The sequence below is a fragment of the Harpegnathos saltator genome, unplaced genomic scaffold (genome assembly GCF_003227715.2).
Source record: "Harpegnathos saltator strain DR-91 unplaced genomic scaffold, Hsal_v8.6 scaffold210, whole genome shotgun sequence".
NCBI classification, from domain to species: domain Eukaryota; kingdom Metazoa; phylum Arthropoda; class Insecta; order Hymenoptera; family Formicidae; genus Harpegnathos; species Harpegnathos saltator.
This window is the reverse complement of record NW_020229996.1, coordinates 255,171-380,000: the sequence shown is the minus strand read 5'-3', so window position 1 is coordinate 380,000 and position 124,830 is coordinate 255,171. Positions and strand designations below refer to the sequence as shown.

General features: G+C 37.3%; 12 protein-coding genes and 1 long non-coding RNA gene across 25 annotated transcripts; 5 read left to right on the top strand and 8 right to left on the bottom strand.

The window, feature by feature from the left end:
* Window positions 1–31,048: 31,048 nt before the first annotated feature.
* GlyRS (glycine--tRNA ligase) lies at window positions 31,049–35,368 on the bottom strand. The gene is made up of 5 exons (XM_011147886.3): window positions 35,223–35,368; window positions 34,341–34,699; window positions 31,997–33,677; window positions 31,697–31,884; window positions 31,049–31,384 (listed from the first exon to the last, which is right to left on the bottom strand). The coding sequence occupies exons 2-5, from the start codon at window positions 34,629–34,631 to the stop codon at window positions 31,274–31,276; spliced, it is 2,271 nt and encodes a 756-aa protein (XP_011146188.1). The 5' UTR covers window positions 34,632–34,699; window positions 35,223–35,368; the 3' UTR covers window positions 31,049–31,273.
* Window positions 35,369–38,719: 3,351 nt separating this feature from the next.
* On the bottom strand, window positions 38,720–40,695 carry LOC105187208 (pre-mRNA-splicing factor Slu7). Its single transcript, XM_011147899.3, has 2 exons — window positions 38,838–40,695; window positions 38,720–38,763 (listed from the first exon to the last, which is right to left on the bottom strand). Exon 1 carries the CDS (start codon window positions 40,597–40,599, stop codon window positions 38,866–38,868), a length of 1,734 nt encoding a protein of 577 aa, XP_011146201.1. The 5' UTR covers window positions 40,600–40,695; the 3' UTR covers window positions 38,720–38,763; window positions 38,838–38,865.
* A 1,779-nt stretch (window positions 40,696–42,474) lies between these two features.
* LOC105187242 (uncharacterized) lies at window positions 42,475–60,305 on the bottom strand. Of its 3 annotated transcripts, XM_011147947.3 has the most exons (8): window positions 59,954–60,305; window positions 59,715–59,868; window positions 58,310–58,698; window positions 52,177–57,776; window positions 51,047–51,908; window positions 50,431–50,805; window positions 47,742–49,616; window positions 42,475–47,573 (listed from the first exon to the last, which is right to left on the bottom strand). In XM_011147947.3, exons 3-8 carry the CDS (start codon window positions 58,611–58,613, stop codon window positions 47,323–47,325), a joined length of 9,267 nt encoding a protein of 3,088 aa, XP_011146249.1. In that variant the 5' UTR covers window positions 58,614–58,698; window positions 59,715–59,868; window positions 59,954–60,305; the 3' UTR covers window positions 42,475–47,322. The 3 variants fall into 3 exon arrangements, with proteins under 3 accessions (XP_011146249.1, XP_025153989.1, XP_011146241.1); XM_025298204.1 differs by having other exon boundaries at window positions 59,715–60,305; XM_011147939.3 differs by lacking the exons at window positions 59,715–59,868; window positions 59,954–60,305 and having other exon boundaries at window positions 58,310–58,709.
* Window positions 60,306–60,618: 313 nt separating this feature from the next.
* Fancl (E3 ubiquitin-protein ligase Fancl) lies at window positions 60,619–68,168 on the top strand. Of its 2 annotated transcripts, none has more exons than XM_011148047.3 (8): window positions 60,619–60,742; window positions 65,588–65,927; window positions 66,005–66,103; window positions 66,184–66,431; window positions 66,606–66,792; window positions 66,874–67,104; window positions 67,339–67,480; window positions 68,076–68,168. In XM_011148047.3, exons 1-7 carry the CDS (start codon window positions 60,738–60,740, stop codon window positions 67,435–67,437), a joined length of 1,209 nt encoding a protein of 402 aa, XP_011146349.1. In that variant the 5' UTR covers window positions 60,619–60,737; the 3' UTR covers window positions 67,438–67,480; window positions 68,076–68,168. The 2 variants fall into 2 exon arrangements, with proteins under 2 accessions (XP_011146349.1, XP_019698778.1); XM_019843219.2 differs by lacking the exon at window positions 60,619–60,742 and adding an exon at window positions 65,141–65,404.
* LOC105187229 (transcription elongation factor 1 homolog) lies at window positions 62,322–63,683 on the bottom strand. 2 transcript variants are annotated; one of them, XM_011147926.3, is made up of 3 exons: window positions 63,434–63,683; window positions 63,079–63,362; window positions 62,322–62,685 (listed from the first exon to the last, which is right to left on the bottom strand). In XM_011147926.3, exons 2-3 carry the CDS (start codon window positions 63,192–63,194, stop codon window positions 62,553–62,555), a joined length of 249 nt encoding a protein of 82 aa, XP_011146228.1. In that variant the 5' UTR covers window positions 63,195–63,362; window positions 63,434–63,683; the 3' UTR covers window positions 62,322–62,552. The 2 variants fall into 2 exon arrangements, with proteins under 2 accessions (XP_011146228.1, XP_011146221.1); XM_011147919.3 differs by having other exon boundaries at window positions 62,324–62,685; window positions 63,079–63,348; window positions 63,434–63,682.
* LOC105187217 (NADH-cytochrome b5 reductase-like) lies at window positions 67,463–69,329 on the bottom strand. The gene is made up of 5 exons (XM_011147910.3): window positions 69,123–69,329; window positions 68,578–68,897; window positions 68,185–68,419; window positions 67,917–68,128; window positions 67,463–67,653 (listed from the first exon to the last, which is right to left on the bottom strand). Exons 2-5 carry the CDS (start codon window positions 68,849–68,851, stop codon window positions 67,463–67,465), a joined length of 912 nt encoding a protein of 303 aa, XP_011146212.1. The 5' UTR covers window positions 68,852–68,897; window positions 69,123–69,329.
* A 3,435-nt stretch (window positions 69,330–72,764) lies between these two features.
* On the top strand, window positions 72,765–78,150 carry Pex13 (peroxisomal biogenesis factor 13). Of its 3 annotated transcripts, none has more exons than XM_011147980.3 (5): window positions 72,765–73,048; window positions 76,097–76,363; window positions 76,605–76,852; window positions 76,940–77,128; window positions 77,376–77,869. In XM_011147980.3, exons 1-5 carry the CDS (start codon window positions 72,984–72,986, stop codon window positions 77,753–77,755), a joined length of 1,149 nt encoding a protein of 382 aa, XP_011146282.1. In that variant the 5' UTR covers window positions 72,765–72,983; the 3' UTR covers window positions 77,756–77,869. The 3 variants fall into 3 exon arrangements, with proteins under 3 accessions (XP_011146282.1, XP_025153998.1, XP_025153999.1); XM_025298213.1 differs by lacking the exon at window positions 72,765–73,048 and adding an exon at window positions 73,774–73,997 and having other exon boundaries at window positions 77,376–78,150; XM_025298214.1 differs by lacking the exon at window positions 72,765–73,048 and having other exon boundaries at window positions 76,191–76,355; window positions 77,376–78,150.
* A 2,557-nt stretch (window positions 78,151–80,707) lies between these two features.
* On the bottom strand, window positions 80,708–85,468 carry TfIIA-L (transcription factor IIA L). Of its 4 annotated transcripts, none has more exons than XM_011147958.2 (7): window positions 85,231–85,468; window positions 84,253–84,463; window positions 83,661–84,029; window positions 83,166–83,374; window positions 82,891–83,040; window positions 82,732–82,821; window positions 80,708–82,633 (listed from the first exon to the last, which is right to left on the bottom strand). In XM_011147958.2, exons 1-7 carry the CDS (start codon window positions 85,252–85,254, stop codon window positions 82,526–82,528), a joined length of 1,161 nt encoding a protein of 386 aa, XP_011146260.1. In that variant the 5' UTR covers window positions 85,255–85,468; the 3' UTR covers window positions 80,708–82,525. The 4 variants fall into 4 exon arrangements, with proteins under 4 accessions (XP_011146260.1, XP_011146269.1, XP_019698794.1 ...); XM_011147967.2 differs by having other exon boundaries at window positions 82,891–83,037; XM_019843235.1 differs by having other exon boundaries at window positions 83,661–84,020.
* A 3,002-nt stretch (window positions 85,469–88,470) lies between these two features.
* Window positions 88,471–97,833, top strand: mahj (LisH and WD40 domain-containing protein mahjong). 2 transcript variants are annotated; one of them, XM_025298206.1, is made up of 16 exons: window positions 88,471–88,545; window positions 89,266–89,533; window positions 89,752–91,125; window positions 91,279–91,488; window positions 92,603–92,769; window positions 92,914–93,160; window positions 93,270–93,392; window positions 93,464–93,763; window positions 94,413–94,610; window positions 94,853–95,100; window positions 95,180–95,431; window positions 95,561–95,750; window positions 95,832–96,125; window positions 96,521–96,926; window positions 97,041–97,280; window positions 97,578–97,833. In XM_025298206.1, the coding sequence occupies exons 2-16, from the start codon at window positions 89,273–89,275 to the stop codon at window positions 97,799–97,801; spliced, it is 4,734 nt and encodes a 1,577-aa protein (XP_025153991.1). In that variant the 5' UTR covers window positions 88,471–88,545; window positions 89,266–89,272; the 3' UTR covers window positions 97,802–97,833. The 2 variants fall into 2 exon arrangements, with proteins under 2 accessions (XP_025153991.1, XP_025153992.1); XM_025298207.1 differs by lacking the exon at window positions 88,471–88,545 and having other exon boundaries at window positions 89,273–89,533; window positions 97,581–97,801.
* Window positions 97,834–100,415: 2,582 nt separating this feature from the next.
* On the bottom strand, window positions 100,416–109,095 carry LOC105187282 (golgin subfamily A member 1). Of its 3 annotated transcripts, none has more exons than XM_011148015.3 (8): window positions 108,452–109,095; window positions 107,575–107,935; window positions 107,385–107,473; window positions 107,101–107,229; window positions 104,644–105,171; window positions 101,713–102,240; window positions 101,363–101,593; window positions 100,416–101,265 (listed from the first exon to the last, which is right to left on the bottom strand). In XM_011148015.3, exons 1-8 carry the CDS (start codon window positions 108,560–108,562, stop codon window positions 101,110–101,112), a joined length of 2,133 nt encoding a protein of 710 aa, XP_011146317.1. In that variant the 5' UTR covers window positions 108,563–109,095; the 3' UTR covers window positions 100,416–101,109. The 3 variants fall into 3 exon arrangements, with proteins under 3 accessions (XP_011146317.1, XP_025153990.1, XP_011146308.1); XM_025298205.1 differs by having other exon boundaries at window positions 104,779–105,171; window positions 107,575–107,968; window positions 108,452–109,092; XM_011148006.3 differs by having other exon boundaries at window positions 107,575–107,968; window positions 108,452–109,091.
* Window positions 109,096–114,994: 5,899 nt separating this feature from the next.
* LOC112588406 (juvenile hormone acid O-methyltransferase-like) lies at window positions 114,995–117,775 on the top strand. Its single transcript, XM_025298212.1, has 6 exons — window positions 114,995–115,360; window positions 116,023–116,329; window positions 116,396–116,567; window positions 116,783–116,915; window positions 117,009–117,156; window positions 117,302–117,775. The coding sequence occupies exons 2-6, from the start codon at window positions 116,143–116,145 to the stop codon at window positions 117,499–117,501; spliced, it is 840 nt and encodes a 279-aa protein (XP_025153997.1). The 5' UTR covers window positions 114,995–115,360; window positions 116,023–116,142; the 3' UTR covers window positions 117,502–117,775.
* A 575-nt stretch (window positions 117,776–118,350) lies between these two features.
* LOC112588408 (uncharacterized) lies at window positions 118,351–121,850 on the top strand. The gene is made up of 7 exons (XM_025298225.1): window positions 118,351–118,650; window positions 120,135–120,244; window positions 120,398–120,465; window positions 120,892–120,957; window positions 121,049–121,302; window positions 121,416–121,544; window positions 121,631–121,850. The coding sequence occupies exons 1-7, from the start codon at window positions 118,351–118,353 to the stop codon at window positions 121,667–121,669; spliced, it is 966 nt and encodes a 321-aa protein (XP_025154010.1). The 3' UTR covers window positions 121,670–121,850.
* A 1,401-nt stretch (window positions 121,851–123,251) lies between these two features.
* On the bottom strand, window positions 123,252–124,489 carry LOC112588405 (uncharacterized). Its single transcript, XR_003112833.1, has 3 exons — window positions 124,384–124,489; window positions 124,045–124,305; window positions 123,252–123,790 (listed from the first exon to the last, which is right to left on the bottom strand). It is a non-coding gene; the product is annotated as an uncharacterized LOC112588405 (long non-coding RNA).
* Window positions 124,490–124,830: the final 341 nt, after the last annotated feature.

Genomic DNA, 124,830 nt, shown 5'->3' with positions numbered 1-124,830 from the left:
TTACGCGCGCCGCGCGGCAGAGAGGAGAGAGAATAGCGGGACGAGTCACTTAAAAATTTAATTAACGGTACGCCCGTATAATTTAGCGCGCGAACTCGCGCGCGGGAGCTGTTGATAAGCAGACTGCTGTAAGTCATCCCGATTAGTCGCGGTGTATGTCAATTAATGGCGACCGAGCGGTCGGCCCGGCCCGACCGGCGCGGCGCGGCGTTTACGGCGAAGTTCGCGCGAAGCTCGCTCCTCGCTCACTCGGGAACATCTATACGAGTCCTACACCTCTCTCGGGAGGCAATTACATCTAGCCGGAGGAAGGATCACGGTGATCTTTGAATTGATCAAACTGATGCGGCACGATGCGCGTTGCGCATGCAGAATGCTGTTTGACCGCGATCAATCTCGGCGCTTTCTTATCGCCGCGCCGGCGAATTACGTACGAGGAGCAAATCGCTAATAATGTGAGATGGATGACAATTCTCCAACGTGGCTGCTTCCAATTCGAGCTGGTATCCTTATCGAAAACGCGTTAGTTGACGCTGATTCAACGCTGTTTCGCATTACGCGCGCCCCGGATCGAATCCTCCCGCTGGCCTCTCTCTCTCTCTCTCTCTCTCTCTCTCTCTCTAGCGAAACTTTATGCCAAGTTATGACCTACGTCTCGCAATTATCCGCTGTATATATAATTACACCGCAGCGGTGTCTTAGCGAGATCTATCGCATTCCGCTCGTTTCTTCCTCCTACCTACCTGGATCTAATAAACATCGAATAGCGGGGGTAAGATCGATAACCGCCTATTAGCAGATTAATACGGCCGCCGATGGGAAAAACACCACAACGGAACGCGGACAACACAATGAAGGGCGGGAGGGGGGAGGGGGCTGAGAGGCAACGACGGCGATAGGGCGGTGGGAGCTCGCAAGGGCAGGATCGCATAGAGACGAGTGAGGCCCACCTTTTATTATTGATAGTTACATGGCCGCGAGAGGCCAACGGGGCATGTAGAAAATTAATTTCATATACCGGGGAGAGTCCCAATATATTCCACGCGGATAGTGCATAAATCAACGATCGAATGCATTAGCTTCCAAAGGGCCACGCGATTATAGCGTTTAAAGGCGCGTACTTTTTGGCGCGCGCGCGCGCGCGCGCGCGTGCACGCGCGCGCAAGGGAGAACGGGAGGGAAAGGGAGAGAGATGAAAGAGAGAAGCCTGAGAGAGGCCTGGGAAAAAAAGAGGAAAGAAAGAGAGGCGGAGGGAGAGACCGCGGTATCGCGCGTTTAACGAGACGGAGAAGGACGGAGAAGAACGGGAGGGCGCGCGCCCACGCGTGCGAATTAAGGAACCTCGGATAAGGTAAGAAGCGACGAAGTAAAAGATTCGGCAGAACGATCGTTGGAGGGGAGGATTCGGTGGGAGGGTTCGGGGGGAGGAAAGGGCCCACCGCACACGAGTAAACTGAAAAGCACGGAAACACGCGTGGGATGCGCAGGCGGCCGCACGAAATTGACGACCGCGGAATGCCGTGGCGCCACTTCGACGTATCCCCTCGGCTGAGGGGAACCTCCTCGCGCGAAATTAACGCGAATTTGCATATAATGTCGCGACGGCGTGAATTATACCGTGCGACGTGGAAACGCTCGCGAGGAAGCGCGGGGAGCACACGAAGCGGTAAGGTAAAAAAGTACGAATGAAACGCGAGACATGTATCTGCACATTCTTTTTGTTTTAGTTTTTAATCAGTTCACTGATGGACCTGAACGTTTTATGCCAAACCTGGCGAGAGTGAATAATTTCATATTTCACATGGAAGCTTATCTATAAGAGATTTTTTTCTGCGTCGATAATGACGAATCCAAGGTTGCAATTTCAAAATTCAAAATAACGAATATGGCGGCTTCAAGTGGCTAACTTTGATATTTCATTATGACTATGTATCAAACTCGGTATATTTTTCTGGTCGCATATAACGACTATCATAAATCCGAAGTTTCCACCAGAGTTATTCAGCAAAGAAGTAGTTTCCTTCTATATAATTCACCCGTTAATAATGGAGATAAGAGCATTCATAATGGAATACCCTTAGCTACTAAATGCCGCCGTATTGGATCCGCCATTTTAGATTTTGCAATTTCGACTGGATTCATCACCAGCAATCCAAAAAACATGAATATATCGAATATCACCTTCTCCATAATAACATATCAAAGTTAATCACTTGGAGGCGCTATATTGGATCTGCCATTTTGAATTTTAAAATTTCGACTCCGGATCCGTCACCAGCAACTTGCTAAAAACCTTCTACAAAGATTTCATACAAAATCAAATGAGAATATCAGTTTTAATAAATATTCTTTAAAAACTGACAAAATTGAGTATTTAAGCGTTATATTCGTCGTTAGATCCGCCATTATGAATTTCTCAAATTTGATTCCGGATTCATAGTCAGCGACCCAGAAAGCATGAGTGTATCAAGTTTGATGCAAATCCGTTAAAAATTAGCAGAGCTATTCATGTTGCTCGTATATGAATCATTATCAGTGAACTAGTTAGATTCGAATATTTAAATTTTCAACATAGAATATATATAGGATGTCCCAGAACAATTTTGACAGAGCTCGTGGGGACGTAGAATGGAATGGCAAATATCATAAACCTATATTTCTTGTTCGCCTTCCGTTTTAAGTCCTCACAAGCTTTGTCAAAATTGTTCTAAGACACTTTGTATATACATACATATAAACAAATATATACGACGTATATATAAAAAAAAAACATATATATATATATATAATACATATACTGAAATATTGAAATATACATATATTCGAAGTCGAAAGCTTAACTATTTAAACACCAAAATAATAACATTTGGAGTTAGTTACGCGTGTCCTGGCGTTGCTACTTTTGCCTTACAAGCGAAGATGCAAGAGCGCGAATACAAAAGGACGCGAAGGTCCTCAGCTTCGGTTAGCCGAGTATTTCGACACGGAAAATTGAATTGAATCTTGAAGTAAGTATCTTGAGTATCTCGGACAAATTAGAAAGCGCACAACCGACTTAGCGCTACCTTTCCCGGCGCATAAGCTATCCGCTGCGGAAATGATCATCATCACTGCGGACGTATTCCCGTACGATTACAGGGCGCGGGACGGTAACATGCACGTTAACGTTATCGTACTCCGTATTATCCCTATGCGCGCGGATCGAATAATCCACGACAGTCGTAAGGCTTGATTTATAGGACAGATTATTGCCTCCGGGAATCGTATTTCCGCCGGCCGGGATCTAACTTCGCGTGGGACGCCTACCTTCGACATTTGATAATTATATGCTAATTAAGTTCGCACGCGGGCGCGCGCGTCACTCTCTCGCAGCGGTAAATTACACTTCGATCCGCAAGAAGACGTCTCTCTTTCTCTTTCGGCACGATCGAATCTCACAGTCTCTGTGAATTTTGCAAGTCACTCCGTATTGCTCGCGCAGAACTTCGCTCTGCTTCACCTTTCTTAGAATCCTCTGGGTCATTAAGAACGATGAAATTTATTACGCCGCGCTCGCGATTACGACCAGGGACGACTCTCTCCAGTTCTGAAAACCATTTAGCATTCGCTGAAATCGCGGCAGCGACTGCGCAACGGGATCTGGATCCTTATCGGCGCAGTTTTTACGAGGGGGATACGCCAGGACCCGCTGCAACGGTAAGGGCCGCGGACCGACCAGGGGTCAGAGTCTCTCGTTACAAATCATCCGCGCGGAGACTTCCTTTTGCGATCTTCAAAGGACGTCGCCGAAATTATCGTTATCTCGTCGGTTCGCGCAGATTAAATTTATGTATTGTTTTCTCTCGGCACCTTCCTGCAAAATCTCCCAACAATGTATGCATATGAGACACGCACATGTTCTTTCATTTGATAGAATATATTTGCAGGAAATTGCGCATGCGCGTGGGAGATTATAACTGACAAAGGAAAGATAATTAAATTATAACACGAAGTATAATTTTCTAATTTGAAGCAAAATATCTCGTATCTTTAAAAACATTTTACACGCACGTCCACTTGTGCGATATAAAAAATGTCATACCAATTTAATTCGATTGCACCAACTTTATAAAAATTTCTTCTCGAGGTTCACATATATGTCCTTAGAGTTGCAAGTCGCCAACGGTAAGAATTACGAGAGTAGTCCCAGAAGTACCTGACCTGACGTATAGATAGCGGTTGTTGTTTGAAAAGAATGACTATGGTAGAAAGTACCAACCTTATAAAGCTTAAGTTTGAAGTTTGACGAAGTTTACGTTGTTTAGTATTTGTTTGGCAGCCATCAATAGTGAACGCTCTCAGTAAATTTGTAAACATGGAAAAAATTGGTCATCGTTATGTGATACAATACTTTCATTTGAAAGGCCTCAGTCCAACCAATATCAAAGCGGAGCTAGATTCTACTCCGGGGGAGTCTGCTCCTTCGTTTACAACAGTAAAATATTGGGTGGCAGAGTTTAAACGAGGCCGTACGAGCTGCCAAGCAGCGAACATCGCAGTGGTCGACCAAATGAGGTGACCACGCCAGAAATGGTGAAGAAAATCCACAAAATGGTATTGGATGACCGTCGACTGAAAGTGCGCGAGTTAGCAGACATGGTAGGCATTTCAAAAAGTGCTGTACATCGCATATTGACTGAAAATTTGGACATGAGAAAGCTGTGCGCAAGATGGGTGCCGCGATTGGAACAAAAACAGCGTCGTGAGGATGTTTCAATCGAGTGTTTGGCGAAGTTTCGCAGCAATAAAGCCGAGTTCTTGCGTCGATTCATAACCATGGATAAAACATGGGTCCATCATTTCACACCTGAGACGAAGGAACAGTCAAAACAATGGACCAAGGTGGCTTGATGGCTATTTTGAGGAGCTCGACGATTCCCACTATAAACAGGGTATCGAAGCTATTGAACATCGCTGGGAAAAGTGTATTGAGCTATGAGGAGACTATGTAGAGAAATAAAGATATTTTTTCCCAAACTTTTTGTTTTCTTTGTTAGGTCAGGTACTTCTGGGACTACCCTCGTAAATTCCCGCTATTAATTCAAGTAACGAAATACAAGCCGACGAAAAGGAAGAAAAACGAGTTTAACGATGCGAAAAATAAAACGAGACGATCGTTAAAATTCACGGATTTATAACGCGGTACGCGATTTGCCCGCGACTTGATCGATTTATCAATTAATCACGAGGCACGCGGACGTCTCATCGAGCGAAATTCTCGCGAGAAGAATTCTTTGACGGCAGGTTGGCGTGCACGTCGCCCTCCCACCGCCAATTACACCGTGACTAATGCCCCATGGCCGCGGGCACCCCTCTCTCGAAATTCATCAAAATAAAATCAGTAGACCACCGAGGAGATAATTCATCGGCCGTGCGCGCGAGTCTCCTGCGCCAGGACCCAGCTAGACCGGAATTTTTGCAACGCTGAACGTGCGCTCGCGCGCTCAAGACATAAGGGTGGCGCGGGAATTTGGAGTCCATAAAACGCATGACGCCAGTTTAAATGTTTGCGAAATTAATTATATTATACGCCCGTCCGATGTTTTATCAGGATTGGGAAAGTTACTTTGTAAAAGTATCTAGTTACAGTTTCTTTCACTGAAAAAGTAACAGTTACAGTTACAGTAGTTACAGTTACAAGTTACTGATCTTCAAAAATAACATGTTACAGTTATAATTATTTAGAAAATAACGAGTCATTACTTTTCAGTTACTTTTTTACAATAATTGTGCTATTATTTTAAATTTCGTAATTGTATAAATTCCTTCAATTTTATATAAAAGTAGTTTGTTGATTGTTATATTCCTCATATTGTATATAATTTTGACAAATTAGATTCATTAATTTAAATAATCAATTCATATTTATTCTTAAAGACTATCAATAACAATTACAAGAAAGTAAATGAATTTGATGAGGATAATAAATACTAAAAATAACCTTAACATCAAAAGCTAGATTTTTTCACTAAAATATATATATTGATAATTTATATATTAACATTTATATATTAAAATATATATATTGATATTTTATATTATAAATAAAGACTTACACTTATGTTTTCTCAAATTTCCAATTGAAGTTCTACTTGCATGAATAATTTTTTTGCCAACTCATATTTGGCAGAGAAATGCCTAGTTATTCTCATTTCAAAATTTTTGCTGTAACTCAAATATTTTTGCATATACTGGCCATGGCATTTTACAATCCTCCTCCGAAGATTGAGGTGTTTTATCCATTGCTTGAATTTTTTATAATTAAAACCACACAGCGCACTTCACGCTGAACGCAGGTTATATTAACAAGTAAAGACGCAAGACGAAAATGTCCAATAGGCGTACAATTTTTTTGAAATAAATACAGGTTTCGTTCGGAAAGGAGACTATCAGCGCTATTTCGTCATTTTATTCTTGTTTTATATCTAATAAATGATAAAGATACATGACGTAATAGCGCGTTTTCCAAATGCAGCCAGAATAATTGTATGCTTATTGGATATCAAGCATCGCACATCGCGTTATCATGCTGGTCTGTCAGAAACTTGAGTTTAAAATATATAAAGTAACTATTAAGTAACTATTAAGCAACTATAAAATAACTATTAAGGTAACTATTAAATTAGTTACTAGTTATCAAACAAATGTAACTAAGTTAAGTTACAGTTATAGATGGAAGAAACGGAACGAAGTTAAGTATATCGTTACGTCCTGGAGGAGGAACGTAACTTGACGCTTGCTTTCACAAGCTCCGACGTACTCGCAAGTCTGCGGTGCAGATCAAGAATCGGAATGACCCCTTTATCTGGCACGGACATACGTCGGTGGTCCTTTATTTAGGTCAAGGAACTGAATCCTTTTACCTGGGATAGGACCGTGAGCGATAGTTGAGGGAAGAGAGAATTTTTTGTTGAGAATAATTAGTTGGGATTGGCTTACAAATAACTTGTTTTATTGATGATTAGACGGAAGTTCACAATAAAATAAAATTTGTAAGATTTTATAATGTGTACGTATACATATATGTATAAACAATCGCGGTTTGAGCAAAATTCCGTATTCGTTATGTCTGACTGTGATCGAAAAGATTGAGCCACTGTCACCGAATTTTACAATTAAGGAGGAATGCCAAGGAGGATAGAGAAAAGGAAGAAAAAGGAAAGGAAAAGAAAAGAGAGAGAAGAAAAATGAAAAGAAAGGGGTCAGGTAAAAGAAAGTATAAATAACTTACTGCTGGATTTATGCTATTTGTCGGAAATGAAGAGTATAATTGCTGCGTGTCTATGAGGATGGACCCAAGTTTTGCGCCAAGGATAGGAAGCTGGATTGCTCACGATGGTCCAAAAATGCACGAGATCGTTGCACAGAATAATTAACGACTGGAGAAACACTGATCTGTCTAAGCCACTAGTAGGCTAGATTGATAGCTAGATGTTAAGAGACTCTGAAGGGGTGCTGAAGCTTCTGTCCTGGCTGCGGGTCAGTCGAGAAGTGAGTTGGCCTTTTGGCTTTTCTCAAAACGTCAGTTCGGTTGAGAGAGTGGGGTTGTAGGGAATTGTTTCGGAAATCTAATTTTCATGCCCAAATATGGTCATAGGACTGTGCTTCGAATGTTTTTTTAGAGGTGGAGGTTAAGAATACGTTGCAGTGTCTTTAAGATAACTTTGTAGGAGATAGGATGCATATGGCAATAAGAGGTTTTCGAGAGTCTTTTATTTAAAAAAAAACGTGGCAGCAATTTTAAGAAGGAAATATCGATCGATATTTCTAAGAAGGATGTCGCGATACTGTTATCGTTGACTAAGCACGTGGGAAACGAGATCGGAATTGGTTCAAGATTGTTAATATTTCCAGAGCATCGAAACTTCCAGAGATCGCGTCGTGTGGTAACATGCCTGAGCGCATCCGGCCATATAAGTAATAATAAATTCAATATTCCTTATTTATAAAAGAAGTCTAGAGTGCGCGGAGTCCGCAGGACGTAACAATATAGTTACCAAAAAAACGAAATAACTGTAACTATAACTTCGTTACAAGTAACGAGATACTTTCCAATCCTGTGTTTCGTTTATCCTTCCCGTCGTGCTTGGATCTTTTATTTCTCGCATGAGATACAGTCAACGCGTAATTTATCATACGCTTAAAATAACGGTCCAATCAAATCGACGCGCATGTGCATTGAGGGAGTTCTCCATTTAGTAACACAAATCAACACGAGCGTCATTCTGTCTTTATCTCGTATTCAACGAGTAAGAAAGATAAAATGCGTTGACTTGTGTTACTTGATGGAAAGCACTCACGCTAGATTTATCCCAGCCAAATTATTCGACACACAAACGATCAATCTTGATGCGCGCTCAAGGTTGCGTTACGCATTTATGATTTTTCTACCCGTTTGTTCTACCTGTACTGTTGTTGTACGTTTGTTTGAGAAGTATTTGTCGCGCCGTTGAACTCGGGCCGCCAATTACTCGAGCTTATTAAATTAATTGCCAATTAGAGCAACTCGCGGGTCCCTTTGATACATGAGCCGAGCCATATGTCGACGATAATAAAACAAAGATCCGATGCCCATATCAAAGGTGTTTACGGCTTATGGAATCATAATGGCCGGCAGTAACGTAATCGCACAATGAAACGTAAGAAGGATATTATTTAGGGTCAAAATATTCGCCTGAGACGACCTCCAGCTTTCTGTATCGCTTAATCCGCGGAGTCTTTTCGATGCTAAATCAGGCTATCTCCTAATTCTTGGCTCTCGACTCTTGCCTTTCTTCCACTCTCTTTTAATCCTGGCTTTTACTCTTGATTCCACTGTCCTCGACTTTTCTACGCTCGAGACCCCGCTGCTCTCGACTTACTCTATTATCTTCCTTTCTCCCTCTCCCCCTCTCGTTCTCTCGGCTGTCTCTCTAGTCTCATCCTTCGACTCTCCCGACTTTCAGGTCTCGACGTGTAATTTATACCGCCACAGCGCACAGAGACGGTACGCGTGGCAATAAGAAAGAAAAGAAAAGAAAAGCAAAGAAAAGAAGAAAGAAAAGACAACAATCGAAAAACTGTCACGTCCTGAAAGCACGCGCGACTGTTGCAGTTAATGAAATAATAACGACGCGACACCGCTCGTTTTTCACGGCGCCGCGGTTGCGCGCGGGCACGCGGGGCACGCACAATAACTTTCTTGCTAATTATGAAATAGTGATACGACTGTACGTGGCCGCATACAAACATCGTAACACTCCGAAAAACACGAAGCCAATTATCCGCTGCCTGGCGAGAAAGGACGCACACCCTCTCGTAAAGCACTCGCCCTCGCGAGTGCGACGGGGAACAATGAGCAAAAATCGAGACTCGGACACACCGCGGGCGAGGGAGGGCGGGGGAGGGGAAGGGGCTGGTCTCCGCGGCGGAAATAATGCAAGAGAGGTGCAATCGCGCGAGCTGAGTTACGTAGCGCGGTGAGTCGAAGCGAGCGTCGGGGCGTTCGCGCGAGAGCAGCCGGCGAGTGTTGTAAACCAGAGGCAGGAATACAAATAAAAATGCGAAAAATGCGCGTTCCGACGCGACAGTGGCGCGGCGGTGACGCCAGCAAAGGCGCGTCGCGAGTCCGGCGCAGAAACGTGATATCCACTTTTTATCAGAGCCGAAATAGTCCGCGTGTGATCCGCGCGCTGTAAGTGCACCACGGGTTACCCCGGCGCTATTGAAATTCACTTTAATCCCTCGATAGTCACGCACGCATGCGGCAACTGGGTGCGAAATTTAACGACTAGAAAGTCAAAACGAGCGAGCATTTTTTCCCTTGCGGATTGCGAACGTGAGTTTTCGCGTCGAATTGCACGTCAATTTGTTCCCCGATAAAATTATATTCTTAATATTTGTGTACGGAAAATATTAGCTGTACGGATGAATAATCTAAATTTTCCAGCTAAAAAATTCAAGGTTTATTTAAAAAAAAAAGTAAAAGAAATTTGTCAATCAAAGCATTCGCCGTTGTTTTCTATAACTTTAAGTCATCTTTCTGGCTCAGTTGCCTGAATTCCATGTCGGAAAAATGTGTCTTCGGTAAAGTCGTCAAGCCATTTTCGGATCTCATCCACCGATTTCAATTCAATTTTATTTTATTTCATAAAAATATTTCTAACCAATACTGAGAAAAATTAATTCTGTTTGCGTCGTTGAGATTACGTCTCAATACAAGTTACACAAGTTTTATCCCAAAACGCCCAATATGAGAAGTGAAATATTATTCGAAATTTTCGAAATTGGGTGTCAGATGATGAACAGTCCTCGTTGAGTCCAGATCTTACGAATCGCACAGGCGTGAAATATCTCTATTTCAATTTTCCATTAAAGAAATCCGACTACCTAGAAAGTTCAATAATCGAAAATATAATAGACAGATATGTTTTTCTATCGACATTTAGAGAGCAAAGCCCTCTAAAAACGTTACGTGTGAGGACTAGCGTGGGTATCACGCGCTTTTTTTCCCGCGCGCAGGGACACTTTCGGTGGGTGGTAACGTATGGCATGTTGAAATGAGTGTTGATGAAAACCTTGCGGCGACATAATGCGCTACGTCCGCGCTGCCGCGGCAGGATACAAGAGGATACATGCCGCTTATACAGGGGACAGGATTCGCAATTTCGGCGACGCGGGGCCATTAACATTGTTACGCGGGTGGCGGCGATGTCGAGCACATGGACCATAAGAACGCTTGACTTTAATTTTAATTTAAAATCGTTGCATCCGACGGCGGGGACCACCTACGATCAGTAAGGAGGTCTGTCTCACTTCCAGAAGAGGGGCCCCGAGAGAACGAACTGCTCGGGCGGCGTTCAGTTCACTTGGATTTCGTTCGGGCCCAACGAAAGGCCCGAGCCAATGTCGAAGCAAACAATTGTCTGCGCTCCATTACATCGATTTTACGCCTAACGAACGATGCAATTTCTCTCGCAGCGTCCTCAATCGCCTCTCTCGTGCCGCTTGCAAAAAAGAAATCGGTCAGAGAAGAAAAGCTTACGCTCTGGATCTCAACATCTCGCGAACAATTCGAGGTGAATACTCACAGAACCTTTCGGAGATTTAAATAAATTTTTCGGCAATTGAAAATTATTCGAACACAATTGCGATTATATACATTGTTTGCGATAACTTGGATAGAGGGAGATTGCGTGAGAGAATGATTTTACGACGCCCAGTGTCGTCATTTGAGAGGCTTTGAGAAGCCCTGGCGTAGATAAACAAGTCTCGGTCGCGTTCGCAAGCCACCGCTAACCTCGCCACGAGCCGAGAATCTCCAGGTAGCGGCGTACTCGACTCGGAGGCGGATGGCCATTGTTGAGACCTCCCACTGGGCTCGCGACTCCTTGTCATCGCTCACATCGTCTGCGGTGAAGAAACAGTCACAACACGATCGCGAGGGAGTGATGGGGAAACTCGTAATTACTTTGTCGTAAATGCACATCCGCGGGCGCTGAGGTGGTCAACTTGCACTTCGCCACTGAGACGTTTTCCCCTGCGAGACGGGGTGTTTAAATGACATGTCGAATCATAGAGTTACGCGAGAAATCCGCCGGGAAATTTCAGCATATGTCGAAGACGTCTTCCATTCTCATACATATGTTTTTTTTTATTTTTTTTGTCGTTAGGAATAACGAGAACATTAATGTTGAAATGCATCGCGCGCGCGTCACGATGTTACTCGGAGAATTGATCGAATAAACGACCTTGCGCAGTGGGTAACGAGGAAAGTGGGTATTGCATCGGCGGCCTCTGATTCCCTGATCCTTTTTACTTCTGATCATCATTAACAAACGTCGGTTAGAGCTCCGATGCAAGAAGCGACGATGATTAATCATGAGATCGCAAGAAAAATGTTCGTTAAGAGAGACGTTCAATGATGTTGAGGATCATACTTGTATCCGATAAGGTGAAAATCTACGAACATCGTGTAAAACCCATCACTTTCAACGGAATAACGTTAAATGTTATTCGCCGAATCTCGTCTATGCAAAATAAATTGAAGAAACAAGCAGAAGTAATCATCTTAGGCACAAAGAGATTTATTTTATATTCGATAATTAATTCCCTCATTAATCGTCACGAGAAGATAAAGCCTCTGACGAAAGACCGATCTAATTCCAGATAATTTACAAATTCATCAGAGAACTCGTCGAGTAGCGAAAACGATATCGATGGGTATAACGCGCGTGTCTGATAACGGTAACGATGTGCGGCTGAAAAATTAAGCGTAATATTCCATGAGCAGCTTTTTTCCCCACGGTCACGCACTAATATATTATCGCTTATTAATATACTAAGAGGCCGGGGACAAATACGGAGTAGCCAGGCTATAGCGAGATTTATCGTCTTACATGGTCGCGATTTATCACACGAGATACGCGAGAGGAGGTATCTCTCTCTCTCTCTCTCTCTCTCTCTCTCTCTCTCTCTCTCTCTCTCTCTCTCTCTCTCTCTCTCTCTCTCTCTCTCTCTCTCTCTCTCTTTCTCTCTCTTTCTCTCTCTCTCTCTCTCTCTCTCTCTCTCTCTCTCTCTCTCTCTCTCTGCGTGTGCGCGTCTTCTCGGTCGCATGAGAGAAGAAATACGATTGGGTCTGGTGAAGCCACATATGTTTCGTAAATCCTGTCGATTCGTTAACGTTAGCCTCTTGTATTAACCTGAAGAGCGATAAACGTCCCGCAATGACCGCTTGCGCTTTGCTACGTGCCCTACTTGGCCGAGGAAGTAGCCCGAATATTTTCAGATGGTCTACTTCCGCCATTTATCCTGTCGTAAAATCTATTCCTCGTGAAGTCATCTTCCTCGGGACGATATAGATACTCATTATCTTTGTATCTCTTGTTTTATTGATAATTTCTCTCTCTCCCCCACCTCTTTCTCTCTCTCTCTCTCTCTCTCTCTCTCTCTCTCTCTCTCTCTCTCTCTCTTTCTCTTTCCTCTTTCTCTCTCACGTACATAAGAACATCAATAACATCTATTCTGTAAATGTTTTACATTTTTTTACACGCTTGATCTTGAAAATCTATTGTGTGTATATATATATATATTTGTGTGTGTGTGTCGAAGAAAGGAAGAAGTTAGAAAAACGAAAATCGTCTTCATCAATTTTTGCCTCAACATTTCTTGTCTGTTGACTCATCAAAATGAACTTATCGTCTTACGTCTAATATGCTGTAATTAAATCATATTCTCATATTAATAAACAACATTGACAAGAATGAAAGAAAATATGGGAACACACGGGGCGCCATGTATGTACTCATGAATAGCCAGTACACAAATCGATCCCGCGGAATGCGATGTACAATGCGTAATGACAACACTTAGAGATTTCACGCTGGTTGGCGTGTTATTTACTGGCGTGTATCCCGAGTACGCCTTGATAAATAATAAATAAAGCGGATAATCCGCTAGAATCGTTTCCTCGGCAAATTACCTCCCCTTACGCGTAGCCGCGCCGGTAACCGCGATTTATCGATGGATATAAATCGGCATCTCCTCGACGTATCATGTGCGTACAATCCGCCGCCTACTGTAAGCCGCGTATAACCGAACCCCTCCTTCGCAGCTACATGATATTTGCACTCGCAATTGTAATTTGCAACAAATCACGACCAAACAGACTGATCGATATTTTTTCATTCAATGGATTCAAAATTTAATTAGAGAAATTCCTTCTCCTAAAGTCCGAAATAATGAAAGCAGTGAGGCAATCAATGATGAAAATAAAATCGAGTAAATAAATAATAAGAAATGAAACAACAAATGATGAAAATATAAAAAGATAATTGTGTCTCGCACGTGTGATAGTTATTGCAAATAATTTATTTCATATTATTATCGAATATATAGACGTTTCGCGAAAACGATAATTCCCAACAGCTCCATTTGGACTCGGACTTTCTCACAGATTCTGAATGCGAGGCACGCGAATATCATCAAAGATATTTCTGCTTGTCGAACGATCTTCCGACGTATGCCGGGAAACGTGCGTCTATTCAGTCTTTCATGACGGTAGACGAGAACCGTCAACCTCTATCCTCTCCGATTTAGAGGAGCGCACCTGCCGATTGTTGGCCGGCTCCAATTTTACAGTCTTCCTACACCAGTTCCTGGGCTCAATCGGGACTTAAACGTAGGCGCCGTTTACTACGCCAGCAGTCACATAAAGCCGCGCTTAAAGGCAAGCAGGGACTTCTGCGCGGAAGTCACTTAACATCCCCGGATCTGCGCGAGAACGGATTTACTTTATCGGCCGCACGTGCGCACGTCTCACCCTGTCGACTTTCATCAGCGAGCTGGCACGTGGGACGACGTGGGTGCCTCTGTTCGTGGGGCCGCGTATTGTGTGCTCAAGTGCCACGGACCTGTAGGTAATGCACTGGGCCGCCTTCTAGCCACAGTTCTCCACAACGAGAACTGCCACGCGAGCAGGAATGACAATACGGGTTGTTTTGCTTGCAACACGCTGTAACTGTCAATATCTCGCGAAATTCCTCGTGATTTTCAGCGAAGGTGAAGGCCATAATAAGTTCACGAATAATGCGCTTGTGTGTAATATTCTTCTTCTATAAAAGATATTGTTCTCGGTATAATTAATATTGACGAGTTACTCTTCGAGATTTGGAATATTAAAAAAAATACAAAAAATTTCTCGTATAATTCTAGTGAGTTTATGATCACAGAACGTACAAAATAATAATTTTATACAAAACAACAATTATCTTTGCAAGATATTTTATTACGGCTGTTTTTACAAAGTAGTTGTAAAGTGTTTACACTAGCAAGGACAGTAGCAAAGTTAATTTCATTTGTTCTATCTCAAATTTTCTCACGCGTTTGAAATCGTTTCTTTTTGTTCTCTTTCTTTTTTTATAATCCAAAATTCGATACCGCATCGCGCGTCCAAGTTCGGCTACTTTTCGGGGTCCCTGTTTCACCGCGTTGCGACACGGCGACACCAGTTCACCCGTATTTCACCGGCACAACGGCGTAGTGTATACGTTACGGCAATCTGCGGCACCACCGTGTCAGGTAAGCGCTCTCTCCCTCCTTCCGCGTTTCCTCCACCCGCGCGATCGCGCGCCACTTTTGCGAGCGGGAGAAGCGGATTTTGCCCACGTGCACAGCGTCGTCCACCCACGGGGGCCGATACAATGAGCACCGGGATTTATGCCGCGGCTTGCGCTAATATAAAGGCCAATTTATTTCGCGCCCGAAAGGAGGAGGAGAGAGAGGGGGGAGGGAGGGAGGGAGAGAGGGCAGCGAGCGGGCCGCTCATCCCCTTCGCCCCACCTGCTTCGGGCCGGACACCAGAATGCAATTTATGCGGGATAACTTCGTACACCGCGGCGAAATTTATTGCGAAAACAATGCTGAACATCGTTTGATTCATATTCAACTAGTGCGACGTAATCCCACCTCCGCTGAGACGCGAGGGAGAGACGTATTAGAGAGCAGACGGCATAAAACGCTATCGCAGGAAACTCACGCGCGGTAACAGTGGTAAAAATTATTACACAAGATTCTAATTAATACGCGGCACGCATTCGTGGGGGAGAAATCATGGGGGAGAAATATCCGGTGAATTAAGTCGTTTCTTGAAAAAGAAGAAAAAAAAAAAACTGGGAGAAATTATTCCAAGTTCGGTTTTCCCGACTCGAAGAGAAATTGATGTTCCCCGATTCTTCGAAAAGTGGGTTGGATTACTGTCGCGTTGAATCGTTCGATTGAATCCCTCCCTCCTCCCTCGAAAATCCACAGAAAGGAAAGAGGAAGTGTGCAGGTGCATCTCGCAGACCCTCGAGACGCCCATGCGCCGCATAACTACACAGACAAGACCAGAGGAATGGAATTCCCGAGTCGATGGCAGAGAGGAGGGGAGGGCGATAAAGAGATTGAATAGGAATCGTAAAGAATCTCGAGGTGTGGTGGGTCCGCGCGCGCGGCGAACAACGGCCGCGACGGACAGGGTGGGCGCGTCGGACCGTTTCCTCCCTTTCCACGTTCCATTGAATAGGCCCCGAGGGGGTCCCGCGGTAATATATTTCCCGCGCGCGCATAACGACCGCGGTATTTGGTTAATATGATTTCCCAAAGTGCCGGTCAAACCCAAAACGTGGCGCTTACGAGTGTTATGTAAATAGCGACAGCATCGGAAACCGGGCGATGGGCCCTAAAAATACGGACCCTGCGGTTAGTCGACGGTATGACTAACTACCAACGGATAGCTCGCGCGGCTTGGGATTCCGTCTCTTTCAAGGGCAGCCCGAGTGGCTGGCAACGAGAGCAATAGAAAGCATATTATAGCATGTTACAGGAAACGTTCGGTTTGTTTAGTACGCACCGTTAACATTAAACATAATTCTAAATGTCGGGGATGGGAAGTAACTCGTTACTTGTAACGAAGTTAGTTATTTTTTTTTTTTAGTAACTATAACTTAACTTCGTTCCGTTTTTTCCGTCTGTAACTGTAACTTAATTTAGTCACATTTGTTTGGTAACTAGTAACTAATTTAATAGTTACTTTAATAGTTACTTTATATATTTCAAACTTAACACTTTGCCGGCCGCTTACTTCTCGCATCGTCTTTACGCTGCCGCCGGCGAATTTCGCGCGGCTTCTACTGCTCGCCGACGGTGATATTAAAGAATTTCAAGAAAAGACAATCGGGATAGTTAAAACAGAAGCATAGTGGAAACATTGTTGTCGCGCTGAACCGAAGTCACGCGTACATGACAGCGGCCGATAACCGTCGGCGAGCAAAAGTCACGCGTACGTGACAGCGGCAAAGTGTTAAGTTTTTGGCAGACCAGCACGATGACGCAACGTACGATGCTTGATATTCAATAAATATACAGTTATTCTAGCTGCATTTGAAAAATGCGCTATTGCGTTATCTTTATTGTTCATTAGATATAAAACAAGGATAAAATGACGCAATAGCGCTGATAGTTCCCTCTCCGAACGTAACCTATATTTAAAAAAAAAAAATTGTACACCTATTGGACATTTCCATCGCGCGTCGCCAGTCCTTATTTATTAATTAACATCACCTGCGTTCAGCGTGAAGTGCGCTGCGTGGTTTCAGTTATATAAAAAATTCAAGCAATGGATAAAACATTTCAATCTTCGGAGAAGGATTGTAAAATGCCATGGCCAGCATATGCAGAAATATTTTAGTTACAGCAAAAATTTGGAAATGTGAACAACTGGGCATTTTTCTGCAAAATATGAGCTGGCAAAAAAGTTATTCATGCAAGTAGGTTTTCAACTGCAAATTTAAGAAAATATATGAATGTAAGTCTTTATTTATAAAATATCAATATATTTTTTAGTAAAAAAATCTAATTTTTGATATTAAGATTATTTTTAATACTTGTTATCCTCATCAAATTTATTCATTTTCTTAAAATTGTTATTAATAGTCTTAAAGAATAAATATGAATTGCTTATTTAAATTAATGAAATCAATTTGTCAAAATTATATACAATATGCAGAATATAACAATCAACAAACTACTTTTATATAAAATTGCAGAAATTTACACAATTATGAAATTTAAAATAATAGCACAATTATTGTAAAAAAAATAACTGAAAAGTAACGACTCATTACTTTCTAAGTAATTATGATGATGATTTGTATTAACAAAAATATTATTTTTGAAGATCAGTAACTTGTAATAGTAATTAGTTACTTTTTCAGTGAGAAAAACTGCAACTGTAACTAAATATTTTTACAAAGTAAATTTTCCAACCCTGCATTAAATATAATTCCAAGTGTGTTCATCTATGATTTATAATATTTCATTGTTAACACGAAAGTTGATGAAAACTACCATTTGGACATGAATATGCAGAAACGAACAAAAATGTGAATTAGGAGATTTTAACTTTAAACAACAAAATTATGAAAGAATTAATGAATTGTAAAATTAATGAACTGTAAAAGAATTATGAAAAAATTAATAAATATATAACACACGACTGAAATTTAATAATCCTTCTGAAAGAGAAATAATCTTTAAATCTATTGAGAGAAGAGATTTCGTAAAAAATTGCAAAATGTAAAAATATTCTGTTAATGCGACCTGACGAAATTGAATTTTTCGTGAAGTAATATTGCATTTTTTTAATTTTCTCGAACAGACGAACGTATATTTATGACGGCCAAAAGACGGCAATATACCATAAAGAAAATAATTTAATCATATAACACTCGCGAAATTGAAATGTTTTAGATTTCCTTACCCATAATAAAGTAATATAACAAAAAAAGAGAGAGAGAGAGAATTTTTAGTAAATCTTAGTAAATAATTTTGATATAATTTTTGTAGGAAAAGATTGCAAATGGAAATATCCACGAGCAAGTCCAATTACAATTACTAGGGCGCTTAATGAACTTACGTAATAAAGTCGACCACATAAAAAATACGAAGTAATAACTAGTCCCGTTAAGACACCAGCAACTTGTGAAACTGATTTATGGCTCCTCAGAAATATAAAAATTAAAAGGCAGGTAGTTGTAACAAGCGCGTTAAACTGCCTTAAATAAAGCCCGTAAAAGAGAATCGGGAATTGTTTTGAGAATTATAGGTGCATCAATCACGAATTGATGTGAAACTGGAAATGGTATTGCAAATGCATTCAATATCGCACTTTATATGGAACCGTCAATATTTATCAAATCTTATAAGCTATACAGTATATATTTCTCTTCATAACTTTATATGATATATAATTTCAGAAATAGTAAAGGAAAATATATCCAAATTATATTATATTGAACATATGGCATATACATATTTGATAATGCATCAAACTAATAATTAATGGAATTATTAAAAATATTCATTAACGGATATTTTTAATTTGATTATCGAGCTGAAAATTGTATATTATGTTAATCAACGCATAATAGCGGAGGCCTAAATGTTCGCTGCATTCTTTTGCTTAACGCACTATCAAAAGTAAATCTTGTGGAAAATTCAATCGAAGCTTACGCATGTTTGTTTGTGTAATATAGCAAAAATCGTGGATGAAACCTTCGATAAATATTTACAAAACATATATTAACGACACTAGTGATTTAAAGTGTAACTCGTCGTGTGCACGCGCGCGTACGTGTTGCGCGCCTTACGTGGGCACCAAAACAATACGCCTGATGGACAATACTTATTAGTTTGGGAGGTGGGCGATTCGCTCTTCCTCTTTCTGTTCATGCCGCTGGTTCAGTATAACCCATTGTACAAGCTGAGGGCACGAAAAGAGAGACAGAGAGAGACAGAGAGAGAGAGAGAGAGAGAGAGAGAGAGAGAGAGAGAGAGAGAGAGAGAGGGAAAGAGAGAGACGAGCGTACGCCTACAAGCCCGAAGCGGTGCCGGTGCATCGCTCTTTCAAAGTACACGGGATTTTGCTCGACCAAGACTTAACCGAATTTAAATCTCCTACACGCTTCACCCGAGCAGAAAGTGATCGCGAAATATATTTGCAACGTTACTCACAAGATTTCCGATCAAACAATGAGAATGTAATCCGTCTGATAGATTTGAGAATAATTTATCTCGAAAGATTTTCATACAACTGGCGTATTCCTAATGCATGATCTATCCTTGCACAACTAAAACCCATTTAGTAATCTATCTTTTATATAATAAGACAGATTTAAAATTCAAGCTTCAAGACACAAAGAGAGAGAACAAGTTCTCGTTACATATTAAAATCATACTAAATTCATACTAATTTGATCAAAATGCTCTCGACTCACATTAATAGCAAAGAAAGAAAAATGGTATTTTATATAGTTTTAATGTTTTGTACAGCTCAATTGTAAGATTTATGCTTTTTATGATGACTGATTAGTATTTATTCTCTAGGAGAGTGCAAAATGCGTAGCTTATTTATCTTCATCATCTCGCGGCAATTACGTTGCGAACGTAAAAGACATTTCGTTTCTCAAAGCATACTTAGCGACTTTGCGAATTTGCACACGTCACTGTGTCATCAATCAGAGCTCAATTTCCCTAAAAGTTATTGATAAGACCAATTTGATTACCTGCAGTCTTTAACATGCAAAGTATCCCGTTCATGTCGGCGGGCCAATGAAAGAGCGCCGCGATAACGGCCCAAGAGGAACGCGGGGGATTAGTCGGAGCCGAACAAAGTCGATACCGCCGATCGATAAATCAGACCCCGCGACCGGTTCACAAGTGGTATTAAGCCCCTATCGCATTACGCGGAAAATAGGCCGGCCCCGTCGAATATTTGGACCGCGACCAGTCGAACCAGTCGCCGGGACAAAGTAAGGATGCCTCGATGCTGCGCCGTCGAACCATGAATAAATTTTAACGAGACCGCGAACGCACGGGAAGGACGAGGGGGCAAAAGGGAGGACGCCCGATGCCGCGAGCAGTAGATATATGTATAAAGAAGTGATAAATCAAGCCTCCTAATCAGACCGCTTCATCAGGCCTACTTTTCGATAAGTTACGAGGGCGGCCGGAGGAGCAGGAGCAGATTAAAAAGCGAGGGCGCGATAGTTGACTTCTTTCTCGCCCAAAAATTTACCAAACTCCATTGGTTAATCGAGAGCGATTGTATATTGTCAATAATTCGGAAACTCCAAGATATCGTAATAAAAAAAGAGATACACCAATTTTTATCAACTTAAAGAAATTAATAAACTCGACATAGAGAAAAGATAATAATATAAATTTGATATATATTTAAAAAAATGTATCAGATGTGTGTGTGTGTGTGTGTGTGTGTGTGTGTGTGCGTACACATATATGTAACAGAATAAATTTGTGCGAACACGTGCGCACTTGCGTACATAATTGCGTGCAACGTAACTGTGTAGTATGAAAAGTTTTCGGATCTGTTTTTCTCGCGATAACCTTGAAGAAAAATAGAAATTTGTCTATAGGGTTGGAAAACATCCTGCGGAAAGAGCGTGGGACTCTAAAACGGGACGACAACGCGCGGCTACCGATAGATTCTCACGGGACACTTTCGCGTCCCTTGGCGTGTGGGCGACATTTTTCAGTACCGCGGCGCGAGAGTGTATTCGTCCTGTGTGGTCCACCGCAGGAACGCGTACTAACAGCATCCTAATCGGCGGCTTCGGAAGTTCGAATTCGGCTACCGGAGACGCACAAGCGAGCGAAGGAGCGAGTACGTCTGCGCACGCGTGCGCGCACCAACGACCAGTCCTAATGAATAACATTAATTAACGCCTATAAATTCCCACCCCGCCCCGCCGGCCGGTACGAGTAAAAGTACAAGTAAAACGACCGAGTGATCGAAAAGCTGTCGCGCGGCGACGGCGACACGCTCGCGATCGACCGATGAAATCCTTGGAATGCCACGAGGCCGTCCCCCTCCTCCCTTCGCCCCGCGTCAGACCATACCTTACGTTCGAACGACCGTGTAAAATCGAGATCGTTCACAATCCGTTCACAAAAAGTAAGGACGTGTGTTACAACGATTAACTTCGCAACCGACAAGTTCAGTCAAAACACAAGCGGAGCAGCTCGGGAGAGTATTTAGAGAAGCCGGTTTCTTTCTTAATTACAATACCAGCGTTGTAACCCTAAGCAACTTTAATTTGTCGGGAAGCGACGACTGCGCGTGTGTGCTTGTGTACGTTATATGTATGTATGTATATGCCCGTATATAGTCGAACATACGTAAAATTTATATAGAAACGACTCCCTCTCCCCCTCCTTTTCCCCGGCGCAGGGACACCGTCGTACGCGCCACGGTGAAGAGAATGTTGGAGCTTTATTCGCCGTCGCCGCGGCCGCCGACGGGCGGCATTAAATCCGCTTCCATCAGCGCGACGATACGCCTCTGTTAATTAATCCCGATGTCTCGGTAATAATTTATCCGATAACGTCCCGCGAGAGCGCGCGCACTTAATAAGCCGGGACGATTAATACTTTTTTACGCCGCGCAAACCGGATAGTACGAGACTTTAGAGCACCTCTGCCGGCCGTAAAATCCTACACAAAGTTCTGCTTGCACGCGATGATGCAACCCTCCGCTTGCCTCGTTGAAAAACGACGTCGGGGAAAAAAGCTCGGAGAAGAGAGAGAGAGAGAGAGAAGGAGAGAGAGGGAGGGGCGAGGGGGGGGCAGAGGAGGAGGAGGAGGAGGAGTAACTAAGCGCGACGGATAAATTGCGGAGGAAAGCGGCGGCCGAGTATAACTGACGTTACGATTCGCGGAGTCGTAAGGCCGAAGAATATTTATGCAAATCCATAGTGTAAAACGCTCACGACACAATTTACTCCGTCGTTATCCCACGTTCTACGGTCGAGCACGTCTTTGGTGAACGCGTACCGAGACGCTTAACACACTTTCCTGCCTCACGAAGTCGGTATGCGCTGGATTTTCCTCGGGACGTCTTACATAACCGGCCTGAAAATCGCGATATTGAAAAATACATTCCGCGAGTGGGTAACGGGAGCTTTTCATTCGCGTGCTCGGACGATCCTTGTGTAAAACGAAACGAGCGACGATTTTTGCTCTTTTATTACATATATCGTTATTTCCGTCTAATATATGCACACGCGGTTACTTTTACATATATCGTTATTTCCGTTTAATATACGCAATTCTTTTTCTATCTATGCAAAAGTATTCCTGGAATATTTATACATCGAAGGTATATTAATACTGAGGGAGGAGCCATTGCGTCTCTTAGAGATCTCAATGAACAGACAACGTTTCTCCTCTTTATCTTTTTATATATGTGTGTGTGTGTGTGTGTGTGTGTGTAAATGCAGCTTTAAATTAAATATCTTATATTCGATCTATCTATCTATCTATCTATCTTTTTCTCTTCCCCTTTTCTCCCTCTCCCTCTTTCTCTCTCTTCGTCTCTCACCTGTCGGAAATAAAACTTTAATCTTAATGGTTAAATAGGATTGATAATGAGGTGACATTCGGGCGATAATTATTTAAGATATTTCTCCGCGGATAGCGACAAATATTTCTCGACTACGGACTAATTCTCGCTTTAAGGTAACCAATTAGGAGCATACTAATGTGCACAACGTCTCGTAACGTGTTATATGAATGCATTACGCGACGCAATTAAAAGCCGGGTAGCGCGAATGTGGTGCAGGAGAGATCTTTGCGACGCATGTACAGGGTGCGCCGAGAGAAAGCACTCGCGTTTTATTTGGGAATGACCGTGCGCGTGCGAGTGGTTTGTGACGAAAGAAATTTAGAAAGAAATTTATATATATAGAAATACATCGGCAAATTATCCGCTATCGGAGATAGTGCACTCAATGCAATGAAACTGATGATAAGGGAATAATTGACTACAATGAATACTACAATGAATAGTGACAATAGCAACAGACGCAAAAACGAAACGATACGGTTCGAGAATTAATTATCAAGGCGATGAATATGTGCGGCGACGAGTGGAGGTTAATTAAAGCAACAGACGCAAAAATGAGTTGATGCGACTCGAGAATTAATTATCAAGACGATGAATATATGCGACGACGAGTGGAAGTTAATCAAATCGTCATCGATGACTCGTCATACAACTCAATTAACGAATACATCCCCGATCGCCATCTCTTCTGGGCCGCCCTATAGACAGACCGACAATTAATAATGTGCGTACCGCCTTATAATATGTAGCACAAATGTATTACTCCGCACCAATTAAAACTCGAGGAGCCAGAGGAGAGAGAGAAAAAAAAGAGAGAGACGGAGAAGGAGAGTCGGCGAGATTTTTCGCGCGTTAACAACTCGTCTGTACGCAAACGTCTGGAAGACCTTCGTTCACCCACGCAGCAATACGCGGCTACACCCTGAAAAGTGGATAAGCGAACGAGAAGAGAAGGTGGAAGGAGAGAGAAAGAGAGACAAAAAGAGAAGAGAGATAGGGTATAAGAGTTAAGGACTATTCGAGAGAGTTACGACGACCGAGTGATTTTTCATTTACAAATGCGTACTCCTTCGCCACGTTCCAGTGGACATTTTCACGAGAACTATAAAATCAAACGCGAGCTGTGCAGAATATCGCCGAATCGTCGCGCTCGCTTTCAGCTATAGATTACTCGAAACCACAACGCGAATCGATGAAATTGACGCGGGCCGGATGAAAATTTAATGGATACGTTCGTGACTTACTTTCGAGCTCGAATTCTTCGGAACGAAAAGGAAATCATGAGTTTATACGGCCAAATTGCCGTAATAATAGCGTTAACTTGGAATTCTATTAGTGTCGTTTTCCGAAAGATTTGTATTTTATAAATCTTTAATTTATTCAGCACCCGCTAATATTATATAAAAACTTATATGGAATTTTTTAAAATTTCCGCCCGAATTTAAAGTATATTTAGTCGAGAAAACGTGAGATTTATTATTATGTAGATCTTCAAATCAACATTTTACGTTATATTGAAGTTCTTTTAGTAATCTTCAAACACTAATACTTCGAAAAGTACCGATACGTCGACATGACTCTTTGTAGCTATTTTTTGACTTGTGTTCTGTGATTGTTCCGAGACTCTATATAGATGCCTGTGTGGAAGTAATAATGTCGCGGACCTGCTGCGACGTAAATAGAGGTTCTTCCTGGTGAACCTATTTTCGGGGTCGACGACGTCGAGAAAAGTCGTAATTCAACGAAGAACGGCACGGCGGATCGCATCAGCGGATTGTGACTGAATGAGAGCAAGCAAGAAATAGTAACGGGAAGATGGAGAGTTCGCGGGAGGAGGAGAGGGACAGAGAGGTACATATAAAACGCCTGCATTCTCGATGGGTTTCCTGAATGGGTTCAGCAGCGGGGAATAGCTCCGGCGAACAGAGAAAACAGAAACCGACCGATGTTTTCGTAACTCAATGCTGAGAATATAAGAAAACAACGAGTCGATTTACCCGGCGGAGATATCACTCGTCGCTGTCCCGATAACTATTGAACCTGCGTGAAAACCTCGGCCGTTTATCTGTGTGTAAATCGTAACTCGTACTAGTCCCTCGTGCCGCCTCTATTTCCAGAAGTCGAGAGATGGGCGGGCGAGTGTTCCGAAAATCCTCCGTCCAATAAAAACGAGTTTGGGAAGAATTAACGACGATTACACATTGATTTTGGATAAAAAAATACTCGCATGAACGACACCATCGATGTGAATTGTTGAACGCAAAAGCGACACTCTTGAGAACTCGCATGAAAACACCACGTCGTTATCGTTATCTCCCGACTCTCGGAAATTATAGACTCGTGCGTCGCTATCGGACAGTTTCTGACCGATTCGAACACATATCTCGCAGCGAGGCAAGGTGCACTTCTATCTCTCGCCTACGCGAGTTCGCGAATACGCGGGATAAAAACGCACGCGGCAGTTTGCGAAGTGCCATTCGCAGAACAACTTGTAAACGAGTCGGGGAGAATCGATTCGACACGTTCTTGTGGAGGGTTGTTGGCAGGCGAAAGAGAAAGGGAGGAAGAAAGAGAGAGAGAGAGAGAGAGAGAGAGAGAGAGAGAGAGAGAGAGAGAGAGAGAGGAGAAAGAGAAAGGAGAGAAATCCCGGAGCCTCGTCTTTTCTACCGCCTAAGGACACGCCGGTTCTTCTTTTTCGTTCTCGAGAGCCACTGTGGATAATTGGCACCGCACCCACGAGAAGCAGCCCGCCACCGACTCTGTCTCTCCTCTTCCTTTCTTTCTTTCGCTTTCACGCTCCCACGAAATCCTCCAATCCGACAGAGAGCGGTACGCAAGAATGCGCTGGCCGCCGCGCCGTGTCGCGTGTATAAAATAATATACGAGGTGACATAAAAAGTGATCGTATGAGATGAATTAAAGTATGCTTGAGACCAACACAACATACAAGCTACAGTCAACAGTTATATGCAAAGTCGCCTACTCGAGAAAAGAAATAACTTGATTTTGGCATTAATATTAAGAAAATTTTATCTGCGACAAAAGAATCTTAAAAAAAATATTATTATATATCTCTCGTAGAGTTTGTGCTTTATATTCGCACAATAGTCGAGCGGACAAAACATGAGATCTGAATCCGAGAGCCGAGAACCCAATTAACCAGATTGGGAGTTAATCACGGACGTTGGCTGCGGTCATCATGACTAATAGTTAAAAAATTATTTCTATTCAATATTTCGCGAAAAACGCTCGGCGAATAAAATACAAATAGTAAAATATAAAAAGGCAGTCAGCTATAATATTGATATTTTACCTAAGATATAATAAATACAATGTAATAATGATCCGGCAAAACTCTTTAAAATAATTGTTGTGTACATTATTCACTTTTTCCGTAATGAATTATAACTCATTGGAATTACATATGTATTTCATACATTTTTTGTAATGTCTTATTTTAACGATGAAATAAATTGTACATAAATTATACGAAAAAATATTTCACCGATATTGAGAATTTATAATTTGAATAGAATTATTCAAGAATTACTTTTATGAACAATTGTATTTAATTTGTATATACAAAAAATACTGCATTTAAGCAATCTTTACGTGTTTCAAGTATTTCCCAAATTTATACAACTGTAAATCTGTCATAAGTTGAAAGCATTCAATTTACTTAACATAAATTCTGAATCTTAACAAATTTATCATTTAAAGAAAAAATGTTGAATTAAAACAAGAATATTAAATTAAATTAACATTTTGGTTTGTTTCTTTTCTATATAGAGTATAGATTTTATAATATTCTTGTGAAAAAGAAAATAAATTCTTCTTTTAAGTACATGGAGCAATTTAAAGAAAAAATTGTAATAAGTATATTTTAAGATTATTATTAAGAAAACATTCTTTGTTGAAAATAACCATGATTTAAAGAAAGAAAATAAATTGAATAATGATATTTCTCTCCGTACACTTCAGCGCTTATCATAATCCAACAGAAATATTTATCGTACATTTTAATTCAGAGATGTAAACTAAATTTCAATTTACCTCAATATCCTAATGTCGCTTTAGAATATTCTTGACTGCAGAATTGCAGAACGACGCCTCCTGCAGGAAAACCGTCCCCGTACAAATCCCTGAAAAATGTTGATACGTTCGCATTCACAGCATATTCCCAATTTTATCACCGTGATCAGTCGATTGTGCGTATATAACCGGAATATCCGCGCGATGAAAATCACGATCATTCGCGAGTGACACATTCCGTTACCCCGTCCGTATTAATAGCGGTTATTGATCTGCGATATATCAAGCGTTTCGAACGCTGCGATTGATTTCCGCACATCAACTAATGCAAATATCGCATCGACATGATATCATTATTCAAGTGTTTCCAATTTAATTGTGTACTACTCGAATTCGTAATCATTGTTCGGCACGATTCAGTAGAAATATTTAATATACAACTTAATGAACGACCGTTAGAGAGAGAGAGAGAGAGAGAGAGAAAAAATCAGTTCAATACATTTCGATCTTTAATGACATCCCAAGATATTCCGGCTTCCATATAACCATACAAAGTTTTTCTTCGCCTGCACGCTATCAAAAATTAAAACGTTCAGAAAAATATCAATAAATTTGCACTCGCGTTTTTCTTCATAACTCGTCACGATCGATCGATTATAATTTTAAGCGGCATGCCGCGCATGAAAATCACGAGCGAATTATTCGCGACTGACGCGACCCGTTATCTCTTTCACTTTAATGGCGGTTATCAATTTGTTATGTATTGAGCATTTCGAGCGGCGCCATTGATTTGCACACGACTACTAATACAAATAGTGCGAATCGCATTGACGTTGTATCATTGTCCAAGTGCTTCTTTCCAAAAGTGTTAATTCAACTGTGTATTCGATTCTTTTCCTACTCACAGCTTATAATATTTATTGTGATCTAGTAAATATTCAACGTGTATTTTAACGAACGACCATTAGTCAATTAACGTACCTCGAGTTTTTAATGGGGTTCCGAGATGCTTCAATGTCCGTATGACGAAACAATGTTTCTCCTCGCATGTATGCCACTGAAAAGTGAAATATTCGGGAAATATCTGTATTCGTAACTACTTTTCTTCGCGATTCTGCCGTTGTGATCGATCGAGCACAACTCTAACCGGTAAACCCGCGCACGAAAATTACGAACGATCATTCGCGACTGACACGACCCGTTATTCCCGTTCACACTAATGGCGGTATCGATTTACCACGTACTGAGTGGTTATGGTGATTATTGATCCACGATATGTCAAATGTTTAGAACGTTGCGATTGATTTCCGCACGTCTACTGATACAAACATCGCGAAATACATAACATAACAAGATGATTATTCCAGTGTTTCTAATTAACCGCGTAATTAAATTCGTGATCATAACTTAGCATTTATTTTGACCCGGTAAATATTCATTGTCTTAATGAACAGTTATTAGCGAATATAACTTACCTCTATCTTTTATCGGTGTCGCGCAATACTCCAATGCCCGAACCTAACCACATAAAGTTATTTCTCATATACGTCTCGAAGGACGAAACGCTCAGGAAATATCGATGAATCCGCGTTCACGACACGTTTCTCTTTGTGAATCCACTATCGTGGTCGAAGAAATACAATTGTAACCAGCATATCCGCATACGAAAAACACGAATGATCTTCACGACTTTCGCACTAGCAATGAAATTCATAGCATACATTCAACATTATAACTGCTCACTGAATGCTTTCAGTAAATTCATATTTCATTGGTTCTTTCAAATTTTTAAATATATACCAATCAGATGTAAAATCTTACTGAACGCTCAGTATATCACATAATGCGATATATCAATGATCTTGATTGAAGCACATGATTGGTCGCCGCGCACCGGGCAATACGAATTCGTAAACTGCATAGGATAATACAAATATTTAATTCCAATATAATAACATTATTTCACAATACCATTAATTTAATAATATTATGTGTACTGTTTTAAATTATATAATGAGGCATTCGAACATCTTAAGTAACTTCCATCATGCCATATTAAATTATAATTCGATGTTATATTTCGAGGTAATCTTTCAAAAAGACCAGAAGTGATTCATATTGCCATCTGTAGTCCATACATGAATTCAAACCTTATATCGATCGTTGAAAGTAAATGCAGCTTCGTTGAAAACGCCTTTACCGACAACTTCTAAAATTTTGCAAAATTAGTTTTGTGAATTAACTTTGTATTAAAGAACTATATAATTTAACAAGAAATATTTCGCTAATTAAATTTGCTAAGAAATTAAATTTAATAAGAAATGTTCTGCTACAATTCAAGTGGTCTCTAATATCTGTTAAGGGATAATATTAGCCATTATTAATAGTATTAAAGTACAAAGTACGAAAATAAGAAAATCATGAAGGAACAATCTTTATTGTTTAGTGTTCATAAAAATTCCTACACAAATAAATGCTTTAGAAAAATGCACATGTAATTATAATATAATAGAAAGTAAAAAATCAGTACCTAAGAAAAACAGATTATATATAAATTTTGTCAACATATAACTATATATAATCATACACAATCATGTATCTATAACGAAAAAAATGTTCTACAAATGCAATCAAAGTAAATATTTATGCTTCTGGCAATACATGATGTCCACGTTTATTTAAATAAAACTATTTTTTCTTTTTTTTTCATTTAATATACTTCTTCTGTGTAAACATATATAATTATATGTGGCCATATATAGACAAAATTTATACATAATTTATATATAATTATATATAATTTTGCATAATTACTTTTTTTCTCGGGAGGTAAATTCTGTTATTAATGACGTTAAATGTTGTAAACCCTCGAAGTTTACGATATTTAACATCATTAATAACGGACAGTTTTGAGTGATTGTAGATGTATTTACACTGCTCAAAAAAATTATGGCATAAATAATTTATTGCCGAAAATTGGCCAACTTTGACTGGCGATTACTTCGCGAAAAATTATTATAGACTAATGATTTTTTTTTTCAAAACGAAGCTTGAAGTCTCTACTTTAAGAATGTATCTCCATTTTTGCATGCAATGCACCCCTACACCTGTAATTTTTGACATCTGAGGGCATGTTTGGTATACCGAAAATTGCAAAGTTTGACGGAATGCACGGACGCGGACAATTTTTCTCGGGGACGCCGTTTGCATCGTCATAAAGTTAAAATCTTCCCCTTCAATTTGAAAAAAAATGGAGTCGCTACAATTTTTTTCGCAAAGTTACAACCCTTCAGAAATCGTACGGAGCCGTGGAGAATACGGAGAGTTTGTTTGCCGATGCTAGGAATGTTGGCTGTGGTCAAAACACGAGCCAGGATCTGAAAAACATGTGCGCGTGCTTGCGTGTGTACGTCAACAAACACTTTTGCCGTTGCTCGCAAGTTTGGTTATCTGGGTAATATAGAGAACCACGTCTGAAGGTTTTTATGGAGCCCGAATCTTTTTCCATTTCTTTTTCTATATAAGCTATGTTCCGATATTCATTGCCAGCATTGAAAATCTATAATATACATGACATAAATGATTTCATTATTTGTATGATTTCCAGTCATTTAATCCCCCGGCCGGTACTTGGCCCGAAAGTCAAAAACGATATTTTTGAAGGGCTATAACTTTGTGAAAAAAAATTGTAGCGACTCCATTTTTTTTTTCAAATTGAAGGGGAAGATTTGAACTTTATGACGATGCACACAGCGTCCCCGAAAAAAAATTGTCCACGTCCGTGCATTCCGTCAAACTTTGTAATTTTCAGTATACCAAACATGCCCTCAGATGTCAGGGGTTACAGGGGTAGGGGTGCATCGCATGCAAAAATGGAGATTCATTCTTAAAATAGAAACTTCAAGCTTCATTTTGAAAAAAGAAATCATTAGTCAACAATAATTTTTTGCGAAGTAATCGCCAGTCATAGTTGGCCAATTTTCGGCCATAAATTATCTATGCCATAATTTTTTGAGTAGTGTATATAAATTTCGAAATTTCTGAAGAATTAATTTGCTCGATTAATTTAGAATAATATTAATTTAATAATATATTTATCTGATAGACACCTCAATGCTGAATGTAGAAAATATCTGTGATAAATATGCAATCCATACGTTATTATATATCGTACAAATTATATATGTCTTAATATAAATCTTGTGTTATTACAAGCTTCTATCTACTACAAATAAATTACATTCGCTGGTCTATCTATGTTCTTCACGATTCCGTAGATTCTTGTTGCTCGAATTTGGGATACTTTGTCTCTACTTCCATCCAAGTAGTTCTGCCATAGGAGAGATCTTTCACGACACCAGGCAGCTCATCCAACTACGGTTAAAAAACCGTTTATTATATTAATGACAATAATTAATGCATAATAAGTAATAATTAATTTGTTAATTCTTATTTTATTTATATATGCTTAATGCTATAATGCACTTATTACATCAAGATGACATTGGAAACGTATATATTATTAAACTGGAATTCTTAAAAAATTATTCGTCAAAATCATAAAAATTAATTATAAGTTACATTCGCTATACTAAATGGTTCTTTCGAATAGACTGCAATTGCAAACATCATAAGTTTCATGTTTTTCATTTAAAATAAGTTTCATAATAAAATAAGTATACATACGTTTATCCTAACTTGTCCCATGCTATCTCTGTCTCGGAGCGTCGCGCTGTGCGGCGTCTTCAGGGTATCGAAATCGATGGTAATACCGAACGGTATCGCTATTTCGTCAGTACGAGCATACCTGCGACCTATACTGCCGGAAGAGTCGTCCACTTTATGCGATATGTCTGCTTTCGTGAGAGCTTGCGCTGTTGCCGATAAAAGCAAAATTGTTAACATATAGAGACCAAGCATCAGACACAGAGAAGTAATGTCCTATCAAAACAATGCAATGTAATACATAGACCCAGGATCACTTACATAATTTTTTGACGAACGGTACAAATTCGTCATTGCCACTGAGTGGTAACACCGAGCACTTCAACGGTGCTATCACAGGCGGCAAGGTAAAGTACGTTCTCTTCTCGTCACCCTCCCTCGTCCGGAAGTTATGTTCGAACAGAGCGTACATGATACGACCGATGCCGAAGGAGGGTTCGATCACTGAAGGTACAATTTCCTCTACGTGAACAGTCTTCTGATAACGCTTCACCTCTATCATATCCTTAGTGATCTTCACGATATTATCGGCCAACGCAAGTTCATACTCGCCGTTCTCATTGATAACTTTCTCCAAAGAGATGATCTCATTCTCATCCAAAGTCACTAATGCGTCTTGCACAGCTTTGCTGTTCTTCTTGAATGTTTTGCCAATCACCACCCTGTTCGGTACGACCTCGCAAACGGCCACCGTTTTCGGGGCGGGTAACTTCTTCTCTGCTACCAGCTTTACGCCGGTAGCTCGAGTGTGTTGTGTCAGGTCATACGCGGAACGGTCTGCGCAGCCCACGCATTCGACCCAGCCATAGGAGGTAAGACACTCGGCGTCCCAACAGTCGCAGGCGTAATGCGCCATCTCGTTGCTCATATGCTGACGGAAACGTAAGCGGACTGGGTCAACGCCGACCTTCAACAGGAACTGATGAATTCGCGCCATAAAGTAACCAAGGGTCTCATTCGCCACGAGGCCGGAAGTTACGGCTTCGCCTATGGTGATGCGTTGCGCGCTCTTGCCATCCATCTGATTACAGGCGGAATACAGCAGCATGTCGATATCCTTGACCGTTTCAAACTTGGAATGACTCTTGTTGCTCGGGTCGCAGAAATGCTCGATCTCCGCCATAGTGAACTCGCGGACGCGTATGAGACCGGATCGCGGCGAAATCTCGTTCCTGAAAGCATTGCCGATTTGCGCTGCTGCGAACGGAAGTCGCTCCTGATTGAAGGCTAGTAGTCGTTTGAAGTTCACGAAGATACCTTGGGCCGTCTCCGGTCTCAGAAAACCCTTAATAAGGCCAGTTGGGCCTATTTGTGTGCCAAACATCAGATTGAACTCCATCGGTTCTGTCAAATCGTTACCAGATATCGGCGATTTCATGTTGTACTTCAACAAGATTGCAGCCATCTCGTCTTTTGTCATTCCGTCCAGTTTGATGATGATGTCCCTGCATTCCTCGCGAGTTTCCTCGTCAGTCTTCTTATCACAGATTATTTTTTCCAAGTGTGCCTTGATTAAGTGATCAAGTCGAAAACATTCGCCAGTCTTTATATCCTTAACCATCAGATCGGCAAAACGCTCTACATGACCAGATGCCTTTAGCACTGGTTCGGGTGTCAAAATAGAACAGTCAACCTCCAGCATCTGTTCCTCCAGCACAAAGAAGTTCCTCCAAAAATTTAATATGTTGGTTTTCAATGAACAACCCATAGGTCCAAAATCATATTGACCAGTGATACCACCATAAATTGCAAAGGAATGATCTAAGAAGAATCTACGCTTCAAGAGATCTTCCATTCTTGCTTTGTCGAATGTTATGTTATTGGAAGCCAATGACAGTTCCTTATCCTCTAGTACTTTCTTGCGTAGCTTTAATTCTGCTACAGCTTTTTTAATGTCCAACTCTGGAGCACCATCAAACTTTAACTTCCGTACATAATCACCCTGTAAATATACACAGAATATACAATAATATCTGAGGAAAGAATAATTTTCAGTTATCTAAAATAATATCACATATATATCATAACTTATACATATTAATCTCTTTATCTCTTTCTCGCAATTGATAAAGAAAAGTAATCATAAAAATTCATCATAATTTTCCATGATGTGTATCTCATAAAAGACATAAAAAGTTTATAAACAATTCAAAATATAATTCTGAAGACAAATATAAAGTTTGTTGCATACATGTATATAAATGTAAAACATTCAACTATGTTAATTTTTGTCAAATAAAACACAATTTGCATTGATGTTATAATTTGATTGTAAAAACTCCAAAACTCTGTAAAAAATAATTAGAGACACAAATTCTCTGTAGCCAAATACAATACATTTATATTAATGTTAAAAATATTATGTTATATTAATATTAGAAATTCATATTGTAAAAGTATTAAATTTTTAATATTTGATGTTAAATAATACTTATAATGAAATACTACTTATACAAAGTTGATTAGTATACTGAGAGATCTCTCTCCATTTTTAATCAAAGTACCATTAACATTAACATTGATAATATAGTAAGTTTCTTTTAAAGAGAGAAAGACCTTTCAAGAGAATACAATTGAAAGGTCTTTATCTCCATATGGCACTCACTTGTTCCTTGACACTTGCCCGGAGCGGTGCTAGGACTTCCTCGACTTTAGGATCTGTCATATCGAGCGCGAGGGCAATTTTCAATCTCCTGTTCACTTTGTTGGTGCCCCACCGGCTAAAATCAGGTAGACTGGCGGTAACAGTGACGCTTCTGACAGACGGTTTCACGAGAGAAACTTTGTTACACACGTGGTGGACTACTATCCTACCCACGATGTAAGATAGACCACGCTGGAGAAACTGCATTCGTAGAAGTGAATGCACCATGTAATTTTCACATACTTGTGCCATGCGTTCGTCAGGACCGTTTCATAATTCAAGGTGCCCTGAAGCACCACGTTCACCACATATCGGTTTATCTAGTCCCAAAAGTACAAACAAGTGCAGTCAAAACGAACATATATAGGGTCTGTCCTTTTTAGCTGCACTGCTGAACTATGGTGCATTAAATTAAGCCAGCGGCACACGGTGCTTGTTTTCGTGTTGGATTGCTTGCTGGATGAAAATACTACGTTCTGATTGGTGCATTTCCATCCATCTTCGGAAATGTACCAATCAGAATGCAGTATTTTCTTGCAGCATGCAACCCAGCACGAAAACAAGCACCGTGTGCCGTTGGCTTTAGAGTGAGAAAAAATATAATCATCTCTCTCTAACTTATTGCATCAGTTCAGCAATGCAGCTAAAAAGAACAGACCAATATACATGTATCATCCTTCCTTCCTTCAATAGATGGCTCTGGGCCTGTGGTGGAAGTAAGCCTCTACGCCCTCTACGCCATTCTCCATACATGTATCATGATCAGAGAAAAGCTTGAGAGCGAGTACTGCGCCGAATTCCAAGGGACACTTTTTTCGACGCGTCCCTTGAGAAAATACATACAAGTTACGTCCGTTTCGATGATAACAGCAGAGTGATACGAGAGGCGAAACGCAGCACCAATAATTTTCACTATTGCCAACTTTATTTCCTTTACTGGCAGCAGCCACATCTATTTCCAAACAAGGATTTGTGTCTATTCAACCAGAGAGGAACGTGAAAGCGGCCAACACGGTGTTTTCGGCGACACCGACTTTCCGCACTGGAGAAAGGCGCCATCTGCATCCATTTTGAAAGGGGAACTACGATGCTACATCCACTTTCAGGTTTCGGCGGTAAAACCTGCATGTCCTGTGGACCTGGAGGTCCACGGACCTGGCAGTCCGTGCTACATCCATTTTCAGGCGATTTATTTCCGTGCTATAACCATTAGTCTGTTCTTTTTAGCTGCACTGCGGAACTAGTGCAATAAGTTAGAATGAGACAATTATATTTTTTCTCACCTTAACTTATTGCACCAGTTCAGTAGTGCAGCTAAAAAGAACAGACCACATAATAGCGTATTTGACAAGCACGGTCTCGCACATTGATAAATATATTGTATATTTTAGATAAATATATTGTATATTTAATAAAATAAAATAATTTATTCTTAATAAATTCTTAATAAATATTCTTAATGTAAAATCATCGATATTTATGACGATTTTTCAAATATAATTTTTAAATGCCTTAAAATATTAAAAAAGTAGTTCGTTTTTTATTTCCTTAATTCAAACGAGTTAGCAGCAAGTTCGTAAATTAATTATTTTACTTGCGTTTTTGTCCCAGTCTACCGTATTTCGAGATTTTATAGGAACCGTGAAACGGCGCGCACCTAAACACGTCACGTTATTTTTTGTATATTTGCTACATTATTATTCATATAACGCTATAAAAATTCATTCTCATCAATAAAATATATATTATTATTTTTATCCAGTTTGAAATCAATTGTCTGCTTAGTTTCCGAAAAAAAAAATTCGCGAAAATAGCTTATTTTTCTGGTCTACAGACAGGATTGCCTCCTTAATCGGCATTTCTGCTAAGAAGAAAAGAGGAAACCGCGATACCTGGCTATTAGAGCGAGCGAGACACCTATAGAGACAGCGCGGTGTCTCTATAGCTGTCTCACTCATATTGCCTGCATTCAAGCGTAGAGAGAGTGAGACAGCTATTGGGGACACCATTAAAGCTAAGACTCCATGCATGCGGTGAGCTGCGGCAAACGGTTGCGGTGACCAATCAGAAGACAGACGCATGCCGGAGCTTGCCGCAACCGGACTTGCGCCTCCCTCCTGATTGGTCACCGCAGCATTTGCCGCAGTTCACCGCATGCATGGAGTCTTAGCTTAACCGTACCACGTCTGGTAATGCTTTCTCTCTCGATCGTGCGACGTGCGATAAGGATGCAACATCGGAACGTCTCCCACCACTTCTCCCTCTTCGCTTCTCTCGCGCTGTGCAGTACGCCCATATGCGTATGCGTATATGCCTGTCATCGCTTTCGATTGTTTTACAGGCGTATACGACATCGCCGAGGGACACCATACCTGCCTCTGAGTGAACACATGTGGAACTCAAGGGGCTGCCTTGCAATTCTTTCAAGCGTACTTTAAGCGTACGGAAATAGCTGGTTGAGTTACACCAAATTTTGCAACAAGTTCTTGTTGCGTCGACCATGAAAGGAGGTACTATGCGTACTAGGTGGCGACGGGACGCCGTGCGTTCGGGACCTGCATCTTATTTTCATTCCGAAGAGAGAAAAATATCGAGAGCGCGGTACTCGCTAGACCGGGAATCGAATCCGGATCTTTTGCTTGTCGGGCGACTGCTCTAGACCGATTCAACACAGCACAATTGGACATAAAGTAAATGATTGGTTGGATCTAGTAATTCACCAGATAATACTTATATCGGTTGGTTGGTTGCATTGGTGTGTCTAATCGTGTTGTGTTGAATTGAGTGCCCCTTTTCCAAGCACATCCAAAATTAAGATGTAGTTGATAGCAATATATTTATAATCAATAGGAATATAGCGAACCAAAATTGAAAATGTCTGATTTATCAATTTGCTATACAATAGTTCATCTTATTTAAAAATATATATATATTTATATAATTTCAAATGTACCAGGTCTGTAAATATGAAACCGGATTTGCCCATAGATGGCCCTAGCTGTCAATGTAGTTACCGTCAAACCACGTCATTGGCGCCATTTCCATTTGTTGACATCTGACAAAGATTTTCAACTCACAACAATACAAGTTTCATACAACAGCATAGTTTGTAATAGCGTTGAACATGTCGAATTTTGTGCCTAGAAGCTACAATTTGCGGACAGCATTGATTTTCTGTTACCATTTGAAGAAAACTGCTGCAGAATCGCACAATGCTTTAAGTGGTTTAAAAAATTCAAACATGGCGATTTTGATGTAAGAAATGAAGAACGTGGAAGACCACCGAAAAAGTTTGAAGACAGTGAATTGCAAGCATTGTTGGATGAGGATGACGCTCAAACGCAACAACTCGCGGATCAATTAAATGTGACACGAGAAGCCGTCTCCATACGTTTGAAAGCCATGGGAAAAATCCAGAAGATGGGAAAATGGGTTCCACATGAACTGAATAAAAGACAACCGAAAAACCGAAAACAGGACCGAGCAGGAAAACCGAAGAACCACTTGCGAAATGTTGCTTGCCAAGTACAAAAGAAAGTCATTTCTCCATCGAATTGTGACTGGCGATGAAAGTGGATATATTTTGAGAATCTTAAGCGTAAAAACTCACGGGTAACTCCAGGCGAACCATCGACATCGACTGCAAGGCCAAATCGCTATGGACGGAAGACAATGCTCTGTTTGGTGGGATCAGAAGGGTGTGATCTATTATGAGCTGCTAAAACCTGGCGAAACCGTTAATACTGAACGCTACCGACAACAAATGATCGATTTGAATTAAGCTTTGCGTGAAAAACGACCAGAATATCAAAAAAGGCAACACAAAGTGATTTTGCTTCATATGATAATGCACCATCACACACAGCAAAACTAGTCAAGGAAACGATTGAGGCGTTTAGTTGAGAAATAGTTTCGCATGCGACTTACTCACCAGACTTGACTCCGTCGGATTACTACTTATTTGCATCGATGAGATACGCACTTGCTGAGCAGCACTTCACTTCTTACGAAAATGTACGAAAATGGCTCGATGACTGGTTTGCCTCAAAAGAGCAACAGTTTTTTTGGCGTGGCATCCACAAGTTGTCAGACAGGTGGGAAAAATGTATAGCTAGGGATGGGCAATACTTCGAATAAAATATTTTTTATCATTTTCATACAATAAACGTATTTTCTATACAAAAATTCCGGTTTCATATTTACATACCTGGTAACTTATAACCAATATTTATATTTCTTTTTACTTATACATTTGTTAACTTAACTTAACATTAATATGTAGTGTGTATTACATATATTTACTTATTTTCTTTATATATATATATATGCATGCATATATATATATATATATATAGATTACTTAATTTTAGACTTCTTTAATTCTCTGAAAATATATACAATATATACATTATATTGATGTGAAAATTATATGTGAAAATATATACAACATTAACTTACATCATTACAAATGACGTTGTAATTAACTTTAAAGAAAATTTGTCATTGGATCCTCGTGGCGTTTGCGTTTCATCTGATATGCTTCTATCTCTTCACTCGTTGGTTCCTTCGCCTCGTACATGCTATTATACGGACGTTTTTTCTCGTCCATCTTTAACAATTTGTCTGCTTCTTTCGCATTTTCTTCCTCTTTTCTCAACGCTTCCTTTAGTTTGTCTTTCTGTTTCTCATCTCTTTTCTTATTTTTACGACTTTCTTTCCTTTTCTGTTTTTTCAGTTTTCGTTTAATCGCCTTGCTTTGTCTCTCTGTTTTATTCTTTGCATCTTCGTTATCAGATGAGGACTCGCTGTTTGAGGAATGTTTCTCGTTCGGAATATCCGACAATCGCCAGGATTCGTTATCTTCCGTTTCCTCTGTGTCAGATTTCGCAAATATTTTATTTTGTATGTTAGCCATAGCTTCGACTGATTTCTTCCCAGATTCCCCGGTACAATATGAATTTTTAATAAAGGAATAACAGCACTGGTAACCCCATTTTCCATCTTGCCAGTAAGAACCCCACACTGACATATGGTTATTTGGATATATGTCTTCCTCATATTTAGATCGTATGATGTGTCTATCTTGTCCCTTAACTATTTTACCATATCTTGAATATTCCACATAATGTTCGGTCTGCGCTAACAACAGTGTCTTTGGTGGTGCTTCGAGATGTACTTCACCTCCATAACGCTCAATTATACTGTCGCGTGCTTTGTCTTTCAATTCATCCCGCTTTTTATCATATTCCTGCTTTAACAATTCTAATTTCGTAGGTTCAGCGAGTAAATGTACATCAACTCCTTTCTCATGCGCCTCCCAAGCAAACAATTGTGCATTGGCATGTTGCTGTGTATCGCCGGAAAAACGTACAAAGTTTTCACCTTTATAATCCACTTCACGCTCAGTGCCAGTGTAAGGATTATCTCGCATAGATCTAGTCTTAGGATCATAATATGCAGAATTTGGATCCAGATTGCGAAGATATTTGGCAGTGTCTTCTCGTATACGTAGATTTCTCACAGTAATACGCTGCTTTGAGTCTACTTTTGTGCCTGGCATATCCACTTCATCCACATATTTATCCTCATCCTTGTCTGAATCCTGCTCATCATTTTCTTCCGCATTGAGCTTTTCAGCACGCATTTGTCTCTTAGCTTCCTCTACTTTCTGATATTCCTCTACTATAGCTCTATGCTCAGATGGGTCATAACCAGCCCATCGATCCCTCTTACCATCATAATCCATTGATAACTCAGGCTGGGTAAATTCATCAGGAGCTATCTTGAAATTTGTGTACTTAGCACCAACTTTACGTGGCCTTTCCATACATTCTTTCCTTTTGTGTGTCATCGCACCACAATTCTCACAAGCACCTTTACGATACTTGATTGCTGCTCTCAAATCATCTACTCCACGATTGTACCATGCATCAATAGCACTGAACTGTTTCTGTTTCTCAGGCTGTGGCCGCTGATGCTTCAAAGTAGGGCCTTGGGCACCAAAATACCATGGTGTTGCACTGATATACTGAGGTATATGTGGATTGATATCCTTCCCTTCTTCATCAACAGCAGCCGGAGCTGTACCAGCTTTTCTCGCCTCTTCGAGTTCCTTTGCTTTTCGCCAGTCTTCTCGACTCTTCTTTCGTGGTTCATCCTCAAACGAGCTCTTGTTCTTCAAGATGCTCGATACAGTCACGTTCGTTAATGAATTTGCCATTTCAATAACAATTCAAAGGCTAGATTTTTTCAGGAGGTGGACACTCATTTGTGTACTTCTTAGATCGTTGTGCTGCCATCTGGACTAAGCAACGCACATTTAGAACTAAATTCGATATGACATATATCGATAGCAACGCGATGCACTGAAATTCTATAGTATATGTGATACAAACTATGTATTTTCAGTACTGGCAGTGAATTTCGGAACGCAGGCTATAGCCAAGATTGAGCATGTACAGGGGCCGTGTTCCAAAATTCACTGCCAGCGCTGAAAAGTTATAGTTTGCGTGACACAAATTATATATTTTCAGTACTGGCAGTGAATTTTCGAACACGGCCAGGATTGGTCATTTGGCCATTTTGAATAGTTTCTTATATTTTCATATAGAAAACTGTATAAAATATAGGAAACATATTAAGCTAGCGGCACACGGTGCTTGTTTTCGTGCTGCATTGCTCGCTGGATGAAAATACTACGTTCTGATTGGTACATTTCCATCCATCTTCGGAAATGTACCAATCAGAACGCAGTATTTTCATCCAGCAAGCAATCCAGCATGAAACAAGCACCTTGTGCCGCAGGCTTTATATATGTTCTATGAGCTCTTCTATAAAGATTTATGGAATTGATTGTGTATCGCGCAATTTGATGAAAATTACGAAAACTAGTGATTTTACTAGGTATGGACCAATGAAATTATAAACTGGTCTGTTTCTTTTAACTGCCCTACTGAACTGATGCGATAAGTTAAAGTGAGAAAAAATATAGTTATCTCATTCTAACTTATTGCACTAGTTCCGCAGTGCAGCTAAAGAGAACAGACCAAACGTTTTAATAAATTCTTTGCTTAAATCCGGATCTACAATAGGTGTACAATCGATATAATAAGCTTTAAAAAATTAATCAATCGCAATCGACATTTACAAGAATAATTAACTGTAATTGGCCAATTGTTTAAAACTGGAAGCTTACACCTATTGTAGATCCGGATTAAAGGTTTAAAGCTTAAATTTGCATTATAGACATCATTTGAAGGAGGATTTCTACCTGGGCAGAAAATTTTACATTTTTTTCACTTATTTTATAGAGACTGTGCCTTTTCCAGTATAGTTATATTTTAGTGTGCCTAGTGGTAGATGTCAATAGGTCTGTTCTTTTCTTCTGCACTGCTGCACTAGTGCAATAAGTTCGATTGAGACAAGTATATATTTGTCTCACTTTAACTTATTGCACCAGTGCAACACCGGTGCAGAAAAGAACAGACCTATTGGCTCAAGTTTGTTTAAGTTTACTTGTATGGACATAGAGGCGCTGCAAATACAAAGTTCAAGGAAAACCAACTCATAATCTCTTTCTCATTTTTCTTCATGGTTATAAATCTATTTTAATTTTTATAGATATTCATAACTCTAATCATAATATTTCACTAACTGCTCTTTTTTAAATAGCGAGCTTCTGATACATTATTTTGTTAATTAATGATTCAGGTTAACAGATTAATGAAGTTATCAGTGTAATATAATATCATAAATATGTAATCGTTATTTTATTACTATAAAATAAAATTTACTCTCTAAGGTTTACTTTATGAAAAATATCTAGTAAGATTTATTTCCGTCCACTACAATGATGATCTTCTCGGAAAGTTAATATTCATGTGATTATTGTTAAAAAATATTGTAGTTAAACTAATATAGCTCAGCATACGTATAAGTACCTATCTATAGAATATTTTTAATCGCTCGCTTCAGGAAATCACATACATTAATACCTTATAATAAAACATCACGAAATAAAATACATAAGTCATTTACGAAACGACGTTATAAATTTTCACTTATTCGCTTCAACAACAAAGAAAACAGGTCTGTGTAATTTATCGAATACTTTTATTAATGAATTACTTTATCTCGTCTCGTACACCATAGCGCGGTTTATAGAAAAATTACAATGACAAGGAAGAAACTTGCAAACCGCAGAAAAAAAATTACGATATGAGCGCGATTATTCCTTTTTGATGGCAAATTTATCATAACTTTTCAATAAACCCAGCTTGCGTGTAACATATATTTAGCCATCTTAATGTGTACAGACGAAGGGAGTATGTCCCGAAAATACGGACCTATGAGTTAAATACAATTTTTTGGTCATATTTAAAACGAATACTGTATAAAAACAAGTATATATAGGCTCTCTCATTTTGCTCTTCCCCCTTCTCTCTCTCTTTCTTTCTCTCTATATTTTTCTCTCTTTCTCTCATCCTCGTTTTACGTAACAGTAACATGATCGAGACAATATTCATCAGTGTAAACAATTTATTTTACATAATGGCAATACTCTGACATCGAAAGAAAGCAATAATAATGGCTAATGTATAATAATAAATAAAGTATGAAATGTAAATAATGGATATTTACAAGTATGTAAATGGCAAAGAAGCTATAACAGAGATGAAATAATTATTTTCACAAATATGTGAACTATTCGTTCTGAAAGCCGCGTAAGTCAATCTTATAAATCTGATTAAAGCATGTATATTAATCTACATTTGTTTGCAAATTTGTCAATTCAAATTCTAAAATAATATTATTACTCGTTGTATTATTTCCATTATTGTTATTACATTTATCGTCAAATATGAAAATCCAGTATTATCGAATGTTCCATGCGACTCATATCTGATAAGTGATAATGCTAATAAGATACAAATATGCAATATATTATCATAATAGAGTCGAATGTAATTTTTATAAAATTCGCAAAGAAAACTGGAGAGTAAAAGTTTACCGCATCCAGCACTGTGAATGCGGTCATACATTAGATATACAAATATACAATCCACGATTTTTTCTCAAATTTAATTTATTATCAACATTAAACAACTTAAGATATACTGAAACGATTTAATCATCAAAGTAATTCATATTTCGGCGCTTTCTTCCTTTATTTCAGGCAAATTACAGATCCCAGTTTAATAAGTATTAATAAAAACCAATTTATCAAACTGGAACCTGCAAGTTGTCTGACAAATGGAGAAATATACCAAAAAATGACAATAATCATTTTGAATCGTTTCGATATGTCTTGATCACGAATGATTAAATTACAAAAAAATAGTGGATTATTTATTTTTTCGTATGTCTAATGATTTTCGGCTTATGATAACGTCAGAATCATATTAAATGGAAACAAAATATATGCATACAAACAGCTGCACTTGATGCTAAACATCAAAACTATAAATTATCGTCGTGGCTTCACCGACTGAACTCTCAGAACGAACGGCTCTCATTCTGCGCGCATGATTTTCTTTTTTGCGGCGGGCTCGTTTCTGTCGCCTGTTCGCAATCGAATTGCACAACTTACTCGTACGTTGCGCTAACGTAATACCTGTACACTTAGAACCTACGAAACGTGTGGCCGCAACGCGTTTTCCACAGTAAACGTCGCGTCCGCTCGCGCGGCGAAGAGGCGACGGAGGCCCGCCGCGAAGACATAATATATACTAATTAATATATCCGGCATGAACGCTTATCTTTCATTAGAGTAATTCGTCTATCGCAGAGGTATTCAACCTGGAGTACCCTCGGAAGAAATGCGCGTCGAAACACGTTCGCCTTCTAGCTGGAGGAAAAAAGAAAAAGAAAAAAACTAGCGGTACAAAATTCTAAAAAAAAACATTTGCATACTTAGAGCAGTAGTTTTGAGACGGATAGTTTTGAGACGGATAGTTTTGAGACTTGAAGATGGATATCTCCGAAGGAACGAATATTAATACGTGAGAAAATATTCTTGAAAATATTCGGATCAATGTGCATACTTTCAAGATGATGACTCTGGCGGGAAGTGAAATGTCGAAGAAATACAAATACGCGTGAAGATTCGGAAAAAAATTTACACAGCGAGAGAGATTGCCCTCTCTCAAGTTATTCGCAATAAAATATATATTAAAAATGTACAAAATATAGTCCTATAAAAAATCCTTCGCAAACTGCTGAAGTGCATGCTGCTAATGTATCCACACGCGAGAGCGTAAATGTAACAGCGACAAAAAGTATTTTTAAAGAGAGCGGAGGAAGGTCTAAATAATATGAATACTCAGCGTCATCATGCTGAGGAGGAAGGGGTTGAATACCACTGGTCTATAATATCTTCAGGGAGCACCATGATAGACCCGTGCGCGCCTCTGTGTCCCACTTGGAAAAATGGATTAGCCATCTCGTGCCCGATTGACTTACACTAACGTAAATGCAACAATTTCGACCGAGCGTCGCGAAGGGCAGGGCTCGAGGAGATTCCTCCCCCAGGGCCACTTCTTCGCGTTTCCCGCGAAATCAAGGTCGGCAGCGACATCGATTCCGGACAAGAGCGTACAGTGCGAATTCGACACGAGATTATTAATAAAATATCACAGTTCCGAGTCTGAAGAGTCGCTCTCTGAAAATCATGGCTCTCCCTACGTTCCCGTTATGCTACGTGTCCGAGATAGTGATTCTTGATTTTTTTTTCTTTTTCTTTAATCGTAAGACATCCTATTTAACAACAATCCTACGCTCTACTCAGTAAGATTAGCTATTTTTTCGGAAACCGTAACGTTTAATAATAATACGTAGTCCATATACAACTCGCTAGGGATGCTGTAGACTGTGTTTACTGGCTGCTAAATGTTCCAGGTGAATACTGTATGTATGTTACGTGTGTTAAATGGTATGGAAAAAGGTTCAAGATGACACGTAGACACGCGACTTGAACTCACGCCGTCGGTCTCGCCGCGTCAAGAAAAAGAGAAGAGACGATGATACGCGTTTCTAAAAATCAAATTGACGGAAGAGTGATGCATAATGCAAACCGACGTAATTCCTCGCAATGTAACGGTTTCGTTCTGAAATCACTGTTCCGGGAGTTACTGTTCAATCATGACTGCCAGATCTTGATTCGAATGATGAATCTGCTCAACCATGCTCTTATTGAAAGATTTCAATCTTACTGGAAGATTTCAATAAGATGATGGAAAGAAAAGAAACAAAGTTACCGTTTAAAAAAAAACTATAAATTATGTTTCAGTTTCAGTGACTGCAGTTCCATCGGATCAAAATTAAAGTTGTACAAAAGCTTTTATCAACATCTCTATTTATATCTCTATAAATAAAACAGAGACAGAGAGAGGGAAAGAGTCCGAGACAACACAAGACTTCAAGAAAACTGGTTCTCAGAACGAAACCATTGAATCGCCAAGAGTCACGGCGTAACAGTCGAATATATCGCTATGATATATAAAGTACATCATATGGTAGAAGAGAAGAAAGCATTTCGCTGAACAGTAGATTCTAATACAGGTCATGCACGTAGGTACTTCAACAAACATCTGCGTTTTATAGTATAGCATCAATAATGTCAGTGTGGTCTATACAGCTTGCAAGTATCCATTACTCTTCCTGTATCGTCCGAGGGGAATCAGTCGAGTAATCTCAAATTTATTAAAATCGTTAAAAGTTTTCTTATAGAAATTTTCTATATCATGCTGATAAATGAAGACTTTGAGACAGCAACATGAGCTAGAAAAGTGAGAGAACACTTTCAAAAAGAAAATATTTACAAATAATGTACTGAACAGAAGGATAATGTTACTTGATATGATCTTTATTGATATTGATTCATATGATCCTCCGTAAATGAATCTTCAATTAATTCCCTATTATGTCATTTATAAAACATCGTCATTGATTGATCGTGTAACAACACTCGCAAAAAAAAAAGAAAAAAAGAAGAGAGAATTCAGTCTCGTACGATTTTTTCTCTTAGCCATGTTATTGTCTCTAACTCTTTAAGTACGGATTTACGAATTAGAGACGCGCGCGTCATTGGCTATAATCGTCAATCATTGTTAAAGAATTTCGTTTCGCTAGAGTGACCCTCCCCCTCTTCACTACATGGACTATATAAAAATGAGCGGAGTGACGTGTAAACTAGCTCGAAGTGATAAATGATAGTATACAGCGTTCCTCTCCCTTCGATCACTCAAATGGTACAATTTACTCCTCATTCAATCTTGCCAGTCATACGCAGTCAGCAACATATCATTTCGTACGTTAAAGAAACTACCGTTACCCGCTACGGTGAATGCCGTTGGAGAGGCAAAGTGATAACCTGGCAAAAGACATCGCGCAAGTACAAAAAGTAGAAAAAGTCTCGAGAAAAACGCAATTAATCGGTCGTAACGTTGAGAAACGTATTTCAATCTAAATCGCAGCGTAGCCTAAACGCTCGTAAAAGAATCTCTTGTCGCACAAAGTCATCGAGGAGACTCATGAGACTGGAGGATCAAACAAAGGAGTGACTTGTACCGCTTGTAACGGGTAGATCCTCGGTGAAGTTAACTAGTGAACAAACGCATCGCAAGAACATCGCATTGACAGTCGAGTGATTAAAGTATTCTGAACATTTCAACAAATTGCACGGTTCAATGTTGACGATCGCGTTCACGCTCGCGCTCGCCCTCTGACGCATAATCGGTATCGCAAAGTACTCGAACACATCGCGAGTACACCGCGATCGAATCTCTTAATATTTCAATATTTGTGACTAAATATTTACATCGATGCGTTTTACAGCTTCAGTCTATTAAGCTTCGGAACCGCGACGGTAACCGTCTCCGAGTCTTCGCGACGGCTCTTCTTTCGCTTCGCGACTATTAAGATTACCCTTAATCCTGTCACTTCCCTACTGTGCGGGTGGTTGAGGCTCGCTGGACATGTTGGGATTCGGATACGGCGATAGGAAGGAATAGTTGGGATACGGCGGCGGAGGATGCGGGAACGGCGGGTAGTAATTGGGAGGATGCGAGGAGGGAGGGGCGTATCCTCTGTGCATGTAAGGATCCGTCGGGGGTGGCGGACCGTGAAACGCCGAGTACATGCGAGCGTAATCCGTATTGTAGCTTGGTCCACCGTATGCCGGATATCCGGGTGCTCCTACAAAATTATATCATTGTTAATATTCGAACGAACGACCCCATACTCATCTTAAACAACATCGACGTCTCTTTCTTGAGTCAAAAGCGAGGAAAAATTGAAAAGTATCGGCGAATTAAGCCTGATGTATTTAACATTTAAAACGAACGTTCTTTGTCCGAGACTCACCAGCTGGCGGATAAGCTGCGGAGGAACCAGGCGCCGGTGGATAGTGTTGAGAGTACGGATCATACGGGCCCGGCGGATACGGCCCTGGATAACGTGTGCTGGTAGGGTGGCTAAATGCAGTAGGTATATGCGTAGTCTCGTCCCTACTTGAAGTCGCCGTGGTGATCGTCACCGAGTTGTCCGTGCTCTTCGACTCCGCGGAGCTGCTCGTTAGCGTTTTGGCAGTAATGCTCGATACTTGAGAGTAAGCGGTAGGCACGTTCATCACACCCCTCTCGTCCATAGGCTTTCCTAGGTCCGGCGGAGGCTTCGTCGTGTCTACTGGCAGTCTGCTGCTAGGATTCGCCGTATGCGGCGGCACGCCAGGGAAGTAAGTGCCGTAGGGATTAGACAGCGAACGGGATCGCGGATCGCTGTAGTCGTAATATCTCGGATACTGCGCGTAGGGGTATCCTTGAGGGACGCTCGGTGGGTCGCTCTGAATCATGTTGTCTCGCACGCTCGTCGGTTCGACGCTCTTCGGGGAGGTGATGTTATTAGTGCTAGTGCACACGGAGCTGGTGACGACCGATGACGCAACGACGGGCGAATCTGCGATGCTCTTAGGTGTTTCCGGGCCTCTCACGGGCGCGGATGGTATCGGCATACTCGACGGCAACGGCATGCCAGACGGCAACGGCATACTCGTTGGTACCGGCATGCTCGTTGGCGGCACCGGCATACTTGTTGGCACCGGCATACTCGTTGGTACCGCCATACTCGTTGGTACCGGTATACTCGTCGGTACCGACATGCTAGTTGGTACCGGCATACTCGAAGGTACCGGCATACTCGACGGTACCGACATATTCGACGGCACCGGAATGCTCGATGGTATCGACATACTCGATGGTAATGATATACTCGACGGCATCGTCATGCTCGACGGCATCGACATACTTGATGGTATCGATATGCTCGATGGTATCGATATGCTCGATGGTATCGACATACTCGACGGTACTGACATGTTTGACGGTACTTGTATGCTCGATGGTACTGGCATACCAGGTGGTATCGGCATATTGGACGGTACCGATATGCTGGAGGATATCACTTGTGGCGTCAACAGAGGCGGTATCGGTCCAGGAGTGGTTGCGTGAGTCTGCGTGGAGGCCTGCGGTGTCACTTGCTGCGGTTCCTCAATGATGATTTCATCATTGGAGGTGTCCCGCTTGTCTGTCTGGCTATGGAAAGATCGACTGTAGTTCGATAGCGTAGAGTCCGGCTTGGATAGTTCTTTCTCTGGCGGTGAACATTGTTTATCAGCAGTTGATGGTAATTCCGACTCAACCTGATCATGTTGCGTCTGAACTCCTTGCGCCAACGAAACAGTATCTGACGAGTAAACCTGAGTGCCTTCCTCAGAAGATTTCGGCAAGGACGAGTCGGTATCCGAATTCGTGGTTCGTGTGTGATTAGAGGGACTGAACTCGGTGTTGGAGCTCACTTCGGCCACCACATCCTCTAATCTAACTTCTTCAACTCGTTGTTCGGTTCTCACTTGACCATCAGATGAATTGGAATTTTCTCCGAGTGTGGAATGATCCACTGGTTCTTGCTTGACTTTGGGTAACCTCGACAAAGATACCTGGTTGGTTATATTAACATGATTCATGTAAGGTTTAGCAGTCGCTGTGGCAACAGGCTTAGGTCTCTTGGAAATTTCCTTATCGCCGAACGGTTTGTAGCCTGGGCCAGGTGATGGTTTATTAAGAGGACGGCCAGTGGTTTGATTACTCGAGGATGATTTTGGTATTATTGAAATAGCAGAGTTGTTTCGCAAAGGGAAGCCAACCTCGGGCTTCGAATTCCTCTGTATCATCGAGGAAACGCCTGCAAAATATGGAACACGAATTTAGAAATGAAACTGATGATCAAATAATATAAGAAGTAAGGACAGTAAAAACCGATGAAGAATCAAATTTGCACGTTTTTATAATATGCCATATATGTAGATATAAATTGTTTTATTATCGGGACATTTTCACTATGTATGTAACGCAGTCATTCTCAGCCGGAATTGATATAAATTATAAATTATTCCTGGTTATGAGCAACAGAGTAAGCCACATAACGCGTACAATAAGGAGTTTCATTTTAAGTTGAAGTTGACGGACATACAAATAATATTTATGAAGAATCCTCAAAAAAAACTACTATGATAACACATACAGTGGAAATTATAAAATTAACATTGATTGTACCATGATATAACACGCCGCAATAATAAAAAAAAGATTAACTGACAATGGAGATACTTTGCATGCCCGGGAACAATTCTAAATGAAAACAATCAAGTTGAACAAAGTGATATCAAATAAATGATTAAATAAAACTACATCAAAATCGCAATATATATATATATATATATTATATGTAAAACCTATTATAAGAATAAGAAGAAAATTCGAAAAGAAAGAAAATATCAGACAAGTACCGTTTACATATCTATTACATTACATTGTTCGATCCAATACCGGACAATAAATATTATGTAACAATATCTTCTTATGTATTAAGACCATCAGCAATCGACTTTTATAACCCTTTATTTTTGTTTTGTTTGATTTTAATTGAAGACTCAATTTGAAATTCAACACTTTCAAAGGATGAAACAGAAATAATTATCAACGATATATCAGCTCACCTTTCTTCGGCTCCTCTTCCCGCTTCTGTTGATTCAATTTAAGCGCAGTGCGAATTGCTATAATCTTGCCAGATTCGAGCTGCATGTAAATGCCCTTCGGACTCTTCAGCACCATTACTCGTTGACCCGCCTTCAAAACGATGCTTCCTTTATCCGGAGAGTTGGTTGGAATAACGACATCTAAAGGTAACGTCATTTCTTGCGCGCTCATTCCTTGCCTCTGCCATACCTCCGCCGGAATCCATCTGCTTCCGGTTACACCTCGTGTTCCTAAACCTTCAGCACCTCGTTGCTGCATGGGTCTTACAGATGCAACAGGTTTAGGCGTGGTACCTCCATCACCACCGCGAATCGCCCTGATTTGTAATCCACCTGCTAAGAAAAATTATCACGATTATTTTGTTATTCAACTACAATTCTATTTGTAATTTTGATTGATCGAATATATTATAAAGTATGAGAAGTGATAATTTATATTGCTTTACTATGTTACCAATATCAGTACCGTTCAAGTTTTAGGTCTATATACATTTTTATTTACGTAATTATCACTATCAGCATTAAGTCAGTCTTTTTTATTTCTAAATAAAAACCCTGCACAAGATGTAAATCATACCTCGCGTAGCTGTATTCCCTGGAACATAATTATAACTCGGCCTCGAACAATTAGCTGCCATTTTTTCAAGCTCATAGCCGCGACGAGCCAATCTTTTTTCAGCTTGGCTGAGTTTTTTGTCTTTCCGATCCACGAGCAAGCTCTCATGATGAAACGGTTGTTTGGTCAGCAACGAAGAATGACGTTCTAGCACACAGTGCATAACTTCATCCGTGTAGCTATCCTTGGTCTGTGAGAAGTCTTGCACTTGGCTGTCCTCTTCCCACTCCCACGATAACGCCGTCGCTTCTTTCAACGAAAGATGCGCGTCCGGATTGCACTGATCGACAACACGATCTGCCATGCCTTGTTTACTGATCTGTCTGTCATATATTTTCCTTTCTAGGCAGTTGTCTGTAACTAAGCGATAAACGAAACATGGCTTCTGCTGGCCGTATCTATACACCCTGCACACGGCTTGCGTGTCATGACACGGGTTCCAGGAAGCGTCAAATACGATCGCGCGATTTGCGCCCACGAGATTAATACCCAACGAACCAGCTCGCGTTGAAACCAAGAATAAATGAATCTTCGGATTACTGTTGAACTCGTTAATCAGCTTTTCTCGTTCTAACGCGCTGGTACTACCGTCCAGTCTGTAATAATTCACGTTCTTGATCCAGTCGTCAGTCTGTCCGTCCGGATATTTTAAGCTATTTCGCGCCAGAAAGTCCTCTATGAGATTCAATGTAAACAGCGACTGCGAGAACGCGAGTACGCGATCCCCTAGTCTGATAGCTTCCTCGAGGATGCAGAAGAAAAGTGTCATTTTCCCAGACGCGTCTATCAAACCAGGTACATAATTCTTCATCAACTCTGTCGCCTGCAGCAAAAGTAAATGTTACCATTACCACCGTTACCATTCAAGCATAAAATAAAAATGTATGATTAATTCCTCAAATGAAATTGAATAAAGATCAAAACAAAATTTACATTTCATTCACTTTATATTCTCTCATTTTATACAATTTCGTATATAATTTATAATCTTATTTTTCCCGTCATATTTCATATTGGTGTAAAAAATGTTGATATAATCGAGGAAAATATATCCCAGCCAAAAATAATTGATATTAACAGCATTGACATACCCAATCGTATGGAATTCCAGGATCCTCTTTGCCACAGGGAGAACTCTTGCAATCTTTCTCCTCGTCCTTCGTGAGAATCTCATCGTCAGATTTTTCCTCTTTATCCTTCTCCAACTGCTCCTCCTTCTCCCTCTCGTCCTCCTTCGACAACTCAGTCTGATTCAAACGAGGACTGTGCGCCGAATTGATCGCCTGCACGGATCGCGGTATCGGAGTCGCCGAAGTCTGGCGATTCGGTTCCGCGTTGTAGCCGGGCGTACCGGTGAGATTGCTCTGATGCATCGGCTGGCTCTGCACGCCGATGCTGGATGTCATGTCTTTGTTGCTCTTGTCGCACGGCGCGACGCTCGGAGGATGAGGGCCGGCCTGCTGCGAGCCCTTGGGCTCGTCCGGCCGTTGATTTATGTCCGAGCCGTGGCCGGTCGCGTAATCAGCGTATGACTGATTCGGATAGTTTTGCGGTGGGAAGTAGTTGTTCTGATAACGATTCACGCCGGGATTCATCTGCTCGCGATAATACGAGTCGTTGCACTGCTGATCCGATCTGAACACCTGGGGATAATTGCGCTGCCAGTACGGATCGTCCGTAGTCTTCATCTGGCCGACCGCCGGATTCTGGTGCGACGATCCGTCGGACGAGTAATTCGGCATTACGGGGTTCTGCGCCTGGGGCTGGCCGGCGGTGTAATTGCTACCGGTGTTGTTGGCGGTGCTCGCGCCTGGACGATCGCCCCCTGAGAATTCATTCGTCGCCGGAGTGTAGCTCTGCGTCTGTTGCGACACCGTGTTCTCCTGCCTGGAGTATAACTGATCGTTCTGACCCAGTGAAGGATTCGCTTGCTGTTGGCTCGGTGGATACGTCATCGGTTGATTCTGGCCGACCTGCGTCTGTTGCGTGGCACCGTAACGATGAGCCTGTGGAGTCTGTGGCATCGTGCCTGTTCCCGGATGATTCGAAGGATAAGCCGGATGAGTCTGATTAGACGGCGGTGCCGTCTGAGCTTGTTGATTCTGCTGGGGATATGGCGATCCTTGACTGGAAGCTACAGGTGTGGGCACTGACATATGACCGTAACCGTGGACCGCATTCTGCGGGTTTGACGGCGGACCTTGTTGATCCGTGGGATACCTGTGCGTCTGACTCTGTGCGTTCACGTTCTGCGCAGGCTGGTTGGCCGGGTAGTTGGGCTGGTTCTGCGCTACGTTCATCTGACCTTGCGGCGCCGGGGTGTACCCGCGCATCGGACCTTGCGGCATGGGAGTCTGGCTCGGCTGATTCGGCTGCATATAACCGTGCGACTGAGTCTGCGGCATCGGAGCCGGCTGCTGATTGAACGCGTGCGGAGTTTGCGATGTGGTTGGATTCACTTGCGTCGGATAAGCGTGCGATTGGGTCTGAAGAGGTACGCCTTGCGGTTGTTGGCCGGTGTAAGACGAGTGCGACTGACTCTGCAACGTCAGATTCGGATTCTGCTGGTTCGGCGAGAAACCGCGGTTCTGACCGGGCGACGGGTTCTGTGTTTGCTGCTGCGGCGGCGGCGGTGGCATGTAACCAGTGGCCTGGGACTGTGCCGCCGGAGGTTGACCCTGCTGAGGCGCCGGGTATCCCGCCATCGTCGAGTTCTGCAACGATTGAGTGTCGTTGCGAGGATATATCGAGTTGTTCTGAGGTGCTGGTGTCGGTGTGTAATTTTGATTTTGATTCGCGCTGTACGATGAATAATCCGGCATCGGCACGTTCGCCGACTGGTTCGGCATCTGCGACTGAAAAGACGGCTGGTTGGGAACTTGAGGATAATTGCTAGGCCCTTGATTTAAATTCGGCGTATAGTTACGCTGCTGATCTTGATAAGGGTAGCCTTGCCGTGGGAACATTCCGGACGTCTCATAATTGCCTCCCTGACCCTGATCCGACCTGAAGTCCGAGCCGGTCGACGTACCGGAGTATCTTTGGGGATGATTCGCAGACTGCTCGTTCGACTGCATGTAGTTCTGCGACTGATTGGCGTATCCTTGCGAAGTGTTGTAGCCCGAAGTCTGAGCGTACGACTGAAACGATTGATTGCCGTACCTTTGCTGTCCCTGGTTATTATAGAACTCCCCGTGATTGTATTCCCCGTGATTGCTGTCGTTTCTATAGTATGTATTCTGCTCGTTCGGACGATAGTTCTGATAACCATGAGAAGGGTAAGACCCCTGCGTCATGGAATTGGAATATCCGGAGTTGGAGACCGGCATCGGATAGTTGGTATAATTGTTCTGTTTCGGAGTGTTGTGCGCGCTCTCCGGCTCGACGTTGTCGGTACTAGACGACGAAGAAGCGTTTGGTTGCACACTGGCCGCGGGCTTGTTCTTTATCGTCGTGCTAGCTTTCTTGCTCTTCTTCGACTCTCCCTTCGGCTGGCGCGCTTTGGACCTTTTACCACCTGCGGCGGCTTTCTCTCCGATCGTCTCTTCTAGGTCTAAGTCATCCTCCTCGTTTGCTTGCCGCTTGCGGAGGAAATAGTACAAGATGTCTGGATGGTTCCAGATCTTGCAGCACACAGCGAAAGCTTTGAGCGGATTCGGTACAGCGCGTGTCTTCACTACTTGATTCATAAATGTGTCATACAATTGCCGCTGGTGAGAGGTCATACGAACGAGGAGAATGTATTCTTCCTTGCGTGGTAAGGACACCTGCAGTACCGAATGCGACCTTCTCTGCACGAAACCCTCCAGCAAAGCGTGCAAAACATGAGCGCGATACCTCATCAGGCGAATATCCTGCGGCGTGGAATCGATACACTGGCCGTTCTGGATTGGCCGCTCAAACATGTTGCAGAATTCGCTCTTGGTTCCTAGATAATTGGGTCGTACAAAGTCTACCATACACCAGTATTCCAACAAATTGTTCTGCAACGGATAACCAGTTAGAACGATTCTACGTTTCGTGCGCATCTGCTTCAACGCCATGCTAATACTGGCGTGAGAATTCTTGATCCGGTGGCCTTCATCGCAGATCACCAGGTCCGGCCCGGGAGTCACCAGGGCCGAATGCATCTCGTCGAGCAAACCCTTGTTCTTGTCCTCCTCTTCTACGTCAACAGTGTCCTTGAAGGGCTGACCGCGCTTTCGTTTCGCTTTATTCGGTTTCTTTAAAGACAGCTGTCTGTACAGTTCGTATCCTATCAGCAACACGCCGCCCGTCGCTTGCCATTCCTGTATCACTTTTGCTCTCGCCGTCATGGTCTTGTGTGAGTCGTTCAGGATATGCAAGCCGAAATGCCTCGGGCGTAACTCCATGCCAATGGGAGTGTCTACGCAGAATGGTGTCTTCACCTTCTCCACCTCCTTCTTTTCTTCCGTCATCTCCTCCTTCACCGTCGTTGTCGACGTACCTTCTTCTTTCTTGATCGTTTCCTCTGGTTCTTTCTTCACGTTCACTTCTGCATTCGGAATCGGTGGCCCATGTATGATCTCCTTCTTTGGTTCTTCCAAGTGTTCTTGATTATTAGTTTGGCTGCCGTAGCTCGCGAAAGTGCCGGTGGAGACACTGTTGTAAGTGGGATACATCGGGCCAGGGTGGTGATGAGCAGTCATGCCCGGATACATCGCTGCGACGGGGTTCCGATTCTCCATGTCGGGGTACATGGGAGGCTGAGGTCGACTATCCATCACGCCGGGATACATAACACCGGCAGCTTGACTTTCCATGCCATACTTGGGCACAGCCGCCGCCATGTTGGGTCCAGGTGGCATACCATGACAATTCACATCCGCCGGCTTCATCGGGTCGGGAGGAAAAGGATTGGGAAGTGGATTCGGAGCTGCACCGTATAATGTGCTCTGTGGCATCTCACTCTGATGATAACCCGGCGGTATATGTGCGTGCGGCTCTGCCATACTCTTGTTCATCATGGCAGCGGCCGGGTCCGGCATCCCGTAACCTGGCATCATACCGCGCGGCTCGTAGCCGTGATGTACGTACGGATTGTCCGTCGGCATAACGTTCATCGGCTGCTGCTGTGGCACCGCAGCTGATTCCTGACCGAAGCGATGCGCGGATTCCGTGCTAATCGGTCGCGACATATTGGATATGTCGCTTTGATTACCACATTGTTCCTCCTTCACTTCGTGCTTCACGTCCATTCCGGGTTCCATCTTCACGTTCGTCGCTTTCGATTGCTTCTCAGCAGTAGTTGCGGGGTCCTCATAGGGCAGCCACATGTTGAACTCCGCCAGCCAGTTCTGCAGAGTATTTATGGGCATGATGCAGAGCACAGTTTTAGCAGAAGTGCATCGAAAAAAAATGTCGCAGAAGCTGGCGACTTGTAGGGTCTTGCCCAGACCCATGCTATGGGCGAGGATGCAGCCGAAGCCGGAGCTAGTCTTATATCGTTCTATGCTTTCAACGATGTTATCAAAAAGGAAACGAATGCCACCAATCTGATGTGGCTTAATAATACGAGCTACCTGCGGCGCCAGAAACACGTCAGGCTCGGTCTCAGGGTGGCCCACATTGATCAATACCCTACCGTGCTCGTCTGGAATGTTATAGCGGTCATTGGTGTGCATACCGGAGTTAGATGGGTCATCCTCAGTGTCAGTCTCCTCTTCGCCGCTGGGGTCACTCAGAACTATACAGTCGTCATCCGAGCTTTCGCTCGAACTGGATATCGTCACCACGTCTTTGCCCTTGGGAAGTTTCTGGTACTTGGGCCCACCGGACATCTTTCGCGCAACGTGCATCTGCTTTTCGCGCAACGTCTCCTCAGTCTCTATGTCCGACATTTCGGAATCGGAATAGTACTCCGTACGGTCCATTGGCTCTTTCTTGGGTACTACTGGTGATATGCTCACAGATGGTGTCATCATACGAATCCTTTGCTGCAACATATTTGGAGCACCAGAACGGCTTGGCACCCGCGAGATGGAAGTCTGCGTACTTTGGTAGCCACCTCTGCCTTTTTGCCAACGCATTCCGTCCATCGATCTTCTTTGCAACTGGCCCGCTTGCATGCTGCCGATCTGAGAAGTCTGTGACACACCGGTCCCGATACCAGAGTTCACTTTCAGCAACACGGTGTTTGGCAGGCGAACCTGCGTAGACGATGTCGATGACGAGGAAGAGGACTGAGAGAGCGTCGTGGTGCCAACTTGATTTTGCTTGCCCTGCAGAAGACTGATGACACGTGTCTGTGACTTGTTGTTCTGACGGTTGATCGCAATTTGACGTTGCACTTCGCGGATAATTCTTTGTTGCTCCTGCACCCGTCTGAGACGCTCCATCTCTTGCCGCTGAGCAGACAGTGTAGCTTCGTCCAATTGCGTCTCGTCCATTACTTCGCGAATGTTTCGCCGCATGTTGGCCAGTTTCTTCTCGGCCTTCATCTCGCATTCCGATGTAGAGCCGTCGTTACCATCATCTTTTTTCGTTTTCTTCTTCGTCGAATCGGAATGTTCAGAATCAGCTTGTCTCTTACCATCGCCGTCTTCTCCGCCGGAGTGACCCTCCCCCTTCTCGTTTTCGTTGTCCATGCTTTCTTCATCTTCTGAATCTTTTGATATCGGTTTCCCTAGTAGATCAGCTTCGGTCACCTCTTGACCTTCTATAGGTGCTCCTTTTGGTAATAAAAAATAAAATTATTAAAATACAATGACAATGCGATGGAAATCATTATATTGTTCATATTCAAATATAACTATTATATCACAAATTACTATGATAAAGAATTGTTATAAAAGAATATTTAAATTTCATAATAATGAAACTTACAAAATGGATATCATGTGTCAAAAATTCTTTTAACAATAACATAATTTTATAATACATTTTCAAAACGCTCAATTATTTTCTAAAATCCATCATAAGATTCAAATTGATATCAATAAATACAGTTGGATGAATTAGATTTTAGAACAGATAAAGTAAAACTTAAATTAGAATTAAACTGAAATAAGAATGTTTGTCTTATTAATCTAATGCAGTCTAATCCTTAGAAGTACAAATTTTATCGTCAAAAGTTATTAAGAATAATTAAAAGATAAATTCGTCATTACAGAGACTCCAATGTAATAAAATTTCATCACAATATTTTGCATAAAATTCAATGTATTCCGTGTAAAATTCTATTATCAAATTTTTGACGCTCACCTTCTAGTGGTAATGTGTCTAAGATATTAACTGGCTCCTCATCATCATCTTCCTGAGAGGGATGATGTTGCTGCCTCTCTGATTCTACCCTCATACCAATCTGTGAGTCGATCGTTTCGTCGAGATCCATGTCGTCACCCGAGCCTTCGGAACGTATTTCTTCAATCTCCTCCGATTGCAGAACGTCAAGTTTCTTCTCGTGCTCTCCGTCTGTTGTCTCGCCGCTCGATTCATCCGAACTCTCGTCATTAGTCGCTTGCGGTTCCACGTTCATGTTCGCACTGGTCGCAGTCTCACTCGTCATGATCGTTTCGCCGGGATTAGGACCACCGCGAGGTGTCACGCGTTCAATTGTGACGTCTCCGATGCGTGTCAGAAAGCTGTCCAGACTATTAGACATGGTGTGCACCGTCCATTAAGTCACAACCGCGTTTAACTTATCGATATCTTACAGCATATCAGGGAATGTTTTGACACTTCTTAAACACAACACTAACAATCTACTCGCTTAGCACTTACATTGCTTAATTGCCATTCTACATTCCTCTCCTGCAATAACACGTGGATTCTTTGTATTTGTTATTTCGTCAAATATGTTAGTCAAAATTCATTCATTATTTGTCGACAAGAAGAAAAATGAGATGACATTAAGTCAATATAAAACATATAAAGTTCTTACAAACATATAAAAGTGAGATATGCTAATACTACCGACACGTGCTGACACGTGAAAGAATGAAGATGATGAAAGATATGTTCAAATTTCATATAATATTATTGGTATAAAAAAAGTATTAACAATTGAAATTGATATATGACCTGAAATTGATATATAGCTGAATCATTAAGAAAATAATAGTGAACTTGTGTCGACAAATTACTAAGAGACTAAAAGTCCTTGGCAATATATTCAATGGCTCTCTTTTAATGTATATTCATTTATATTCATAAGCAAAGTGTGACATATACCAGCAAAATATTTCAGACTATCTCAACTCATACAAAATGAAATATTCATCAGTTTATACAATTATTTAGTTTATCCTTCATCTATCTTATCCAGCATATCTTTTGAAAATAATCTGCTCAGTGTTGCGTCATATTAAAGTAGTCTCACCAAAAAGGAGCAAGGTCTCATATATATGTAATTGTTATTTCATATAATATCTTCCAATATTTTTTAAAATATTTCTATATACAAGAGTAACGCCATGACTAGCTCGCAAGATTTCCTCATATGTATAAAAATGAAATCAAACACCTGCTAATAGCACCTATATCATACATTAGATCATAAAGGAGAGAAAATACAAAGGAGATTTGCCAGGCGTAACTCTCGCTGAACTTTTCTTGCGATCAATTGTATTTGTTCTGCATAAAGATATAATACAAAATACACACTCACATTTGCTTCCTGTGAATGACTTGACTATCCTGTTGAACAGAGATCAGCCTAAATGTAGTCTAGCCTCGTACATGTGAGTCAAGTAACCAGGACGTCCTTCTGAGAAAGGTTGGATACACATGTTGCTCAGAATGATCCAAATCGACAATGATAGCTATTAAACGTAAAATACAATATCGCACAGAAGAGGATATGAGCACCAGGGTACAACGGATAGGCCAGAATGTTTGTTTACACACCGACACCACCACCCCTGTCTCTTTCTTTCTTTCGCTCACTCACTCTCTCTTTCTCCCTCTTTCTTCTTCCACATATACCGTCGTTACGGACGATAACGTTGCGTCCCGGCGTTCTCTCTTCTCGCTCACGATCACGCGCGCGCGACGGACGCCATGGCCGGACAGTCTTGGATCTCACGTCTGGTTTCGCGATCACCGTGACGAGCGACGTCGCGGTGCCGTCTCTCACGTTCGGCGAGCTACGCGACAGCTCGGCCGGATTGTTTCTGCCATGTCAAGCAGCACGAGGAGGAGTCCTCGTCCGCGCTTATATATCCTCCAACACCGCGTCCCTGCGCTCCGTACCGCACCGCACTGCACCGTACCGTACCGTAACGTAACGTAATGTAACGTAATGTAACGTACCACACCGCACCGCACCGCAATTTAGCCTAGCGCGCTCGTCACTTAGGTTAATCGGCTATCGAATAACACCTCTAATAGTCGCGCGCACGCACTCCCAAGCGCACTTCCGATTCTCGGTACACTTACTCACGCGAGCTCGCCAGCGCGCGAAGTGTCGCTGGTCGTCGCGGCTCTCCGCGGCATTTTTTTTCTCACGCGCTCCTGCCCGACAGCGTATTCCGCTCGGCAAACGCCATCTTAGCTAATCTTCACCGCGCCACCGTCGCTGTCGTAACCGCGGCCATCGCCGTCCGGAGCGTAGAGTCAACGAATCGCGTTTGCGGCTGTTGGCGGAAGTGGCTGTTTCTCCAGGGTGCGCGTTAAGCACAGTCATCTGACCATGAGGTAAAGGGTCTATGATTGAAGGGCCAAGTATAAATTTACTTCAGCATGAACTTGTGAAGAGTGAAATTTTCTAATCAGAGCCTGTATTCTTGAAAAATGTGATACGATATTTCATGGGGTCTGTTCTTTTTCGAAGAACTTTTGAACTAGTGCATACTAGTATAATAAGTTAGAATGAAAGAAAATATATCTATTTCATTCCAACTTATTACACTGGTTCAGAAGTTCTTCGAAAAAGAACAGACCTATGAATGTCACCTGATATCACGATTCTCAGCCAATTGCCTCATTAATGAAATATCGTATACAATATTTTTCATAAATTTTCGAGAATAAGGGCAGACTATCCCAATTCCTTGGCAAGTTAACTGATAGTTAAAGCATGTCTGTCTTCGTTTAAATTGAAGGAAAGACAAAGATAAACATGATTTAACTATCAGTTAACTTACCGATTAACCATCAGTTAATTTACCAAAGAATTGAAACAATCTGCCCTAAGAATCTTGGAAGCATTTAAAAACGTTCACTTTTCACAAGTTCACTAGAAGAAAAAATTTATCATTGTCACTTAGAGTAGAAATTTATCTCCTTTTTATCTCGATGTTTTTCAGAGAAAGAGATAATGTTGAGAGTTATTGTTAGGCTAATATCTTCAGAAAATGAATTTTTTGTAGTATATTTTTAATATAACATCTTATTATTTTTTATGTATTTTGTAATGTATTTTAGAAATTATTTATACCTTTAATAAAGAAAAAACAATGCTCAATTTGTCTTCTGTGGATACAATTCTTGATATACTATTTATATCACACATGAATAATTTGATGGTCTAAATAGTCATTATTAATTCATCTATTATTCAGAATTATATATAATTTACTATTAAAAGCAATTACTACACACATATATGCGCATGTGATGATTTATTTTATATAATCATCTACTTTGATATTTCTGATGTCATAAATGTATTAAAATGAGAAGATAATTAAAGAATTTTAAAAATATACTATAAAACTATCATATCTGTGAGATTTTAGTACATATGTTACAAATATATTTAAATAGAAATAAACATTGAGAACACATGATTGAAATACATATTGATTTGACATATTAATCTGACATATTAATCTTTTGAGTTGGAATTACGTTTTCCAGATGTTTTATTATTTACAAAGTAAAAATCATCTGACATTAAATACATAATATATATGTTTTTGTTTTCCTTGAACATCAATCTTTATATGTATACATATATACATATATATATATATCCCATGTAAACATCACTCAAACCAAAGAGGTTAAACCAGTATATTTCTGAACAGTATAGTATATTTACTATACAAAATATAGTTTTAGAAATACATCATTTTTTCCAATATAATATAGTAGAAGTAATTGATGGACAATAAATGATACTTATAATAAAATTATGTTTTATGATCATAAAATATATCATATAGTTATTAAGTATTTTAATTATAATTATGACAAAATGTAAGTTTATTATATTCTTAATACTAAATCATTATGACTTATTATAATAGAATTTTAATCATCTCGAAATTAAAGTCAACTTGTAAATTTCTTTTTGGAAAATATTACTTATGTATTTAAAGTGTCAGAATCAAATAACTACATTGAATATCGTATCCAAACATATCTATTGTCCATAAAGCAATGTGCATAAAACTATAATAGTGATATAAATAGAAATATTTAAAAACTTAAAGCTATAATATGTACAAACTATTATATGGATACGCAAAGATCTTATCTAGATAATATGATTGATGGTTTCTCAATTAGCATTCTCACAAGCATCAATCCAATCATTGTATACATCTAAAGGTTCTGAGAGTAGGTTCACTGTTGTCTGAAAATCTTCCAAGCATACTCTACATGTTATCTTGGCTGTGTTTCTTGATTTGTCCCTATATAATAGGAAAAAAATAGATTTAAATTCTTTAAGTTTCTATGTTTGTCAAATATAGATATATAGCATTTATATTAATAAAATTAACATGGTTGGCAAAGATATATTCAGAAAACACAATTGAGTAAACATATTCATTATTACTATTCTAAAATATTCTTTCAAATCTATTATGAATTTTAAAGCATACTTCTATCACAAAACAGTCATACAAAAACACAACTGTCATGTTTTCTGAACACATTTAAAGTTTATATTCCTATCCCAATACATTAGATATTCAATATATCGAAGAAACTTACCTTAGTCAATCATATCAACATTAATGAAGTACAACAAAGTACAATTCTTTTGTTATCCAAATAAAAGCATGAGTTTCTGGTATACTTACATTTTAACATCACATGACTTTTCATGATTACAAAATGGACAATTGAATTGAGTGTCCAGTGGTTGGATAGCCTTTCTCTTAATAGGTGGCTTTCGTTTGCTCTTGCGTCGACCCATCTCGTAATAAATAAAAAACTATAAATATTTCTTCCAATATTCCTCTTTTTTCTATACAACCACCTTTACTACACCAGTTCTTATTATAACTTTTCTGGATTATGTTTTATTCCTATTTATGATAATGTTTCTCTTTGTGGCAAGATTAGGTTACCTGTTTAATATATTCTATTTCAGTTTCCACATAAAATTTATATTAATAATAGAGATTTCACATTAGATCCAATCTGAATTCTCACCGCAATCTTTCCTTTCTCTATTTTATATCTAGCTTGGCCGCCGCTAACTAGATAGTCACGCCATTTGTCGAGTTGTATAATATGTGTAAAGTATTCCTAGGTTCGAATTGGTTTATGAAGATAATTCTGAAATTTTTTAGTAAAGTAACTTGATTTCACTTTTTCTAACTGTAAAAGTTACTTAGCTCGTATACCACGACAATGGCTGCATTCCAATATTCACTGCCAGCATTGAAAATCTATAATATACATAACACAAACTATGTATTTCCAGTATTGGCAATGAATTTTGGAACACAGCCAAGGTATGAAGGCCCATCTACAATGGCAAGAATAAGGTTGTAAGCGTAAGCAGTAAGGTAAGGTAATAAGAATAAAAATACACCAATCACAATCGACTATTACAAGAATAATCTATTGTGACTGGTCTATTTTTATTCTTATTGCTTGTTACCTGGCATTGTGCAAGGGGCTTCAAGGTCATTCTACAATGGCTGCGTTCCGATATTCACTGTCAGCACTAAAAATCTATAGCATACGTCACGCAAACTATGTATCTTCAGTACTAGCAGTGAATATCGGAACGCAGCCAATACGTGTCGTAAGTTGTAAAGGCTCGTCTACAATAGCTGTAAGAGTAAGGCTGTAAGGCTGCAACGTAAGCTGTCAGCGAATGAAAATATTTCATTTCGTGTCTTGCAACCTTACAGCCTTACTCTTACAGCTAATGTAGACGAGCCTTAAGAGTAAGACTGTAAGGCTGTAACGTAAGCTGTCAGCGAATGAAAATATTTCATTTCGTGTCTTACAATCTTACAGCCTTACTCTTAAGGCTCGTCTACAATAACTGTAAGAGTAAGGCTGTAAGGCTGTAACGTAAGCTGTCAGCGAATGAAAATATTTCATTTCGTGTCTTGCAACTTTACAGCCTTATTCTTACAGCTAATGTAGACTAGCCTTTACAGCTAATGTAGACGAGCCTTAAGGTTGCAAGACACGAAATGAAATATTTTCATTCGCTGACAGCTTAAGCGTGGTCTACAATGGCCGCAAGCAGTAAAGCCAGCGGCACACGATGCTTGTTTTCGTGCTGGATTGCTTGCTGAATGAAAATACTGCGTTCTCATTGGTACATTTCCGAAGATGGATGGAAATGCACCAATTAGAACGCAGTATTTTCATCCAGCAAGCAATCCAGCACGAAAACAAGCATCGTGTGTCGCTGGCTTAATTGTAATTGGTCAATTTGCTTATAGCTTATGACTAATTGCTTATTGTAGAAGGCTTCTAAACCGTAAAAAATTAACCAATAACAGTCGATTATTTTCCTCACATTTTTTTCTGAAAAACTTCTGAACTAGTGCAATAAATTGAAGTGAAATAGATATATTTTTCTCATTCTAACTTATTGCACTATTGTGCACTTTAGGTTTGTTCTCTTTTGAAGAACTTCTGGGTACTTATTATGGAACTCGGAATCGATTCCGATCAAATTTATTTCGTTATTTCCTAAATTTCTATTGTCTTTTCTAGGGGAAACGGAATTAAGCTAAGACTCCATGCATGCGGTGAGCTGCGGCAAATGCTGCGGTGACCAATCAGGAGGGAGGCGCAAGTCCGGTTGCGGCAAGCTCCGGCATGCGTCTGTCTCCTGATTGGTCACCGCAGCCGTTTGCCGGAGCTCACCGCATGCATGGAGTCTTAGCTTTATTCCGATCGGAATCGATTCCGACGAGTTCCATGATAGGTACCCTGATCTAGGGCAATAAGTTGAAGTGAAATAGATGTATTTTCTCTCATTCTAACTTATTGCATTAGTGTGCGCTAATTCAAAAGTTCTTCGAAAAGAAACACTCCCCTTGTATCATTTTTCATAACGCAGTAAACGTTTTCACATTTTATTTACCAAATCTGTAAATGAATATTTCAAATATTTTAGTATATATTTTCAGATTTTATTTAGATCTAAAAGTAAGTATATATCAATAAATCTAGCTATTTAGTTCGAGTTACAAAGAGATGTATAAATCGAAAGTTTTCTTGTAAATTAATATTTTTCTTCATCGTTACATCGCCATTTGTAAATTTTATTGAAGTACGAAAGTTAATCACGAGAAAATATTTTGTTCTATAATCTTCAGTTGTATTTTTCAGAGATTATCTATTGATAATGTCTCCAAAACATAATGAAACTCTTCCAAATTGGCATTTGTCGACTTGGCATCCAGAGATGATATTAATATCAAAATCACCAGTCACCCTACAAGGCTTCTTAATTATTTCAAATTTGCCTTTCCCTACATGGGATTGCCTACAATCTAGAATAAAATTACAACTAATTGCTCCAAATTATCCATTACTTCAAGATGCGCAGATTAATTTTGGCACAGCAATAGCTTCACTGCGTGATAAAAAGTTCAGTGATAAAGTGAAGGTATTAATGAATAGTAACATAAGGATACCTACATTTTTAACACAGTTACAATCACTCATTGTAAGTATTAAATAATTATTTTAATATTTTTTTTATGTCATAAAAATCTAATTAAAATCATATATATTTATAAATAGGGTGAACATTTACATAATAAACATCATAAAAGTCATATGAACTATTCATCTCTAAGTAATTTTATGGAAGATTTGAATACAGTTCTTTTGAACCCATCAGTATGTATATTTGTAAGATATATCTCATAAAACTTTAATTTGAATATTACTGAAGATGAAACATCTATGCTATGTTAAAGGAAGTGCAAGTGTCATCTGATGATAATTTAAAAACCATTAAATTATCCTTAAATGATATATCTGTTATATTAGAAAGAAATGAAAGTGCTGAAATTCCTTGGAAAATCATATCTTCTGATTTTCCCAAAATACCAATTTTTGAGTATTTTGCAAAAAACATAACTAAGTTAAATATTGCAATAACAAAGTTCAAATGGCAAGTAGAATTGTTGGAGAAAGCATGGGAGCAATTGAAAGAAATTGATGAGTAAGTATTAATTATTTGTATTGCTAATGTTTATAATGTTTAAAAGATAATGGTTGAAAGACTCATAAACAATTTTTGAAAAATTAGTTTTAATGTTTATCAGTGGAGTTATCAAACCATGAGAAAAGTTGCATTTAAATATTTTTATTTATTCTAAAATGTTTCTTGTGCCAGAAACTGCTGTGTGATTGATCCATTGGAGCCAAATAAAAGCCACATGCATAGACGTATTTACTTATCACAATTCATATCTATGACAATTACTATAAGTCCACTAAAACCTACTGCTTTGCCAGAGATTAAGTTATTTGGCAGTGATAGCGAAGTAAAAAAACAAACAGACTATATTTCTAATATTCTTGTATGTTTCATAATTATGCATTATGGAATGTAATAATCAATTTTCTTATTTATAACTAAAACTCTCTTTAACATTTTATAGGACTGGGACCCAGACTGTAGCATTTTGGAAAATCTAAAGATGTTACTAAATATATATGAATTTCCTAAGCAGCAGAAAGACACAGAGACAATAGAGGACAAAAATGCTATTATTGGTAATCGTGAATGTGGTATATGTACTTCGGAAAAATCAGAGGATGATGAATTGCCTGATAAGATATGTAACAACACACAATGCAAGATACATTATCACTCAGCATGTTTATCGAAGGTATATGATCATAATGCACATAAAAAATTGTTTATTAGAAATGTAGAATGTACTTTATAAAGTAGTGTGATCGATAGTACTTTAGAAACAATAGGAACAGAAAGTCAACATAAAATAAGTTTATTAAAGTAAATAATTTTTTTTTTGAAAACTAGAAATGAATATAATGCATCCAGATTTTTCATCTAATTGTTATAAAAAAAAATGTTCAATATTTGATGTTCTTTATTACAGTGGTTACAGAAGAACGCTGGGAATCAAGTTGTATTTGGATATATTTATGGTATATGTCCATATTGCAAGGAGAAAATATCATGTCCTATTGAACATTAATGTTTTCCTACTTTTAAAAAATATTTTATTCAAATATATACATGTGAGTATAATTCATTTCTTGGATCCATTCTTTCATAGATTGATTAAACTCTGAAGTCCCACATATTAAAATCAATGTTGTCTCTATATCATTACATTGAAAATAACTAGCAACAACTAATTTATTCAAACGACCGATTTTTATATTGAGACCATGAGGACCAATTGTCTCCTCTGAAAGTGAATTATTTTCACATTTCACAACCATTCTTATAACTAAAATATTAATATTGATTTCAACTTAATAAATTCAATTAATATTGGTTTCATTTTAATAATTAAAGAACGATTAATATTTAAATTATTAATTTATAAGAAAATCTCTAACAATATTGAAGGAATTTATAGTTAAATATGCAATCCTCTTGGAACATCTTGTCTACTTATAATCTCTATAAATAATCTTGTTTTTTATTTTATTCTTTAAAATGACATACCATTTGATTGTGACAGTTGTAATGTACATTTAAAATTCCAATAATCTGTTAGATATCTCAACTCTTTTTTTAAAGGAACATGTATGATAGATTGAAATCCCGCAATGAGGTGTATTTTTGTTAATTCTGTTTCGTCATCAATAATTGTTTTTGCAATAGGATAAAGTGCAGCTATCCCTGAGCCAATGCTGAACATGATGATCTGTTGAAAACTATTAATGGATAGATTTATGTGTGAACTAATTTGTACCTATATATCTTTACATACCTGTTATTTTCATATTTAAAATCTCCATATGGACCTCTAATATCAATTATACTACCCAGTGGTACATCTCTTAAGCATGTACTAAATTTGCCTTGTTTATATACCTTTATCAGAAGAATCAAACTTCTTCTAGTCCATGAAATCGGTGTGTATGGTCGAGACATGCACCAAGAATGTAGCATAACATATTGGCCAGGTATAAGATGTAAACTCACACCATTTTGTATTTTACTCTCTATATTATATACAAAAAATATATCTAAGATATGTTGGATTTGTACAATCATAATATATTTTATTAATATTTTCAATTTAATATATATCATCTTTATATCTATACAAGAAAAATTGTATATAATTTATATAAATGTTAAGTACATATAATAGCAATACCTTTATATTCTAAATGAAGTAAAATATAGTCTTCCGAAGTTTTACATATATCCGTAATAACAAATGGTTTATAGGATAAAAGAGACAATAAATTACTACTTGTTTTAACTTTTACATTTTGTGCCTTTCTACTTTCCCATTCATTTAATAGTTTTTTGTGAACATCAAAGACACATGGTACACAACCATTACCACAACAATCCTCTTCTAGTGGTGTTTTGGGTTTATCATCATCATAGTCATTGTTACAATCATTATGATTATCCAGATTCATTTCAAACAAATTTAAGTGTTTTTGTTATCTCATTGACATAATATTCCTACAGATTCAAATATTTTCCATTATTAGTTTAGATATTTTCGGATTGAATATATCTGAATGTTTATGTGTCAATTTAAATCTATACATAACAATTTCGAAGTATTGTTTATGTATAGATGTAACTGTTTAAAAATATGCAAATAATTAAGTATAAGATCAAAATATGTAAATAACGAATTATATATTAGCAAGTTAATCTATATAGGATTTTAGATACACGTACACTCATCGGCTGCGTTCAACAGGAAAAGCTGCTTACTAAGCACTTAGTGATTATTGTTCTTGATTGATTCGTTTTCTTGGATCTGTCAAAAGTTTAAAATAATACCTCAATCATAAGTAATAATCACTAAGTATTTACTAAGTAGCTTTTTCTGTTGAATGTGACTAATATTATGGCCGCTCATTGAGCGCTTAGCAAGCTCTTGTACGGTCGCGGACAGTATTACCAACTCTGAATTTTAAAATCCGTCAAATGCTTCTCCAAAAAACCCCAGAAATAAGCTAAAATTAATAAATGCGTGTGTGTGTATGTGTGCACTATGTATATGCGCGCTATGTATACGTGTGCATATGTTTTTAAGAAAGGAATTAAAATAAATACATAATTAGTTTTATTGTTGATTAATTTTATTCATAATAATATAATTATATTATATTATTGATACAATATCACTTTTATATATATATATTTATATATATATATTTTTTTTTTCATATTTCATTTTATTATAAGCAGTATTATATACACCGTATTATATATATATATATATATACGGAAAATAAGCCAAGTTGGCGATACTAAAGCTAAGACTCCATGCATGCGGTGAACTGCGGCAAATGCTGCGGTGACCAATCAGGAGGGAGGCGCAAGTCCGGTTGCGGCAAGCTCCGGCATGCGTCTGTCTCCTGATTGGTCACCGCAACCGTTTGCCGCAGCTCACCGCATGCATGGAGTCTTAGCTTTACGCGGATATAAAGGTTGTCACTTTTTTTTTAATGACTTTCAGGACGCATCCCGACTCGAGAAAGATGAGAGCTGCTGCTCCGCCTGCGCAGTAACTCACAACGAAAGAAATAAAATATACGTGATATGACATAAGTATGTCAACAATCATTGCGTTTAGCAGAGAAAACCGCTCAATGAGCGATTAGTGACTATTGGTCCTTATTGTTAGATCCTTACATTCAAATCAATAACGTTGACAAATTATTCAACAGTTGCTCAACCGTTGAGTGTCGTGAACGCACCCAATTCTTACATTTTGAAAAATCAACAGCGGAGGAATAGATACATAGTGCAAGTCATTCAAATGGGAATGCGTCTTTTGCAAGGTATTGAACAGGTATGTATATTAAATTTTAAGTGAAATCGTATTTATTTAGTCACTAATCGCTCACTGAGCGGTTTTCTCCGCTGAACGCAATGGCTGCGTTCAGAAAACACAACGGTTGAGTAAAGCTAAGACTCCATGCATGCGGTGAGCTGCGGCAAATGCTGCGGTGACCAATCAGGAGGGAGGCGCAAGTCCGGTTGCGGCAAGCTCCGGCATGCGTCTGTCTCCTGATTGGTCACCGCAGCCGTTTGCCGGAGCTCACCGCATGCATGGAGTCTTAGCTTAACAGTAAGGACCAATAGTTATTAAGCGCTCAGTGAGCGCTTTGTTTTCTGAACGCAACCACTGGCTGCGTTCAGAAAACACAACGGTTACATAACGGTTGAGTAATTCGTCAACGTTATTGGTCTGAATGTAAGGATCTAACAGTAAGGACCAATAGTTACTAAGCGCTCAGTGAACGCTTTGTTTTTTGAACGCAACCAATGACTATGTTTACACGGCTTCTAACTTCGACTAAAGCCAGTAGCACACGATGCTTGTTTTCGTGCTGGATTGCTTGCTGGATGAAAATACTGCGTTCTGATTAGTGCATTTCCATCCATCTTCGGAAATGTACCAATCAGAACGCAGTATTTTCATCCAGCAAGCAATCCAGCACGAAAACAAGCACCGTGTGCCGCTGGCTTTAGTAACGCTAATGTTATAACTCCTACTTAAGGTGAGTTGCGTTTACACATTTACGCTTATCTATTTGAAATAACTTAATAACTTTCGAGTGAGTCAAGGATTTCCATTAGTACCAATATAAAAGGCCGAAAAATGAAATGATTGTGATTGTAGTCTGAATATAAAAGAATTAGAATATGAAAAGAATAGTATGTAAACAAATCAACAAATAAAGTGAACTTTTAGGTTGTATTATGAATTTGAAAATTATAAAATATGTATATATCTATATAGTAAAATTTATATAATAAAATATAATATTTAACTAGAAATGAAATTAAAATTTTAGGTTATCAATTTTGGAAAAAATTAATCATGGAAAATATGGAAAGCGTACACTTGTTTGTTGCTGTATATTTGAAAATAGTAGAAAATATGACGATGCAATATATACTATATGTACGAAATATTTTGATTAAACGGCGAAAGCGTCAGAAAGAAATTATATTACAACATTTGTTGAATTTAACACCACTAAATCATTTGCTTGATCTCGGACCCGTATTACAATTTTCACGACATAAATCAATTTTACAATCAAGTTAAGATGTTCAATTTTTATATTGGTATTATTGTCATATTTACACTGCGTCCGTTTACACGTCTTCCTTACGTCGATGTAGAAACCCTAAAATCCGTATCAGACTACGGATTGGGATTGAGTATTGGATTGAAATTTAACCAATCAGGAGTAAGTTTACTATACTTGAGATTATTTTCTCTTTTTCAATTGGTCAAATTTCAATCCAATCTCAATCCCAATCCATAGTCTGATACGGGCTTAAGCCTCTTCACTAAATGACTTTGAGTTATTACATCAATGACTACGTTTACACAGCTTCTAATTTCGGCTTAGTAACTATCGCAGTTAGTGCAGTCTCGAATCCGATTAGAGTATATTTTTAGATCTAAAAGAATATACCAATCGAATCAAAGAATTCACTAACTACGGTTGTTACTAATCCGGATTAACCTTGCCGTGTAAACGTAGTCAATGTAATAACTTCGTCGTAAAGGAGTGTTTACACGGCATCTAATGTCAGTAGTTATAACATCGATGTTATAACTTTGGCATAAATTGGTGTAAACGTAATCATAGTTACCATTCTTCGCAACTCGTAATTGGGCGTTTGCACCCTATTTTGAATCGGGCTTTAGAACACACCCATAGAAATTGATATTTCCATACGGTCAGATAAGGAGAATGGCGTAGGGCTTACTTCCATAGACTACGTTTACACGGCTTCTAACTTCGGCTTAGTAACTACCGTAGTTAGTGCAGTCTCGAATCCGATTAGAATATATTTTTAGATCTAAAAGAAAGTACCAATCGAATCAAAGAATTCACTAACTATGGTTGTTACTAATCCGGATTAACTTTGCCGTGTAAACGTAGTCTTTGACCCAGAGCCATCTGTTGAAAGAAGGAAGGAAGAATACGGATATAGGCTGCGACCCGATATTCACTGCCAGTACTGAAAATACATAGTTTGTGTCACGTATACTATAGATTTTCAGTACTGGCAGTGAATATCGGAATGTAACCATAGGTTGCGTTCAGAAAACAAAACGCTCACTGAGCGATTAGTAACTATTGGTTCTTACTGTTAGATCCTTACATTCAGACCAATAACGTTGACGGATTAAGCCCCTTGCACAATGCCAAGCTATAAGAATAAACAGGCTATAAGAATAAAAATAGACCAATCACAATAGATTATTCTTGTAATAGTCGATTGTGATTGGTCTATTTTTATTCTTATTGCTTGTTGCCTAGCATTGTGCAAGGGGCCGTACTCAACCGTTGTATAACCGTTATGTTTTCTGAACGCAGCCATAATTTCACTCGTCATGGCGTGTACAATCGTCGGATCTTTGTATCTCGTAGAGTGTTTACGCGAACTTTGAACAACAATATAAAAAATATACATACGTCATTATAACCACACAATAAGTGTGCTAATCTTTTTTCAACATAAGAATTTGGAACTAAACGTGAATACATCAAGATCTGAACCATGGCACCGGGATATAATAGGACGAATAATATTCAACTGCATAACGTTCCTCCCATGTCGACAAGGTAAAGTAATTAATTATTTTAATCGTTATCAACATATGTTTATAGTTCGTGCAATTACCTATTTTAAATATATCGTGAATAAATCTTGCAATATATTTTTATTATATTCATATCTACATTATGTGTTAAAATACTAGTAGTATTACACAGTAATATGTTATTTAATGTTATTTAATGTTGTTTACATGACAAAGTATTTTTTTCAGTATAAGCTTAGTAATAGCATTATTTTTGGTAATTATTTGGAAGACTGGCCTCACCTTGGATTTCGCTCAAACTCACCTGTCTTGTGTATTTTGACGTGTAGAAATCTGCAAATAAAAATCGTCGCTCGGCTCTAGTTTGCGAGAAATAAATTGTTAAAAAATGACATGCGAGGTTAGAAAATCTGTCATGTCGGTAATACAGACTTATGGGTACCTATCATGGAACTGGTCGGAATCGATTCCGATCGGAATAATTCCGTTTCCCTTAGAAAAGACAATAAAAATCTAGGAAATAACGGAATAAATTCGATCGGAATCGATTCCGACAAGTTCCATAATAGGTACCATGGTCTGTTCTTTTTAGTCGGAAAGTGTAAAGTAGTACATGTAAGCGGCGGAGGGGCGAAGCTTTTTATCCAGACATTTTCATATATTAAACATATGAATTTTTAGCTCATGTATCAGTGGTTATTACACACCAAAAATAACCACTGATACATGAACTAAAAATTCATATGTTTAATATATGAAAATGTCTTTGAGTAGAGGGCTTCGCCCCTCCCTCGCTTACTATTTTACACTTTCTGACTAAAAAGAACAGACCATAAGTCTCTGTATTACCGACATGACAGATTTCCTAACTTCGCATGTTATTTTTTAACAATTTATTTCTCGCAAACTAGAGCCGAGCGACGACTTTTACTTGCAGATTCGGCTTCTACACGTCAAAATACACAAGACAGGTGAGTTTGAGCGAAATCCAAGGTGAGGCCCGTCTTCTAAATAATTACCCAATTTGGATCAAAGGTTTTTAAATATTTCATATAAATTTATTTTTAACAGTTGCTGATAAAATTTATAGATTTCTTTCTCGAGTGGTATTTCAGAATATATAATACAAAGTATTATATTATATTAGTCATTAAATATGAAAATATCTGATTTCCTTAAGTACTAAGTTCAACAGGTGATATCTCTAACATTTTATTTTTACAGTTTTTAGTTCTTTGTTGTGAAGGTACACTATCACTCTTTCATATGTTTTGGTTGATTATCTTTCAAATTGTCTTTATTACAATAATTTTTGTATAAACATGTATAAGTTAAAAATTTGTGCTATTTTCGGATAAGTTCCATCATGGAACTAATGCAGACAACTTGAAATATGAAACAACATGTTTGGTGAAGATGTGGCTAATGAACACAGTACATCGATATCTTAAGAAGTTTTATTCTGGCAATTTTAATCATGAAAATGAGCCATATGAATAACCTAAGACCAAGATGGATAATGAGTTAAAAACTGTTGTGAAAGCAAATACATCTCAAATTATGCATGAATTAACAGCAAGGTTTAACGTTACTATTCCAATAACATTGGACCATTTGAAACAAATCGGCAAAGAAGCTGGATAGATGGGTTTTGTATGAATTAAACAAACGACAAAATAAATCGTCTTAAAATATTTAATTCTCAACAAGCTGTGGAAAATATCTTCCATGATTTCATCACCACCTGCTCATTAGGTTTTTTCACTGCTGGCATAAAGATAGCAGCTACCATTAAGATGATAAAATTGCGTTGATAATTTAGGCGCATACTTTGATTAACGGGACTGGAGGGTCAGATTGCTGAAAAATCATGCTTGTTTTTGATAATATTTTGTGACGAACTAAATAAGAATTAAAATTTTAGGTATAGTCATACAACATATGAAGAGTAGAAAAATTTTGTTTATGAACAAATACTCGTATAAATATACAATATATATAGCTATATGATAAATATACTTTCCTTTTTTTTTTTTTTTTCAAGTTATCATTTTTGCAGTAATATCTCTGCTCTCGGTGGTCCGATTATAGCAAATTTTAGCTAGAAATCTTGAGGATGCTTGTCATTATCCAGTAAACCACTAGAAAAAGGATCGAACAAAATTAACAAAATGGCAGCTATTATTAGGAAAAAATTCAAATTTTTCAGTTCTTTTACAATAAAAAAATTAATATCTCGAAATGAAATATTTTGAGTTGTCCATGGTTCACCTGAGAGCCACATGAACAAATATTATTGCTTTAAAATTTCAAATCAATACGAAGCTCAGTTTCGGAAAATCACTGCAAAAAGTTAAACAAAATTTTGAGAAAAATGCGTTTAAAATTTAAATGTATATTTATATTAAAATTTAAACATATATTTATATGAGTATTTGTTTAAAAACAAAATTTTCCTACTCTTCATATGTTATATAAATATATGTAAAATTTTCATTCTTGCACATTTATTCAGTTTGTCAGAAAATCATTATCAAAAACAAGCACGATTTTTCAGTAATCTGACCCTCCAGTCCCCTTAATTGTGCTACTTCTAATTTGAAATATAATAAACCAAACTTTTGATTCAAAATCGAACATTTTATATTTAATGACCTAATAAATATGTAATACAAAATAGATAAAATTACAAAGGAAACTATTTACACATAGAAATAAAATTATTGAAATATTGAAAGAAGAAATAAATTTATTAAATTATTGTTTAATTTATTAAATAAATTATTAAATTTATTGGTGATTTTAATTTGAGATTAAAGAAAAGAAAGACATATGATAAAGATGATTAAGTCTTTCCATGTATGTATATATTGAAAGTCTGGAGAATAAGTCTGGCACATATGTATAACATGATATATTGCATATAAGGTCAACATATGTATTAAAGGAAATTTAATAATATGATTGATTATCAATAATTATATAAATTATATAACATATACGATAGATGTAAGAAAATATATTATTAATATATACTGTGAATAGTATATTTTTAAAATCTATGTTATAGTATGCCACATACGTTTGGACCTGTTCAAACTCCTACAGTTAATCCACCTCCACCAGTACCACCACGCTTTCCTATAGATAATTATACAGGATATAGTAATTATAGATCATTTGCTTCTAATTATTTAAACAATGGAATGTATGGGGGTTTTGGCAGTTATAGAAATTATGGTGGATATAATTATCCTGGGAATCAAATTTTTTATCAACATGATATGCCCATGCATAATAATAATGGACTATTTGGATATGGAAATATGGTAAATAGGTATGTTATATATATATATATATAGTTTATTGGTAAAAATTATCACTTATATATGTGCACACGCGCACACACAATTTACAAATTTAATGACGAATAAGTTTGATAATTTTAATGATCAAAATATTTTTAATTAAGAGAAAAGATATTAAATAGTGTTGTAAAGACTTTAAACTTTTATTTGGGAAAGATCTTTAAATTCATATTCAAGATCTTTTATCTAAGAGAATTTGTTTTATGTCAGTTTTCAGCAGTATGTTGAAGAAACTACGAGACCGATTGTTAATGTAGTGGAATCTGTATTAAATACATTGGGGTCTATCACAGCGGTAGTGGAATCATCACACTATACTTTATTAACTTCGTTTCGGACGTACGAAGTTTTAGCAGATAATATCGGGCGAATGCGTTCAACATTCGGACAATTATTAAGCACCTTGAGTTTGATTCGATTGTTGAAATGGATCTATAAGAAACTTCTAGTGTTACTTGGTAAACTTAATATACAACTAAAAACTCACATATTAACTTATATAAAATTTCCAATTATTATCTTAATGATGACTACTTTTTTTATAGGTAAAGAATCGCAGGATACATTAAATGAAATGTTATGGCAAAATTCAATGTCACAAATGAAAAGTCAAGAAGAAGGGCATTCGCCGATTTTTACATGGCATACAAGTTTTCTATTTGTCACCATTTTTGCTGTTATTCCATATTTAATTCTTAAGATTATGAGTAATGTGAGGCAGATTCAAGTACAAGGTATCTTTTTATATTTTTGGTTATATCTTTACAAATAACAATTGCTTTTATAGAACCTCTTCTGTTAACAAAGTCTTACACTTATGTAACTATCTTTATCAGGATATTTCACATATTTCATAAACATTTTTTAATGTTTTAAATTTGTTTTTTCTTGTAATAATTTTAGTCAAATATTTTAGGTATACTTTCATCTCTATATAAAATAACTGTGAGAATGTTTTATACATATCAAAAAAATTTACAGTTAATAAACCGTCAACTTGGGTGAAGAGCCGATATCCTGTTCAAGTGGCACATGTACTGTACGATTTTGTGTCAGTTTCTAATGACGAATTGAATCTGAAGGCTGGTCAAAAAATATGGTTGGCACCACAGTCTTTACAATCTAAAAACGCGACGGGTTGGTTAATAGCCACCAATGGTAAAGATATTGGTTTAGTACCTACTAACTATATACAGATAACAGGACAGGTAAAGAAGTCAAACTTAGTAAATGACGAAGCTATCGTTGCATCTCAAAAAATTCAACAAAATGTAGATTATTCCAAGCAAACAGAAGCATCTGAAATTATGACATCTGGCAATATTTCTTCTGAAAATATGGTATCTAAACCCATTAGTTAACAATATTGAACATGACAGATTTTTTTCCGCATGTGTTGAGGATAATTTCATTTGGGTAGACAGATTCAGCATTATATATTAATTTTTAAAGCATTTGGTTATATTTTAATATTATGTATATATGACTGAAATATTAGTAATATATGTATATAAAACGCATATAAGCGGGACAAACTTATAGGTATCACAACTAAAGAAATAATTCACAAAAAAAATGAGTAAAATATGTGGGATAAAATATGTTCAATATTTTGGTTTTGATTTATTTATTTGGAAATATAAAACAATTGTATTTATTCTAAACATTGGATCGGTAAGTCCTTTTGTAGAGGAATATGTGTTACATTGTATTTAATAAAAATAAAAAAAGGCTTTGTTAAATAAGAATTTACGATATACCGTAAAATGAAAATATTGTATTAAAAATTAAAAATCTTCAGTTAATTCATGTTATTTGTTTTGCATCTTATATTAAATGTTAATATAATACTATTTTTTTGTATCACAAGATATTTTATCTTTAATTCGATATATTTATAGGATATAGAATGTTTTTGAATGTTTCTTTATAAGATACAACTGATATTTATTTCACTTATTTCACTTAAATTAAGAATCATATTATGAATCAGAAATATGAAGCAATATAATCATATTTATATATAAAACTACCGAATATGCAATATAAGTTTTAATTACAATAATTCACGGAAAATAAATTTAAGGTTCTGATTTATTGTTACGATCGGTATTTAATAGAATAATGTACTCGTGGAGTATTAGTTTTAAATTTTATGTCGATTTTGGTGAACATGCATTGTTCTGAAAAAAAATATATCGAAATTTAAAAAAAATCGAATTTCCTGAAAAATTATAACAGAAATTTAAATACCGAGATAATTTCCTGAAAAACAATTTTACTGAAATATTGAAATTATCTCGTAGCCAGGTACGTTAGTATTTATTTAGTTGAGAGAGTTTACAAAAAGAATGTATCTAAATGGATAGATATTAATATACATATGTCTGTTTTCAGAGTATTAGTTTCTTTTTGTGACAATTATATATTTTGGAAAAATTATATTTGGGGACATTGCTTCAGTAGTCAGATTTCAATATTGTGAATATTCGAACGCGCAATATTTAAGAAATTATCCCAATTTGCAAATTTTGGAATTTGTTTCGGGACAATACATGTTTACTGATTTATTTTCGTTTTTGAAAGAGAAATGAAAATAGCTCGTTTTCCTATATTATTGTCCAATCATATATCAACAATGATTCACATAAATATATTAAATATTACACTAATATGTTGCATAATTTAAATTTAAAGCTTAAACGATTAGACAATTTACTTCATTACAAATACATATAACAAATAGATAAAACAATTGAAAATTATAACATCTTATTTATAGATTCTATTGTGTATTCAGCTCAGATATATATTCACATTCATATTTTATTGGGAATATCGAATAAACTTTAATAACAAATAAACACAAAAATATATATATACATATATATATAATAAATATTTTATACTGTTACGCTGCTTGTTAATTATTAACATCCTTCCAAAATAAAATACGAGAACAACTTATACACCATATAAAATATTATGAGTACCAACGTTATGTTATATGATAAAACATATTTACAATTTTATCCTTTTAATTCAATGTCATTGTATATTTAACAACTATCACTATACATTTAACAGAATGATCATCTTGTTGTAAAATAAAATGAGAAAGCAATGGAAGCAAAGCAACTTTTTCATTTTGTTTAAACTGCCAACTTTGGACTTTACTCTGTAGATAATACGTTTAGCCTATATATGTATATTGTTGCGTTCCAAAAGGAAACAATCAAACGCCGACTCGAAACATCGCGCAAATTGGCTAATTAGCAAAACGGATGAATATAGAAATTGTCTTCTTTATTGATAAATCTCGATTTCATTGAAAAAGTAGAAGTCAGAAACAAGCAAATGAAAATAGTAACATAAGTACGTGTCTCTAACTTTATTCCTTATCGCGACTATTGATTGAAAAATCCAAAACTATTGTTATATCAATATTTTCTGTATGACGTTGGCTCCATAAATATTTTACATAAATTACATTCGTGTATATGTGTGTAATCACAATGAATGAGATACGTTAATACATATAATAATATATAAAATTTAATTTCGGGAAACAAATTAGGGTGTGTAAAGGTTCGAACGAAGATTACACAATGATTATATTATATGCAAATTAAATATTATTTTATATTTTATGAATTTATCAATTTGGAAGAAACGAATTCCTAAAAGACTTGACACTATAAATCGAAAAAAGCAAAATATTATTATGAAAAGATAGAGTGGACGAAATATCTTTGTCCATTAAGACAAGAGTTTAATGGAAAAAAAGATCGATTTATGTTTATGTAATATTGTAGCATATAGAAAAATTGTGCAACGAAACATTACAATATGATATAATTGACAAAAGAGAAGAAAATGATATAGCCTATCCATGTCATATTGTCAATTTAAAGCTCATTCCTGCTTTTATGAAATAACAATTTCTTATATAAGCGAATGTTTATTTAAGCATGTTTTATATTTGACGTTTAGAAGATTACAATTGTTCGAAAGTTTTCCATTTAAAATATGCTGAATCATGTGATTATAAGACACACATACACTTGTAAAAAAAACCTATAGGCGCGCGCACACACATACACACACTCACTCATTCATAAAAAAATAATGTTCTCATGAAACATTTATTATTTTGCAAATTCCAAGAAGTTTTATTTATAAGTTAAACTCGAGATATAAGGCATACCATGAACGATGTAACGCAGATAACATAATATTTAGCGAACAGTATCTATAATTATAGTTTCAATGATATATGATTTTGGCCGCAATTTTTATATAAAAATTCGTACTTTTTGGTAACTTTAGGAAATTAGAGACTTATAATTGGCTGATTGACGGTATAAACGACAGTGTGAACAACGAAAAATATATATGCCTTTCTGTTTAAAATGTATAATCTAGATTTCGAAATGTATCGATATCTAAAGTATACTTGTAAAGTAACGCAACTGTCATATTGTTTCATAATATTCATAATTGCATTGCAATTCATAACCTAATTATATATTATACCCTTCTAACAGAGAAGTTGTTTATATCGTCGTTCTCCAATTAAAGAATGATATTAACTTAAACAATTAATTTCAACGACGCAAGAAAACAAGAGGATTCTACAAATGTTGCATCTTCTCTTATAAATTATAATTTAAGGATAAATCTTTGTCAACATACGCAGCATAGACTTAAACGTTTTACGGCGCATGCAACATAAAATTTACTAGCTGACGAGTCTTACGATGTATTTAACCGAAGCAGCTTGGATTAGTTTGATGTTCAAGTAAATTTGATGTTTATGAATTCATGTTAGTTTCGAATATGATTATTATATACATCTCCTTATTGATATTTTTGATGAAGAACCGGAAATTAAATTTGGAATGGTGATTTTTTTAAGTGTTTAAAACAGCTATTTACAGAGAAACAAAATATATTTCAAGTTATTCATAACAATTGATTTCTTTTGTTGATCGCTCTCCGAACGAATCAAATCTCCTGAGTAAAACACGATATCAACTTCCTAAATTCCAAACCGTCATTCTTCATCTTTCGATGACAAACGAGTTTGTTAATACTCGCAACAGCATAAGACACGTTTTCTTTCCCGAAGCGTCACATATGTGCCGTAATTTGCAATCCCTTAAAACTATTTACACTACTTCATGTGAAAAAGTTCATAATCGAGGATTTCAAAAAAAAAATATATATATATAGGATATAATCTTCGACATCATCGTCAATGATGTAGCGGTTCTCGACACAATCAGAGCTACTAATCGATATGAATGTTCGGTAAACGCATTACGCATTTCTTTTTTATTAAAATTTGTTCATCTGCCGGGGGAAGCTTACATTCGTCGTGACTATCTTCTAAGGATCGCGACCTTCATGAACGTGTTATAATAATGCACGACGAATATACGACTAATGTAACAGTGGGAGACTTTCTTGTAACTTGGACAGCATACATGTATAATCTGCATTTGCACAAAAGAGAACGTACCAACCCTCTATAGTCAATTTGACTGTACAATAACATACTATAAACAGCATGTTTCCCCAACATAACATTTACATATTGTAACAAAATTGAAGCTATTATAATTTATATATGCTTACATATAAATTTATACTGCTTTACTTAAACTTGTTGCTGCTTTTCTCTTAGCAAGAAGCTTAATAAAAGTATTGGAAAATATCTAACGGAAGTATTCAATTAAGAATATCAATAATGCAATCTAATTTTAAGGACATGAAAGAAGTGAATAAAATAAGATTTTTTTTCTTCTACAGTATACTCAGTTTTAATAAAGTCGAGAATTCGTGAATCTCCTACTGAGATATTTTTGAAGAGCCACATCGTCTATAGAGGGAATGAGAACAACATAAAACGTGTAAATATAACTATAATTTTTTACCGTTTTCCCCTGCATTGGTATTACGAATGTAACATTGTCACATAATTAGTAGAATCATGTCCGGCACATTCCATAATAATAATCATGAAATGCGATTTCACGTGAACACATGATCAAGTTGCTTTTACACGTAGCATCCTTTAGTCGAGCTTACTCGAACTAGCGACACGATATTCACATCACATCTCAAAATTACCATTCAGCGTCTCCGTTTGCCTTTTGAAACACATAATCTTTCCCACTTAGATTCATTATACCGTCCTTGAGATAAAACTTCCATTTGTTTCTACTCCTTGTAATCTGAAAGAAAAATAATGTAAGTTTGTACTCGAATTATATATATATATAATTGTAGAAACACGCTAAAGTCCAATAGTTTTACGTAATCACGGCCGTACCTTATCATATTGACATACAACTACATTGTCGGTATCAAAAAGATCCGCAGGATCATCATCGGTAACATCATCTTCGGAATTAAGGGGTTCCTAAAATAGACAAATTTTGTATAAATCAATTTAAACCATCAAACATACGACTTTTCTACAAATATTAACCTCTTCACGAGCCGCCGCCTCATCATTTTCTTCCTCCTCTTTATCGTCAAGATCCTCATCGTCATCATCATTATCTTCTTCTTCCTCTTCGTCGTCATCGTCGGAAGAGTCGCCCGCCGCTCCATCAAGCTGAGCTATATTATTTTGCTGCTAGCAAGCAATCGAAATGTTATATTCCTCACGTAATGTATGCATGTATGTATGGATGTACGTATGTATGTGTATATATATATATATATATATATATTCATTATTTAGATTAAATATCTTATCACCTGGTTCTGCATTGGCCTCTGCGTGACAATATTATTTGTACTTTGCGTAACTACTTGAATAGGTTGATTCACTTGCAATGGCGTTAACGTAGCTTGTCCCTGTAGCGTAGCATTTACATGTTGTTGCAATAAAGTAGAAGCTAAATTTGCTGGAAGACCCATAGCGGCGGAGATTACCGGACCAGTTAAAATTGTGTGTAATTGATTCTCTGAAAGAAAAAAAAAAAATGCGATGCTTTTCCATTTGCCCTATTGATTAAAAATTTCAATTTTCTCGCTCGTTAATCTGCTCTTGTGATGACATAGATAAAAATAAATCATGATAAGAATATTCTCTATATTATACAAAATAGTTCTAGTTGATATTTTAATATAAGAAAATTATGTAGATATAATTCTATATTTACACAAATTAAAATTTACAAAAATTACAATTATTACTACAGAAATTGTTGGTGATATATTTATCAATAAAGTGTACAATAAACTTTTTACCTTGAATAGCAGATGCAGGAACTTGTATAGTTAAGATCCGTTGTGGAGCGTCTGGAACACCAGTTTGAGGCGGCAAGGTGATCTGGATGGGCACTTGTCGGTCGAGTACAGCGGCAGGAGCAGTCACCACTTGTTGCACTGGCGCTGATGAGTGCTGTTGCAATGTTGTTGTCCCTGCTGTAGGAAGTGTGTGTTGCTGAGGTGTAGGTCGTTGTTGCTGTGCTTGTTGCTGTTGTGGCTGCTGAGGAGGTTGTTGCTGTGTTTGCTGCTGCTGAGGCTGCTGTTGCTGCGGTTGTTGCGGTTTTGGTTGTGGTTGTTGTTGCGTCGGTACTGTGTTTCCGGTTTGTATATAATGATTTCCTATAGAAGCTATTGCAGCATATGATACATGTATGTGACAATGATTTACAAAACAATTGTTATCACATGTCTTATTTGGAGCAGCAATTGGGTACTTTGTATACAATGTTCTATTGTAACAAAAACTTGTATGTTTGATTTTAAAGATTATTTATGACTGATCTATAATGATATGATGGTTATTTATGATTATTCATAATGTATTAGTAATAATTTTTATAAGGATATTTACCTTTATTGATACTTATTGCTTTGAGCGGATTAAGTTGAGGAACTTGTGATTCTGGTGGATCTGGATTCATCTCCACAGCCTTACAAGATAGTAACTTTGTTTCCCATATCTGTTTAAGCTCCTGTAGAACTTGCTCATCTACACCCTCGTCTATGAAAGACTCTCGTACACCAGATATTACATCTTCTATCACAGTATTGTATAATTTCAGCTGTAGAGTTAGTTTTTTGGCATTAGAAAAATATTACACAGGGATACATATTATAAGTTTAAAAGATAATAATTATATATAAAATATAAATTAACTTATTACTATATTAGCACAATTCAAACGTTATATTCAAGCTGGAATGTTCCAAAAATTTAATTTTTGTCAGGCAAAAATAATGAAAATTTGAAATCTTCTTTTCAAGTATCATAAACTTCCTTATATGAAATATGTACATATGTCAGGACTATATGATTGATCTTTTAAGTTTAAGATATTTTTGTTATGTTAACTTGATTGTCTTATCTCTGGCTGATAATGAAAATTTTGATAAATATAATGTGACGACTTAAAAAGATTTTCTAGTGAAAACACTTTAGTATCTGAAAATGACATACAAATCACAGATATGTTAATACTTAGGAATTGAAATAATCAACATCAATATAATATCGCATGTCATAGCCTGCATCTAAAAGTATTAAATATCCTTAGCCGAATACGAATATTATTTACAAGGCCACTGCTTCTTCCCACCCTACATGTCTACGTGTGAGGTTAGCAGCAGTTTGTCAATATACGTAAAGTATGCTACCGACAGCCGGATATCGAAAACCGACTTCGACTTGTAATGCATATGAATTCCATGTGGTGTTAGAGAAGATTATCGGGAAGAAGGAAATTGCTTGTTTACGGGAGAAAAACTTGGCAGCGACTTTTGTGGCACAAGTTCTCCCATACTTACTCGTTTAAATCGTTCGTTTACTCACCACGGTGCTGTGACTGAGAGACATCGTGGCATACAAGGCTGGAAAATTGCGCGATCAATGGAGGAAATGATATCGAAAATGACGCGACTGACGACCCCTTTTCTTTAAACAATACACCTCAGCATCACCGTTCACGCTCGCACGTATTCGTGCAACAGTAACTGTTCCACCACGCTCAGCTACGAATAACCATCAACTTCGCTTACATCAACGACCCGTCGATTCTACCATAGATGAGTTGCTATGAAAGACTGACGGTTTTACCATGACTTATGGAGTGTTTACATTAACCGAGACGTACAATTAAGGCCGACACCCACAGGACGCGGCAAATATCGACATTAACCAATAGTTAATCAACGTCTCACGTGCCGCATATTGGGGAGTTTTTGCAATACCGTCTTTCAGATACAATAAACGTAAATCGTGAATACTATTGGTTGTATACGTACATTGCGACATTATTTCTAAGCGAATAAGGCCCCTTGCACAATGCCACGCAACAAGCAATAAGAATAAAAGTAGACCAATCATAATCGACTATTACAAGAATAATCTATTGTGATTGGTCTTTTTATTCTTATTGCCTGTTGCCTGGCATTGTGCAAAGGGCTTAACGTTCACAATTTAAGTTTACCGTATCAGTGATGCGATTCTGTAACTCGTTATTGGAGTTAACGACACTTTCGTTATCGTTGCGCAGCTTTTGTATACTGTAGAAAAGCTGCGCAACAATAACGAAACTGTCGTTAACTCCAATAACGAGTTACAGAATCGCACCACTGGGGCTCTATTCTTGAACTACTTGCGTATACATAAGTGGCAAGTTTCGACTAATCGCAATGGAAAATCCCTAGAACCGTATTCTTGACAGTCGCAAGTGAAACGTATACGCAAATTATGGCTGGTATTCATAGTCAGGTCTTATATTTAAGACCGTCTTAAGTTCACTTTCAGATACTCTATAGCCAATGAAATGCTTTGTACAGAGTTTGAAGATAAACTTAAGACGGTCTTAAATATAAGATCCGACTATGAATACCGGCCTATCATTCGCAATGCAACGAATGGGTAATACCATCCATTTCTCTCGAAACGTATGTGATACATTATCCAAAGTATAAAAAGTGGAGTATAAGAGTACACATAGAAACACATTGTTATTAAGAAGAAGAATAATTCGACGCTAAGACGGCTAAAAGAGTGAAAAATAATAGCTGACTTTACATATCCGTAAAAGAAATAATAAATACGAAATTTAAGAGAAAATAATAACATATAAATTTCACTGCATTTTAATTATAGAGTAAAATTGTGTAACAATAATGGATTTAGACGATATAATAGTAAACATACCAGTTACAAATGCGTTAGAACATGCTGAAATAATGGAAGAACCAAGAAGATTTTTCCATATTAGTTCCATATTAGTTCCATATTTTCCACTTTGTCCTGCTGAACGCAGCCAATTAAAGTTCGTCGTATCGTATTTTTGGTCGATATTTGCAGAAAGTACATATGTTTTCCAATGTTGTCAAACGTAATTAAACGCAACGGAAAGCGTATACGTTTCTTATTATGCTTTTATGATTCCAAATAAAATGGCCATCACTGTTGAAAACAGAATCATTCTCTTTTTCATTATCTATCATAAGTTCTTTTTCCATAACTGTGGAAGAATCTGAGTTTATAATCGAAAAATCCAATGAACTCATAATTGTATCTGTATGCTGCGTAGAGCTTGTTGCTGTAATGGAAGGACTTTCATGCAACTGAATACTAGAAGGACTCATCCTTAAGCCAGCGGCACACGGTGCTTGTTTTCGTGCTGGATTGCTTGCTGGATGAAAATACTGCGTTCTGATTGGTGCATTTTCATCCATCTTCGAAAATATACCAATCACAACGCAGTATTTTCATCCAGCAAGCAATCCAGCACGAAAACAAGCACCGTGTGCTGCTGGCTTAAGTATTGTGTTAAGTCCGTTGTGTGAGTTACGATAGAAGTATTTGGTGTTTGAGGCTTAACTAATTTAAATGACAATATTTTTGGCATAACTTTTATAGCTGAGTTCTTTGGAATCATAGATCCTGTTAAAGAATTAGCATTCGGGTGTGCTATCATAATTTTCTGATTAGATTCAGCCATTATGAATTGTTTATCTTGCTGAAGACTATAACAAAAAAAATCATTAATATTAAATACAATAGTTGTGTAAGTGAACACTTCTTAACTGGTTAAAATAACTTTAAAACAAATAATGTTTGAATATATTGATCACAAATTACTGAATAATATGTCGTATGTAAAATATTACATTTTTGCTCACGTATTAATTCAAATAAAATATAAACATAAGTCACACAAATTGTTCTAAAATAAAATCACTTAACCTATTTTGAATTTACTGTTAGTTAATTAATTATAAAAATGCATATTTCAGCAGTCAACTAAAATCTTATGCAAGACATTTTAAATACCTGAGTATTTAATACACGTTTCCTTAATTTAGTCGTACTTTTTTGCATTCTTCTTCGCAAAAGTAAACAAATGATTGCGCGTGCGCTCATGACAAAACTGTTTTTGCCCAAACTGCACCACCTCCGAAGCTGGGGTAAATGGATCACACTCCTACTTGTTCCTTGAGGAATGCTCCAATGCGACGCGAACATTTGGTCGCCATATAGGTTCCGGTGACGCAAACGAATTGGAACACATTGGGGCAAATAGGAGCATGTGAAGCCTCTTGCACAATGCCAGGCAACAGGCAATAAGAATAAAAATAGACCAATCACAATAGATTATTCTTGTAATAGTCGATTGTGATTGGTCTATTTTTATTCTTATTGCTTGTTGCCTGGCATTGTGCAAGGGACCTTAGGGTATGCGACGCGAATAAACCTCATAATAGCATAAACGCATAAGTGGAACCGTGATCGGAAACTGGCCAGTCGGAATCTCGCGTTTCCGAACGGAATCGTGAAAAGTTCCATAATAGGTACCCAGGAACTGGAAAAGTCGGCTTTCAATACCAACTTTACTTCAAGCTTCGTTGAAATATTCAGATTTCTACTGAACACTAACCAATCGTTGTAAACTTCTCCCTATGATTTAATATAACGTGTGAGTGGCGTTGAAGCATCTATTGTATGCACAGAGCCATCTATTGAAAAAGAAGAAGAAAAAGAATTCTCTGTGAGGTGTGCACCTTGTCTTGATGTTATTTGTTATATGGTTATATTTCTACGTTAGAATATTGTAGAATATTTCGTTTTGCGAGTTGTGCATTCGGGAAAATTGGATAACGTGGAGCTGTAAGTCTCGAAGTCACATAATTGAGTGTCTTAATTGTGTCCATTGTTCGTATAACTATCATCGTAGCGAAATATCGTCGAAAAAACTGTCAGGACGGAGTTTCTTCGATAAAGTCTCGTTGTACTTAACCTATAAAAGACACGCGCCACCATACGCAGCGGTGGATCATAGCGCAGCTCTGTGTTCGTTGTGTAAGCTATCGCGGACTCACCACGCCGGCAACGGATTATAATTTGATGCGCTATGCGATTTCGCCAAGGCACATCATGGTGATGTGTCTTTGATGTTACTTCCTCGTTTGCAATAGTTGCGATAATTCTCTCGTTTGCATCATACCTTTTGTTTATCATCATCGATTTGTGGTTATGTCATTGATATATCGTTATATATTTAAGATGTAACGCTTAACATTTATAACATATAATATATGTAAAGCTAGAGAAAAATCTTTTACAAAATTAGTTGTTGAGACATTTCCCTTAACGAATAAATGCAGTGGTTATACAATATCATTATTAGATGCATTGACTTATTTTTTGTAATTAATATGTTTGAAGAGATCATTTTTTTATATTAGAAATTTTATATCATAGTGAAAATTCTCTTTTTATTGATTATTTGATTTTTATACTGTCAAAAAATCAGATTATCAAATTTTTTCTATATTTAAATTATATTGTAATAAAATTTCTAGTTTTTGAATATATTGACATTTGCAGGTAAATAATGGCGAATGCAGAATCACTTGCGGAAGTGACAGATGTTGTACAAATTCTTCGACAATGGGAGGATGAACATAGTTCTGCAAACTATGATCCTATCCCTATCCTCCAAAGACTAGCAGAAATAATAGAGTTGGAAACAGAAAATTATTTAAAGATGGATCCTGATCCTTTTGATGAAAGACATCCATCACGTACTGATCCAGAATGTAACTTTGGACATATACTGAAAGTCCTATTTAGAAAGGATAACTTCATGACAAAGGTATGTGTGTGTGTGTGTGTGTATATATGTGTTTATGTGTATTAAATAATATATTGGTATTGTTTAAAACAAATCTGTCATTTTAATATACAATTCTAAGACTTGATATGTCAATTAATATAGAATATATATTTTTCCTACTACCACTATTACTATGCAACCACATTATAATTTTGCTAATTTATTTATCAATCTTCCCATACCATGTTTATTTGTAGTTGATAAATGACTACCTGAGAGATAGTTACTGGACGCGGGCAGGAATAAATGGGAGAGATGTTAGAAAACTCAATATCGCTGCATGTCGCCTGATGTTGGATATACTTCCTGGTTTGGAGACTTCAGCAGTATTTCAGCCAGATATGGAAGGTCTTATCAACAGATTATTTAACTGGGCAGAAAAGAGCATTGAGCCGCTGCAGAGTTATTCAACTGGACTTCTAGCAGCCGCAATGGAAGTGCAAGATATTGCCACTGGATTTAGAGATCAGAATGCCAAGATGGTGCCACTGATGTTGCAACGGTTGCACAAATTGCAGCACAGAGCACATGAAGATCGTCAAGTAGCAGCAAACACTAGACCGTTTGCTCATTTTGGGCAGGACAGGAACAATATCAGTAACGATTCCGATAGCAAAAGTGTACCCGGTAAACGGAAAGTGCGGGAAAAACGATACGATAACGGTATCACAAAGAGTCCAGCGCAGGACTTACTCTTTTCCGACGAGGATGACTCCACGCGCAATTTCGACGACGTACCGATCTCCAAGAAGAAAAGAAACAACTCTGATTGCGACCAAACACCAGTGAAAGGTAGCAACGATACCTCGTATCCTGAAATCATGTCTCCACCATTATGTATACCGAAAACACCGATCAACTCGACCAACTCACAAATGACGCCGTCCAAGCAGAGTGGCATGCAGCTGTCATCGAGGCATACGAATCTACCTTGTGTTCGTAATTTACAAAAATCCGGTCTGTCACTCAATTCCAGCGCGCATTCTTCGTTGTTGGAGGGTAATTCAAATTCGTCTTGGGCGGAGATGGAGTCATACGTGATTGGTAACGTGCAGATGCATCCACCGACTCTCGCGACTAGGCAAATTTTGATTTTGCGCTATCTCACGCCCATGGGCGAATATCAGGAATTTCTCGGCCACGTATTTGAGCAAAATGCATTAGAGCTGATTCTGAATTATATAAATGTGCGCGAGACCAAGGACAGTAGACTGGCCTTTGAGGCTCTTAAGTACCTCGCGTCGTTGCTCTGCCACAAAAAGTTCTCGATAGAATTCCTTAACGTCGGCGGCCTGCAACGATTATTGGACGTACCGAGACCCAGTGTGGCGGCGACTGGTGTTTCCATTTGTCTCTATTACTTAGCGTACTGCGAAGATGCTATGGAGCGTGTGTGCCTACTGCCAAAGCACATCATATCAGATCTCGTGACTTACGCGTTATGGTTACTGGAACGTAGCCATGACTCTGGACGATGTCACGCGACCATGTTTTTCGGTTTTTCTTTTCCATTCAAAGTTATACTGGAAGAGTTTGATGCACAGGATGGTTTGAGGAAATTGTTCAACGTGGTAAGATATTACTGATCAACTTCTGTGTTGTATCGATAAGATTAAACTTAATATTACTTTTACTTATTTACTTGAAAAGCGAGAGTACTGAGTTTTTTATCGCGAGAAAAATAACGTGAAATACATTTTAATGATATTTCTTTCCTGCTATAGATATCTACTTTGTCCATTTTAAACATTGAAGAAGAGTCTGTTATAAATGATGATGAGGAGTGTGCATCAAGGCAGATAGTAAGACACGTAGCGGTTGCTTTAAAGAGATACATGGAAGCACACCTGCATCTGAAAGCCGAACAACTACAAAGGGCAGAAAATGTTAGAACTGACCGCGATACATGGCAGCCTTCCTTACCGCCCTACAAGGTACAATATTCAGCGGCATGTTACATTTCTCTGATCATATATTGATATATACAGGGTGTCCCATTTTAAAAAACGCACCTCAATAATTTTTCAACGAAGCATTTTCAGCAAAAATGTTTCGGACAAAAGTTGTATGATTCCAAGGGGGACATAAAATAACTATACTATTTTGTTTACAAATGGCACTACTTTCGAGATATTCACTCTGATCATTACTTTTCTTAAATGGAACTTTTCTTAAATGATACTTAATGATACTTAATGATACTTTTCTTAAATGGAAACCCAAATTTTTTTATTACACCGTCTTTTTCTATCAGTTAATTTAAACAACTTTTGTCTGAAACATTTTTTTATTTGCTTAATATTTTTTGAGATATTTAAAGAAAACTTGATAACTTTTTCAATATTTAACTCACGATATCTCGCTAATTATTTGTCGGAAGAAAAAGTGGTACTAGACTTTTTTGCTCTACTTGGTCTCAAGGATATATTGTTATAATAGCGCCCTGACTTTTGTTAATTTGATGATTTTGAAATTTCCAAAAGTCAATAAGTTAACAAAAGTCAGGGCGCTATTGTAACAATATATTCTTGAGATTAAATAGAGCAGAAAAGTCTAGTACTATTTTTTCTTCCAACAAATAGTTAGCGAAATATCGTGAATTAAATATTGAAAAAGTTATCAAATTTTCCTTATATATCTCAAAAAATATTAGGCAAATAAAAAAAATGTTTCAGACAAAAGTTGTTTAAATTAATTAATAGAAAAAGACGGTGTAATAAAAATTTGGAGTTTTCGTTTAAGGAAAGTAATGATCAGTGAATATCCCGAAAGTGGTGCCATTTATAAACAAAGTAATATAGTTGTTTTATGTCCTCCTTGAAATCATACAACTTTTGTCCGAAACATTTTTGCTGAAAATGCTTTGTTGAAGAATTATCGAGGTGCGTTTTTTAAAATGGGACACCCTGTATATATTGATTTGTGTTTGATCATCTAGGTAATAAAAAGTTGGAATAACGCGATTTTTTTATTGCATTAAATAATTATTTATTATATATTTTTGCACACACGCGTGCGTGCATATTTTGAAGACATATATTGTTTTAGGCATGTAAACTTAGCAGTGAGGAAGTTCAGGCAAAAGTGGAGATACTTCAGGAATTAATGTCAGTCAGAGCAATGTGGTCACCAGTTGAGAAATTACATCGTTTGGGTGGTATTACGTTGCTTTTGCAAATCATAGCTTTCGCTCGCGAATGGAATTACAGTGGACGGTAAGTATAATATATTAATATTATCGTACTCAACGATAGTTCTCGTCGGACTTTTTAATTTTGCATTTTGAACTTCCAATTTAATAAAAAGCCAAGTGACAATATATCTTCAAGTTCTAAATGGATAGTCTTTTTTTCTTTTAGGGCACACATGCAGCACACTTCCAGTGCAGAAACAGTAAGATCATGTTTGGATGTGATTGCAATCTGTTCCGTTGTTCCTAAAGTCATGTTGCTGTTATGTGAAAGGGTCGATATGCCAGATATGTCGATGACAATGGCGATTAATCTGTTACTAGCCGCGGCTGAGTGCGAAATTGTTGCGGATGCCGATGTACAAAAAGCCGCGCTCAGAGCTGTGATTAATTGCGTGTGTGCTCCCATTAATAGGGTATGTTTCATATTCATCATTTGTATTATTCATAATGTAAATAATTGTAATTTTATTGTTTTATTTGTGATGTATAATTTCTAAAGATATTATTGACAAAATGTTTAAGATTGGTGGAAACGTAGCTAGATACTCCATAACCGGATCCGCTAAAAAGAAGACAAACATTCACAACAGCGAAGAATTGATACAGAAAATCTGGGAGAGTGTCAGGTCGAATAACGGAATAATGGTATGTTTGCGTATAATTACAATTTTGACAATCATTTGTGCGATTAATATAGAATAAGTTTTATTCCGCAGGTGTTACTGCAGTTAATGATGGTGAAGACACCTATCACTGATGCTGATAGTATACGAGCATTAGCATGCCGTGCATTAGCTGGACTAGCACGTAGTGAGAAAGTTAAGCAGATTATTAGTAAGTTACCAATGTTCACTGACGGTCAAATACAGTCTCTTATGAGAGATCCTATCTTGCAAGAAAAACGGCAGGAGCACGTTACCTTCCAAAAATATGCTCTTGAATTGATAGAAAGAGTATCTGGTAAAGCAAAACCAACAGGTGCAGAGTATGAAATGTCTTTAGTCAGTTTACACAGGGTAAGCAGCTTTTTCGATTTGTCTTTTTTCTTTTTCACAGATACGTACAGGCTGTGTTCTGCATAGTACCTGCTATCATTCAAAATTTATTATAATAAATTTGGAAATGTGTTTAACCCCTTGTCCTATAATATCGTGTGAGACTCGTGATATGCTTTGCGGGCTAAACATAAGAAACATAAGTCAGACTCATGCGCATATCGCGCCAAACATAAGAAGCACTGGTAAGACTCATCGCATGTTTTGCGGGCCAAACATAGGAAACACAAGTGAGATTCGTGTTTCAATTTTTATGTGTTTTGGTCAATGGCTGCGTTCAGTAGAACAAAATGATCAGTGAGCGCTTAGTTATTATTGTCTGTGATTGGAGCATTCTTTTAGATTCTTCATAGACCCAGAAGTATTTACCAATCAGGAGCGAGAATCACTAAGCGCTCACTGATCACTTTGTTCTGCTGAATGCAGCCATTGTGTTCTGTGTCTGCAATTTGTATTTTGCGACTTGCGATTTATGTAGATTGGGCATTACGGATGCAACTTTATCATCGACTTTGGCACGCGTTGTCGCGACTTAAATCATAGTGCAAGGGGTTAATAATAAAAAAGTTACAAATTACTATATCTTTGTTTGAAATATGCTTATTTACAGGCAAATGTTGTAGCGCAAACAAGGATACAATATAATGAACAACAACTTAATCAATTAATATATCAGCATCTCATGTCGAAGGGTTTAACTGAAACAGCTAATATATTGCACAGAGAAGCAAGCCTGGATTCGTCTGCACTTATGAAATCTATAGCAACATATCAACCGTTTACATACCGGAATCCCGTAAACGTAACTGTAAGATGATATATTGAAGCAGATTTGCGTTTATACTGTTTATATGTTTATACTGTTTATAATGTTTATATGTTTATACTGTTTATATGTCGTATAAATGTGATATTTATATATTGGCAAATTTTTTCGCGTGTACGTTCTTTTGTTATTTATAATATATTTATTATTTATATCTAATAATTTATCTGTTTTTTGTGCACAAAGTATCTATTCATAACATCCAAAATTTGTTTCTGTTTCAGCCAAGAAACAGCTTTTCTCCTGGTGCTCCCGTCAATTTATACAATACAAGCAGGTGTACATCAAGAGAAACCACTTGTAGGAACAACGCTACTCCCACATCGTCATCTCGATTTATATCCCATGCGACTTCATGTACTAACTCACCAACCGTCAACAGTAACGTTCGCCTAAAATTTACGGACTGTTTGAATCAAAATGTCATTTCAAATATAGTCAACCAGCCGATTAAATTACAAATTAGTCAGAGGTAAGATTCGTAGATATCTTCTTGACATATTCTTCCCTTGTTTTCGCATTTTTCAATATATAACGTCATAACATTGCAGGAAATCAACGTCATCCGATAAAGCACCTCTAGTCACTTCAACTAATTCTCAGTCTGTAGTACAAATACAGCTTACTACTTGTAGATCATTACAGAAACAAATTTCCAGAGATCCTGGAGGTGGTGGAGGACCTGGTGTAGTCACCTCCAACGTATCTGTCACATTAGACTCTATTATTACAGAATATCTAACCAACCAACACGCTCTCTGTAAAAATCCTATGGTGACATGTGCACAGTTTAATCTTTTTGAGTAAGCAATGAAAATTCTTGATTTTATATTAAAAAAGAATCTCATATATTTTTTTAAAGAAGCAATTTATTTTACTTATTATTTATTTATCAAGATGTTTTGCCACAATTTTATTTTGTTTCTTTACAGGCCACACAAATGTCCAGACCCCTGTATAAAAAATTCCTCACCTATAAATGTGACAGTAAGATTAGCAAGACGGTCGTTAGGAATGGATAGCAGAAAGTTAGATAGGAGATACATTTACAGCCGTTTCTGTCCTGTGAAAACCTTCCGGCCTACCGACGTGGGAGGAATCTTCACTTGTTGCGCTTTTTCGGTAAATATGGATTCGTTGCTTCAACTTGTTCTCGCAATTCTTCGCGTGTCTCTGTCTAAACATGTATGCTTTTCTATACAGCCATGTACACAATACCTTATTTTGGGCACTCATGCTGGTGACATCAAAATGTTCAATACGCATACGGGAATGGAGGAGGCGACTTACCAGTGCCATGAATCGTATGTGTATCATATGGAATGTAATCAACGTGGTAATCTTTTATTAACCTCAACTGCTTGGAGAACTCCTATGTCAGCACTCTGGGATATGGATTCATTCTTTGAGATGAAACTACCCTTGGACAATGAAGATTATGTCGAATTCGGAAAGTTACAGGACAGGATAATTGGTACACAAGGAGAAAGCGCGACGGTAAATTGCATGCTAAACACTGCTATTCTATTGCATTAACAGTCTTGTGTGATTAAAATATTATATATGAATATATAAGTTATTATTTACTACTTTGTTATGCCTATTTATACCAACACTGGTTAGATTTTAATTTGAGTTAGTCTTTGTCTAAATAGTTTAAATTCAGATTAAAGTTTAATTAATGTCGGTAGGAATGGGCTTTACTATCTATATTATTGTATTTATCTTTAAAGTTTTTACAAATTTTCTATTTAAAATGTTAAATAATAATTCCCTTTTTCATACGCGTAATTGTGTTAAATTTCGAGACTTGAATATTCTGATATTGTCTATATCTTATACTCTATGTGCATATATATGTCTATACTCATATGTACATATACAAATTTCAGATATACGACATAGGAACGGGGAAATTATTAACAACTTTGACACCATCAATTTCGAATCAGTACACGAAAAATCGCGCGACGTTCAGCATGAACGATGAATTGGTACTTAGTGACGGAATATTATGGGATGTTAATTCGGGCAAAGAAATTCATAAATTCGACAAATTAAATCAAGCATTGAACGGAGTCTTTCATCCGAACGGGATGGAGGTTGTGTCCAACACTGAAGTGTGGGATTTGAGAACGTTTCATCTACTCAAGACGGTTCCCACTTTAGACGAAATGGAGATAATTTTCTCGCCGGTCAACAATATTATATATGCAATGTCATTAGACCAAGAAACCGATGAGGCTCATTTTGCAACTTCCTTCAAAACCCTAGATGCTTTCGATTACAGTAATATCGGTGAGTATTACTATTACTGTTACCATAATTTGAAGTAAAAAATGCAACATACATGTTTTAGTTGTAATTATAATTTGCATTCATTTTATAATCAATTGTCATTTTGTACTTCAGCGACTTACGACGTAAAAAGAGGAATTTATGGTCTTGCGTGTAACAAGTACGATACGCAGATTGCTATAGTAGAGAACGCGGGTGAATTCTCAAGTATACAGGAATCATGCGTTAGATTGTACGATGTTGGAAGACGCAGAGATGATGAAGATGAAGCCGACGAGGATGATGAGGAAGAAGACCTCGACGCCAGTGACGATGATGGTTCAAACTCAGGATCTGATGATAATAACGCAGACGGTAAAAAAATTAATGTTGTTACATTATCGATCGTTAGATTTGCAAAAATTTATTAAAAATAAAAAGGAAACTTTAATTGATTTATATTAAATTGACAAATATATAACTAATGAAGTATTAATGAAGCATTACTAGTAATATATTAAGTACTGATGAAGCATTCATATAAAGGACAGATTTATGTAAATTTTTATTGAAGCAGCAATTGAGTCTATTTAGCGAGTTATCCCACCAATTGAGTCTATTTAGCGGGTTATCCCACCAATATCTAAAATTATGTATATTATCTGGTTGAAGCAGATGGTGATAACGCAGATGCTGGTGCTGAGGACAACGGTGACGATAACGAGCAGAATGATAGGGAAAACAATGATGATGACGATGATGACGATGAAGATGGCGGCGATGGAGATGATTCTGATGAAGACAGTGTGGATTATGATCCTAACGCTGACACCAACGATATCTCAGACGACTTCTCCTTGTCGGACATAGATGATCTGGAAATATTGTTCTCGTGAACGTCTGATAATTATATGTATATAAATAAATATATATATATACACATTTTATATATATATATAAATATATATAAATATGAAAATATATATATTTATTTATATTTATATGTAAAAATATATGAAATCTGAAAAAGAGCAATTTCATCGTGATGCATTATTAACACCTTGAGTGCCATGTTAGATTTGAATATGGAACCTTATCAGATCCGAATTTTTCTCTGCTCGACATACACGATCATATGTAGAGCCGGATGATTTAATGGATTGCCAACTATACGATAATATACCCTGATTAAGCAAAATAGTAAAATTATTTCTAATTGGATAAGTTAACTATCACCCACGAACGGGTGACGATGTTTTTGCGGAAAATTTCGTGTTACCCATATATGGGTGATGTAACACTCAACGTGCTAATGGTGCAGACTATAAATGTATAAATATTTTCCAGCTAATATCAACTGTTGTAACTTGAACGTCTTCGTTCGCGTCACGGGTCTGTACTTCTTAAATTGCAGATAATTGTAAATGATTATTATTAATCTTTCGTTTAATCATTATCATTGAATAAAAAGATATGCATATATATATATATATACATATGTATATATATATATATATGTATGTATATTTTTTCCAATTGAATAGTAAGTATCAATCCGTGACGTTCCTGTACTCGTAATCAATTGATTATAAGGCTGCATATTCATGCACCATGACCAACACAATCGGATATTGATATTTCTTGGAAAAAGGCAAACGACAGAACAAAATACCCTATATTTGCAAATGTGTCCCCAGTAAATATCAATAGTAACATAACATTAATGTTATAACTTTCCACTCAGCAACATAACTGTTAGAAACAAAAGATATATTATGCTTATATTGTTGAATAGGAAATTATGACATTGATGTAATGATATTGTTAGTTTTGGTGTTTACTGAGTTTGAACATCCAGTTCAATGTATTTTGAAAAAGAAGCACCTCCCTCAACGGGTAAATTCTGAAATTGTACATATACTCTTAGCATTATCTCATATACTTAAAATTTATTTTATTTTATATAAATAAAAACCTTTGTTTTTCTCTATCTCTTCTTCCTTCTTCCTTGATATGAAGTCGCCACCAGAACATTTATTAATTATGGTAATCGTATTGTAAATGTTTACTAGATACGCGTTTATCTGACATTGTACTACCTCCATTCAACAGTTATTCAGTTTAACTGACTTCTACGGGGGAGAGGGCGGTGGAATTATTTCGAATAATGAGCCTTTATCATGTATACTCTACGTGTTCATTCTTTACTGTTAACTTTGTGACATCCCATACCTTATACTCTTGCTGAGTTTGATAAAAATCGCGGAAGAAACAACATACAATAAAATACTGAGATTAATATGATTTATGTTTGTACATGTCTTGAGGTTTGAAAAAATACATGCGTAAGAATTTGATGAAAAACGTCTTCATAAATAAAAAATATAAATTATTATAAACATATTTAATACACATACTAAGTTCTATAATCTCTCAACGATTTTTGCAAGGCGTTGAGATATTTAAATATTGGCGCAGCAATCCAATTATCATTAGCGTGGGATATCTATCCTTAGAATAGAATAGATAAAGAATGATATGTTTGGAGATATATTACATTTCATAATTTTTTACAGAGTTAGAATATTCTACAATGTTTCCGTATGCCTCGAGAGATTAAAAGATTCAGAGCAGAATTAATTTTTATTTATCTAAATAAGATAATATATAAAATCGACCGAAAGTTTACGGAAAAACTTTATTTTAATTAAATAAAAATGTGATTACGAATATAATTAATGTATAAGATAGGATACTTGTAAAAAGCCCACTAAATTGTGTAATTCGTTATTAATAAAATAACTGAAATTTGTATAAATCTCTATTTAAATACTTCTCGGCGTCTTCTATGTATGCATGTCTATATCACATTGCATTTTTCATTGTCAAAAATAATTGATTAGAGATATAAGTTGAATTTTATTAAATATCTTTTATTGCAATAATTAGATATTCACGTCATTTGTACTTTTAAAGATCAATAGTTTACTCAAAAATGTCTTTAATACAAAAGCAACATAAAAATGTTCTTAAAAACATTTGGTCAAAATAATTAAAAGAAAGCATGTTTTGATTTATTCATATCTGTGCGTGCTAATAGTGCCATTTTTCTCGCTGATTGCGAGATCGATGTACATTCTGAAAATTTTCATTGCATTTCCTTCTTGAATGGCAGGATTGGCTGTTTACGGAGAAGATACAAATTTTGCAGATAAACAGAACAAAAACTAGTCGATAATTAAAACTGACTGAAATGTTATCATGATAATTTCCTATTCTCTATGCTTATTAAATCACTTCTCATGATGAATTTTATATTATTACTACATAATGGAATGCGCATCTTAAGATTATGTACACTTAAGCGTTTCTATCAAATTACGCGGAAATTATTTATAAATATTTCAACTTTGCCTCATACATAATGACCTAAGAACACGAAATTAAAAAAATATAGCTAGCATAATAGTAAAAAAATATCCATGCGTGAGAAAACACGAAGAAGACAACTGAATTTGTTAATCGCCAGGAATGCTTTTATTGATACAAACATATGGCTGTGTATTAAATTTGTCTATTGCACGAACTGCTTGTCCGCTGATTGTAAAGGTAACGCGGACGATCAAGCTTACATCGTCGTTGTATTGTGCTCGATATTGCAGTAAGACATTTCATTTCGACAAAGACATAGCGCGTTACAAATTACGACGTTCGCATATCAAAACTGCATGTGCACCAAGTGGCACAAACGTGCCACTAACAAAGACATCGGGTATCACAATACCATCACACGCGAATGCTTCATTTAAGTGTTTCGAAATTATTTCGGCGCATTAAATCAGTACACACATGATATGACGAGTCCTCGAAATGAGTCGACGGTCTCGCATATCCTGTGATACGCTCGAGAAATGTCGCACAATGTCTCACAAAGTCATTCTCTGTCGCGATTAAGTAGCTTTGAGCATGTCGCAATTTGTCTGCCGTGCTAGCGCAAATGCTAAAATGCGCATTAGAGTTCGAAAAATCTCTCACCATTTATAACTTTATAAATAATTCTTCTAATAGTGCTTCTTATTTCTGTCTTTTTTTATGCCCTTTGGAATCAGTCGTAGTTGCCTCTGTATGCGAACCAACCGAACCTCAGACAAGAGTTCACGCTCGCTCTGACACTGCTCATCGAATATGGGGTATCTTGCAATTATCAGCTGGGCGGTATCGCCTTGGCGGTTTGTCCGAATCCTAAATTAGGCCTCGTGCCGAACCATGACATTTTCCATTCCAGAGTTTCTTGTAGTAGGCGTTCTTCTTCTGGCGAGAAGTGCAACAATGTCGCCACCGCCCTTGTCAAATGGAGAGCCTTTAAGAAAAAAAGAAATAAAATATAATATCACACAATTCAAATACTGAAAGTATAGACGTTAATTGGATAATGAAGAGAATGAAGACGTACGCACCTCGTACTCTCTGCTGGTGAGAAACTTAATGAGAACATGCTTGAGGTATTTAAAATTAACGTCGTCTTCCCTGGAATTATTATGTCTGGCAGTGACGGTTTTGGATGAACTCGGATTCAGAATCGCCGCGGAAGCCTCAACGTCGCTGTCCAATGACGAGGTTGGAATCCTCAGCTCACGTTGGAGCGTCTTCTTCATGTCGGCTAATCGTTGCTGCAAAACTTTGATTGTCTGCGTGCAAAACGGAGAAAGACACGATGAAAATATCAGGTAACTGCTTCAGATAGTAAATCTGACAAATAAAATCGTTATTCTTGAAACAACATTGATCTGCAAACAGTACCGTTTACCTTATTCTTGTCGCTCAATTGCTCTTCCAGATCTAACAAGCTGCTCTTGAGTATTCTTTCATTACTCTCCAACTTCTCTCTGCCGCGTTCCACCTCCTCTAGTTCCGCTACTCTTCGCTCAAGTTCCTTCAACGTGACCGCCGCTTGCTCTGCCTCCTTCGTCTTCCCGATCAAATCTTCTTCGAGATGCTCGATTCTACTCTGCAGTTCCGTGTTTTCAACCTCCTGCTGCCGATTCTCCTGTCTCACAATCTCCATGTCCTGCGACATCTGGGCATTTCTCAGTAATGCAACGTCTTTTTCGCTTCTCTCTTTCTCAAGGAAAACACGCAGCTCCGTCATCGTTGTTCTCTCGGACTGGAGAGTCTCCCGCAGACGAGTTAGTTCCGTGCGCAACGAGGAATTACTCGAACATTCTTCCTCTAAGGACGATTGAAGACTCGACAACTCGTCGGTGACTGCGGTGAGTTTACTCGTCGCATCCTTGAGGTCTGTTTTTAGCTGGCTGATCTGCTTCGAAGAGGATTCCTGAAGAAACAATACAAGTCCATTTAAATGGCTTACTGATGTCCATTTTTACGATAATTTCTTATGGTTGTATATATATGAGTCATGTATATAATGTACACTCTAACAATGTAGTAAAGCAAATATCTCATGTGAGAGAACGTATAGCAATTATTGGATCTTCCTCTTTAAAAAGCCTCCTTTAAAAAGCTTCCTCTGATTAAACAAAGAAATTTGAAATAATATATTTCTGCTTTTGAAAAAAGAAAAAAAAAAACATTCATTAAATTCTTGTCGGGCTGTTGTCTTATAATTACTGCCACATATTTTATCTATTAATTGTCAGACGATCTTGGATATGGTTTACAGCCAACTAACAAGTACAACACATTCTCTTTGGTATTTCTTGCACTATGCAATATAGGCCTACGTAACTGACGTGTACATTGGAGATTGTGACAAAATAATACGGTCATCAGCTCAACAGGTTACAGTGTATACTTGTAAAGGACCGATTTCATTTCAAAATCGAATCTGTCTCTCAGCGTGAAGAACAGCGGGACGATTTTAAAATGAAATCCCTCCGGACTTCCTTCCTATGATGGAACCGTGATGAGGGTATCGACAAGTTTCGCTCAAGAACAAAAAGTGATGGAAAAGAAGCGAAAAACGGGTGAAACGCAAGAAAGACTGTATATTTGGTTTCTTTCTTTATTCCACAAATAAAATGTACATAAGGTGCAATCGTACATAAAAATATAATATAGATATATATTTCTGTATATATGTATGTATTATATCAGCATACACAATGTCTAAAATCCATGTACAAAGGTAGTGTACAAAGGAGGATAATGCTATTCTCTTGATAAAGAGCAAACCTGAACGGATTGCGCGGAGAGAATCGAACGACTTACACATCCCTCCAACGGGGGGATCTTGCCGAAAAACACAGCGGATAGATAATTTTTCAGCATGCTTAGAGTAACAATAATAAGACAAGATCGTCAAAAAGCGAAAATCAAAAAGGTTCGCAATGCGCAAAATGTTTCGCAGATGCACGTGCAAAGTACTTAAAGACTAAAGGGAGCAAAAGATGTGCGTTAAGCAAAAGAAGAAGCGTCAAGCTTCCAAACAGCATGCGACGATACTGCCGATATGTAGTTTCTGATATGTAATACTGAGACCAGACGACACGTTTATATTCCTCGTACGCGATGGCACAGACAAGGACACTAAGGTATCCAAGAATGTGATTAGTGATTGTCTAGCAACAACTACTACTACTACTGCTGCTACGTCGACCGCAAACTCTATAAGACTTTCGCTTCGATTGCTCCGGACGGTGTGCGATTCGACATGTCGAAGTAATGAGAACGACTTAATGTAACTAAATATCGTTTCAGAATCACAATTTCATGTATAATATATGACACACTTGGCATTCTACAAGCTCGCTCGATAAGAGATGTGTGTATAATGAACATTTATTTACTAAACTTAATTTGATTGTTTATTCCGCTATTAAGATTGGTTTGTTGCACTTGACTTGTTTCGTTGAAAACTCTACTAAGCACACCTGAAAGCAAGTGACGACGCGCTAGAGTATACGTAATGCATGTTACGACACACTTTAGTTAAAATAATCAAGAACCGGACAATGCGGACTATTTTATAAGGTCGAGTCTATCTGGTGATAACCGCTTCAACTTCATTAACATACTGGTCGTTATCCGTAATTCACGAGATAAGAAATGTTAGCGAAACCTTCAACGAGAAAATCTGAAAAAGTGGAACGTGATGTACAAGCACAAACTGTCCCAATGTCCAAATGCATCTCCCGTCTAGAGGAAACAAAATTCATCAGTCTTATAAAATTTGATGACCATCGGACGATCGGCCGCGCGTTCCGGAAGTAGACGCGTGGACGTAACAAAGGATCGGAAACGATCAAAGCTGCCAGTTCGTTGTCGACAAGCGCATATCGAGAGTAGACAAAGTGGCTCATATACCTCTTTCTTTCTTCCGATGCATTAAGACAAATAAGAAGAGATATTAGACAAAGGTTTCTTCCGGTAATGGCGACGCGACACAGCCTTTGGAGAGAATAACAGAAAGGTCGTACGCTATGTTGTAAGATCGATTGTATCTCGAGATCATGATTCGGATCGATAACACGAGGTTCGCGCGCTCGGAACTCGAACTACGCAGTTTCTGTGATGACGAATCGTGCGTTCGTGTTTTCAGACGTTTTACAGAAAATGAATCGTTCAGCACTGTGATCGTTTGTGACACCTACCACCGCTTCCGGAAACGATTTGGCGCTGTCTACAAAGAACTCGGTAATTCGATAAGATTCTTGGTAAAAGGGCAATCTAAAGATCTCATGCAACTTGGTGTCCACTACATATCGCGGTAACTCACAATTTGCCGCTTAAACTCTTCCACCTCGTCATCGACGCTGGCACGGAGCTCTTTCAGTTCCGTGGCCATCTCGTCGATGTCCTCTGTCATGCGCAAAAGCTTGGCGTCTTTCGTCGCCATGACAACATTGTTCACCTCTATCTCGGCCTCTAGCTGCTTGATTCTCTGTTTCAGCTTTTCCTTCTCTTGTTCGACTCGTCTACGCTCCAGCCCTTCCTCGCCGGCCTGTCTACTCAGCCTGCCAACTTGCGTCTCCAGACTGGAGATCTTGCCAGACCAACTGGTCTTTATGTCGGACAGATGTAGGTGCGCTTCCTCAAGCTTTCTCTCCAGCAACGTTCGCTCGCGCATCAGATCGGCTATCCTTTCGTCGACCGTCACCTGATCGTTCGTCTCCAGAGCGATTCTCTGTTCCAACACAAACACTTTGTCCTTTAGGTGACGAACCTCCTCTTCCGTCTGCGCCAGCTGACAAGAGAGTTGCGCTCTTTCTCGCTGAGTCGAATGACGCATCGTCTCCATCTCGTCCTGAAAGTGAGCGCACGATTACCGAAACATTGTCTGCTAGGGTTCTCTTCCAATGGAATTATATACTTAGCTCTCTTTTCTTTTTATTTTAAAAAGCTTCCCTGGCGAACCTTAATCAAAGCGACAATACGCGAGAATTTGAGTTTGCCAAGCGAAAGGTAAAAGAATAATTCTCCCAGAGACAAAAGGGAAATACGAAAAGAAACAAGAGAAGGGGAGACAAAGGAAATAAACAAGAGAAGTGAATTAGATGCTCACTGAGCGTCTCGATAGTTTCTTTCCGATTTCTTTTGTCAAATTAAAATCAAAACAGTCCGCAAATGCAAGTCAAGGAATCAAAATCACAGACCTTTTCGCGCTTTGCTCACTCAAGATGAGAAAACAGAGCTACCGTCACCCTTTAAAAAAAGAGTTACAAAAAAGACAAAATAGAAATAAAAGAGAAAAAGCTGAAGAGGAAAAAAAGTTTCTATAAATAAAAGAGAACAAAAAGATGACCTCATTGTACCTGAGGTGGTGCCGCGATTAAGTGTACACAACAACGTGCATTATTGTCAGGTAGAGTTTCCGTCAAGTTTTGTTCAATCAAGAGGTATCAAGAGTTTATATCAAGAGTACGTTGAGGAGCAAGCATGAGTGTTGAAGCTATTGAACGAGCATTCTAACGTAGCAGATAGCGGCAAAGCCTTGAAGACGTACCTCTAGCATCAGCGGTAGCAGCAGCGAATTAGCGGAAACAACCGCCTAACTCTGACCTCCGACGCTCTCGTTTACCAAAGTTTTCCAATCTTCATGCGTATGTTGCGTTCACGAAACTTTCGGTATCACTTTTAGAGCAACGTCGCTGTTCCATAACTCTAGGGAAACATCTCACCGATATCTGATTATATCTGATGATATCACCCATTACTCTATATACACGAAGGATGCGTACCCGCGAGTCTCAAAAATTAGACTAGCTCACGCAAGAGAACACCTGTTTATTTTTTACGAGTAGAGGAACATATCTTTCTTCACCTCTACAATTTTCAAAAATCGTTCTCTCATGCAAAAACACGTTGGCAATATTTAATCAATGGGTTTGTAAATTTTTCAATAAAACGATAGAACCATGCAACGTCAACAACCGGTACAACTGGATGATTTAATATTAAGACAGCGGAATTGCCGTACAATATTATAACCGAGAGTTATGGAACTCACGTAGTCTCAATTTGAATGTATTTCACTACAGCGAGAGTCACATGTAATATATGTCATGGATTTTCGCGTCTGAGCGGCGTGTCGATAAAAAAAAAGTGCAGGTAGAAAAATATGGCAAACTGTGACGAAACAAAAAGCGATGTAATATTACTGTCAAAAACATTAATACGAGTATAAAGGTAATACGAATATATAAAATCCCTTTTCAAATAAGCGTGCTGGAAAAATACGTAAATTCTGAGGATCCGTCGACGATGATTTATATCATTATGCGACAAATATATTCAATTTGACTGTCAAAAAGCAGAAAGATTCAATTGTATGTTGATATCTATAATTCTGTATGAATGCACTATTTGAATTATATGTTAAGCTATATTATGTGTTTAATAAATAAATAAATAGTAATCTTGCTTTTTAATAGAAGAATTTCAATGAAGAAATTTGCAAATTATAGATTTATGAAATTTCTGACATATATAGATGTATAACGAATACATAAAATATTATTTAAATAAAGTTTCATTAGGTTTAGATTCTGTATATCTTGCATAACAGTAATACGATACAGATGTGTTATGTGATTAATACATTTAAATAAAATAAAGAATATTATAATGCCATAACTAAATGTCAAAGGAAATAAATAAAAATTAGTTACTCTATTAAAATAAAAATTAGTTAAAATTAATTTCAACAAATAAAATTTTCAACTAATCTACTTACTTGCACATTATTCAATTCGTCCTCGTATCGTCTCAGACGGGAAACTTCAGTCTTCAGGCTTTCAATTTCTGATGTAGCAGTTTTCAAGTGATGTGATTTTTCATCTGCTTCCTGCTCCTTTGCTAATAACTGAAAGATATAAGTAATGTAATAAATAATTATATATACATATTACATACCATCTACTATCCAGGCAAAATGATATAAAATACCTTGGTTTTCTTTAAAATGGCAACAAGAAAAATCATACATATAATTAGATTACTTTTCTAAGAAAAACTTACAAGATGTTTAATTTTAGCCATCTCTTGTGTTTGAAAACCTTCCAGTTGTTCTGCATCTTCTTGAAAGCTGTACAATTTCTTTTTATACTCTGGAAAATAATTATGAGAATTGATTAAATTTTCCACAATTAGAAACAGAAGAAAGAAATAATCAATAAGTTGCCTTAAAAATTCAATTATTCAGAATTACCTTCTGCATCTTTGAGAGCATGTTCTAAAGACTGTTTTGTGATTTCTATTTTTCTTATTTCTTCTTCTAATTTTCGTTTTTCCTTCTCCTGTCTTTCCACAATTTTCTTCCATTCTTTTTCCTTTTCAAGAAACTTCACTTTCCATTCTTCCTCCTTTTTTTCCATTCGCTTCAACATTTCAGCCTCTTTCTTTGCTAAACGCTTCCTCCATTCATCCTCTCTATTCTCAAACCTTTTTATATCCTTTGCTGACAGTTGCATTCCATCATTGAGCTTAAGTTCGAAACTATTTTCTCTTCTTAGTGAAATTGGTGGTGAGGGAGACGCTGCATTTTCTTCTCTGGATCCATCCAATGATACCTGGGAACCACTAATACTACTTGTAGAGCCTGTCTGCAACAATAATGTTATTGATATCAAAAGTTCATATAACAAAATTGATCCTTCCTATTTTCATATCAAGTAAATCAAATTAAAAAGTAGTACTATATAAAAACAAAATTTCTTTTTTATTTGTACAGATATGATTGTAATTTATAAGAAAGCATCTCTAAATTCTAAAATATAAAATCTATATATTTATTATAAATTATTAAGTAGTTATAAATTGATAGATTATTATTCTTTTAGAGATCATGTTAAAACTATAGCTAAAAGAAGATAGTGTAATATGATATAACATTAACATTAATTGTCAGCAATTAGCTATTAAGTTTGAGCCAAATTGCAATTAACTGGTGTCGGTCAATGACATATTGATTCCTTTTAGATTGATACTATTTATACAAAGAAAACTGATTAATCAAATGTTAGTCAAAATCGTCACATCCATCAAGTTTCTAAACTCACGATGACGATGATCAACGTTATATTTACCTGAGACACATGTTTGGAATTGATGGCGCGTATGCTACCGGCATTTCTAACGACAGTGGACACGTCGCTGCCGATCTCCTCGCGTATCTTGTTCTTCAGGGTGGCGAACATGATGTAAATGCGGCCGTATTAAAATCAGCACGCGAGATGATAGCGATGACACGCACGCACGCACGCACCACCACCACTACCACCTGTCAACCCTTGTAGCACACGATTTGAATGTAGTGCACGTACACCCGGGCTCGTGTCTGCCGATCCTCACGCCGATGAAGATCACAGTGTATTGAAACGTAGAACGCGCGACCGCCTCATCATCTGTCACACGTTCGCTAATGGTCGATTTCAACGATCCCGGAGACCCATCGCTCGTGTTTCTCGATCATAGAAGCACTCACACCACCAGCTGTGTTATACGCAAACGGTCGTGACGGCTATGACGGCTGCCATGTTGCTCGGTCACGTAAGCGCCAACCAACCTCCTTGTTATCGAATGCAACTTGACAGCTTTCGATAATTCATCAGACTCATTCTTCATAAAGGCGTGCAACTAGAGCCGCAGCGAAACCAGAGAGAATCTAGAGAGCGGAGCGGATTCGCCGGAGGTCCGCCATTAAGACTCCAACTTTTGGTGATGACCGGGAGATTTAACCGCTTTCGATTTCAATGTTCGTCTTTTTGAAATAGTCGTGTTCATGTACGCAATGTTGGCGCAAATATAATAATCCTTTAATAAAAAGTGCGTGTCAATCGAAAGTCGAAATATATATATAAATATATATATCAGATAAGTAACAATATCGTTGAATACATATAAAAAATATGTAAGGAAGAAGAATTTGTATGCTTTGTGTCGTTTTTACTTTTTACAGTTAAAACATAAAAGAGAAAGGAAGAAAAGAAGAGGGAATGAAAGAGAAAAAGAGCAGAATGCGAGAAGAATAAAAAAGGATCAAACGCAAGAAAAAATGTCAATGTGTGACCACAGCATAATGCTTTATAGTGCTTCATTTTTAAAATTATTTTTGGTAATTATTTAGAAGACGGGCCTCACCTTGGATTTCGCTCAAACTCACCTATTTTGTGTATTTTGCCGTGTAGAAGTCGAATCTGTAAGTAAAAATGGTCGCTCGGCTCTAGTTTGCGAGAAATAAATAGTTAAAAAGTGACACATGCGAGGTTAGGAAATCTGTCATGTCGGTAATACAGAGACTTATGGATATAACTTTCAATGCGCAACGAGAACGGGGAGGGTGCGGGAGGGGGATATATAACAAATGAAAAAGTCTCAACATGTATATACATGCAGTACCAACATATGTACACACACACACGCACACACGCACGCGTAAACACACACACACACACACGTTAGGGAGCAAGAGGGGCCTTCGGCCCCCCCTCCCGTATCCTCCCGTCCTCGTTGCACGTGGAAAGTTGCTATAACTTTCAAGGTAGGAAAGGGAGGGAAAGAGGAGGAGGGTGAGAGAAAGAGAGAGAGAGAGAGAGAGAGAGAAAGAGAGAAAGATATATAGAGAGAGAGTGTGTGAGAGGGAATGACAGCCGAGTGACAGTTTGTACGAAAGGAATAATAACGGGGTTATATCACGTTAACAATTTTACAATATAAAATAATAAGCTATAATTTATTTATTTTTCTCGGGTAATGGTAATAAATACAATGAGAGAGAGAGAGAGAGGGGGGAGAGAGAGGGAGAGAGGAAGAGAGGAAGAGAGGGAGAGAGGGAGAGAGGGAGAGAGAGAGAGAGAGAGAGAGAGAGAGAGAGAGAGAGAGAGAGAGAGAAACTGAAAAAGACAGAGGGGGAACGAGTGATAGTGGGGGGGGAAGAGATAAAGCTTAAGATGGGCTTGAATAGAAATGTTGAACGTCGAAATTTTCATTGGTTATATGGTTACACGTTATTATTCAGAAAATATGTGTCATGGAATTTCAAACTGTATGCGCCTAATACATCGTATGTTGGAGTCGGATATTATCGAACTTATACTCCAGGGATTATTTTTGATTTATAATATTTATTCTGAACTTTAATATGAATAAGCAAAAATGGCGCGCGCATAACGCACGCTTGTAGTGTTCTAATTAGAATAAAAAGTGTATTTAAAAAATTCAAGGTGACCTCGACCTGAACTTGAACACAGTATGTCCAAGTCAACCAAGGTCATCATTCTTTCCTTGTCTCAAACTTAATCATTTTAAGATAGTGGATTGATTTAACCGTCACCTGTTAACTTTTGAGTTTCATAACTCGGAATGTACTCAATAAAAAAATACTTTATCATAGCGTTTTGGAAAGGTCTTGAAGTCAACCATAAGAATATGATGTGAAAAATAGGAGGTTCCATTTGAGAAAATTAGGTTGACCATCCTCTGACCTTAAGTAGATGTCCCAAGGTCAAACCAAGGTCACTATTATACGTCCCCTTCGACATCATACAACTTTTATTTAAAATGCTTTTTGTTTTTGTTGCATCTTTTCGAGATATTTGCCTGTTAAGATTAAAAATACTCACCCTGTATATTAGGAGTGTGATTTGGTTTTGAAGGTTTTTTTTCTCCAAAACTAATCTAGCAAGATAATGAACGGATACTTTAATCAAAATATTTTCCTCCGTTTTCTGCAACTTTTTCTCATCTTTCTGGCAAGAGATGGATTCCGCGACAATAAAAAGATTCTTGTTTGGAGTTGATCCAATTTCCAACAAATTTTCGCACTTGTTCGAAGTTATGAAAATATGTATTTCCTAGAGCATGTTGCATCGGATGGAACAATGTCTTGAGAATACGCGAAGTGCGGTAAGATTTCGCATTCCAGCTCTAATAACGTTTGCTTCACTGATAATGCAACATAAAGACGAGCATTGTCGTGAAGAAGGATCATTTTGTGTCGTTTACTCGCAATTGGTGATCGTTTTTGGTCCAATGCTCGCTTCAATTTGCATAATTGTTGTCGATAACGATCAGCGGTGACAGTTTTATTCGGATTTAACAGTTTATAGTACACAATACCTTTTTGATCCCACCAAATACACAGCAATAACTTTGAACCGTGAATAGTGTGCCTCGAAGTCGATGTTGCTGCTTGACCGGGATCAACCCATGATTTTTTTGGTGTGGGATTATCGAAATAGATCCATTTTTCATCCCCAGTCCAACAATTCGATACAAAAGACTTTTTTTCATTTCTTGTTTGATGATCAACAAAACGCAAATGTTCAGCCGGTTCGCATTTTGGCATTTTCCGATAATTCATGTGAGCTTCATACAATTTACAAGTGGTGCAGGTATTACGCGATAATTAACTGGCTGGATAATTAACAAGTAAGTATAAATTAATAATATTTATATATTAATGATGTATGTACGTGACGTATATATAAAATAATAATGTAACATAGTATAAGACAATATAATTAACAAATTAAAATATAAAAAATAAAAAAATAATATAAATAAAACAAAAGGTAAAAAAAGGCGCCAAGTACAAGCGCAACATGTATTGTGCTATTTTTAGAAATTTCAAATTCAAATTATTTTTTTAAAGTATGTATGTGTACATAACATAAGTTTTTACAAGTAAAACTTATACAAGCGCAACATGTATTGTATTATTTTTAGGAATTTCAAATTCAAATTTTTTTTTAAAGGTATATGTATGTACATAACAAGTTTTTACAAGTAAAACTTAAAGATAATACATAAGATTTTACAAGTAAAACTTATATAAAACTTACCTTTTTAAACAAAAAGGTAAATAAAGGCGCTAAGTACAAGCGCAACACGTATTATGTTATTTTTAGAGAAATATCAAACTCAAATTATTTTTTTATTGTATATATGTGTACATAAGTTTTTACGAGTAAAACTTATAACTATAATAAAACTCTGCAACACTTTTCTACTGTACAAAAGAAGTGATATAATAGAACAGTAGCGCCAACTGAGAAACCTAACATATATATATGATTATTGTATACTTAACTTAATATTTTTAGAAATCTCAAATTCAAATTATTTTCTTTTTTAAGATGTATATTATGTACATAACATAAGTTTTTATAATATATGTACATAAGCTTTCAAAAGTAAAAATTATATTGTGTTATAAAAATTTAACACGTTTGTTAATAGTGTCCAATATTTAATAATAAAAATATCTTTTTAAATATTATGTACATAAGTTTTTATAAGTAAAACTTATCAAATTATTTTTTTTGTGGGATATATATGTACATAAACTTTTAAAAGTAAAAATTATATCGTGTTATAAAAATTTAACACGTTTGTTAATAGTGTCCAATATTTAATAATAAAAATATCTTTTTAAATATTATGTACATAACATAAGTTTTTATAAGTAAAACTTATCAAATTATTTTTTTGTAAGATATATATGTACATAAACTTTTAAAAGTAAAAATTATATCGTGTTATAAAAATTAAACACGTTAATAGTGCCCAATATTTAAAAAAATATCTTTTTAAAGATTATGTTATTCAAAATATTCAAGAACACCTAGCTAAAAATACCTAGCAAAAAATGTCCATAACATAAACTTTTACGAGTAAAATTTATCATTTATTAGAACACTGAGTTATATGGTTATTTTACTTGTTATTGCAACAAATTAATTATTATAACAATGCAATAAAAAATATTTAATACAAAAAATCTCGGCGCGGCTGCACCAAAAACTATATCGAACTAAAACTTGTTTAATACATATATGACAGCATTTTTATTATAATAAAATGTACTTGTAAATTCTCTCTATATACATACGGTGTAATGTTCTATTTAAGTTTATACAGTATTATAATAAATTATAAACCTTCATTATAGAATATATTATAATAAAAATGCTGTCATATATGTTTAAACAAGTTTTAGTTCGATATAGTTTTTGGTGCAGCCGCGCCAAGATTTTTTGTATTAAATATGTTTTATTGCATTTTATTGCACAAATCCCCTCTCCTCGGCGATCTAGCGTTTCTTTCTTACTTTCTTACTGAATCGTAATTTTCCGTAATTTGGACTTTGTCTTAAAATATATATACTTGGAGACAACGTACACAAAAAACACTAGAACACTTCTCTTCCTATTTTTTAAAGTTGAATCGATTGGGACTAAAAAAACGTCGATCGGTTCAGCCATTGCTGAGATATGAATATCTCACCTCGTTCCAACTCGCAGTTTCGCGTATAATAGGCACGGTGTGCCTCGCGCCGTTCGGGCGCAACTTCGTTGCGCTTGAACTTGACGCGAGGCACTACCGTGCCTCTTGATATCATGGATTAATATTAAAGATATTAATTAAGAAACAATAGCTGTGATTGGAATGTCTTCAACAAAATTGATATCAGTGCTGTCTCACAAAACCTTCAAAAGTAAATCATACCCCTAATATTTCCTTCATATATTTTTTCAATATGATTTTATTTTCATAAACTATATAATCTACTGTCATAATAATTTTCTCTTATATATCCAAGAAATTTTCACAAATACAGCCTTATATGTATGATTATGAGCAATAGAGTCTTACTTATTCATGTGGATTTTTTGTACTTCCGAAATCTCGATCCTTTGATCGATGAAAACATTTGATATCGGATATTGAAACGTACTGCAATATGTAGCATCCGTGGAAAATTTATCCAAGGAAGAACCGAGTCCAACATCTGTCGTGAAAATCCGAGGACCGGAGAGCGAGCGATTTCCACTGACCGTGAACGAAATGCGCGTGAAAGACTATAAAGAGAGAAATTCATGGGACACATTAGTCTAGCAGACGAATAATTGGTACGAGGAAGGGAATCTTTTCCATTTCCCTGTTATTTTTCTTCCTAAAGACGAGACGATCGAGGAGGTGTAAAATCCGAAGTACATCGTAAACACATCGCGCGCGAGCGTGGGTAATGACGGAAATAAAATTTCGGGATGCATCGTAAACGTGTGGGAGCGGAAACGTACGGAGCAATGGCCGATAATTTTCTCGCATACAGTAAATTTACATATTGTTTCTGTAAAGAGTGTAAAGTAATACTTCCGCAAAGGTGAATTTTTATGGATAATGTTTAACAACTTTGTATTTAATAATTGTATGTAATACAATGTTTAAATTGTTACAAGACTTCATCTAAATCATCATACTTCCTATTAATATTATGCCTCAAGTGAGAAAATGCATTGAATGATTATTGAAGGTCAATATTGTTACGTCCTGCTGACTCAGCGGACCCTAGGCTTCTTTTATAAATAAGGGAAATCGAATTTATTACTTATCATATGGCCGAATGCGCTCAGGCATGATACCACACGACAATATCTCTGGAATTTTCGATACCCCGAAAATACTAACAATCTTGAATCAACTCCTATCCTGTTTTCCACGCGCTTAATCATTGATAACAGTACCACGACATCGTTCTTAGAAATATCAATATTTACTTCTTAAGATAGCTGCCACGTTTTTTTTATTTACAAAAGACTTTCGAAATCCTCTTATTGCCACATGTATCTTATTTCCTATAAAATAATCTTCTGTAACATTTCCCCCAAAACCCCATTCTCTCAACCGAGCTAACTTTTTAAGAAAAGTCAAAAGCTTCATTCACTTCTCGCCGATCCAGCACTCAGGATAGACGCTTCTTTCCAGCACCCCTTCAGGGTTTCTTAACAATCAAGCCAACTTGTGGCTTAGACCGACCAGTATTCTTCATTTGTTAATTATTCGGTGCAACGATCTTGTGCCTTCTTGGACCATTGAGAGCGATCCTGCCGAAACCAGCTGCCTGTTCTTGGCGCAGAACTTGAGGCATCTACCCTCACGGAGACATAGCAACCACACCTTTCATTGTCTACTAAGATCAGAGAAGTCCAGCAGTAAGTTATTTATATTTTCTTTTACCTGAGTGACCTCTTTCGTTTCATTTTTTTATCTTTTCTTCTCTCTCCTTTCTTTTCCTTTCGTTTTACTTCCGTTTTCTATCCCCCTTGGCATTTCTCCTTAATTGTTAAATCAGACGCCAGTGGTCAATCTTTTCGATCACAGTCGGACATAACGAACGGAATTTTGCTCAGACCGCGATTGTTTATACATCTATGTATATGTACACTTTATAAAAGCTTGTAAATTTTATTTCATTGTGAACATCCGTCTAATTATTAATAAAACAAGTTGTTTGTAATTGTAAGCCAATCACGGTTTCCAAATAATTATTCTCAACCAAAAAATTCTCCCTTCCCTCAACCGTCGCTCACGGTCCTATCACAGGTAAAAGGATTCAGTTCCTTGACCTAAATAAAGGACCACCGACGTATGTCCGCGCCAGATAAAGGGGTCATTCCGATCCTTGATCTGCACCGCAGATTTACGAGTACGTCGGAGCTTGCGAAAGCAAGCGTCAAGTTGCGTTCCTCCTCCAGGACGTAACAATATCCTGCAAACTATATCGGTAATATTCATTGCGAGTACAGGTTATTCTACCAAACCGTAAATATGTTAGAGACGTGCTGTATAAATTTAACAAGGATTTATGTTTCAGAGGCATCTGTTTGTTTCCCGAAACATTATCCGAAATTACTGAGAAGTGAAGAATAAAGGAGAAGTAGAGAAAGGAGATAATATTCCGAAATAACATACGAATTAGTATTTTCAATCCAACATGGTAAATCCGTCGGAATATAGCCAAGTGAACAACATGTCACGTACTTTCGTACGGCGCTTAATTGACGAGTTTGAAGAAGAAATAAAATGTATGTCGGGAAAGTGTATGGACATTGGTTGTGGTCCCGGTGACACTACAAAAGATATTCTCCTATCCGCACTCGACGCAAAAGCGGTAGTCACTGGTATGAAAATAATATATTGCTAAAATATGATATGAGATTTATCATTTAAGTACGATTTGTTTGAAGGTACGGATATCTCGGAGAGTATGATTACACACGCCAAGAAAGTATACGGTGACGAGATACGACTCAATTTCGACATACTTAATATTGAAACAAAAGAGCTGCCAAAAAAATATATTTCTCAGTACGATCACGCATTCACATTTCATGTTCTGAATTGGTGCCAAGATATTCGGTAAGATAGATATTTAACGAAATACGGATATAAATTGAAATGGATAAACTCATTCGAGAAAGTATTACATAATTTAATTATCCACATCTATCCATCATCATTTTTATAATTTTTATCATTTATAATTATTTTTATAATTTGCTGATAAAACTTGTACCAATATATTCCAATAAACCTGTGCTCCAAAGATTAAATATACTTCTTTTATCTAATAGACAAGCAATTGAGAATATATATCATTTACTTCGACCTGGCGGAACTGTATTATCACTAACAGTCGTGTCTCACGACGTATTTGATATCCTACATAAATTGTCGCAAGATGTACGCTACAAGTCATATATAAAGGTAAATTTTACCTATATACTTTTTTATTGCTTATATTCCTTCGTAAATATTTATCATAACAAATTGTTCAATATTTCCTATGTGTTTGCATAGCATATAAATCATTTCATTCCGCCGTTTTACAACTCTCTTCAACCTCAGAAAGAATTAAAAACGTTGCTCAAAAGTATTGGCTTTAATGTACTTCACTGCAGCCATCGTGAAAGAACATTACTCGCTGAAGATATTCGCCCATTCATACGTATGTATCTTTAACAATGTGTTGGCGGATGACAGATGTCACCTCTAATAATTTATTATCATTTGTAGTAACAATATTTAATACAGATCCAGCTTAAACTATATCTTCATATTTTAAAATAATTATTAATTATTAATTATTTCAGTTATGATTCTATCTTTCGTGACACAATATTTGGAAAACATGCCCCACGAGCGAATGGAACAATTCAAAAACGACTTTTCACAGGAATATACAAGAAGAAGATTTGTCTATAAATGTACGCGCGGACGAGATGAAAGGATTATATCAGATTTACATGAAACATTAGTTTTTTATGCACAAAAAAGTAATGATATATGCTAAAAAATATGCGTTTATATGCGATCGTGCAGTGTCGTCGATGTTCGTTTTTATATCAAAATAAAGTACATTTTACTTACTTTTTACCACTACTAGAACACTACAAGCTAGAACACTACAAGCGCGCGCTACGCGCGCGCCATTTTAGCTTATTCATATTAAAGTTCAGAATAAATATTATAAATCAAAAATAATCCCTGGAGTATAAGTTCGATAATATCCGACTCCAACATACGATGTATTAGGCGCATACAGTTTGAAATTCCATGACACATATTTTCTGAATAATAACGCGTAACCGTATAACCAATGAAAATTTCGACGTTCAACATTTCTATTCAAGCTCATCTTAAGCTTTATCTCTTGCCCCCTCACTCTCTCACTTTCCCTCTCTGTCTTTTTCAGTCCCTCTCTCTCTCTCTCTCTCTCTCTCTCTCTCTCACTCTCATACACTCGCTCACTCTCTCTCATTCTCTTCCATAAAAGAGTACAATATAGAAGATAAATTTAACTTATTTTATGAGCATAGCATTAATAATATAGTGGGTTCTATAGAAACAGAAAAAGACAAAGCAGGTAAAGAAACTATAGAGGGGATAGAAGTAGAAGTAAGAAATGTAATAGAGGATTTTCAAATGATTGAAACAAAATATCTGGAGGAAGTTGTTATGAGCTTACCGAACAAAAAGGGAACGGAGGAAGAAATTTCGAGTAAGGTATTAAAATCAGTATTTCATGTCATAAAGGACGAGTTTATAGGAGTAGTTAATGATTCTCTAAAGAAGGGTCAATGTCCGAATAGTTGGAAGACATCTATGATTGTTCCGATACCAAAAATGGCGAAACCTAGGAATGCAAGTGAATATACCAATTAACGTTTTACCGATATATGAAAAAGTACTGGAGATTATTGTTAAAGAACAGGTAGAGTTACATCTAGAAAGTAATGACCTCATCACGGAAAATCAATCGGGCTTTAGAAAGCAACACTCGTGTGAAACTGCGATACAAATGATTATAGACGACTGGAAACTAATAATCAGTGAGGATAAGATGATAGGAGTAGTATTTATGGATCTGAAACGAACGTTTGAAACTATAAACAGAGAAAGGCTAGTAAAAAAATTATATCAATATGGAATCAGAAGAACGGTATTGGAATGGTTTCAATCTTATCTGGATAATAGAAAACAACAAATGCGTTTTGGGGATAGAACATCTAAGCTGCTTAAGACTAAAACATGGAGTCCCACAGGGTTGTTGGGACCTTTATTGTTTATTATATATATAAATGATATAATTAAAAGTTGCCCAGAAGGATGTAGTATAAAATTATTTGCAGATGATACCATATTGTACACAGTCGGCACAAAGTTGTAATGAAGTTGAAAAAAAATGAATTCTATGTTTAATAAAGTTGAGAGATGGCTAAGAGTAAATGGATTAAAGTTAAATGCAAGTAAAACAAAATATATGGTTGTAAGGGGTATGAGGAAAGAAAACGCCCAGTTAGCAAAATGCTAACAGAATGCGCGCAGATTGACGCCAATTTCGATCAGATCTCCAGATCAAAACCATAGCCATCTGTGTCCTCATTAGGCTCGTGTTTTGTCGACAGGATCTGTATGACAGGCCGTGCGAGCAGATTGTCGGCAGAAATCGCGCAGGTCCTGCTGCCAAACTACACGTAGAGTCTGCGCGTAGAGTTTGCTCAGTTTCTGCCGCCAATCTGCCGTCAAATTACTGCAATTCTTGCGCGGTTTTTGCTACAAATCTGCCGTCAAATATCTGACAACAGGATCTGGCGCATATTTGACCGCAGATTGGCGGCATAATTTGATATAACAGATTCTGCGTTAAATTTGTTGCCTATTTGCCATCAAACTATGATAGCAGGCTTTGTTCGAAATCTGCTCGCGCAAGTTTGGCTATCTGGGCGTGTACGGTGGTGAAATGTATGGATGGGACAACAATAGAACAGGTGGAAAAAATAAAATACTTCGGTGTAATCATTGATAGTAAACTAAAAATGGGTGCCATTGCGATTATATGTAAGAAGATAGGGAAAAAAACAAGTTTTTTGAACAGGATGGGTAACAGTATATCGGCGGGTATAAGATGTATCATATATAAATCGATTATTGCGCCTCACTTTGAATATATTCACTGCCAGCATTGAAAATCTATAGTGGGTGTTTTCCGATATTCACTGCCAGTACTGACAGTGCTGTGAGTACGTTCCAAAATGCACTGCAGTAAACTTTCGATGAGTCCGTGAGAACGTGTGACGTCATAGATTTTGTCGTCACTTCCTGTTTTCGTTACTGCGGCTGTGGTGCGATTCTGTAACTCGTTATTGGAGTTAACGACACTTTCGTTATCGTTGCGCAGCTTTTGTATACCGTAGAAAAGCTGCGCAACAATAACAAAACTGTCGTTAACTCCAATAACGAGTTACAGAATTGCACCACTGTGCTGCGATTCTGTAACTCGTTATTGAAGTTAACGACGATTTCGTTATTGTTGCGCAGCTTTTCTACGGTATACAAAAGCTGCGCAACGATAACGAAAGTGTCGTTAACTCCAATAACGAGTTACAGAATCGCGGTACTGGCAAGGTAAAACATTCGCAGTAGAAAGATGGCTGCGCTCGAAAAGATGGAGGAAATTTGTTTGGTAGATGCTGTTACCAACGAAAATTTTACATTAATTGTAAACAGGAAGGATGCAACCAGAGCACGAAACGGTAAGGAGAAAATATATATATAATTTGTATTATAAAAAACGGGATAATATAAAGAAATTCTTGAAAATATGAACTCATAAATTAGTAATTAGTATATTTTTTATTTATTTTGAAATATTTTACATGTCAAAACTACTTGTATTTCTTGTTTAGATTTAACCTTGCTACGCAGTTATTACAGCATGCAAGACAGTCAAGAAATATATGTACTTCGCAGCAAGGTATAAGTGATTTTCATTATCAGGGCTTGGATTCTTGAAAATATATCGCATACGATATTTCATAGAAAACTATAGTTCATTTCACGTATATTATAGTTTTTCACTAAATATTGTATGCGATATATTTTCAAGAATCAGAGCCTAGGGTCAGAATGAATTATAACCCTGTTCTTTTTCACTGCACTTCTAAGCTAATGTAATGAGATAGAATAAGACAGATATGCCTTCTTTTATTCTATCCAGGTAAGCAGATTCATCATTTTGATGTCAAAATCGCGATTTTTGCATGAGCTATACTATTTGTTACCTGAATAACTTGCATAAGTTTATTAGTGCAATGAAAAATAATAAGCTTTATGTTAGCAATATAGATAAGCAAATAAACATTATTAAATTCAGCTTGACATAATATGTTTATAATTGTAGCAAGTACCAGTAGCATTCAGCAGACATCAACAGCTAGTCTAGATACAGCAGTAGAATGTGCAGAAGGTAAACCATTGGCAGATGGACAGTTATATATTATTTAAATATTCACATATGTTTTGAGCAAATATTGAATTCCTATTTCATCACATTGCAGGCACACATGCATGGACAAAACAAGAAACTCTCTTACTTTTGGGCTTATATCGTGAACATCAAGAAAAATTTGTTGGTGGAAAGGATACAATAAAAAAGCATTGGGATACTATCTCCCAACTCGTGCAAGAGAGACATTATATAAGTGGTTTCAAGTGTTCTACAAAACTGCAAGCTTTGAAACGTACATATAAGTCTATTATGGATCACAACAATAAAACTGGGAATAACAGGAAGGATTGGGAATATTTACAGGTTAGAATATTCAAATTTATTTGTTTGTTAAGTTATATATGTTAGTGTATGTGTGTGCTTAGTACAATATCCATAATATCAGTTTAACATTTTGAGATTTATTTAACATACAGATAATGCAAGAGTTATTTGATGAGAAACCCTGGATGCAACCTATGGCAGTAGCAGGATCGTATTTAAACGAAAACGAAAATGCTATTGATTTAGATGAAGACAAAGAAAATCTTCTAGAAAAAGATAACGTATAACATGTCTTATGATATATATAAAATAGTGTATGTGTGCGTAAATATATATGATATATATATTGTTTATTGTAAATTTATAGTGTCACTCACTAAAAAGACAAATGTGCGTACATTACTAAATGATTATATATCATTCAGTATGGAAGAACGCGTTAAGCGACGAGAAATTCGGACAAAACAGCATGAAGAGAAATTACTCGCCTTTCAAAAATCGCCTTTCAAAACTCGCCTTTCAAAAATCGAAAATATATTAGAGAGACTGACAGAAAAAGAAGATAAGTCGGAAAAGTAGAAGTCATATTAGACTAAGGATATTTTCTTAGTTGTTTTTTTAAATGTTTTTAATTGTTAAATGTTTTTTTCCTTAATTTTTTATAAAATGTTCCTAGTAAGAATAGTAGAAGTCATATTAGACAAAGGATATATTCTTAAAATGTTTTTTCTTTAATTTCTTATAAAATGTACCTAATAAGAGTAAATACTTTACTATTAAGACTTTACTATTCAGAAATAGCAGTCGAATAAGCACACAACACACCGGATCGATGTCTTCTAAACGCTTCTAAATATCTAAAAGACAGATCCGATATCTAGTCGACTTGCCATTTATAGTTTGATAATTTATCAAAAATGTATTTTGTAATTGTATGAAAATTAATATTATATAATTAATATTATATTAAAAAAAAACTAGTTTATAAGAAATATACAATGTGATACTGATACTGTGATATAGAAAGTGTTCGCGCGTAAAATGAAGCGAACGCGTGCCGGGACCGCTTCGCAAGAAGCGCGGGAGAGTATGGAACGGATCGCAGAAGACGGGTTGCACCAACAAAAAAGAATCGAAATGAATCTCGGTCGCTGCGACGAAATGCTCTTAAATAAATGTATTTAGCCGAGTTACAATTAATCGGAGCGCCGGGAGAAGTGCTTCGGAGCTTCGAGCAGTTGATCTCGCGACGTCAGCGATTTTCGTTAGCGGCGGATGATCGGTGCGCCCGGCTATCGGAAACGATAATCGGCGTAGGACGTTACAAAGTTTTAAGATTTAGACAAAATTCGCGAAACAAAAAGAACAATAAGAAAAAGAATGACTAATCGAGAGTCCGTTCAGGACAGCGAGCAAGAACTGAGTGTCCGTCCGGGACAACGACAGAAATCGGAGAGAGTTCCGGCGGTGGAAAATTCTCGAAAATACACAAAATGATGCTTCGAACGGATTCTCGATTAGAACAAAAAACAAGTCTGATTGGATTAGTTGGCGCTCACTGATTGGTTTAGCTTCGCGACACATCACAAATTTTGTTTGGAATAAGTGTTTTCACGTGTCGGGAGGCCGAACAATCACGCCGAGCGCAGCGAGTGTCGCACGAGACATTAGAATGTCGGAGAGTCGCCTCGTACCTGTACACTGACGTCAGCGGCGACACAGCGATCATGATCGTGTAAACATCACGCGCAGTGTTGCTGATTCTCGGCGAATCCGCAACAGAAAGTGAAAGTACAAATTGTTTTAGTTTCTCAAGTTATATGTTATATGTTAATATTACATGTATTTATTACATTGTATTACATTGTATAAATTATAATTAATTAAAATCGCAATATTATGTTTCAATGATTTGTGATATTTATGGAAAAAAGTATAGAACAAATTTGTTTAAATACAAAACTTATTTTTATTTTATAATTCACATGTTTTGTTTTATGATAAACATAAATAAAAGGCATTTTACGATAAGAAGTACATAATTGCATTTCTTTTATCAACTCCTCCTTGTGTGTCTTCAAATGGTTCTGTTTGTGCACGATTTTGTTCATTTACAATGACAGGAATGTCTATCGTATCGTTTTGCAACAAACATATGTTATGCAAAATGCAACAAGCGATTATATATTTAGGTATTAAATCAGTTCTATACATTGGAAGTGTATCTAAAAGACTTCGGAAACGACCTTTTAATAGACCTATTGAACGTTCAACCATCATTCGTGCAAACGAGGCGAGTGTTGAAACGTATTTGACGCTCAGATAGATAACCATTGTCTTTAAATGGTACCATTATATATTTTGTGAGACGATAGGCTGTATCACCCAATATGTGGCTGTCGTGCGGAAAATTATTATCTGTACACATTTTTTCAAAATTAGACAAACGGAAAATACGCATATCGTGTACAGAACCAACTTGGTCCGTATAACAATGTATAAATTGCAACTGTTCATTACAAACAACCTGTTGAGATATATACATATTAGTTTGTGAATTGTAATGCTAATAAGGAAAGAACATTTACAAAATCAAGTAAAATTTGCTCCCTGCATTGTAATAGTGGCTAACTCATACAATCTCAATCTGAATTTATAATCTGATATAATAATCTAATGATGTAATACAACATTGAAGACATATATTTAGAATTATATACACGCATATATATAGTTAGAGAAATATATCAATATTAAAATATACTATAATTTATCTCTTACCTGTAACTGAATAGAGTAAAACCTTTTTCTATTTATATAGGAATCACTGTTATTTTGTGGGGTAATAATTTTTGTGTGTTCCATCAATTGCACCAATCACACCAGGAAAATCATGATTTCTTTTAATTGTTTCTATACTGTGTTCAGCTTCTTCCACAGTTGGCCAGTGAATAAATGTTGCTACTTTCTTATATAAAGCATTCACCACTTTTTGAACACTTCGCTGTACTTATACGGACACCAAATCTGTCAGAAACACACCTATATAAACAAATAATTTTGTTCAATATTTCTATATTAAATTATATATACTTTTATGGTGTAGTGTTTAATCTTTACCGATAAGAATTCGGTGTACTTATGAACCAGATCGCTAAAAGTAATTGCTTTTCAGGAGATATCGGATGTCTTCCGTATCTGTCGCGTTTACATAATTCAGGCTGTAATAATTCCAATAAAAACGCAAAAGTATAGTAATATTACATTAATTTTTATATTAAAATATATTTTTTATACTATAACGTGCTGAATTAATAATTAATAAAATTCAACAGGTTATACTATAAAAACAAACACTTACGTAAAAAAATTATTATATTATTAAAAAGTTTGCATTTATTTTTTGACGGAGATCACTATTTTCTCGCGGTTTCCGTTGAGCAACAATATGCACGTTATCTATTCGTAAAATTAAATAATAAAGTCGTAATTGAAATATGATAATAAAACTAATTTCTTCTTTTACTAGACTAAATTTATTTTTGCTACGAAAAGAAAAATGTAACA

Coding starts and splice junctions, on each gene's coding strand:
- GlyRS (XM_011147886.3), bottom strand. CDS start 34,631: ATGGCACAAGTATGTGAAAATTACATGGTGCATTCACTTCTACGAATG. Junction 31,885..31,996: donor ACCGTTCGTCAAAAAATTAT/GTAAGTGATCCT, acceptor TATCGGCAACAG/CGCAAGCTCTCACGAAAGCA. Junction 31,385..31,696: donor TGGGACAAGTTAGGATAAAC/GTATGTATACTT, acceptor TTTTAACCGTAG/TTGGATGAGCTGCCTGGTGT.
- LOC105187208 (XM_011147899.3), bottom strand. CDS start 40,599: ATGGCAAATTCATTAACGAACGTGACTGTATCGAGCATCTTGAAGAAC.
- LOC105187242 (XM_011147939.3), bottom strand. CDS start 58,709: ATGTCTAATAGTCTGGACAGCTTTCTGACACGCATCGGAGACGTCACA. Junction 51,909..52,176: donor CTGGAATTCCATACGATTGG/GTATGTCAATGC, acceptor CTTTTGCTGCAG/GCGACAGAGTTGATGAAGAA. Junction 50,806..51,046: donor AGGGAATACAGCTACGCGAG/GTATGATTTACA, acceptor AATTTTTCTTAG/CAGGTGGATTACAAATCAGG.
- Fancl (XM_011148047.3), top strand. Junction 65,928..66,004: donor CACAGTTACAATCACTCATT/GTAAGTATTAAA, acceptor ATTTATAAATAG/GGTGAACATTTACATAATAA. Junction 66,432..66,605: donor CAATTGAAAGAAATTGATGA/GTAAGTATTAAT, acceptor TTCTTGTGCCAG/AAACTGCTGTGTGATTGATC.
- LOC105187229 (XM_011147926.3), bottom strand. CDS start 63,194: ATGGGTCGACGCAAGAGCAAACGAAAGCCACCTATTAAGAGAAAGGCT. Junction 62,686..63,078: donor AAGTCATGTGATGTTAAAAT/GTAAGTATACCA, acceptor CCTATTATATAG/GGACAAATCAAGAAACACAG.
- LOC105187217 (XM_011147910.3), bottom strand. CDS start 68,851: ATGAATCTGGATAATCATAATGATTGTAACAATGACTATGATGATGAT. Junction 68,420..68,577: donor ACTTCATTTAGAATATAAAG/GTATTGCTATTA, acceptor TATATAATATAG/AGAGTAAAATACAAAATGGT. Junction 67,654..67,916: donor ACAACTGTCACAATCAAATG/GTATGTCATTTT, acceptor ATTCACTTTCAG/AGGAGACAATTGGTCCTCAT.
- Pex13 (XM_011147980.3), top strand. CDS start 72,984: ATGGCACCGGGATATAATAGGACGAATAATATTCAACTGCATAACGTT. Junction 73,049..76,096: donor GTTCCTCCCATGTCGACAAG/GTAAAGTAATTA, acceptor TCTATGTTATAG/TATGCCACATACGTTTGGAC. Junction 76,853..76,939: donor GAAACTTCTAGTGTTACTTG/GTAAACTTAATA, acceptor CTTTTTTTATAG/GTAAAGAATCGCAGGATACA.
- TfIIA-L (XM_011147958.2), bottom strand. CDS start 85,254: ATGTCTCTCAGTCACAGCACCGTG. Junction 83,041..83,165: donor AGAGGCCAATGCAGAACCAG/GTGATAAGATAT, acceptor ATTGCTTGCTAG/CAGCAAAATAATATAGCTCA. Junction 82,634..82,731: donor TTGTATGTCAATATGATAAG/GTACGGCCGTGA, acceptor TTTTTCTTTCAG/ATTACAAGGAGTAGAAACAA.
- mahj (XM_025298206.1), top strand. CDS start 89,273: ATGGCGAATGCAGAATCACTTGCGGAAGTGACAGATGTTGTACAAATT. Junction 93,764..94,412: donor CTTTAGTCAGTTTACACAGG/GTAAGCAGCTTT, acceptor GCTTATTTACAG/GCAAATGTTGTAGCGCAAAC. Junction 95,432..95,560: donor GCACAGTTTAATCTTTTTGA/GTAAGCAATGAA, acceptor GTTTCTTTACAG/GCCACACAAATGTCCAGACC.
- LOC105187282 (XM_011148006.3), bottom strand. CDS start 108,562: ATGTTCGCCACCCTGAAGAACAAGATACGCGAGGAGATCGGCAGCGAC. Junction 107,474..107,574: donor TGCTCTCAAAGATGCAGAAG/GTAATTCTGAAT, acceptor ATTATTTTCCAG/AGTATAAAAAGAAATTGTAC. Junction 102,241..104,643: donor AAGAGTTTAAGCGGCAAATT/GTGAGTTACCGC, acceptor TTGTTTCTTCAG/GAATCCTCTTCGAAGCAGAT.
- LOC112588406 (XM_025298212.1), top strand. CDS start 116,143: ATGGTAAATCCGTCGGAATATAGCCAAGTGAACAACATGTCACGTACT. Junction 116,568..116,782: donor AATTGGTGCCAAGATATTCG/GTAAGATAGATA, acceptor TTTATCTAATAG/ACAAGCAATTGAGAATATAT. Junction 117,157..117,301: donor AGATATTCGCCCATTCATAC/GTATGTATCTTT, acceptor TAATTATTTCAG/TTATGATTCTATCTTTCGTG.
- LOC112588408 (XM_025298225.1), top strand. CDS start 118,351: ATGCAAGTGAATATACCAATTAACGTTTTACCGATATATGAAAAAGTA. Junction 120,958..121,048: donor AGCAGTAGAATGTGCAGAAG/GTAAACCATTGG, acceptor ATCACATTGCAG/GCACACATGCATGGACAAAA. Junction 121,545..121,630: donor ATCTTCTAGAAAAAGATAAC/GTATAACATGTC, acceptor GTAAATTTATAG/TGTCACTCACTAAAAAGACA.